Source organism: Sorex fumeus, unplaced genomic scaffold (genome assembly GCF_029834395.1).
Source record: "Sorex fumeus unplaced genomic scaffold, SorFum_2.1 ptg000042l, whole genome shotgun sequence".
NCBI classification, from domain to species: domain Eukaryota; kingdom Metazoa; phylum Chordata; class Mammalia; order Eulipotyphla; family Soricidae; genus Sorex; species Sorex fumeus.
Window position 1 is genome coordinate 10,357,764 of NW_026606099.1, and position 138,450 is coordinate 10,496,213.

General features: G+C 54.5%; 6 protein-coding genes across 10 annotated transcripts in view; 2 read left to right on the forward strand and 4 right to left on the reverse strand.

Moving 5' to 3' along the window:
* Positions 1 to 5,111: 5,111 nt before the first annotated feature.
* Positions 5,112 to 44,216, reverse strand: CBX5 (chromobox 5). 2 transcript variants are annotated; one of them, XM_056120099.1, is made up of 5 exons: positions 44,086 to 44,216; positions 21,167 to 21,344; positions 13,569 to 13,755; positions 7,241 to 7,341; positions 5,112 to 5,727 (listed from the first exon to the last, which is right to left on the reverse strand). In XM_056120099.1, exons 2-5 carry the CDS (start codon positions 21,301 to 21,303, stop codon positions 5,577 to 5,579), a joined length of 576 nt encoding a protein of 191 aa, XP_055976074.1. In that variant the 5' UTR covers positions 21,304 to 21,344; positions 44,086 to 44,216; the 3' UTR covers positions 5,112 to 5,576. The 2 variants fall into 2 exon arrangements, with proteins under 2 accessions (XP_055976074.1, XP_055976075.1); XM_056120100.1 differs by lacking the exon at positions 44,086 to 44,216 and adding an exon at positions 23,237 to 23,392.
* A 661-nt stretch (positions 44,217 to 44,877) lies between these two features.
* Positions 44,878 to 51,224, forward strand: HNRNPA1 (heterogeneous nuclear ribonucleoprotein A1). Of its 3 annotated transcripts, XR_008793289.1 has the most exons (12): positions 44,878 to 44,949; positions 45,409 to 45,525; positions 45,993 to 46,139; positions 46,240 to 46,450; positions 46,530 to 46,622; positions 46,712 to 46,801; positions 47,063 to 47,137; positions 47,336 to 47,494; positions 48,035 to 48,190; positions 48,415 to 48,477; positions 50,863 to 50,947; positions 51,097 to 51,224. XR_008793289.1 is itself a non-coding variant. In XM_056120097.1 (11 exons), exons 1-10 carry the CDS (start codon positions 44,935 to 44,937, stop codon positions 48,468 to 48,470), a joined length of 1,119 nt encoding a protein of 372 aa, XP_055976072.1. In that variant the 5' UTR covers positions 44,882 to 44,934; the 3' UTR covers positions 48,471 to 48,477; positions 48,712 to 49,425. The 3 variants fall into 3 exon arrangements, 2 of the variants coding, with proteins under 2 accessions (XP_055976072.1, XP_055976073.1); XM_056120097.1 differs by lacking the exons at positions 50,863 to 50,947; positions 51,097 to 51,224 and adding an exon at positions 48,712 to 49,425 and having other exon boundaries at positions 44,882 to 44,949; XM_056120098.1 differs by lacking the exons at positions 47,336 to 47,494; positions 50,863 to 50,947; positions 51,097 to 51,224 and adding an exon at positions 48,712 to 49,425 and having other exon boundaries at positions 44,886 to 44,949.
* A 4,012-nt stretch (positions 51,225 to 55,236) lies between these two features.
* NFE2 (nuclear factor, erythroid 2) lies at positions 55,237 to 65,184 on the reverse strand. The gene is made up of 3 exons (XM_056120273.1): positions 65,123 to 65,184; positions 58,920 to 59,077; positions 55,237 to 56,247 (listed from the first exon to the last, which is right to left on the reverse strand). The coding sequence occupies exons 2-3, from the start codon at positions 59,031 to 59,033 to the stop codon at positions 55,237 to 55,239; spliced, it is 1,125 nt and encodes a 374-aa protein (XP_055976248.1). The 5' UTR covers positions 59,034 to 59,077; positions 65,123 to 65,184.
* Positions 65,185 to 87,119: 21,935 nt separating this feature from the next.
* Positions 87,120 to 113,402, forward strand: COPZ1 (COPI coat complex subunit zeta 1). Its single transcript, XM_056120153.1, has 9 exons — positions 87,120 to 87,179; positions 103,600 to 103,668; positions 105,875 to 105,956; positions 106,525 to 106,616; positions 108,342 to 108,397; positions 109,635 to 109,712; positions 109,831 to 109,882; positions 111,136 to 111,174; positions 111,862 to 113,402. Exons 1-9 carry the CDS (start codon positions 87,162 to 87,164, stop codon positions 111,907 to 111,909), a joined length of 534 nt encoding a protein of 177 aa, XP_055976128.1. The 5' UTR covers positions 87,120 to 87,161; the 3' UTR covers positions 111,910 to 113,402.
* Positions 113,403 to 125,546: 12,144 nt separating this feature from the next.
* GPR84 (G protein-coupled receptor 84) lies at positions 125,547 to 126,737 on the reverse strand. The gene has a single exon (XM_056120275.1). It carries the CDS (start codon positions 126,735 to 126,737, stop codon positions 125,547 to 125,549), a length of 1,191 nt encoding a protein of 396 aa, XP_055976250.1.
* A 9,014-nt stretch (positions 126,738 to 135,751) lies between these two features.
* ZNF385A (zinc finger protein 385A) overlaps positions 135,752 to 138,450 on the reverse strand; it is a 22,683-nt gene continuing 19,984 nt past the window's right edge. For both annotated transcript variants that reach the window (XM_056120296.1, XM_056120297.1), the window contains exons 5-8: positions 137,220 to 137,462; positions 136,841 to 137,010; positions 136,617 to 136,712; positions 135,752 to 135,982 (exon numbers count right to left, since the gene is read on the reverse strand). In XM_056120296.1, coding sequence (XP_055976271.1) covers positions 135,752 to 135,982; positions 136,617 to 136,712; positions 136,841 to 137,010; positions 137,220 to 137,462 — 740 coding nt within the window. The remainder of the gene's footprint in view (positions 135,983 to 136,616; positions 136,713 to 136,840; positions 137,011 to 137,219; positions 137,463 to 138,450) is intronic.

Genomic DNA, 138,450 nt, shown 5'->3' on the forward strand with positions numbered 1-138,450 from the left:
CTCTGACCCTTTCCTCACTGCTTGCCGATCACAGGGGACAGATTCAGATGCCGATTCAAGGCCGAAGAAAGCAGCAAGACAGTTCGGGTTCAGTCTGCGCTGGGAATCCCACGACCTGTGACAAACTGGCCACCGGGAGACGGGTCAACTGTAAGGGTCACAGCGGCCAATGCCAGGGGACATCAGACACAAAAACGGAGAGAATGACAAGACAAAAAGTTCACTGCATTCAATTTGGTCTAATTTCTTGATAATAGTTTCCTATCAGATTTTCCGATTAATACTGATGGCTCTTACCTAGGCTGTGATAATTAGGTTTTGATCTATTGTGACATTAATGATCACAATCAGTTGACTTTGAAATTATCTTAATTAATGGCTCTTCCCCGTCAGCTCCCTCCACACAGGTTGACCCCGCCCCCTCCCACTTGTTTTAACCCCTTCCTTCTCTTGCGGATCTCAGAGACGAATGGCATTAGGCAGCTGCTTTCTTCTCAAAAAACCAGGGTCGACTTTGGCTTTCGGGCCACACCCAGCAGTGTTAGGGCCTACTCCCGGCAGGGCTCGAACCCCAGCTTGGCCTCATGCAAAGCAAGTGCCTCCTACCTGCTGGTTCCTATCTCTCAGATGCACTGGGCAGGATTTCGAACTACTTCCAGACCTTTATCCTACAGAGAAACAATGTGATATAATACTAAGTGAAATGAGGATCAGGATGAAAAGGCAGGAGAATATGAACAGGGGAAAAGAAAAAACAAGCCCAAAGTCAAGGTGATGTTAAGGGCAGCAAGCGGAAAGACCTACATTGAAAGAGAAGATGAGGTAGATTAAAATTCAAGAAACCCAGCGCAGGTCAAGAGCGACTAGAATCGCTTCTAGGAAGTTATCCAAAGAAAAACTTCCACACTTCAGTTTTCCAGAAGAGACTCTAATTCCTAGGAAGCCTGACCTCTCAGTCATCCAGAGAAAAAGATTTTTTCCTGTTGTCAAGAGTTAGAACTTGGAACCTTGCTAAGACTCTGGAGAGTTTATCTCAGCACCTCACCCTAAACCTCTCCTCACAGGGTAATCCAGAGTCCATCTATTTTGGGGCTAGGTTTCCGCAGAAGAGACACAAATCTCTGCTTAGAAACGGGTGTTCCAGTTGAATGAAACAAACAGCTCAGAAAAATCTGCCTAGATGTGACCAGACATACCCTCAAGCCTTCGTTTTAGAAACTGTGAAACCTCTCCAAAGAATGTCTCCATTTTGGGCTTCAAGCCACTTTCATGTTAAGGACTCCAAAAGGCTTGAACAACTGGAAAAAGGTAAGAGCAAGTCCGAAGACCTGCGTTAGAGTCACACGTGACTGGTCCCGCCACGGCCCTCCGCCGCGTGGACTAGCAATGCCACTGAATCCTTTAGCCAAGAACCTAAAGCAGGAACCCAACCAGGGATCTTTCATCCCCATTCACTTGTTTTCTGCTACCAAGAGCAATTCTGACTAACCTTTAATTGTCTTACTTTCTGGAATAAAACAAGTCCTTGTGGTCTTTCTAGAGCCAGTTAGCCCGGGCTCGAACCCGGGTCATGCAAGATCATCGTGCCATCCCGCCACTGACCACAGGGCCACAGACTCGATCAGACATCAACTGTTTCTGGCCCCAAATCGGAAACGTGAATCCATTCACTGCTTTTCCTAGCCTGATGAACGGTTTGTTCCTCAACAACGTGAACGTTCCTTGGTCAGGGATCAGACCTTCTTTTGATCTTGGCCCCTCAGGGCCAAAACCTCTTTTTGGATGGAAATGCCGGGGCATGGAGGAGAATGCACCCCAATCCTGGCGCTGGACGGGGCAACCCGGCTCCGGTGCTCTCCGGGTGCAGGGTCAGGAGCCGCTCTTACTCCTGAGAGCACGGTTCTAGGAGCAGTGGCCAAGCCAGCATGAGTCTGGACTCACGGTGGGATTCCTCATCGTCCAGACACACAGGGGGCCCAATCACCAGGAAACGGTGCACACAACGCTCTACCTTCACTCTCCAAACTGGAACTGGAACCGGAAAGCTGGGGTCAGGCTGCAGAAGGATCTCCCTCTCCACTGCAGAGAGCGACACAGCAACTTCTGGGCCTCTCACCTCAGGGCAAAGCAGTATTCTGGGTTCTCCGATTCAAGCCGTGAAAGTAGAGGCACTGACTTTCCCGTTCAAACAAAGACTCTCTTTACCCATCCTACCCGACGCCCCCCACCCCATCCCTAAGGAGAGTGGGCACGAACCAGAGATCCAACAAGGTGAGAATCCCGAGGTCCCTAGACGTTGGCCCTAACACAGGAGAAATGAAGACAGCAGACGGACCAGAAAGCAGAGAAGCGCCAACAGGCCAGAACTGTAGCTCAGCGGTAAGAAAGCACGTTTCACACGGACGAGGTCCTGAGCTAGATCCCGGGCACGAACGAAACAAAAATAATTCTGAAGCACTAACGGTGGGAACAGACCCATTTTTCACCAACAAAAACTGGAGAACGCAGTTATGGGGGCCAATCGAGAGGAGACCAGCGAGACCCTCTAGGCGTTAAGGCGAACCATCGACTCAAATGTTCCCTTATGGCTCTAAGTTAAAAATGGGTGCTTCCTGCCAGAAGCGGATCTGAACAGGCAGGAACAGGCCTTGAACACTGCCAAGTGGGGCCCAGAAAGTCAAAAACCAAAATGGATGGGGAGGGGGGAGAGGGAAGGGTGCTTCCAGCAGGGCTCCCATTCTACTAGCTGACCTTTACCGGACAGAGACCTGCCACCCACTGTGCTATCTCCCAGACCCCAACAGCTGACCTTGAACAGACCAGCATCGGCCCAGCTCAGGGCTCAAACGTGGCCATGTTGGCCCCAGCAGCTTACAGGGCAAACCCCAGCCAACAGTCGGTGAAGAGAGCTGCTTCGATCAGCGCAACAAAGCATCAGACTTTCTGAAAGAGGACTAAACACAGGGAAAACACCATCCCAGCACCCGAGCACCCAGGACGCGGAGATTTAAGACTGTTGAGCCCCGAAGTTCCCAGAGGAAACAGGTTTGCTGCCAGAAAAAGCTACTCAGCACTGACAAGCGCCACGGGCACAGGCGTGCATCTGGGCTCCGCTCTGCCGAGGGCTGCCGCCAGGACGGCCCGTCTCTCCACCTTGCCAGGGAGGCAGCCGGGAGGACCCGGGGAGCGAACACGAGATGCCGTGGTGGCCCTCAGAATAAGACTCAACCGACGGGGCCGACCGCACGATGAAGCCGAAAGCAAGGGACGAAAGAGGTGACGGGAATCGGAGGACACGGGGGCTTACTCGAGGTGAGAGAGAAGAAGCCAAAGAGAAGTTTCTATGCTCCCTCCAAGGATGCCAGCTGCCAGGCGGCCCGGGTTTCTCAACACCCACTTGTGCTTGTTTGCTTTCGAGCACACTTTTTAGCTAGTCTGGCTTGAAAAGACGAGGACCAGCGTTGCTGCTACCCCCACGGCTTTGGGGGACACGCACTGCGCGGTCATTTCCGCCACCTGCGACCTGAGAGATGCAGACCCCTGCTCGGGCCCCTGTGCTCGCTCAGCCCGACTGAGACCCTTGGTCACCTGCAGGCTGATCTCGTCCTGATCACGCTGCTTCTCTCTCTCAACTGCCCATCAGATTAAGTACCGGAGCGGCCAATCACCCTGCACTTGTTCGGAGAGGAAAGCAAGAGGGAGCGGAAACTCCCACCCTCCCCAGAGACGGGCCGAGTTCCCACCCAATCACATCCCCATTCAGAAGGACTTTCCTGGGCGACTTAACCCCAAAGCTCCATTGTTGCCGTCTGTCACGTCACTGTGCCAACAGCTGTCTTCTCAACTGTGCACCATCATTTCTGACATAATTTACACAAGCACGCAGAATTCAATCAGCAGCTGAGCGCGGAAGCAGGGTTAGCAAATGCTATGAATGGATGTCTGATTTGCATATTATTTGGCTCATCTGCGGACCGGAGCGATCCATCTATTCCTCGCGCTCTTCTGAAGAGCCCAGAAACGGCCGGATGCTCCCGGCCAGACAGCTCGTTCTGAACAGCGAACGTTAACAACACAACTTCAGTGGCTGGTGAATTCTGGAGTTAAGGCTATTTCAGGCGTTCATTCTTACTTCTCAGCTTTGAGCTGGGACAAAGACGTACTCAAAACCCTGCTAGTCCCTCACTTTCCGTCTTCCCGAGCACCGCCCCCCCGCCCCGCCCTCTGACTACAAGGAGGTGAAGAAAAGCAGGATGTCTGTTGAGGAACAAAAGTCAGATGGGATCATCAGAACTGCCTCTCCTAGGGCAAAGCAAGTGGGAAACAAAGGGAGTCATTTCGCCAAGGAAGGAGAGAGGTTGTGTCAACTCGCCAGAGCCAGGGCCTGTCACTCTGAGGTGACGCTTCCGCAGAAATGCATTAAAAAACAAAGACCAACCAAAACACCCAGCCACAACCCGAGTTTGAGGGCAGAAAAAAGGAGAAAGAGCATTAATACTGCGAGGGCTCCTGGTGGCAAATCCAGGCGTCAACGGCGCAGGGAACTGGTGACGCAGAGAGTGGCGGCCACCAGCTCCCCCCTGAAAACTGGCACGGGGACGCAGGTCCACTGAGAAGCGAGGGTCGGGTCCGAAGCCTCTTTGGTAACAGGAATGCTTTGGGAGGCCACAAAAGTTGGCAGGGCTGGGGGGTGCCTAGCACCTTGGCACAAGCAAGCACCAGGCAGTCACTCGTACCTACACAGAGTCCAAATACGAGGCCTAGAAGGAAATAATACATATATGCCACATGTGATAATAGAGACAACTGCCCCCTCCCGCCCTCCCCATCATCCTCATGCAGGTAGCGCTAAACATCTCCCACCGTCAAGAATCGTGTCATTTCATGACGGACTTGCAACACCTTGAAACTCAGAATCAGGAATTGCTGATGGACGAGGCCAGGAGCCCCGGGAGGTGCCTGGGCCGACCTGGGTGCAGCACTGCCAACCCTCCGAAGGCCAGCCGAGGGCCAACAGGGCAGCTCAGGAGGCAATTCCAGAAACCCAGCGTCCTCCAGGGGGAGGGACCCCGAGGGCAGGCACCCCAACAAGCAGGCAGTCGTCGTTGGCTTTTGGAAAAGAGGGGCAGCCTCTTTTCCGTCCCGACAATCTAAGACAAAGGCCAGCAGGTCGTCAACAAGTTCTAGTAACCAACTCAAGGAACCAAATTCATCATCACTGTAACAAAATCTCCCAATCTAAAAAGTGACCGGTTCTGAAAAGATCAAGACTTGAAGGTGAGTAAAAAGTTAGAGGTCACAGGGGAGCAGAAGGGAGAGGTCAGGGCAGAGGAAAAAAAACCGGAGGGAGGGGGTTACATACAGCATGTGGATGCCTGGTCTTCACGGAGAGACACGTATCATGAATCAGACCATCAGTTATTTTACAAGAGAACCAATACCAACATTTCTCCTGTGGAACACAGTGATAAGCACGTTTTTTATGGATGTGTTTAGGATAGAGGGGGTGGGAGGAGGGAAGGAGGCGGGAAGGTAAACGGATTATATACAAAGAGAAAAGACAGCGCCCCTCCCCTTTAGCTCTTGGCTGCTTCTTTCTCTTTGTTTTCTGCATCCTCGGGGTATGCGTGCCACGTCAGTCTCTCTTCATAAAACGCTATCACAATCTGTGGGCATTTGACATTTGCTTCCTTCGCCAGGACCAGGTCAGCTTCATCCGTGTCTTTCCTGGAAAGAAACAGCGGCCATTTAGAAGACAGGGACTTAGGAGGACTCGAGTCGGACACCTCACGGAACTGGCTGGAGCACTTTTTTTGGTTGTTTTTTTTGCTTTTTGGGTCACACCCGGCGATGCTCAGGGGTTCCTCCTGGCTCTGCACTCAGGAATTACCCCTGGCGGTGCTCGGGGGACCCTATGGGATGCTGGGAATCGAACCTGGGTCGGCCGCGTGCAAGGCAAACGCCCTCCCCGCTGTGTTATCGCTCCAGCCCCGAAAACCAATTCTTTTAAATTAAAATTCCACTGAGATGTGAGCAAAGACAATTACAACCTCTTCTACAAAACAGATATTTAATTCACAGAGATAAGTGTTATGGGAAAAAGGAGGCAGAAAGCCAGATAACTTAAAGAAACTCAAATTTGGGTTAGAGTGGGCGAAAAAAGCTAATCTATAAACCAATCTACAATTACTGTTATTTTTTGGCTTCAGGGGCACACCCAGTGGTGCTCAAAGGGTAACCCCCGTTCTGTACTTAGGGGTGACTCCTGGCAGTGCTTCGGGGGAGAAACGTAGCACCGGGGATCGAACCCTGGGCTCCTGAGCGCAAAACCCACCCTCAGCCCGCTGAACTATCATCTCTGTTACATGAAATTAAACGGTAAGAAGCAGACATGGCCGTGTTAATAAAAGCAGTCGATAGAGTTTCTTCTACACGCTGCTGATTTTCTTGGTCCAACTTTAGGCTTTCAGGAAATAGACCAAGAGCATTTCAATCAGATAAACCATTAAACTCTCATGGTCATTAGCGTCCTCGGCGGCACGACAGCATGAGCTCTCTATTTAGAGACCGAACTTAGATCACGAGTCCAGCACGCTAGGAAACAGGCAGGGAGGGCCAGACCCTCAATCATCCTGTCTTCGAGAAACCGACGGAGGGGAAGTCGGCTGCACTTTCCCCTACGAGCCGCTCCCTTGCCGGATGAAGGAACTTGTACCCTGGCCAGTGTTAGTCTTAATGCTTTTTGCTGAAATTCTATTTTTCTTTGAGACACTATTCAGTGGTCCAGGACCTCAAGTGAAAGCAAAAAGCCTCACTCGGCTCCCCCGCACGGCCACAGGCAGGAGCCTGACGGTAAATGACTCAGCTCTGTGCAAACAGTCGCCCGGGTCACGTTCTGCTTCCCTTTTCTGCTGTGTGGGCCAACAAATTTGGTTGAACACCAAAACTCAGGGATTTCTTAAATCCATTAGAATTTTACCCCCTTCTTTCTGGGTCACACCTGGCGATGCACAGGGGTTACTCCTGGCTCTGCACTCAGGAATTACTCCTGGCGGTGCTCAGGGGACCATATGGGATGCTGGGAATCGAACGCATGCAAGGCAAACGCCCTACCCACTGTGCTATCGCTCCAGCCCCACATTAAAGATTCTTTGATAACTCAGTCTTGCCACCCTGGCTTCTGTATACGTTTGAGTCGCTGGCAAAGGAACAATTGCAGACCAAGTTCAATCGCTCTCACCATTTCATTAGAAACATTAAGTCACCACAGGAATCCGTTGCCCCGATGATCTTCTCTGGCTCCAGTCCTCTCTCGAAGCCCCTTGCAATATCATTGCTTTGCTACAAAGAGAATTTGAACAGAGGATTTAGCCTGGAGAAAGTACAAGCAGTCTCCTTGTTGACCAACGCCACAAAGCAGAGTTGACGTTAAATCACGCAAGACCATTGTTGTTGTCAATTCATAACAATGCTGAAAATTGAAGAAATACAAAACCAAGTTCAGCTGCTGACAGTGATGTCAAAAGGCAGTTTTAGAATAAAAACAGTCATCCTCCTGGTATTTCTTCAAAAGAATGAGGCGTGGCCCTAAAACTGCAATATCCCTTAACATTTTCTATAGTTATCAGCTAGGAGTTCCTCTAGCTTCATCTCTGTAATAGTGTAAACTGATTACCACCAAGTTGAACTAAAGCTCTTTTTTGCTTTAAGAAACACTTGCGGGGGCCAGAGTGATAGTACAGCAGTCAGGGCACTTGCCTTGCATGTGGCTGACTCGGGTTCTATCCAATATGGTCCCCTGAGCACCGCCAGGAGTAATTCCTGAGTGCAGCAGAACCAAGACTAACCCCTGATCACTGCCCTAGGTATGACCCAAAAAGTCAAAAAACAAAACAAAACAAAAAAACCCCAACTTTCCTTAAAACAACAACGACAACAACAACACGCTTTTGTGGAGCTGAAGAGACAGCAGGGCAGACCTGGCAGGGAACTTCCACGTATGGGCCTCCGAATCACCTGGGCACTGAATGATGTGGCCCCCAAAGTAACAACAACGAACCCCCTCCCCATTTTTGTTTGTTTGTTTTGGGGTGATAACCAGCGGTGCTCCTGGCTCTGTACTCAGAAATCATTCCTGGTGCTATTCGGGGGACCATACAGGTGCGAGGGATCAAACTTCCGCTTCACTACCACTCCAGTCCAAAACCCCACGTTCTTGCTACGGGGGCCGTGCCCAGGGAACTGGGGCAGGCGCCTGGGGACTAAACCCCAGGGCCGCACACATGCCAGGCTCACGCTCTGTCTTTGTGCCGAGTGACACCCCCAGTCCTTTTCATTTTATAAACTTGAAATACGCCACCTCTCAATCTTTATTTTTTTAGACGTTTAGTTTACTCTAACACCGATCAATATTTTTAATACCTCTTTTTCACAGTCATCAATATTTATGAAAGAGCGGAGGTAAAAATGATTCAAGGCAGTAACATAAAAAGCTGATTTCTTTTGCAGCTCCTGGGCAGCAGTGTCTACCAGACGGGGACAAGAGGCCCGGCCTCTCGCCTCCTGATGTGGACGAGCCGTCAGCATCAGAGGACAGAACGGGAGGGCGATTTATTTATTTTTATTAGTGAAACACCATGAGGTACAGTTGTAGATTCACAATTCCTGTGCCTGGGTTTCAATTACACAATGATCAAATACCCATCCCACCACCAGTGCCCATTCTCCACCACCACTGATCCCAGGATCCCTCCCACGCCCCATCCCCCCCGCATCCCACCCTGCCTCTGTGGCAGGGCATTCCCTTCTGTTTTCTCTCTCCCTTTGGGTGAGCTGCGGTTTGCAATAGAGGTATTGAGTGGCAATCATGTTCGGACTATAGTCTACTTTCAGCATGCTTCTCCCATCCTGGGAGGATCCTCCCAACACCCTTTATTTGTTGCTCCCTTCTCTATCTGAGCTGCCTTTTCCCCTAGCATGTGCGGCTGGCCTCCAAACCATGGAGTGAATCTCCTGGTACTAATCTCAGCCACTCTTGGGTGTTAGTCTCCTATTTTGTTACTTTATGTTCCCCAGATGAATGCCATCTTTCTATGTCCGTCCCTCTTTCTGACTCATTTCGCCTGGCACAATACTTTCCATGTAGTACCACTTGTATGTAAATCTCACACAGGAGGGTGATTTAAAACTAATCATCCTCCAGGGGATTGTTCGGACTTGGCGCAAATGCGATCGGGCGAGCTGGACACAGTCCACAGTCGGTTTCGGCTGTGACAGCACTGGCAGGATGGGAGGGCAACATTTTATACGAGCCCAGTCATTAAGGAAAATCTTATTGTGGAAGATAATGGGAGCTTATCTAGTGGCAACACGGAGATTTATAAGGACTGGCCTAATAAATTAAGCCTATGAAGCCTGACTTTTATAATACAATCTCTTTGATCTAACATTCGTCTCGCTTTCTTCTGAGAGATACAAAAGCATTTGGGGTCCAGGTGGCCCCCGGAAAGATACCAGAACCCACAGTGGGAAGGAAATTCCAGGCCTGGATCGGGGGAGACACTGATTCAAAAACACAGCCTCTTTTGGGGGTGCTTAAGAGAGGGGAGGTTCCCAGATGTGCGCACAGCTGCTCACAGCTGGAACGCTGGCGCACGGGCCGAGTCGTAAATCACAGCCGGCGGCTGGAAACCGTTTGCCACATAGGGAGGGAAGGGAAGAAAAACGTCCAAGCTGCTGAAAAGGAGCCGAGGCGAGGAAAATGCTAAAATCATCACACAGGCAGTAATCTTAAATCAGGCATAATGCCGACTAACAAATTTCTTCTGCAGAGGTCTAAAGAAAGAAATGCAAGACCCCCCCACCTTAAAATATACAATCACCCCCTTCCCCGCTGCCTGCCGACAGGAAGGGAGGCAGGGGCCCCAGGTGAACGCGGCAACGGAAGCGCGGACGAGCGCGGTGGTGGTTTTCAAGGTCAGCAGTTTCAGAGCCCGGCCTGGGAACAAGACCCGACACAGTGGCCAGATTTCTTCTTGGTTTTGTTCTGGGGGGCCACACCCAGCCGTGCTCGGGGGTTACTTCTGGCTCTGCACACAGGGATCACTCCTGGCAGTGCTCGGAGGACCACTGGGGGATCACACCCAGGTCAGCCACATGCGGGGCAAATGTCCGCCCTCCCAGAGCGCCCCCTCTAGCCAAGAGCGGAAATCTCAGGCTGAAGTTACGTTACTCGGTTGCAACTGGCTAGTCCAAAGCCTTGGGCCGTGTTGCTAGCTAGAAAATGAAATGAGAGACAAAAGCCGGAATACAAGGGACTAATTAAAAGAAAGAAAGAAAGAAACCAAGAAGGAAGCCCCCCTCCCGAGAGAAAGGAACATCTTCTTACACCCTTTATTGGTAAATCTATAAAAATGATATACAGACCTCACCAGAATAGGGCGGTTTCAACAATAAGGTTGTAAAAACTAAAATTCATTAGGAAAACAAGGAAACCGACACAAATCCAGGGTCGACTTTCCCTTGTCGGGGCTACTATTTTACTCCTTATCCCCATTTCCTTTCTTATAGAGGCCCAGAGTGACCTGAACGTCCTTAGGAAATGCTGAGACACTGAAGCCTAAATCCAGCCCCTCAAAAATCTGAATGCGGGGCCAGAGAGGGAGTGCAGCAGGTAGGGCATCTGCCGGACACACGGACCACCTGGGTCTGACATCCAACAACCCCTGCGGTTCCTCGAGCTGCCAGGAGTCAACCCTGAGCACAGTCAGTGCGGCCCAAAAAATCCAAACCAAAATAAAGAAATCAGAACGGGACTGGCTGGGATGCTCCGTAGTCGGGATGCAGATGGCTTTCAAGCCTGTCCCGCGTGCATCACCTCATGAGGATAAGGTGCAGTCGGGGCTGGGAAGGGATGCTGACGGGTACCCAAAAAGAATGAAGATCTCTAAGGATGCCTTATGACAGCGATCCTGGAAGACTAGGAGCGGACTAGGTTTCGACTAAACTTTAAAGGAGTATGATACAGTCCTTAATACCAAAGGCTTCATGACCTTAAAATGAACGAACAGAGATGAAGGCTAGGGGCTGGGTTATCTGTGTGCGCACAGAGGGAGAAAATGCACCCAAGGGCCAGAGACTTGGCTTGAAGGGCTGGAGCGCATGCTGTGCTAGGAGCCCCAGGTCCGGTCCCTGGCATCACGGCTCCCTCAAGCACCTTCGGGGATGACCCGAACAGGGAAAGACACAGACCCCAAAGAGGCACCGCTCATGCCCCTTACTTGACAGTTCAGGATCAGAAGGGCACGGACTCCAAGCCAGATGTCACAGCTACACCTTTTCACTGCGGGGGAGGGGGGCGAGGCTGGGTAGTGGCTCAGGACTTACTTGGGCCTTACACTCAGGGATCTCTCCTGGCTGACTAGGGGGACCATACGGGGCGCCGGGGATTGAACCCGCTCAGCCGTGTGAAAGCCCAGCGCCTTACTGTCCCTCTGGCCCCATAAATACACTTTCTAACCTGAACGATAAAAAGATTCCAAAGGAAGATAATTAATTTTCTACTCCAAATAAAAAGAAACAGAGACCATGTCCGTCTCCGAGACCGACACTACATTCTTTAATCTGCAGTGCCGGGGGACGAACCCAGGATCTCATGGGGGTTAGGCCATCAGCACTGCTCCACCGAGACACATCCCCAGCCCTGAACTTGACATCTGACTTTGCTTGGGGAGGTTCTGAGCCACACCCTGCGACACTGCTGGTCTTCAGGGCTCTGAGCTCAGCAGTGACCCCTGGTGGTGCTCTCAGGGGAAACCAGATGCAGCGCAGGGATCTGCGGACTTCACTGACTGAGCCAAGAGGAGGCAGTTTCGGGTTTTCAAGGCGCCCTTCTGGCCCTGGTTCAGTCCCACTATTGCCCGGTGCAGAGTGCAACTGCTGCGAGTTATGCCTTCTGCGACCGCTGGCTCTGCAAGCAATTTCCAGCTGCACTGTAGTTTTTCCAATTCTGCACCACAGTCAGGCAACTCAAGGGTGATACCTGACAACGGGAAAACACCAGAATGTGAGTGCTCCCCCCGCCCCCCACCACCACATCAGCAGCAGAGAAGGGAAGGGTGGAAAGTGAAACTGAATAACGGGGCCAAAGCGATAGTCCGGTGGCTCCACGTGCCTTGCATGTGGCCAGCCCGGGTTCAATCCTCAGCATCCCGAATGGTCCCCGGAGCACTGCCAGGAGTAATTCCTAAGCGCAGAGCCAGGAGGAAGCGCTGAGCATCACCAGGTGTGACTCCAAAATAAAAAATTAAACGATGGAGGCTGGCGCGACGGGGCAACCGACCCAGGTTCAATTCCAGCCCATCTGGTCCCCTGGGTACCACGGGGAGATGCAGAGCCACGAGCACGCCCTGAGCATCACTAGGTACGACCCAAAGAGCCAGGTTTAACGTAAAAAGAAAGGACAAAGTGACCAACTACGCATGTGGACCAAATAAGTCAACCAACAATCACAGAGAGGGCCAAGAACGTGGCTCAACGAAATGGCGTGCATGTTTTGACGGCAGGAACCCTGGGTCTGACAATGCCACACGGCCCCCAACCATCATGGGCTTGGGTGTGGCTTAAACCCCTAAACTGTCAGTTCTCTTCTGTCCTGAAGAAACTCACTAGGTCTGGGCCGGAAAGATCGTACAGAGGGTCTGGTGCTTGCCTTGCACACAGCTGGCCCTGGTTTGATCTCTGGGACAGCATATGGTCCCCTGAGGACAGCCAGGAATGATCCCTGAATGCAGAGCCAGGAGCGAGCCCTGCGCATTGCTGGGCGTGTCCCCTCCCCGCTGCCCGCTCCGAAGAAGAAAGAAATTCAGTGTTCTGGACAGCCAGAGACAGCTTAAAGGGCCAAGGGCCGACTCTGCACACAGCAAGTCTGGGTTTGAGCCTCGGCACAGGTCTCCTTGAGTACCACTGAGCACAGACTCCAGAGTAGCACCAGAGGATGGCAGCGCATGGCCCCCACTAGACAAAATCTCACCGTGCTGGAGGGAGGCCCCCGGGGTTGGAGCACAAGCCTCGCGTGCAGAAGGCTTGGGACCCTCATGGAGCCCGAGTCACCTCTGGGAGCAACCTCTGAGCACTGAGCCAGGAGTCACCCCTGAGCTAAGCCAAAAACGGCCCCCAAACAATTCGCCAAAAGACAACCGCACACTGCTTTGCAGCAGGAGGTCCTGCGAGGTCTCCGGCATGCGATGCCAGGATCAAGCCACCAAGTGTCACCAGAGACTGTCCCTCGGTAAGAGAGCGGTCTCCTGCTTATGGGAAAGTTGGAGAAGGGCTGCGTTTCACAGCAATTTCACTTCTTCAGGGCGATCGATTCTATGGCTCCATTGCACACCCAAGCCAGGAGGGGGCACTAGAGTGAACGGACACAGCTCGAAAGCCCCTTTGTTCACCAGCCTCCCTGTGGAGGTCGACTCGAAACAGAACGAGTCCAAAAAGCCCTCGCGGGTGGGTGGGCGACAGGCAGCCAGGCAGGCCGAAGAACAGAGCGCGGGGAACAGAAGGAGGCTTACCTCTCGCTTTTTCTTGGACTTGATATCATCAGCACTGTTGGAGAAATTGGATTTCCGCTTATTATTTTCTGCCTTCTCCCTGGGTTTGTTGTTTTCTCCCTCCTTCATCTTCTTATACTTTTTCATAAACTCAGAAATTAGCTCGGGGCAATCCAGGTTTTTCTCGGGTTCCCAGGTATTGTGCTCCCTGGGCGAGAGGAATGGAGAAGAAGGGGAAAGAATGAAGGGAAAAATTCAATACAAGAATTTTAAGAGTCAAAGAAGACAAACTGGCAAAAGAGAAAAGAAACCCCAGGCTTAAAGAAGGAAATTAGTATGAGCAAGGACCCTCCCAAGAGAAAGGAGGAAATATGTTCAGACAAAAACTTGCACGCAATTATTTACAGTAGCATTTCAATAGGCAAAAATAGGAAAGACAATTCAGTGGCTAGAGAAACAGGACAGTAGGAAAGGCGCTTGCCTTGCACACGGCTGTCCAGGGTTCAATCCAGTTCGACATACGGTACCCCCTGCCCCACCAGGAGTAACCCCCGAGCACAGAGCAATGAGTAAGTCCTAAGCACCACTGGGTGTGGCCCAGAAAAGAAAGGGAAAATTCAATCGTTACCAACTAGTGGATGAATAAAATATGGCATGACCCACAATGGAGTGCTATTTTGCAACACACACACACACACACACACACAACACACACACGCAAAATATTGGGGCTGAAGATTTAGTACAGAGTACCGGTAAGACGCTCGCCTTGTATGACCCGGGTTCGATCCCCAGCATCCTGTACGGTCCCAGGAGCACTGCTGCCAGGACTGATTCCTGAGTGCAGAGCCAGGAGTAATCCCTGAGCATTGCCAGGTCTGACCGAGCCAACAAGAAAAAAGAGCAAAATATCAACACATGCCACCACATGCAAGAACCTCAGAAATATCCGAAGTGAAAGAAACCAGAGGCCGGGCTGGGGAGATCCCAGGGCTTAGGCGCTCGCCTCGCATGTGGCTGACACTGTTCAAGTTCCCAGGACCACATCGGGTTCCCTTGAGCACAGAGGCAGGAGTCCCAGAGCACTGCCAGGTTGGACAGACCAACCCTCTGTCCACCAAGAAAACAGATGTAAAAGACTTATATTGTCCAGCTCCATTTTGTGGGGGAGACGGGGGCCACACCGGTGGTCCTCAGGGGCGACTCCTGGCTCTGCACTCAGGGATCACTCCTAGCAGTGCTCACGGGAAGATAGGGGGTGCTGGGAACCGAACCCGGGTCGGCGCTGCAAGGAAAGGCCCCACCCTCTGTACCCCGCTCCGGGCCCGTCTGGCTCAACTCCAGCTTCATGAGTTAAGACTTCCAGGCTGCCGCGGGGGCTCCCGCACGCTTCGCTGCAGCCTCCTGAGCGACCTCTCCCTGGCCCTATCTTTTCATGCTTCTACTAAGCTAGTAATCAAACTCAGGGTCCCAAACGTGAAGCGGGGGGCACCACTGAGCTCCGCCCCTGACCTTGTCTGGTTCCACTTGCCCGAAGCTTTTAGGAAAGACAAACTTAAGCGACAAGCAGCAGACCAGAGATTCCCCGAGGGTGGGAAATCTAGAGCTTAGGGAAATGCGGCTTCACAGCTCTTCCGACTTCCTTTAACTCACCAACTTGGCCTGTTGTTTTTTTCGCTGTTGCTGTTGTTTTGGTCTTTTGGCCACACGGGGAATGCTAAAGGCTTACTCCTGGCTCTGTGCTCAGGGAACACTCCTGGCAGGGCTCAGGGGACATGTGTGCGCCAGGGATTGAACCCTGGTTGGCTGCATGCAAGGCAACTGCTCTACCCACTGCACTATCATCCAGCCCCCTAATTCATTTCTGATTAATTTTATGTGCTATAAATCATACCTCAATAGAGGTATTAAAACTTCAGATAGGAAACGTTTTTAGAAATGATCAAATATGTACTTTCACACATACAGCTAACTTTGCAAGTTTTTTCCAGAGCGGGCTATACCCATAGGGTTGGAGGGTAAAGATTAAGGTGCATATGGAAGATACATACTGTCTATTCACTTCAAGAAGGAAGATTCCCCGGGCCAGAATAATAGTATATTGCATGCAGCTGACCACTGTTCAATACTCAGCACCCCATACGGTTCCCTGCACACCACCAGGAGTGACCCTTGAGTGCAGAGCCAGGAGTAAGCCCCTCACCCCCTCACCTTACCAAAAAAAAAAAAAAAAAAAGAGAGAGATTTTGGTGGGGGGGAGGGGTTTGTTTTTGTTTTCTTCCTGAAACGGAGCACATAGTAGGCTATATATATTTGGGAACCACTATCTATGTAAATCCTGAAGAGAAGATAGTTGGCTTTTGTTTTTGAATTTTCCTAAAGCAAAAGATGCAGTAACGTCAGTTAAATCATTAAAATAGACGCATTAGGTCATTAAAATATAGGCACACAATAAAAAGGAAAAGTCTCAAAGGCGGGATTTGAAGCATAATAATTCAATGTCCTGTTTACATTCCCAGGGAGTCAAAAAATAGTTTTAAGTAAAGAAAAAAGAAGAAAACCCTCATGAGACCTAACTGCAACTTGGCCCAAGTGAGTATTATGAGGAAGTAAACAAATTTTTGTTATTCACAAAATCGTTCCGTATTCTTGGCATTAGATTAGAAACTCAAACCACTAACTGCCGGTAGGTTCAAAGCAAGAAAATGCCGTGGGCTGGTGACGTGGCTCAGAGCAGACCCCTTGCCCACCTTCAAAACAAAGGCCTTCACCCCATCCCTAGCACCAGGGGCCAAAGGATAAAACCCTGGTCTGCTTCTGGGTGACACCTGGCGATGCACAGGGGTTTCTCCGGGCTCTGCGCTCAGGAATTACCCCTGGCGGTGCTCGGGGGACCCTGTGGGATGCTGGGAATTGAACCCGGGTTGGCCGCGGGCAAGGCAAACGCCCTCGCCGCTGTGCTATCGCTCCAGCCCCAGGAAGAAATATTTTTAAGTGGGAAAATCTAAACCAGACCTTGCCGTTGGTCCTAGCCAGTGGCCAAAGTCTTTAGGTTCCAGAGTCAAGATGAACGTATTCAAAGGTTCCCTGGGGCTGCAGAGACAGCGCCAAGGGTTGAGTGCAGGCCCTGCAAACGGGAGAGACGAGTTCGGTCCTCAACTGCGCAGGCTCCTGAGCACGGCAGGAGTGGAGTCCTTGAACATCCATCAGTGGGTGCAAAGCCCTCCCCAAAGAGATGTTTCGGTGGAAATGTTTTGAACACATGCCACAAAAACGTGACTCAGACAGAAAGCAAAATGATGGGGAGGAAGTCATACTCTAGATTTAACTTCTCGCAAAGGGAGCTTAAGCATGACACAAACTTATTTCGTCTAAAAGTCTCTCCTTCAAAGTCTTGCTTTCGGCAAGAACAAAACGTTTCTTCTTGGGGCTGGAGCGATAGCACAGCGGGTAGAGTGTTGGCCTTGCATGCAGCCGACCCGGGTTCGAGTCCCAGCATCCCATATGGTCCCCCGAGCTCCGCCAGGAGTAATTCCTGAGTGCATGAGCCAGGAATAACCCCTGTGCATCGTCGGGTGTGACCCAAAAAGCAAAAACAAAACGAAACAAAACAAAACATTTCTTCTTTGGTAACTTTGCCCCGATCTATAGACCATAAAGTCTATTTATCCCAGAAGAAACGAAAGCATCAAAGCCAAGAGTCATGCAAACAGTCTCATAAAAAAGCATGAACAGGGGGTGAGTTCCCAGTAGGAGCCGGGAAGGACAGACCTATACTGGAGTCTCCCTTTTCCCATCACTCCGGTACTGCTGTTTCCACAGCAACCTGTTTTCACCCCAAAGAAAGCCTGGCATTCTTTCGAAAAGTCTGGGCTCGAGGTCTAGGGCCAGAGAAATCTTATACCTGACCCTCGTTCTAGCACTTATGTTACATGCTCTTCACAAGTCACTTCTTACAAGATACCCAAGTACTTCCAGCAGTGATTTAACAGGCCCCCTGCACATCTTGAATGCTCTGTCTATACACAAAAGCTAAACTCTTTCAGGTTTGTTATTTTAATTCCCGTTTTATAGTGGTCTAGGTCTCAGACTCTTCTCTACAAGAAGTTGTAATACTATTATTCCTTTTTTCTTTTTCTTTTTGCTTTTTGGGTCACACCCAGCAATGCTCCTGGTTCTGCACTCAGCAGATAGCACAGCGGGTAGGGCGTTTGCCTTGCACGCGGCCGACCCGGGTTTGATTCCCAGCATCCCATAGGGTCCCCTGAGCACCGCCAGGGGTAGTAACTCCTGAGCATCGCTGGGTGTGACCCAGAAAGAAAACAAACAAACAAACTACCAGCTCTTCCAGACCCACCACCACTTCAGAAAAAGCAACTGGAACTTTTCCTGCGCTCCGAGCTTTCTAAAGCTGCTGCAGTGAGGTGGCGTGAGGGTCCGCATGCGAAGCTGAGCATCAAACCCAGGTGAGTGCACGCAGGGCAAGCGCCCCACCCACTGCGCTGTCACTCCAGCCTCAGTCTCCCCATCCCTGAATGTGGATGATACTCCTGTGGACCAGAAGGGCTCTTGTGGTCAAAGAGCCAATTTGGCTCCTCTCCGCTCGCCTCTGGTATCAAGCTTCCTTTTCCGGGGAAAATCAGAAACCGAAGCAAAATGCACAGGTGTGCAGCCTCACCTGATTTGGACTGAGTCTCCCGAGCAGTGCTCAGGCGGCTGGGGGTAGCTCCTAGCACTACGCAGAGATGTAAGAGGAGGGCTGAAGGGGGGTGCTGCTTGGCTTCTGCGGTGCCTGGGACCACCAGGCCACCCTGGCAATGCTCTGCAGGTCATGCACGTGTCAGAGGTAGGACCAGGGCCCCGAAATGCCAAGCACGCGCTTCTGACCCCTGCAGCCCATCTTCCAGCTCCAGACTCCCCCTTCCAAGCTACCTCCTCGATGGTGATAGGTGCCAGTTCTTTCTGTTTCAAAGCAAAGCATAAACTACCCTAGCACTTCAGTGTAAAGCAAGTTACTTAGTACCTAATGGATATTCTATTCGACATTTCCGTCTTGCTCGTAAGTGTCACTGACCGAGGGCTGGAAAAAGAGCACAGAGGGCTGAGTTCACGCTCTGCGTGCCGGAGAGCACTGTTGGGTCCCTGGCACCATGTGGAGGCCCCGAGCCACAGCAGAAAGGTGGCCCCAAAACTGAAAAATCAAAACACTCTCAAAAAAGGGCTGGAGCCATAGCACAGCGGGGAGGGCGTTTGCCTTGCACGCAGCCAACCCAGGTTCGATTCCCAGCATCCCATAGGGTCCCCTGAGCACCGCCAGGAGTAACTCCTGAGTGCAGAGCCAGGAGGAACCCCTGTGCATCGCCGGGTGTGACCCAAAAAGAGAAAAAAAAAAGAGGGACTGGGGAAGTAGGACAGCGGTTAGGGCACTTGCCTTGCTCGCAGCTGACCTGGGTTCAATCCCTGGCATCCCATACAGTCCCCCCAAGCACACGAGGAGTGACCCCTGAGTACCGACAGGTATGGCCCAAAACACCCCCAAAAGAATAAAATTTTTAGCTTTTCCATTTTATTATTATTGTTCTAGAATAAATTTTTCAAGATAAAATGTTGGGGGAGGGAAATATGTTGTTCTTATACTTTACTCTCTTGGGAAGAAGAGAACTTCATTCTAGGACACTTCTGAGATCCAAAGATCGTTCTGGGGGAAGTACGAGCTAGGAGGGGACTGATGCTCCCTTTGCGTAAATGAATATATTTTAGCAGTTACCCGCAAGCACTATAGCAGGAGTAATCGACAGCTACCCTGGAGTTATGTCAGGCTCTGTCCAGTTACTGACATCTGATTCTTCTCGCTATTTACCGAGGATAAATGATGGAGGAACTTTACCAAAGTCACCCAGTTTCTATCATAGTTGGCAGAGCAAGAATCTGGACCCAGGCAATCTGGTTCCCAAATCTATAGTCCTAATCAATTCATCACTCAATCACTCTGCCTTTGCAATCCATCATTTCAACAACCACTTGAAGGAGACATTTTTTTTTTGCTTTTTGGGTCACACCCAGCCGATGCTCAGGGGTTCCTCCTGGCTTTGCACTCAGGAATCATTCCTGGCGGTGCTCGGGGGACCCTATGGGATGCTGGGAATCGAACCCGGGTCGGCTGCGTGCAAGGCAAACGCCCTACCCGCTGTGCTATTGCTCCAGCCCCCTGAAGGGACTTTTAGTATATTACTGTGTCCTCTGATTCTTAAAAAAAAAAAAAATTAAAAAGAAGAGAGCAAGTGAGGAAGGAGAAAGAAATGGAGGTGGTTCTCCGGCAAACTCGGTCAAGGGCATGGACCCCTCTTCCGGATAACATTGGGGTGTCCTTGCTCCTCCCCCAGGGAGCTTAGGTCTATCAAGCCACTCCCACAACAGTGCCCCGAGGCACACCCAATTCCCTCAAACACTTATAATCCTATCTTGCTTTTCTCTTTCCTTTATGTCATTTGCACGGCTCATCTAGCAATGTCCTTTTTGTACAGACACAGGAAGACAGTTGATGCTGTGCTATGTAACATGGGAGTCAGCTGACTCCAAAATAACACTTACTCCTGGGCATCCATATTGACTTGCTTTAAGCTTTGTCGCTTACGTTGCACCCAGCCCCTGGCACCCCAAAAGCAGGATCTCGGCGAGGGACTGGATGGACCCAGGGCAAGCTGTGAGCTACCCTGGCATCGAATGGGCCAGGCCAAGCGCCATAATACTTTTAACTACAAGTTAAGAGCACGGTCACGGACATGACCCAAAATGAAGTAACTGCATAAGGGGTTAGGCAAGACTAACCTGGCCTGAGGACTGTGGTCTGGAAAATACAGCGAGATGTTCCCAGGAAGAGCCCATCTTTAACCTTATTATACCTCTTACTGTGTTCACACAAAAGGACATTGCTAGAAATATTGTAAGAAATAAATTTATTGTTTAAGTGGATTATTAGCTGAGGAAAGGAGAAAGCAATACACCCTAGACGGAATCCCCGCCCTGGAGCGGATGTCCTAGTGACCTGGAGTGCTGAACCCTCAGATGAGATTTTGTCCTTGACTGAATCTCCTGAAGGAGTGGCTTTACCTCTTGCTTGTTGTTACGATAAAGGTCAACCCTACCTTTGTGTCTCCCCACCCTTCGTGATCTCTGTAGAAGAGGGCACTAGAAAGACGACAACTAGACCGAGGACGAGAACCGAGACTCTGGAGACTTTGGGACTAGGAGGTGGACTGGATGACGACCATGATTGGCGGTAGGGGACTATGTGACCACGTCGAGAGGAAGAAGACGACACAACAAAAGAGAGGACTTTGAGGTCCACGAGGAGACTAGGATGACGGTACTATGAGAGCGGGGACTGTGACCAAAACGACGACTGAGACGGGACTGTGCGGGGAGGAGAGAGAAATGAACCGCCCACCGCCCAGCCTGGGACCCGGCTCCCGTTTCTCCGTTCCCCGGTCCGGTCCTCTGCCTGTCCATCGCCATCCCCGGCATCTCGGCCACCAAACGCTCAAGTCCCCGCGCACCCACGCCTCTCTCTGGGACACTCAGGCTCCTCAAACTCCTCCAGCCCACGCGAAGGCACTTACTCGGTAAAGCCTTTCCACTTGAGCAGATATTCCACTTGCCCCTTAACCACACGCCTGTCTAGCACCTTCTCCACGACGTATTCCTCCTCATCCTCCGAAGAAGAACTGTCAGCTGTCCGCTTGGTTTTCTTTCCCATGTCGCACTCTGTTCCGCCGAAGAACTAAAGCCACCGGGTTCCTGCAAAATAAGGACAAAAGGCTCAGGCTCCACGAGGAGTCAGCAGCTTTGCCGTATTCTGATAGGATCCACAGAACAGCCGAGCGCCTTTCCTCCTCCTGGGTCTCAGGCCTTCCACAGGCTGGTCTGAAGAATTCAAGAACAAGAGTCAACCCCTGATTTCCCACCCACAACTTTCCCTTTTCTTTCTTTTTTTTTGGCTTTTGGGGTCACACTTGGCAATGCTCAGGGTTACTCCCGGCTTTGTACTCAGGAATCACTCGTGACGGTGCTCGGGGACCCTATGGGATGCTGGGGATCGAACCTGTGTCGGCCGCGTGCCAGGCAGATGCCCTCCCCGCGGTGCTATCACTCCAGCCCCACTTTCCCTTTCCTTAAGACCCAAATCATTTGATGCCACAATGTTTATCTTCTCTAGCTTCAGATTCCAAAAGACAACCAAGTGTGTTCAGACACTTCTGCGTCAGTTTCAAAGTCAGGACTTACCATTTCCAGGGAAAGGAACCCCTGACAGACTTAAAGACTTTCCCTGCAAAGTGAATGATTGCTTATAAAAGGCCAAAAGAAGCCACCAAAATGCTCTTCCCTCCTTTTAGGCCTTTCAAGATACTTCTAGTGAAACGGGACGTTTCCCCTCAAACAAACCGAGCTGGTTCCCTCAGAGCATCCATCAGCTCACAAAAGCAAGGCCCACACCTGGCACATCTGAAGGAGTGGCTTTACCTCTCTGTGTTGTTATGATAATGTTCAACCCCACATTTTCCATTTCGGGATGGGAAGGAAGAGAAAATTTTTAGTTCGAAGCTTCAAAAATTGGCACTGGACTGTTCACTATATTTTTCTCTTTTCCTTTTGGGTCACACCCGGCAATGTCCAGAGGTCACTCCTGGCTACACGGGATGCTGGGGATCCAACCTGGTTGGCCGTGCGCAAGACAAGCACCCTGCCCGCTGTACTGCTGCTCCGGCCCCGTTCGGTGAACTCTGAAGGCCCAGCTGATTCCAAGACTTAAGGAGTTCTGTCTCCTCCTCACTGAGACTGGCGCTGGGCCAGAGGTAGAGGAGGAGGAAAAAGTCTGGCCCCACACTCACAGCAACGCAAACCCTCAAGACACAGAGGAACCATTCACAGACTCAAGGAAAGCTGAAAAAAAGGCAACACAAATGGAAATTGAGTTAAGCTCAGAAATATGCACAGCTAGGGGGTACTCAGTAGAAAGTCTAGGTTTTTTTCTTCTTCAAATTCCCACCATGTTGCTACAACGATCTTTTAGAATTCTTCCTTGACTATATTAAATGATGCCTACAGTCTGCACTGGGGATTAGCACGAAATGTTTTCTTAGCTGAACTCCATTTTTATTCTGCTGTCACCTTTGAAGATTTCTTTCAGCATGCTCTAAACTATTTCCATGCTGACCACTCCCATCAACAGGGGAGCCACTACAAAGCTCAGACTGGCTCAGGCCAAGAAGCATGGAAAAGTTCCATTTAACCAAATACTCTGAATTCTCAAAAATCTGAAAGGTCTGATTCAGGAAGAACTGGAAACTCCATCAGCAAAACTTCCTAGCAACAGATCTGCATACTCAAGAGAAAGAAAGAAAGAAAGAAAGAAAGAAAGAAAGAAAGAAAGAAAGAGAGAGAGAGAGAGAGAGAGAGAGAGAACCAACCACAAAACCGCTCGCACCTACTGCGGCCTTGCAACAACACAGTTTTCATGAAAACGCTTTTTTGGAAGAACGTGCAGAAGAATGTGGGCGAGGGGTTCCAAAGCGGTTCTGCCCATTAATCGAGAAGACAGCCCCAGGCTCCGTCCAGAGAGAGGGATTGCTCTCCAGGGCGGACAGAAACAGGAAACGTCCTGTTCCGGGGGGACCCCCGCCCCCACTCACCTTGGAATTTCCGGGCGCCCGGCGGTCAGGTCGGAGCGTGGTCGGCTGCAGCCGGTCCCGGGCCAGGGCCGCCCCCACCCCGCCAGGAAGAACAGGGTCCGCATGGGCGCTCTCCGGGCAGCCAGCAGGGGCCCGCAGGAGAGGGGCCCCGGGGAGCGGGCGCAGGGTCCCTCCTTACCTCCCGGCTCGCCCGTCCTTCCTCCCTCGGGCGTCGGGAGGGGCCCCCGCCCAGGTCCGGCCAGGCGGGCTGGCAGCTCCCCGCCCCCACCCGCTGCCCGGGCGCCACTGCGCAGCTGTCCCGGCCCGTTGCCGTGGCAACCGGCAGCCTACAGGCCGGGGTGGGGGTGGGGGCGGGGAGGCCGCGGGGAAAGTTGAAAGGCCCCAGAACTTTCCCTTTCGGGGCGAGCTGGAGGGCCCCTCCCCGCCCTCCAGGCCCGGGCGCTCCCCGCACCCAGCCCGTTCCGGACCAGCACCGGGAATGAATCCACGCAATCTCAGGCAATCTCCGCTCGTGGAACGGAACCGCGAGGGCCGGCGAGGAGGGGGGAGGGGAAGGGCCGGGTCCCGCGCAGCAGAATCGGAACCAACCGCCCACCACCCACCCCCTACTCGGCCCCCCAGAAGCGCTCAGACTAGGCCTTCCACCATCTGTCACTGAACAGTTAATTAAAATTTGTGTGTGTGTGGGGGGGGGGAAGCCGCGGGAGCAGGGGGATGAGAGAGAGAGGGGGAAGGGTAGTCCTGCACAGGCATGACGCAACTTTCCTTCTGGGAGGGCCAGTTCGTACAGAAGCAAAACCTGGAGGCACCAAGCACGAGCGAAGCACCTTCCCGGTGAAGTCAGAGAGGCCAGAGAAGCGAGGACAGCGGGCAGGGCACTGGCCTCGCGCGTAGCAGCCGACCGACCGGCGTTCACAAAGCAGACCAGGGCTCTGAGCCTGGTACCTGGGTGTCCCCCAAGTCCCACCAGGAGGGAGGGAGGGATCCCTGCTCTCAGGGCCGGGCGTGAGTCAGAGCACAGCCAGAGCGGCCCCAGGGCAAAGAAAAGAACCTTTCAAATGAAATTGTAGGTCGATGTATACACGCATGCAGTTTCAAAAACTTTCCTGGCTTGGTCTTTAAAAGTATTAGAATACCCTCAGCCTTACAGACGGTCTTTATAGCCAGACGTCCAGCGCTTGCCGACCTTGCCTCCCCGACCGGGGTTTTAATCCCAGCATCCCATATGGTCCCGCGAGCACCACCAGGAGTGATTCCTAAAAGCACAGCCAGGAATACGTATTTCCTGAGCACCACCAGATGTGGCCCCAAATCAAAACAACAGACGATCAGAGCAAGTATGTGACTGAGGGGAAAACAGAGTGATTAGTCTGATGATCAGACAAAGCCAGATAAGACGACCAAAGGTGGCCTTTTTCTGGGTCTTTTGGTCAACCCAGCAGTGTGGGGAGACCATGTGCGAGACATGAGACCGTAAGCGCAGCGCTATCTTTCTGACCCCAAGGCAGACACTTCGACTACAGAGATTTTCCCTCTACTCTGAACGGCCCCATCAGGAAATCTTGGAATTGAAAGCTGCCTTTTTAGTTTTTAGGTGTGTGTGTGTGTGTGTGTGTGTGTGTGCGCGCGCGCGCGCGCAAAGTAAGAGGAACAGTTTTTACTGGGCCTTACTTGGAAATATGTGAAGGGAGGGAAAGAAGCGTGTGCTGGAGAACACAGCAGGGGGCTGAGCGATGGTCCAGCGGGTGGGGCGGTTGCCTTGCACAGGGTGGGTCCCGGGTTCGATTCCCCGCACCCCATGTGGCTCCCTGGACACCACCAGGAGTGACCTCTGTGTACAGAGCCAGGAATCAGCCCTGAGCACTCCTAGGTATCACTCTCCTCCAACCCCCCATCCCCCAAAATAAAATAAAACGAAGAGAGAACACAGGCTTCTTCACAGTGAAAATAGACAGAGACGGACTGACTCAAAGAACAAACTTCAGAACTTTTGTTTTCGCGGGAATTCAACCAAATCCTCACGTATCAAAGCAAATGGTCTTATCACTGGGCTATATCCTCAACCCTCTTCCTAAAAAAAAAAAAAAAAAAGTCGACAACACCCAGCAATACTCGGGTTGGTGCTCACTCCTTGAAGCGCTTGGAGGACCAAGTGGCACAGCACTGGGGGCTCTGAGCTTTCTCACAGGCCCCTAATTAAAAAAAATGAAATGAAACTCTCAGAGAAGGGCTATGTGAAAATACCACAGAATTTAGATCAGAATTCTGATCTGGTGATTAACTTGCCGTGTAAGTAACTCACGATCATCCTGTTGTTCGTAGATTGCCTCGAGCAGGCCCCAGTAACGTCTCCTTCGTCCTAGCCCTGAGATTTTAAAAAGTGCCATATTCAAGGCTCTCTCAGGGTTAGGAGAATGAGACCCATCATTGTTACTGGTTTTTGGCATATTGGGTACGCCACAGGGAGTTTGCCAGACTCTGCCCTGTGGGCAGGTGACATTCGGTAGCCTGCCAGGGTGTCCAAAGTAAGAAAGAGATATTATCTCATTCATGTAAGTAAACTAAAAATTGTTTTTTCATAAAATATTCAAGAAAAGGGAAAGGAAAGAGAGGAAGGGAAGTTCATGTATTATGAAGGGGGAGGGTCTCCTTAAACAGGATTCCTGGTCAATTCTTTTGTTTGTTTTGCTTTTTTGGGTCACACCCAGTGATGCTCAGGGGTTACTCCTGGCTCTGCACTCAGGAATCACTCCTGGTGGTGCTTGGGGGACCACATGGGATGCTGGGAATCGAACCCGGGTCGGCCATGTGCAAGGCAAACAGCCTACCCGCTGTGTTACCACTCCAGCCGGTCAAATTTTTTTTTAATCTAACCGAGGATCTAAAATGGGCCAAATGAATCCCCACTGCCTACCTACTAGGAGAAGAGAAAGTTTATGATGAAACCAAAGTGCTGTAAATCCCCCAAAGAGAAATTTTGTGCAAGTCTTATAGGGTCGAATAAAACAGCAGAAATTCATGACCTTCCAAATTCCTTTAACCGTACGATACGCAGTTAACTCTTGGAGCTCAACGCGTTCGCAGAAGGCAAGAGAGGGAGAAGAGGTCTATGCTAACTCGGCGCAGACAAACGAATCAGCTGGTGGAGTAGGCAGGTGAGCTCCTGTTCCAGGATGGATTAAAATAGATGCGTGCTACCTGCAACTCCGAACAGCACTGGGGACGGCAGGATGAAGAGCAACGGTCATCCTGCGAGAAGGGACAGAGGCCGGGAACGGAGGATGGCAACCCCACGACTGCGGTGACCCCTTTCAGGACAGAAAACACGACTTCCACGGTATGAGGGGCAAAACCACTCTGGCGTCCACCTTGGCCCTCCAAGACAGAACGCAGAGTCGAATCAATCCCCCGCTTTCCATCCGTGACCACTGCCTCCCGTCCCTCTCTTTGGGAAATGGATTTTGTAACAGCTGACAAATCAAACTGGGCCCGATGCCAGGAGTCAGAGTCCAACCATAATATTCTATAAAGAATGGCAGGCACTTGTCTTGTAAATCTCCTGGACGGTCACAGATCAGAAGCTGGCAAGGATGACGACATAGTTCTGATGGAATGTGTCTTATCTTAACCTTGAAGTTACAGATCTGCTCAGGAGCTGCAGTTAGAAATGAGAAATGCACCCAGACATCGGAGGGGACATAATTCTCTTCAGACAGTGCGACCCAGCGTACTAGGGTCAAACGAAACACAAAGCCAGACGAACAATTTAAGGGCCGGAGAGCCTGGACCAGATAAAGCACCCAGACTGGGGCTTCCCACTGCGCGGGGAGGAGGGAGTTCTCCAGGATGAGAAATGAGACATGGCTGGCAGGATGATGGAGTGATCACGGTGGAATCCCGATACCATGACGGAGGAGGAGAGTCTGCGTCTGGGAGAGCAACCTTATCCTGGTGGAAATCTCCGCGGGAAGGGGGCGCGCGGCTTCTCAAGTTTCCAGGCCGCCCGGAACCTCAGCACCCGAGACTTGGACAGACACACAAGAACCGCTCCGCTAAAGGGACCAGCAACGACAGGCGAATCCTGGTGATCTGACAAGAGCAGGGATACTGAAACACACGTGCGCGCACGCATACGCACACGCAAACGTACGGGACGGAGACCTTCACCAGGGATACGATTGGAAGTCAGATTTGGAAAAAAAAAACATCAAAGAGCTTTGCGGTCAGGGGCAGTTAGGACCCACATTCCAAGTCACTGAGAAGAGATTTCTTTAACAGATGAATCTTCCAGAAACACACACACACACACACACACACACACACACGAGGGGGAGGTGGAGGAGGCAGACAAGGAAGTGAAGCAGAAAGAGAGGGACAAGCAACCCACACGCTCTAAGGCCAAGAGAAAAAAATGCGTAAAGCCCAGCAATCCCCAGAAATGACAGAGAGGGGGCTGGGACAATGCAAAAGAACCAACGTGCCAGGTCAGTTATTTGCCTGAACCAATCAATACCGGAACCACAGAACCATCGGGTGGGCTCTGCTGTCTGCTTTCACCAGTTCAGCCTCTTCGGGCCGGTCTCTTCCTTCCATGTGACGGTGGGGGCCCCTCCTGGGGATGAGGCTATGAGGGTCTAAGGGTTTGAAGTCTAGACCCAGAAACAAGTTTTTTTCTTTTCTTTTTGGGTCACACCCGGCGATGCACAGGGCTTCCTCCCGGCTCTGCACTCAGGAATGACTCCTGGCGGTGCTCGGGGGACCCTATGGGGTGCTGGGGGTCGAACCCGGGTTGGCCACGTGCAAGGCAAACACCCGCCCCGCTGCGCTATCGCTCCAGCCCCAGAAACGGGGGTTTGGCGCAGGCCCTCTGGTGCCCGGATCACACTAGGGCCACACCTGGGAGTTTTCGTGGGGGAGAAGCGGGTGGGAAACGCAGTGGCGCGTTTCAGGGTGGGAAATTTCATGGAATGAAACCTGGACCCTAGCGTGGCTGGCGCGTGCGCACACGAGCCCTCTCCGCTCTCCCCGGGGCTCCTCTCTAGGCGCTCTTAGATCAACGGTTCAGCATTTTTTCTTTCCTTCTCTTCTTTTCTTTTTGAGGGGAGGTGGCGCATCCGGCAGAGTTCAGGGGCTACTCCCAGTTCAGTGCTTGGGGGATTATGAGGCGCCGGGGACGAAATCCAAGTCTCCTGCACGCCAAGCAGATGTTCCAGCCCACTCAACCGTCTGACTCTATACATCTTCCTTGCATCACTAAAACAGGCGATCAGTGTGTGCATCACACATAATTCTAAATCTGCTTTAAGCTTTCTCCGCGTTGTACAAAAGAGTAATGAAAATCTATTTTAAGCTCCCTCACTCTACTACAAGGAAGTGGCAGAACAAATGTTACGATGTATACAGTCAATGAGCTCTCTTCATTTTTAAGTTTCAACATAAATTCTATCAAGCCTGCTAGGATGGCAGAACCTCCCAGGAAGCCCGCCAGGCGACAGAGCAGAAAAGGAGGCCGGCCTACGCAAAACTCCCGACCACACGTATTAATTTCAAATGCTACCGATGGGCGATTTCCACAGGTCCAGAACTGGAAATCCCCATTTCTCTGGCAAGTCTGGAGGAAAGCTGGTGTGGCTCAGGCGAAGACTTGATGATCAGCTACAGTATCGTCTGCAAGGAATCGTCCCTACAGCCACATTGTGGCAAAGAAAACAGATGAAAAGAAACTGTGTTTACAGAACCTTTTCCATCCAGTCCATGTTCTTTGTTCGTTATGCATCTAGACGTGCCAGGGGTTTTAGGTTCATAACACACGCAGCATAAAACTAAAACACCCTCTATAAAGATGTTTTCTCCCACTAGATTTATGATTTCCAAAGTATTAGCCATGTGGCATTTTAACAAAAACACACCACAGAGATGCACATTACAGCTGTCCTAGCTGTCTCAGGTTTTGTTAAATGGGCTGATAACTATCGTTCCACCTCCACCAAAAGCCCATGAGCACCCAATTCAAGGGGAGTTAAAAGCTTTTTAAATGTCTATTTAAGAGACTGGATTAGGAAAGAGTTGAGGAGGAAGATTAACTGTGGTCATTAACACTCCTATCATTAACCAGCCACATACAGACAACACAAACTTTATTAATAGAGAGGAGTGTCGAAAGGAAATACTTTCCCTTCGGCTAGCCCAGCTCCAGTTCTTGATCCTTTAAAAATCAGGTCAAAACAAACAAAACAAGGTAGTGCTCCAAGCAGCCACAGAACTATTCTGTGCAAAGTATCCTGTCTGCACATCATCCCAACCTACTGCACCACAGACAAAGCAAGCAAGTCAAGGGCCTTTCGTTCCTTCAGACGAAAACATATACATTATATTCAGTAATAAAGGATGCCTTAATAAGGGCCTGCTCCTGGCGCTACACTCAGGGATCACTCCTGGAAGGCTCAAGGGAACATGAGGGGCCAGGAATTAAACCCGGGCCTTATAGATGATTTTATTTGCTGTTCTGTCCTCTCTGCTCTGATCACCATTAAAAAAAAAAAAAGTATACTTCCAGACCCAGCAAACTGTGCCGTAAGTTCTGTGCTTGGCATAAGTAGCACAAACTCTTGGTATCACATTATCAGATCACAATCCAACAACATAATAATTTTGTGATTTGTTCCGTTTCCTCTATTAAAATCTACTTAAGGTTTTCTCTCAAATGTCAAGTCTTTAAAAAAAAAAAAGTCAGGTCTTCCTTCTTTAAACTTTGTTAGGCATGCCTAAACCCATCGCTGGGAAGAAGTTAGCAATCCAATTGTTCCAAGATTTATGAGAAAGTAGAACTTGGCACTGCTACGGGAAAATGTCTTCCAGATGGTGCTTCCCAACAACTATATCCTTGGAATGTAATGAACTCATCTCCAGGCACTGCAGTCTCAGGTGGGTGTTAAGCTCACACCCATTCCTCTTTTAATTAAATGTGATGAAGCATGAACTAGTAGATCCTGTCGTCTTTGGTGAAGAACCTGGCGATTGCATTATAAACAAATCCTAAAATGGCCAACAACAATGTCTTGAATGAATTACCAAGAACCTTAGTTTTTTTTTGCTCACTTCTTTGGGAGATTATGTTAACAACATAAAGGGTTAAAAGAGAAGTGCAGTGCCCACCCTCCCAATAATGGTCATAAAATATTTTTCAAACACCAGCCATAAAATTAAGACTCAGTGCTTACCCTGGTGTCATTCCGTTTAAAGGGATTTTGGACATCAGCGGGGTAAGGATTATAAAGGCCCCTTCAGGTCATTTTAACAAATCCTGTGTTTTAAGTCTTTCTACAATGCTAGATAATGTGCATTCTCTCCGAGTTTAGCAAAGCCAGTCAAGAGATGTAAAATTAATTTGTATGACCATAAACTCTCTAAAAATATTTCCAATGTAACGGTTGAAACTGAACTAGAAATTATTATCACCATGATAAAATATAATTAATATACAGACGGACGAAGGAGATTTTAGTTTACTGGAATCAGAAGTTACCTCAGATTCAAACTTCAGAAAGTTTAAGAATTCCTTCAACGCACAGCACAATTTTGTGCTTTGCCACTGCCTTGATGTAACTGCAACAAGAATCGTATTTGTCATAGCCTTACAATTTAGATGCATGAAACCAAGTCAGTATTGAAAAATTTCCCGCCTAATTTTTCTCCGTAGCCGTTTATAAAGCTGTAAAATCAAACAAAACCATAATGGGCAATAAAAGAAACAGACCCGTAGCAAAAATGACTGAATCTTGCGTGTCTATGTGAGCTTATCTACTGACATTTTAAGTGTGAGTTACTATGCGATAGTATCATAAAAATGCGCTCTACACTTCAGATATGTTGACAGTCAAACTGGGGGTGGTGGGAGAGGGCCACCAACAGATAAAAGCTCAAGCAATGGCCAACCTCAGACCACCCAACTTGCCCGAGTTTTGTTTTGATGTGTAACTTAAGCCATATAAGATATTTCTGACTCTTTTTGTCCAGTTTCCAACTACGATCCCAAGCCAAGGGGCTGATGAATATGTTAATTCTGACCCTTAGTCCAAAACTGTTTGATTTCGTATGGGATATTTATTGGGAGCCTACAAAAGTGTCAAGCACTGCATGTTGAACTGAGTCTAACCAGTGTCCAAGTTAAACAGCTGGGGTTTTTTTTTCAATTGCTACAAGCACCACATCTGGCATCACTCAGAGGTTCAGGGCTAGTCGGCATCCAGCTGAGCTGGGACGGGCTGAGGTACTTGGGATAGAAGCCAGCGCCAGGTAAGCCATGTGCTCCATCACTAGTGCCACATCCCCAGTCCCACGGGTGGAGAAGTTGAGGATTTTCCTTGGGTAAGTCCGCGCTAGCTAGCCATGTCTCCAGAGCTGTTACCGAAAAGTCAAAAGGGCACCTTGCTGACAGTGGCAAGAGGTGGGTCTATCCCAATTAGATCACTGAAAGACAAAACTGGACAGGTTCCACCTGAAGGATCATGGGCAGACGCTCTTGCATTCGGACCCTTGGGTTTGATCTCTGGCACCTATTATCCCCACAGCAACTCTGGGAACTGCACACACCCTCCCTCGAATTAAATAGTGCAAATGTAAGTTAAATGCATGGTTGTAGGTGAAGTTAAAAATAATGAACACGGGGTTGGAGCGATAGCACAGCGGGTAGGGCGTTTGCCTTACACACGGCCTGACCTGGGTTCGATTCCCAGCATCCCATATGGTCCCCCAAGCATGGCCAGGAGTAATTCCTGAGTGCATGAAACAGGAGTAACACCTGTGCATCGCTGGGTGTGACCAAAAAGCAAAAGCAAAAAAAAAAAAAAAACAGAACACTGGGGCCAGAGTGATAGTATAGCACACAGGGCTCTTCTTGCCTTGCACAGGGCTGGGCCAGGTTCAATTCCCAGCATCCCATAGTGGGTGAACCTTAAAAATTGCTGGATATCGCCCCCCCCCCCAAAAAATAATGAAAAAATAACAGGCAGACTGGAGAGATAGCACAGTGGGTAGGGCATTTGTCTTGCACGCGGCCGACCCGGGTTTGATCCCCAGCATCCCATAGGGTCCCTCGAGCACCGCCAGGAGTAATTCCTGAGTGCAGAGCCAGGAGTAACCCCTGTGCATTGCCAGGTGTGATCCAAAAACCAAAAAAGAAAAAAAAAACACAGGCATTTTGGAGAGCAGCAGGCCCTTTATAATTTTCTACAAGTTTGTATAGAATTTATTATTTCTTTTTTGGGGTCACACCCAGTGACACTCAGGGATCACTCCTGGCTCTGCACTCAGGAATTACTACTGCGGGCAGTGCTCAGGGACCATATAGGATGCTGGGGATTGAATACAGGTCAGCTGCGTGCGAGGCAAACGCCCTACCTGTGCTATCACTCCAGGCCCTAGAACTGATCATTTCTTAAAGATTTGGTGAAAGTCACCACTGAGGACATCTGGACTAATGTTTTCTAGGTGGGAAGGTTTTTAACTGCAAGTCCCACTTCCTTGATCGATTAATAAATAGATTCCTGAATAGGCTAGCAAGATTCTTTTTTTCTTCTCAAGTCAGGTTCCGTCATTTGTCTTTCAAGGAAGCTATTGCCCCAGGGCCTGGAGCGGGGAGGGGGTTTTGCTCGCCTTGCATACCGCCTACCGAGGTTCTATCGACCCCTGCCAAGAGTGAGCCTTGAGTAGAGTCCGGAGTCAGCCCTGAGCACCACTGGTGTAAGCGGAAAACAGACAAACAAAAGCATCGATGTTAATCTAAGACAATGAATATAAATTCAGAGTGGTTCCTAATATTCCGATAGAACTTTAAGTAGAGAAACGAGACCCCTTCTCGAATTCCTTATCTGATGATAAGGGTTTTTTGATTTGGGTTTTTGGTCTTTTTTTGGTCTAGTATGACATGCAGGCTTCAATTGTTTTAAAGGTCTTCAGGGGCTGCACGTACCTCGGTTTCTGCACTGACAAACCTGGTTCCATTCCCAACCCTGCATGATCTCCTGAGCAGACGCTGAGCACCGCTAGGTGTGTCCTCAAATAAACAATTAAACATCCAGTTTCCCTGATTTTTCTCTTCTGCTTTGTTCTATACCTCATCAACTCCACCTTGATTTTATTTTTCCTTTTTTGCTTACTTTGGGCTTAACTTGCTTTTCTTTTTCTAGGTTAAGATAGTACTTAGGGGGGCTGAAGCAACAGCACAGCGGGTAGGGCGCTTGCCTTGCACGCGGCCGACGGGGGTTCGATTCCCAGCATCCCATATGGTCCCCTGCATCGCGGAGTGTGACCCAAAAGAGCAAAAAAAAAAAAAAAAAAAAAAAAAAAAAAAAAAAAAAAAAAAGTACTTAGGATACTACAGATGTTCTGCTTTTTCTTAACTGAAGCATTAAATACTATGATCATCCTTCTCAGCACTACCTTCATTAAATCCTACAAATTTTGATGTGCCATGTTTTCATTTTTATTGAGTTCAGTTATTTTTAAACTTTATGATCTCTTCTTTGATCCAGGAATTACTTAAGTATGTTATTCAGTTTCCAAGGAGTTGGGCATTTTCCAGGTGCCTTTGTTATTTCCAATATAACTCCTCGAAGGTCAGAAAACTTACGCTGCATGAATTTATCCTGAAACATTTTTGGCCGCTTGTTTGAAGTAAACAGTCTGACTGCAGGAGGATATTAATTCCTTTTTCTGTTTTGTTTTAGGCCACACCCGGCTGTGCTCAGGGATTCCTCCTGGCAGTGCTCAGGGGGCCATATGGGATTCCTGGGCTAGAACCCAGGCTTGGCCATGTGCAAGGCAAATGCCCTGTGGCTGTATTATCCCTCGGGCCGCAGAGGGAGGATATTAATTCTAAGGAGAACGTGGGATGAGAGAGAAGAGGAGGGAGGGAGAGCAGAGATGAAAGGCCGTAAAATAAAGGAAATATGTTCCCTCAAGAACAGCCCCGAAGCGGAGGCCACAGAGGAGATTCCAGACCAGAGCTGGGATGTGTGATCCTGAGCGGACTGTGTGATCCTTTTCATCTTGAGAGACTTCTTGTACGATGGAAGGCGGCAAATTCTGAGTAAACGTTTTGGTACTGGGAAATATTTACAAACTGTTAAAAAGAACGTGTATTCTGCTGTGCTCAGTGAAGTATTATATACATGTCAATCAGCGGGCTGATAGTGTACACGTTTTCTATTTCTTTACTGATTTCTACTTAAACCACCACCAAAGGGTGTTGAAATCTCCAAATATAATCACAAATGCTTGGCAACCCAATTGTGTTACGTTTCCTTTCACATAAAAAAAGCTTTATTATTGAAGCTCTTTGGTGATTTGTGTAACATTTAGGATTATTGTGTCTTCGTGATGAATGTTCCCTTTAGTTATCTGTCCCACCTACCTCACATCTGTATGAAAAAGAACACAAAAACATTTTGGAAAATACACAGGAAACAGAAGGTATAACGTCTGTGATGATAGATGAAGTTAAAAATAACTTTAATGAATTTTCTGAACTATCTCTAAGTTCTATCTATGCTTCTCTCCAACTACTCAGATAAATGAGGTTTGCTCATGTTTTATCAGATGCTTAGATAGAATTCACTGTTAGAAAACACTGCACAAATTAGCAGTAGATTATCCTCCACAACTCCCTGTGAGGTAAGTTTGTCTTACTGACTTAGGAATGAGAAACAAGGCCCAAGGAGTTCAAGGTTTTGCCAAACTTAAGATAGATGTCCCAGTCCGTTAGCTGACCCTTTTCAGCACAGGGCATTTTATTCCGACATAATTATGCCTCTGGCTCAGATCTGAACTAGCTTTATTCTAGGAAATGCAGATTACAATCAGAGAAATACTTGAGTTCACTTTGGTCCCTCCTCTACAAGGAAGAAATAATGAGCCTGTTATAAAACTTGATCTTGAAATCGTCCTTTCAACACCGCCATCCCTCACTGCCACCCTTTCTAGTGCCCTTTGAGCAGAGAAGCACAACGAAACTCAGTCTGAAAACTAAGATGGCATTTGGGGGACTGGAGTGACAGCGTATCGGGTAGGGTGCTTGCAGCAGACCTGGGTTCGATCCAGGAGTAAGCCCTGAGCACCTCTGGAGGTGGCCCAAAGCAAAAGAATGAAAGAATGTCTTTATTTTTCTTTTTTCTTTTTGGGTCACACCCGGCGATGCACAGGGGTTATTCCTGGCTCATGCACTCAGGAATGACTCCTGGCGGTGCTCGGGGGACCCTATGGGATGCTGGGAATCAAACCCGGGTCAGCTGCGCGCAAGGCAAACACCCTACCTGCTGTGCTATGGCTCCAGCCCCATTTTTCATTTTTTAAAAGGTTTTCTGTGCAGCACCAAGGGTGCTCAGGGATCACTCGGGGGATCCTGCAGATTGACCCTGCGTCTGCCCTGCAAGGCCAGCTCTCTAGTCACTGTACTAGAGCTCCAGCCCAGACGACTGCATTCGGGGCCCCAAGAAATAGCTCGAGAAGGACTGAGTTCATGTCCTGCAGGCTGGAGGCCCAGGGCCAGTCCTTGCCCCTGCACAACCTTCTGAGTACCCACAGGAGTGACTCCCAAGCACAGAGCTGAGAGTCCTCCACGCACTGCCTTGTGTGACCAAACCCTTCACACATACGCACACACTTAAAAGAAAAAGAAGTTTGAAAATTTTATCTGTCAAACATCAGTCTGACAAACTAACGGGAAAGGAAAGACATCTTACGCAGTTACGCGGCTCACAGCCTCCTTAGAATTTGAAAAATGACCCCACTAGTCTCACACCGTTTCTTAAAACTTACAAACAGGGACAGATTGTTGTCCTGTGTTAATACTCTGAGGAGGGAACAGCCTTTCAGCACCAAGAGGCAAGCCAGGGAGGCCACTTACAGGGCTGGAGCTGGGCTTTGCTCAGGGGAGTCCTGGCTGGGATCCCAAGCACCGCCAGGAGGGACCCTGCCGAGCACCAGTTGGGGGCATCCCTGAAGGACCACCTGGTGGGCCCCAAAACGAAACAAACCAAAAAAGGGCACAGGACCTCATAATCCAAAATAAAAGAACGAGAGTTTCTGTACCACCGTCACAATGACGGACCTCAGGGGCCTGGGAGTAGTTCAGTCCTTTTCCCTGCAGGAAGAAAGTGAGGCCATTTGGCCCCTGCCCCACACAACGTGCCCAGTGCAATCCCAACAGCACAGCTCCTGGAGATCCCTAGTGCCAAAGCAAGAAATCCGGGAAGCCAGAAGACCACCCGAGTCAAAAGTGCCCCCCCCGCCCCGCTTCTTGGCAACAACGAAGGAAAAGAGGAAACTTTTTGACTTAGGGAAATAGTACAGCGGATAAGACACTTGCCTCGCACGGGGCGAACCCATGTTTGATCCCTGGCCAGGAACAACCCCTGAGCATAGCCGAGCAGGGCCCCAAAACCAAAACCGAAACCAAAACGAGAAAAAAAAAAAGGAAGGGGATGAAAAAGTGGGGAGGTTGGACAGAGAGTACAGTGGGTAGGGCACTGCCTTGCACACATCTTCAATCCCTGGCACCCCATCTGCTCCCTGAGGCCACCAGGACTGATGCCCAAGTAGAGAGCCAGCAGAGCCCTGAACGCCACCAGGAGTGGTCCCCAAACAAAAACCAAAAACCAAGTTCATATCCCAGGGGTGTCCTGTGTATACTGAGCACAGCCTGGTATTGAGTTTGCTGATGGAGCCGCAGCTGTGCCGCCCTGTCATCCCCTGCATGACAAGCAATTTTTATCAACACCACAGCCAGGTGGGTGTCAGCACCACACACACACACACACACACAGAGGCACGAGAGATTATGTGTGGGAAAGCCACGGGCTTGGGAAGTTCAACCCCTGGCAAGCAACTACTGTAACTTGTGCCCCAACCCGGGGTGTGTGACCCACAGAGACACGCCTGGGCAGACACCCAAGGGAGTACAGACCTCACTGAGCACATGGCCAAGGTGGCAGTCCAAGCTGATGGCAAGCTTCAGCACACACCATGGCTAAACGTGTGCCAACAGTCACACACATGTACAAACCGGTTCGCGGCAACATCGAGACCCACAAGGGAGGGCCAGAGTGATGATGGGACAGTTGGCAGGGCACTTGCCTTGCACGCAGGCAACCCGTTTTGGTCTCTGGCATCCCATATGATCCCAAGTACCACCAGGGGTTACTCCTGAGCACTGCTGGGTATGGCCCCCCCAAACAAACAAAAATCCACGAAGGAGGGGCGGGAGCATTAGCACAGCAGGTAAGGCATTTGTCTTGCATGCGGCCAACCCGGGTTCGATTCCCAGCATCCCACGGGGTCCCCCGAGCACCGCCAGGAGTCATTCCTGACTGCATGAGCCAGGAGGAACCCCTGTGCATGGCCAGGTGTGACCCAAAAAGCCAAGAAGAAAAAATAAAAAACAAAACAAAATCCGTGAAGGAAAGGAGAAACGATTTAAAAACCCTGAGTACCTCCAGGTGTGATCCAAAAGCAAAATGAACAAATAATCGAGCCGGAGCCAGGAGAAATAGGCGAGGGGGCGTGCACTGCGTGCATGAGGCTGTTCTGATTCCGAGCACCACGTGGTACTCGAGTGCCACCAGGAGTTACCCCCTCACACATACTCACAATCACCCCCCTGAGCATCATCATGTGTGGCCCAGACAAAAACAAAAAGTGGGCATATTTCAAACACCCTACTGATCCGAAAGAATGTGAAAAAATATGTAAAGAATGTGAAAAAAAATAAAAAAACCACAGGTCATAAAGAGAGTTCTAGGGTTAATGCACTTACCTTACACACAGCTGACCTCAGTTCAATCCCTGCCACCACATATGGACCCCAACTCTGTGAGGAGTGATCAATCCCTGAGCACAAAGCCAGGAATAAGCCCTAAGCACTACCAAAATAAAAAACAAGGCAAAAAAGCCCCCTTGAATTCATTCCAAGGGGTAAATCGAGGCAATTATAGGATATAAATTACCAAAAACCCCACGGGTAGCTGTAAGACGCAAAATCAGAAAGGTCTAATATTTACATAACTGCTAACAGGAACAGTGTAAGTTTTTCCTCAAACATGCTAGCTGGTAGAGCTCCTGGGCAGACTAAACACAGGCAACAGTTGTCAACATGGGTATTCTGCCAACACAAGTGTAAAGTTGTCATCAGAAATGAATACATGGCTTTGAGTGGTTTAGAAAAGCCCAACAGATCTGCATCTTGGATTCCACACAAGTTAACTCTTCTTTGACCTGGACTCCTTTCCGGGAACAGAATGATCAGTGAATGATTTTTGGTTAGGAGGGAAGGGAAATCAGTTTACATCAGGGAAAAAGACGACTGCTCACAGTCCAAGTTCATGAATAACATCGTATAAATAGTGCCACAGAAGTGTTATCTGGGGAGCCAGAGTCATAGTACTGTGAGTCGGGCTACGCTTGCCTTGCATGCAGCCAACATGGGTTCGATCTCTGGCATCCCATATGGTCCCCCAAGCACAGAGCCAGGAGTAACTCCTGAGCATCACAAAAAAAAAAAAGATAGAAAACGTGTTCTCTGGGACAGGAGAGATAATCCAGCAGGCAGAATGCTTGTCTTGCACATCGCAAACCCGGGTTCAAATCCAAGCACCCCATTTGGCCCCCCAGTCCCACTGGGAGTAATCCCTGAGCACAGAGCAAGCAGTAAGCCCTGAACACCATCAGGTATGGCCCCCAAACAAAATGAATCTCAGAACTTCAATGAAAATTTAGTCTAAAATTCCACCAAACCCAGGGTCTCACACGTACACAGCAAGTACTTACCACTGAGCTACATGCCCAGGCCCTAAACAAGTGATTTTCCAGGATCAAGTCCTGTGCTCCACCAAACTAAAATGTCGTTTATTTGTGTACCATATGAAAGCCTGAAATCTTTAAAATTAAACACATCATTACACACAGAAACCACAACAACAGTTCACTGGGTAAGGTGCTTGCCATGTATGTGGCCGAGTTCAATCCCCAGTACCCCACAGGGTCCCATACGCCCCAGTGAGAGCGATCCCTGAACACAGATCCAGGAGTAAACCCTGAGCACCACTGGGTGTGGCCTCCCAGGATGAAAATAGATCATTATAAATATCAAATAAGAGGTTAGTGATTAATAAGTTCACAAAACCAAGTAGCTAGAACTGGAAATGAAAGAATGACTCGGAGTAAATTATCAATGACACGACTCGGTTATCTATTCCTCAGTCATCCGTTGTGCTCCCAAGCTTGTGGGTCTGGGGTCGAGAGACAGAACAGGAGGTAAAGTACTTGGTGAGGTGAACCCCAGTTTGAACCCCTGGTACCACATATAGTCCCCGGATTCCACCAGGATCGCTTCTCAGCAGACCCAGGCGAAGTCCTGAGCACTGTAGGGTACAGCCCCCAAACAAAAAATGCTGTGGGGAGGGGCTGGAGCGACAGCACAGCGGGCAGGGCATTTGCCCTGTACGCGGCCAGGTTCGATTCCTGGCATCCCATGCGGTCGGTCCCCTGAACGCCACCAGGAGGGATTCCTGAGTGTAAAGCCGGGAGTAACTCCTGAGCATCGCCGCGTGTGACCCAAAAAACAAACAAACAAAAAATTTTTTAAAAAATGCTGTGGGGTCTGGATACATAGATGTGAAATCAGTTCAGCAAAAGCCGACCTTTAAAAAAAATATACAGTGGGCTGGAGTGATAGCACAGCAGGGAGGGTGTCTGCCTTGCACACAGCCAACCAGGGTTCTATCCCCAGCATCCCATATGGTCCCAGGAGTGATTCCTGCGTGCAGTGTCAGGAGTTACCCCTGTGCATTGCCAGGTGTGCCTCCTTCCCCAAAAAAAATAAAAATAAAAAATTTTAAAAATGCTATCATACCAAGCATCAGTGTTCATCTTGGGGGTCGGGTGGGGGCACAGGGGCTCCTCTGTGCCCCCAAGTCCAGGGGTGCTCATGCTGGGGGCCAGGGGAGGGCAAGGTAGGTCCGGGAGGTGAGCTGAACGGAAGGTCTCGGACATGATAGGCAGGTGCTCTTGTCCTTGAGCTATCCCACCCCAAGCAGTTTTCCTGTTTTGAGGTGTTTCTTATGGGGGGGAGGGGGATACCCAGTGATGCTCAGGGTTTCTCCTGACTCTGCATTCAGAAATCACTCTCGATGGGCCCGCAGATCATATGGGATACCAGGGACCAAGCCCAGGTCAGCAGCATACAATGCAAACACCCTATCCATTGTATCATCTCTCTGGTGCCAATATTCTTAAGAAAATGAAATGAGGGGTCAGAGAGATAACACAAAGGTTAAGGAACTTGCCTCGAATCCCACAGACCCCAGATTTGAATTCCCCACACCAATCTATGTGTTACACCTTCACAAGTGCCCTTCTTGCTGTACTATTACTCAATGTATTGGGGGTCAGTCCTGGGCAGAGTCAGGAGTAGCCAGAGTACTACCATGTATGGCCCGAAGCTATCCCCCGCCCAACAACAAAAAGAAATAGTTTGTATCAAAGCATGTACCAATTGCTTGTAAAACTTGTTTCAAAGTATATACAGAGTCATAAAATGGGATGGGGGGGGGGAAACTACACCACACATGACGCGGGACCTCCAGCAGTGCTCCAGGCTTAACTCCTGGCTCTTAAGCTCAGAGATCATTCCTGGTGATGTCTGGGTGCCTTATGTGGTGCCAGAAATTGAACCAGGGTTAGCCACAAGCAAAGCAAGCACCTCAATGCCTGTGTTCGCTCCGTTCCCTAAAATGCATTTCCTACTGAGGATCAAGGGCAAAAAAATTAGGACAATGAGCCTAAAAAATGCCTGTAAAGGGACTAGAGCGATAGCACAACGGGTAGGGCAGCTGCCTTGCACCCGGCCCGGCCCAGGTCCGAATCCCAGCATCCCATACGGTTCCCTGAGCACCGCCAGGAGTAACCCCTGAGCATCGCTGGGCGTGTCCCAAAAAGAAAAAAAACAAAAAAAGCCTGTAAAGGCTTAAATAAGATGAAGCCTACATAACTGATGCAATAGCTGTGTTTTTCAAAACTGTAACTGCCCCCTTTACAAATTTCAAGCACTAATTATTGCGGGTGTATGGGGGGGAGGGGCAGATACCCAAGAGTGCTCGGGGTTTACTTCTGGCTCTGTGCTCCAGGATCACTCCTGGTAGGGCTCAGGGGATCAAACTTGTGCTGGCCATGTGCGAGGCGAGTGCCCTTCCTGCTGCATTATTGCTCTGGCCCTAATCATCTTTCTGAAAAGAAAAATGGTATCTGGCTCATGTCTGAGAAATGATAAAAATCTTCACGAAACGTTCCTTTTCGCCAATAGAACAAAGGTGGCTCAATATTTAGAGATTAACTTTAAGGACTTGGTGGCCCACTTAGGCCCACTTACTGTAGAATAACATTGCCACAGGGAGCTCAGGTTTACCGGGTCACACCCATCACAGTGCTCAAGTCACTCCCATTCCTCTGTTTATCTGTAAACTCTTCTCTGTGCTCTCCTCCCCAGCCAGTTAATCACCTTTTCTCCCTAATCAGATTCTGTTCGCTTGTAAGATCAGATCTTTCTAAGGAAACTGAACTTGTACTGTAAGTTGTGTCCTTTGCATAGTTTACCTTAAAGCAACGTCCTTTCTGTGTGGACACAGGAAGACAGTTAATATTATGCTTTGTCACTTGGGAGTTGATTGACTCCGAATAATATTTACTCCTGGGCATCTGCTTTATTGACTCAGTTGCCCTTTAGTTCCTAGCACCCCAAAAGCAGGGTCCCAACGAGGGACTGAATGGACCCAGGGCAAGCTGTGAGCTACCCTGGCATCGAAATGGGCCAGGCGAAAGCGCCACGATACTCAACTATAAGTTGAGGGCATGATCATGGACAAATGCTGTCATGATCCAAAAGTAAGTAACCACGAGACTAGGACCCTGCTGGGCTAGGAAGACTAACCTGGCCCGAGGACTGCGGAATATATAGTGAGATGTCCTCAGGAAGAACCAAACTGTAGGTTTATCTCTTACTGTGCTCATGCAGAATGACATTGCTAGAAATATTAGAAGTAGATTTACTGCAACTATTTAAGTGGATTACTAGTTGAGGAAAGAACACACCCTCGTTGGGATCCCACCCTTGAGCAGATCTCCTAGTAATCTGGAATAAATCTCTTTAGATGGGATTTAATCCTTGAGTTAATCTCCTGGAGGAGTGGTCTTACCTCTCTTTGCTGATTTGTTAATGTTCAACCCACCTTTGTGTCACCACCCTACGTGATTGCTATATAAACTAAGACTGTAAGCTCGAAGGGGGCTTGGGCGAAGGGGCCTTGGGCTCGAGAGAGCAGAAACTGAGGCTCAGGCTGAGGCGGGGGCTCGGGCTCCAGAGGGCAGAATCAGAGGTCAGAGTGAAGACGGGAATAAACTACAATTGATACAAACACACAATTTACCAAGGGTCAAACACTTCTACTTAGATGCCAATTAGCAAAGTAAAAGATTTCGCTAAGACAATCTCACCAGTTACAAAGAAACTATAGCATGTATGTATCCTTTGCCATCAATGGTGTTTCCAGTCCCAGCAAGAGTGATTCCTGAGCCCGGAGGAGTCGGCCCTAAACACCACCAGGTGTGGTCCAAATTGAAAATCAATGGGGTTGACTCAATTAAGAGATGTTTTCCACCAACTCACCTTTATCCGGCAATGTCAGGAGACAACCTGTCAAAAATGAGGGTGTGTAGAGAGGCTGGATAAGTTTAGTTTACCCCAAGTTGCCCAAAACCTACTCCTGGCTCTGTGCTCGGGGGCCAGTGCAGGATGGGGGAACAAGACCAAGGATGAGCACAGGTCTCCCGCTTGAAAAGCACGAGCAAGTCCAAATGCATGATCTTCGTACGCTTTTCACACCGAGAATCCTATTAAGGAAAAAGCAGTGCTCTCTCAGGGCGTAGGAAGAGATGGGGAGAAGCATGGGAGACTGATTAGCGCGAAACCACTGGCTTTCACATTTTAATCACAGCTATGATCCCAACAAGTCCCTACGTGCAGCAAACGTAGCACCCTTTGGAATGATGCTTTCCAAAGAGCTTTTCTATGGAGTGACAAGTATCTGTCCGGGGAACTACGAGTTACGATGTGGGTTTCCTCAGGCGCCTTTCCAGTACCGTACAGTGATTTCTCCTGTGTGCGCCAACATTCCAGCTCACTTTTCCTAGAGAAGCAAACGCTCAAAGTCAAAAGCACCCCTCCCTGGTCGCCCCCCCACCGACGACGTCGTGCAAGATGCAGCGGACTGATTTGGGAAAGAAACGCAGGCTGGAAGAGGCGTGCGGCAACGCGACGGAGGCCCAACAAGGGCACGCGGCGGGCTTCACGGGCACCGCTCTCTGAACTCGAAGGCCAAGCCCGGCCTCATCTTTTGCAGGGTTCGCCGGACAAGCGGCCCAGGCCCGCGCGCAGACTCGGCTCCTCCGGCTCCCCCGCTCCCCGTTGGAGTCAAACCGCTGCTCCCGGCGGAGCCCAACCTACCGCGCGCTCCGCGCTCATTGGCCCGGGGAGATGCCGCTCAGGCGCCGAGAGCCCGCCTCCCGCCTTCCGACGGCCCAAGGGCCGCCGCGATTGGCCGGCGGCGCCGCCAGTCAACGGCGCCGGCCCCAGCGCCGACCGGGCCGCGGCGTCCCGCCCCCGCCCTGCCATTGGCTGCCCGCGCCCGCCGCTCCCCCATCACTCGCCCCCACCCCGCGGTCCATTCATTTCACACAATAACGGGCGCCGCCGGAGCCGCCTCCAGCCCCCCGACGGGTGGGCCGGACCGTCCTCCACTTACCCGGGCTCGAGACCGGCCACTCACGCTAGCGTCCTCCCTGCTACTCTGCAGCGAGGCCGGACCGCAGGCCACCGCCGCCGCCGCCGCCTTCTGCGCAACGCCAACCGCCCGCCAAAACGGATCCTCCGCTGCGCCTGCGCGGCCAATCCCGGGCCCGGGCCCTCGCCCCGCCCCTCGCGCGTGCGCAGAGCGGAGCCCGGCGCCGCCTCCGCGCAGGCGCCGTGGGCCCGCGGCCGCCTCCCGCCCGCCATTTCCCGCGGCTCTGGGCGCCCGGCGGAGCCCGTCGGTGCGCCGGCGGAGACTCGCCATTTTCCTGCCCGTGCGCTCGGCGGGCGCGACGTTGCCCCGCCCCAGCCCCCAAAAAAGTGACATGTCAGCTACTTGTGATGAGTGTGCCGTTTGGGCCTAGCGAGGGGGTCGGAGTTTCCGGGGGAGGCGGGAGCGGTGGGCGGGCGCGTGGAGGAGGGACTGGCAGCCAACGAGGTGGCTCCGAACAGGAGTGACGGCCGGCCAGCCAATCGGGCGCCGGCGGAGCGATCCCGCCCAGCCAATCAGGCGCCGGAGGAGCGCTCCCGCAAGGAACCAATGGGCCCCCCCCGGGGGTGGGGATTACGGGCCCGCTCAACGGTGACGTAGCCCGGCGGCGCGGCCTGGGCCAATCGCAGCAGGGCGCCGTCCCGGGGAGCCAATCAGGGCCGCGCCCGGGCGGAGCCCGCCAATGCCGACGGCCCGGGGGCGGGATAAAAGCGGGGCTGCGGGCGGCTGGCGGAGGCGTTCGCGCGGCTGCTCCTTTCTCCTCGCGGACGCCGCCGAGTGCGCATCGCCGAGGCTTCCCTCCCCGCCGCCGCCATGTCGAAGTCCGAGGTAAGCGCGGGGCGCTCGGGCTCGCGCCCCTCCTCGCCCCTGCCGGGTCGCGCCGCGCGCGCTGGGGCGCGGCCGCCGCCCCCGGCCCGGGCTGTCGCTCGCCGGCGCCGCGACGCCCGCCCGCCCCCCCGCCGGGCCCGGGCCGCCATTTTGTCCCGGGCGCCATGAGGCCGCGGCCTGGCGCCGCGTGCGGGGCTCGGGCTTCGCGGCCGGAGCCGTGGCGCGCGCGCGGCCCGGGCCCCCGCGGGCGTCCTCGGGCGCGCGCCTCTCGGCGGGCCGCGCGGCACCGCGCCTTTGTTGCGCCCGCGCCCGGGCCGCGCCAGGGCGCATGCGCCGTCCGGGCCCCCGGCGGCCCCCTCGGCGCGGCCCGAGCACGTGGTCGCCGCGGCCCGCGGGAACAATGCGGCCCGCGCCGCGTGGCTCCCGGGCCCCGCCGGCTGACCGCCGCCCTCCCCGCAGTCCCCCAAGGAGCCCGAGCAGCTGCGGAAGCTCTTCATCGGCGGGCTGAGCTTCGAGACGACCGACGAGAGCCTGCGGAGCCACTTTGAGCAATGGGGCACGCTCACGGACTGCGTGGTGAGCCGCGGGGGTGGGGGCGCGTGGATCTTGGAAGCCGGGGGTGGGGGGCAGGGCGCGTGCAAGAGGCCCGCTCCGGGCCCGGCCCGGGGTCGGGGGTCCCCGCCCGGGTGTTGGTGCAGGCGAAAGGGATTGCATTGGAGACCCGGAACCTTGCCAGGGCAGGGGTGGCTTGGTTGAACGGATTGCGGAGGGGTCGGCGGCAGCACCGCGGGGAGGGCGTTTGCCTTGCATGCGGCCGACCCGGGTTCGATTCCCGGCTCCTCTTTTGTATACACATGCGTATACATATCTGCCTCCTACCCCCTCCCCCTGCAAGGCCAGCGTGACTCTAAAAGCAAAGCCGAAAAATAGATTCCGGCGGTGGGAAGCTGGAGTCTTTGGGATGGAGGGTCGGTGAGTCTGAGCTCTTGCTCGGACGGGAAGGACGGCGCCTCCAGGGTGCTGAGTTCGAGTCGACATTGCAGGTGATGAGAGACCCCAACACCAAGCGCTCCCGAGGCTTTGGGTTCGTCACCTACGCCACCGTGGAGGAGGTGGACGCGGCCATGAACGCCAGGCCACACAAGGTGGACGGGAGAGTCGTGGAACCAAAGAGGGCCGTCTCGAGAGAAGTAGGTGGTGGTCTCCGGGGAGGGGACTCTTTTTTCACGGGTCAGCGGGACTTCCGGGTAGGCGTGGCCAAGTGACGCGATCGGATTTTTTTCCTCCTAGGATTCTCAAAGACCGGGTGCCCACTTGACTGTGAAGAAGATTTTTGTCGGGGGCATTAAAGAAGACACGGAAGAACATCACCTGAGAGATTATTTTGAGCAGTATGGGAAAATCGAGGTGATTGAAATCATGACTGACCGAGGCAGTGGCAAGAAGAGAGGCTTTGCTTTTGTGACGTTTGATGACCATGATTCTGTGGACAAGATTGTCAGTAAGTGTTGCTGCTTGGCATTTCCTGGTTGCCCTGAAATTGGCTCTGTATTTCAGAGATTTCCCCCCTCGTTTTCTAGTTCAGAAGTACCATACTGTCAATGGCCACAACTGTGAAGTCAGGAAAGCCCTGTCCAAGCAAGAGATGGCCAGCGCTTCATCCAGCCAAAGAGGTGGGCCGTTGCTTCGTTGACTTTGAAGACGCTGCTTCTGTGGCTTGATTTCCATGCAGCTTAACCCTCGAAGTTTTTTTCTCTTGCAGGTCGAAGTGGCTCTGGAAACTTTGGTGGTCGTGGAGGTGGTTTTGGTGGGAATGACAACTTTGGTCGAGGAGGAAACTTCAGTGGGCGAGGTGTGTGTGGTTATAATGGACTAAGGATTAATAGTAGCAGGTGTGTAATTAGCCTCATTTGTACTTGTTGCAACTTGTGAGACACAGTTGCTGCTGGTCTGCATTTCCAAGTTACGTTTGATCCAAATGTAGTTTTGGCCTCTCAAGCCTGAAGCTAAAGATCTTTGGGGACCAGGTCTATTTGTGGAGTAAGGAAACTGGTTCCTGAGCACGAAGCATGGCTGATGCCACCCGTAAATGGAGCATCAATTTTTTTTGCAGGTGGATTTGGTGGCAGCCGAGGTGGTGGTGGATATGGTGGCAGTGGGGATGGCTATAATGGATTTGGCAATGATGGTGAGTTTCTTTGACTAAGGGATCCATAGGCGGAAAGTGTTTTGAAATCCTTAGGCTAGTAGAGACTAAACTCGAAGTGCATGGTAAAGCTTAACTGACCGTAATAGCATGTTCTGAGCAGGCCTTTAGCTGTTAGACTTGAACAGATGCTAATTGCTGAATACTTTTGTCTTATTGAGAAGAATTGTATTCTTGTAGGTGGTTATGGAGGAGGCGGCCCTGGTTACTCTGGAGGAAGCAGAGGCTATGGAAGTGGTGGACAGGGTTATGGAAACCAGGGCAGTGGCTATGGCGGGAGTGGCAGCTATGACAGCTATAACAACGGAGGAGGCGGAGGCGGCTTTGGCGGTGGTAGTGGTAGGTATCCAAGCACTTGGGGGTGCGTCAGCTAGATTAGCCTTGTGGCGTGTCTGCCTTTGTGGGGATCTGATGCTCGTAGAAGCGTTGTGTGGCACACTGCATGGTGTTCTCTGAGTGGGCTTCTACGCTACCTCCTCCTAGCTTTAAGCTGGGGCCGCCTCACTGCCAGCTAGGTAGATGTGGGTAATTCGTAGTGTCTTGGCTCGAAATTAGACCCACCAGGATTTAGCGACTCACCTCCTTGGGGACCGTAGGCACTTAGTTGATGTATCCAGGGAAATGTCTGCAGTACTGTCTGTGGGGAAAGCCCTCCGAGGCTGACGTGTGTGTTGGGTGAATTTCCTAATGGCTGGATTCTTCAACTGAATGCCTTCCCCAGGAAGGATGCCATAACAAAGAATGAACATTGCAGTCCTCAGTTTGGGAGGAAGGAAGGCAGGCATACTTGTGCGACTTACTTTGCTGTGAACTTTTTGTTAGGATTCAAAACTGTCATTCCCCAAGTTTCAGATTAAGGCTTTCTTTTTCTACTTCTAGGAAGCAATTTTGGAGGCGGTGGAAGTTACAATGATTTTGGCAACTACAACAATCAGTCTTCAAATTTTGGACCCATGAAGGGAGGAAATTTTGGAGGCCGAAGCTCAGGCCCCTATGGTGGTGGAGGCCAATATTTCGCTAAACCACGGAACCAAGGTACGGTAGTACATTCTGTGCTGTGGGAAGACCAAATACCTGTAATTAGTGATGGGTTTATGACATGTACAAGTGGTGCCTCTAGACAATCTGGGAAAGCCACAACTAACGGTTTTAAACCTTGGAATTAGAAAGATGAGACCTCAGATGCCTCGATTGAAAGCGTTACCCCAAATTAGGAGGGGGTTCATTCAGAAGACTAAGGAGGTGCGTTTTCTTTGTAGGTGGCTATGGCGGTTCCAGCAGTAGCAGCAGCTATGGCAGTGGCAGAAGGTTCTAATTGCCAGGTAAGTGAACCCCTGTTTGTGTTTCGGCTCTGTTGTAATGAATACTAATGAGCTCAGTAACCCTAATGTAGCCAAGCAGTGCAACGTAGTTAACATTATAATTGCAGTAAAAATTGTGGATTTTAAGTTAATATTCAGACCAGCAAAAATTTGTGGGAAACGACTTGCTATTGGATTGTAGCCTTGAGTCTTAATATGTTTAGATTAACAACTTTATTCCATATTGTTCAACAGGAAACAAAGCTTAGCAGGAGAGGAGAGCCAGAGAAGTGACAGGGAAGCTACAGGTTACAACAGATTTGTGAACTCAGCCAAGCACAGTGGTGGCAGGGCCTAGCTGCTACAAAGAAGACATGTTTTAGACAATACTCATGTGTATGGGCAAACACTCGAGGACTGTATTTGTGACTAATTGTATAACAGGTTATTTTAGTTTCTGTTCTGTGGAAAGTGTAAAGCATTCCAACAAAGGGTTTTAATGTAGATTTTTTTTTGCACCCATGCTGTTGATTGCTAAATGTAATAGTCTGATCATGACGCTGAATAAATGTGTCTTTTTTTTTTTTTTAATGTGCTGTGTAAAGTTAGTCTACTCTGGAGCCATCTTGGTAAACTTAACCCAACAGTGTGAAGTTAGAATTCTGCAGGGTGATGCCAGGTTCCATTTGAAATTTATTTATATCCTGCTTGGGCAGAGAAGACTTTGTCTTCAGAAATCTTGGTGTAGTTGAACTGACAGTTACTGTGTTGGGACCCTGGAGTTCAACATTAAAAAGGGTCACCCAAGCAGAGTCAATGAAGTTTATTTGGTTATCAATGATTGTTGGCACATCCTATGCGATATATCAAAATTGAATTATGGTACCAGATAAAATTATGGATGGGAATGAAGCTTGTGTATCATCCATTATCATGTGTAATCAATAAACGATTTAATATCCTCTTGAATGGAATGACAACTGTATGGATTCGGGACTGGCAGAGCTTTGGACTTCCCTGCCCACCACCCCCTGATAATGTTGACCGCTTCTGTCATAACTCAAGTTCAAAACTCTGCCAGAGAACAGAAACCAGCTGCTGGCTCATGCCGCCCCTATCCCACAGAATAGAAGTGTTTGGGAGACCTTTTTAAGGCTGGCCAGTACCAGTAAGAATTTCCAATATCCCGGAACAGGCTCACATTAAAGGAAAACTGCAGTTGGGGGGGAGGGGCGGCATTTTCTAGAGGCCAGCAGGTTGAATCACTGGCTGCTGCTCACCTTGGGTGCTAAAAATTGCGGAGCTGGGAGGAGCCGTGTTTTCTGGAAGTGGTAGCTGCAGTTTTCCTTTAAGTATGGCACAAGGTCACACAAACATCACCCTCAAATGTTGATTGTACAGAAATGATTTTTAAGTCTTTGAACAGTTAACATCCAAGCGTTGTTGTTTGTACATAGATCTCTATCGAGTCCCCCTTTGGAACCCTGAGTTTCAGTACCATTGTACCTAGCAGCATAGATTGTTCCTCACTAGGACTGTGTACTCCGTCCCACGGGTGGTGTGTTCCTTGGAAGTTTGGGGTGGGGGAGGGCAGCGCTGGGGGGCGGGAGGCGGGGCGGGCAGCAGGGATGTTCTCTGCAGTCCCTGGGTTTGACGCTGGCTGAGTTTGCGATGGCAGGTGGAACCGAAACTATTGAGGGAGTTTGCAGATACCTCAGGATTCGTGACAATGCCTTTAAAGATCCAGGAGATGTTCAGCTACTAGGAACTGCTAGCAAGCATAGCGCGAATGGCTCCGAGCTCAGACACTCTGCAGCCGAGAGTAGACACTTGTGGTATGTGGAGTCCAGATAAGCCAGGGGCAGGCCGCCCGCCCGGCATGCTCCAGGACAGCTAGGAGGGAGTGGAGTTTGAGTGACCACCGCCAGGAAGGAGGCAGACGAGAGTAAGGCACCTGGCTTGACTCTTAGGACTAGCAGTCAGAACCAGGAGGAAAGGTTTTATTGCTATGCTGGTAGGTAAGAACAGATTTTCCTTCCGTATAGTTACCTAAAGTCCAGTTTTCTCTATATTTTCCTTGATAAAATTGAGCCTCAACTAGTCCAGTTAAGCTGAACTTGGTTTTTCTGGAGTTTAATGATTTTCGATTAATGCCCTAGTCTTGACTTCCAACTGAAGAAAGTGAGCACTGTTAATTACTTGTGCTGTCATGATACATTTTCGCCCGTAAATTTTTAGTCCTTTAATCTGTTCTTGTACAACAATGGCTCAAAGTAGAATCTGCTGCCCTAAGGTGGGTGGGGGTGTGGGGCGGTTGGACCATTAGTGGGGCAGGGGTGGAGGGGTCTGGCCTGAAGGGGACTTGATTCCAGGAGAGCTAGTTCTAAAGATTGTTTGCTTTTCTAGGGAGGAGTCTGCTACTACCACACACAGGTTTATCCGCCCTAAAAAATAAAACAGAAACTCGTCCCTCAAGGTTCATGACTAAAAGGTAAGTTTCCGTAATCTTGGGGTTGGCGTTTGGTCCCTAACCGGATCATCGAAGGCACCTAAAACTACTGGCCCAGGTGGGTTCCCTGTGCGGGGCGACGGTAGCTTCCCGGCTGCTCCCGTAAGTCCCGCGTCGCTTCTCTCTTGCAGGAACATCCTCACGAGGACGGCCTTTACTGTGAGCCACAGCGCTTGCTTCTCACTGCCATGCAGTTCAGCTGTTCTGCAGCTCATTGATCATTCCGTTTTTGTGAATGGACTTTAAATAAAGCACTTTGAACTCACTTGCTGGTCGTTGTGTTTATGGTAAAGTACTTGGTACTGTACAGTGGCTGTTTGAGTGTGAAACGGATCAGCTGAACCATCTACCTGGCCTCTGGATCATTGTTTTTGGGGTGAGGGCTGATTTCACTTAGTGTGTTCGATTTTAAAACAAAAAAAATGGGGGCGGGAGCAATAGCACAGCGGGCAGGGCAGTGCCTTGGACACGGTTGACCCGGGTTCGATTCCCAGCATCCCCTATGGTCCCCCCAAGCACCACCAGGGGTAATTCCTGAGTGTAGAGCCAAGAGTAACCCCTGTGCATTGCCGGGTGAAAAAAACAAGTTATGTGTGTGTATGGAATAGTGACTCATCTCAAACCCCAAGAGTTGTGTTTTTTGGTTCTTCTTTGCTTTTTTGGGGTCACACCTGGCAATCACGTCATCGTGGTTTTTTCTATGAGGGATTGGGCCCAGGGCCTCTCAATTTAAATCACGTTTTTATTCTACGTTTTTGTGGTTAGTGGGTTGGGCCATACCTGGTAGTGCTCTAGGCCTCCCTGTTGCACTTGAAAGTACAAGTCATGGCGAGGATTAAGCCTGAGTCTGGCTTCTTTGGCTCACACAGGGCAATGCCCAGGAGTTGCCCCTATTTGGCAGGCGTCAGTAATAGGACGGGTGTCAGCCGTGCGCACGGCGAACACCCTACCTGCTGCTACTAACGCTCCAGCTCCCGACCATGTTTGTAGCTGGAAACTTCGATTTGTCATTCAGACTTGTTCTTTTTAGGAACAATGCCGGAGTGTTTTCAATTCTCGGCAATTCTGGATGTGGGACCCATATTCTGGGGCAGCTGGCTCTCCGTGTGGCATGACAGTGCTGGGGGTCAAACTGGGGTCAGCTGCGGGCAAGGCAACAAAGTATCCTAACCCCTGCTACTCCCCAGTCCTATTAACGTCTTGTTCCACTTTCTGCGGTTAGGTGAGCAGATCCCAGTGGTATCTATTAGGCCAATGTAGTGTTATCTCCATGACCACATGCCTTGTCTCCTGTGGATCCAGTAGCTAGAACTTTCACCTTTGAGAGCTTAGAGTGAACTGTGAGCGAAAAAAATTCTCGGCTAATCTGAAGCCTTTCTAATTTGACACTTCCAAATTTTTGAGATAAGTTGGATCTGGACTGTCTTCAAGCTTGGCATTTTCTCAAACTTGTAAGCATGAAGATTACACATCTTTTTGCTTGGTGGGGAGGAAACACCTGACAGTAACACTGGCTTTGGGGGTCCCTCTTGGCAATGTTGAGGTGACCATAAATGGTACTGGTGATCAAAATGGTACTGACCATGTGCAAGGGTAGATTCCCTGATACTTAATCACTCAAGACAACTTTTTTTTAAGGGGGGGGAGTTTCTGGGCCACACTCAGCAATGTTCAGGGTTTATTCCTGGGTTCTGCACTCGGGAATTAATCCTAGCAATACTCAGACTCTTGACATGCCAGGGACGAAACCCAGGTCAGCTTTATGCAAGGCAAACTCCCTACCGACTGACCTGTCGCTCCAGCCCAGCGTAACCATATCTGCCTGCCTTCATGTCTCTAGCATATGACAGCTTCAAGTAAGGTTTCTTGGAATTGAATGGAAGTATAGCTAAAATTTCCAAGCGGGTAGTTTGTAATTGACTGACAAGGAAGATTGAAAACCACTTAACTGGAAACGAGCAAAGTGTGGTCTCAGGTAGATTTGACTAAACTGTTGTTAGTGGCTAAAACTGGGGAAACTTAAATTCTGTTCTTTCTGTTTGGGGGTCAAACCTGGCTTTGTGCCCAGGGACCACTCTTTGGGCTCCAGGACCACCTGGGGTGCCAGGGTTCACTGCCTGCAAGGCGATCACCCTTCCCGCTGTACTGTCACTCTGGCTCTGGCCTGAGGGCAGCTTCCGACGGCTCCCAGGGATGCACCGTCAAACCAGCGTTCGATAGTGCCCAGGCCTCCCACCTGCAAAAGAAGCACCCAGCCCGTGGAGCCTGTTGAACTCTGCAGTTGCTCAGTATTTTCCAAAGAGGAAAATGCCCTTGGTTTTAAGGAACTTCAGGTGGCGAAGAGGAATGGCCCAGCAATTGGGGAGCATTTATTTGTCTAAACCAGAGAGAAGGTTTCACAGAAGCGACCTTGTGTTCCACTGTCAGATTTGTCTTGGGGCCACACCTGCTTGTGCTCAGGGCTTACTCCGAGCTCTGCTCTGGGGACCTTATTAGTTGCCAGGGATCAAACCCAGCTTGGCCGTGTGCAAGGTAAACGCCTTTCTGCTATACTATTGCTCCAGCCCCTACACTGTCAGATTGATCTTACACTACAGATGCGGGTGTGAGATTCCCTGATCCTTAAAAATGTTCCAGCACGTGTCTGTTTTGTGTGTGTGTGTGTGTGTGTGTGTGTGGGCCACGTCTAGCGATGCTTGGGGGCATTACTCCTGGCGGTGCTCAGGGGCCATATGGCATGCTAGAGATCGAACCTGGGTCTGCCGTCTGCAAGGCAAGTGCCTCATCCACTGCTCCCGCGCTGCACTCGCTCAAGCTCAGTTCTTGGCTTTGTCTTGAAGCCCGTGTTCTCCCTTGAGTATGTATCTCGCTTGCTTATCTCTGTCTCTTTGCTTCTCCGCCCTGCTCTCTTGAACATTCCTTCCACCATCACCTCCCTCCCCACACACACACACACACACACGCACTTCTTCCCACCATCCCTCCATCCGCATCTTTTTTGCTTTTTGTTTTTTTGTGCCATACCCACCAATGCTCAGCGGTTATTACTGACTCTTTGCTCAGGAGTCATTCTTGGCAGGCTTGGGGGACCATATGGGATGCCGGGGATCGAACCCAGGTTGGCCTGTTGTGCTCTCTCTCCAGCCCCTCTCATGACATCTTTCCAAGTATCATCAAATAAAAAACTATCTTGCATCACACACACACACAAAATAAACCAACAGTTTTTCCCCTTGCATTTTTTTTTTAACTGCACCCTGTGATACTCGAGGCTTCACTGCTGGTGGGGCTTGGGTGAGCAGGGATAGAACCCAGGTCAGCTACGGGCAAGGTAAACACTCTACCCACTGTATTACTGCTCTGGCCCCTGAACTGTCATTTCGCCTAAACAGCTCAATTTTTCAAGAGGTCTTGCTCATCAGGATCTAGGGAACCCTGTAGAAGTAGTGGATGGTGGGAGCGATGGGGTACAGGGAAGAGGCCTGTGGACTTTCTAGGGTTTCTCCTGCTTTAGATTGAGGAAGGAGGGACTGGACCTGAGCCTGCACAGATGGTCATCAGCGTTGGCAGCTCCCCACTCGTACAAGTAGGGTTCCTTGTCATCTATGCCTCTGGCTCTGAAAAGGGGTGTGTGTGTGGGGGGGGGGGAGTCTGAGATAGGTGTAGTTCTCACGAAGTTGTAAAGGCAAGATGGGCTTGGCAGGGTTCTCACCCTACAGCCAGTGTGCAGTGAGCTCTAAGGAGCACTGGACTTCATCACGCTCCCTGGAAAAGGAACACACGGAGAAATCTGTTTCCGCGGTAGGCTTTATGTGCCAAAGCTCAAACAAGGGTGGCAGTGGACAGTCCAGCCCTCCGCTCACTAGCCTCTTGCCTCTTGAAGCACACCTTATGTTGCAGGTGTCCGAGTGCCCGCTGTGGTTCGCTTCTGGCCTAGACTAGTGGTTTGGGGCCTTTTTTTACACCTACAGGCAGGCGATTGATCACCACTGGTCATAGAACTCCAGGGACTCAGGGCTGGGGAGTATCTGCATTAGCAGGGATGTTTTTGAATTATTTATTTGGGGGTTTAGGCCACACCCCGCAGTGCCCAGATACTGAGCGTCCCACACGTTGCAGTGCCCAGCGCCCTGCAGGAGCCCCCGCATAGGAAAGCGTGTGCGCCCCAGCCTTTTGAACCACCTCCCTGGCCCCTCGCAGGAAAGGCCGGGGCCGACCCGACGGCGTGTGAAGAAAAGCTCCATCACCAGTCCGTGCCCACGCGGGCCGACTCAGTCTGCGGCCTCCACCTTGAGGCCCCGGGGCACCAGGAAGATGGCCCCGTCGGCACCCTGCTGCAGCGCGTACTCCTCGGGAGAGTACCTGTTGCCCGCCTCGTCCCGCAGGTGCTGGAAGATGTCACGGTACAGCTCGGCCAGCTGCTGCCGCATGACCTCCAGGGTCCGGTCAGTCTCCCCCCGGGCCTGGAGGAGTCGCTCCCGCTCGCTGCCCAGGCGCTCCAGCTCCCGTTCCAGCTGCACGATGGTCTCCAGCTTCCTTTTGCGACAGTTCTGGGCCGCCACCTTGTTCTTGCCCCGCCGTCGGATGTCCCGCACGAGTGCCAGCTGGCTCTCCGTCAGCGGGTAGCGTGCCAGCAGCTCGTTAAAGTCGTCCACCGGCAAGTTGACGATCTTGTCTGTGGGGAAAGGGATCTTCATGGCCAGCGCCCGGCGTTCGTCTCGGCTCCCCGCTTCCCCCCGGGCCGCGGGCTTGGCTCTCGCAGGGCCCGAGGGGGGCTCCATGGCTAAGGGGGTCTCGGCAGGCGGTGGCAAGGCGTAGCTGGGCTGGGCCAAGGAACTGGGCAGGAGCGAATAGGGGTACTCCGCTGGGTACATCTCCACGTACTCGCCGCGCCGACGGCCAGCCTCTGCCCCTTCCAGCTCGAGAGATTCTGCATCGCTGTAGTTGAGTGACAATCCGGAGTCAGACTCCGGGTCTTCTTGGGGCTTGGCTGGCCCCGCCGGCAGCCCAATGTCCAGGAGAGTCAGAGGGTCGGAGAGGGGTTCGCTGAGCAGGCCCGAGAGGGCGAGCGGCTTGGAGACTGGTATGGCCATGTTGCCATAAGGGTACGGAGGGTCTGGGACGGGAGGTGTGGGGACGGGCAGCTCATAAGGTGGTGGGGGGAGGGGGAAGCCGGCCTCCGGCTGAACGGAGCAAGGACAGTAGTTTGGGGCTGCCGGGGGTCCCGGGTACGGGGTCAGCACTGGGGGCTCGTATGATGGTTCACTCGGAGCATTCATGGCCTGCGACAGAAACACACAGAGGTTTGAAGGCGGGCGGGAGAAGAGAAACAAGGTCTCCGCAGGCCAAGCTGCATCTGAAAGGCCCCCCAGCAAGGCAGCAGCCAGGGAACAGGGACCGCGTGGTGCTGAGCGTCGCGGGAATCTTTCTGTGGAGTCGGACTGTAGCTCTTGGCACACTCTTCCCCTCTCCCCCGCTCCCCCCAACATTTCTCTGCTGTTGGAGCCGGAGCGATAGCACAGCGGTAGGGCGTTTGCCTTGCATGCAGCCAACCCGGCCGGCAGACCTAGGTTCGATTCCTCCGCCCCTCTCGGAGAGCCCGGCGAACTACTGAGAGTATCCCACCCACACGGCAAAGCCTGGCAAGCTCCCCGTGACGTATTCGATATGCCAGACACAGTAACAGCAAGTCTTAATACGGAGACGTTACTGGGCCCGCTCGAGCAAATCGATGAGCAACGGGAGGACAGTGACAGTGACAGTGTTTGATTTGGGGCCACACCCAGCGATGCTCAGGAGTTACTCCTGGCCCTGTACTCAGGACTATCACTCCCAGTGTTACTTTGGGAGACCATCTGGGATGCCGGGGATCAAACCGAGGTCAGCCACATGCAAGGCAAATGCCCTACCTACTATACCTACTAGACCTCACTCTGTCCCCACCCAAAACAATTTAGTAAAACAGGAATGGCAGTCTGGAGGAGTTCTGGGGTTTTGTTTTTTGGGTTTGTTTTTGTTTTTGCTTTTGGGTCATACACAGCAGTGCTCGGGGGTTACTCCTGGCTCTACACTCAGGAATTATTCCTGTTGGTGCTCAAGGGACCATACGGGATCCCAGGGATTGAACCCCGGATTGGCCACATATAAGGCAAATACCCACTGTACTGTGGCTAGGAATGGCAAGGGTTTTTTTGTTGTTTTTTTTTACTTTGGGTCACACCTGGCGATTCACAGGGGTTCCTCCTGGCTCTGCACTCAGAATTACTCCTTGCGGTGCTTGGGGGACCCTATGGGATGCTGGGAATCAAACCCGGGTTGGCCACGTGCAAGGCAAACGCCCTACCCGCTGTGCTATCGCTCCAGCCCCAGGAGTGGCAGTTTTTAAGGTCAGGCTTCAGAAAAGACTATCTGGAGCCAGAGAGATTGTCCAGAGGTTAAGACACTTGCCTTACATGTGCCTAACCCGCGTTCAATCCCCTGATTGAACTACCTATGGTCCCCTGAGCACTGCCACAAGTAAGCCCTAAGCAAAGTCAGGTGTAGTCCAAAAACGAAGAACAACCATGTAACGTGACTATTACGGAACCTTCTCTTTGGGAGAAGTTCTTTCCGGGTTGAAATAGCTCGAATTCCTCTGTTTCCTCATGGAAGACAGTTATTATCAAAAAAGCGCCCCTCTGGGGGCTGGAGCGGTAGGGCGTTTGCCTTGCACACGGCTAACCCGGGTTTGATTCCCAGCATCCCAGATGGTCTCCTGAGCACTGCCAGGAGTAATTCCTGAGTGCAGAGCCAGGAGGAACCCCTGTGCATCACCAGGTGTGACCCAAAAAGCAAAAAAAAAAGCGCCCCTCTGAATTCTTTGCTGCTAAGGTTATCTACCCAGGCGGGGGCGCGCGAGCGATAGCACAGCGGGTAAGGCGTTCGCCTTACAAGCGGCCAACATGGCCGACCCGAGTTCGATTCCTCCGCCCCTCTCGGAGAGCCCGGCAAGCTACCGAGAGTATTGGATATGCCAGACACAGTAACAAGGTCTCCAATGGAGACGTTACTGGGCCCGCTCGAGCAAGGTTATCTTAGGTCAAGAAGTCAATCAGACCCTGGCATGCCCCGGGTGCCCAGTAGAGGGAGCTGCTGTGTGGGAGGAGGGTGAGGGCAGGTTCTGTGCACCCAGGCCCTGGGGAGGTCCGGGTCTAAAGGACCCTGGGGCAGCAGCGGCAGAACACCAGCCTCCTCCCGTGCCTTGTCCCTGCCCAGGTGCGCGGAAGAGGAGGGAACGTGTTGGAAACGGGGCCCCCACCATGTCAGGAAGCACCCCTGCGCCAGCCAGCTCGCGACAAAGGCGGCATTGTTGGGTGAACAGATACCCCTTTGTCCAACCAGCAGAGGACCCCGCAGAGTCCGACTCCCCTTCCCAAGGCCCCTGCATTACCTCTTTGCTACCTGGGAGAAAGGGGCCCAGCAGCTGAGGGCGGGTGGTGGGGGGAGAGGGAAGAAGATGGGCAGGGTTTGTGTTGTTGTTGTTGTTTTTCTGCTTTTTGGGTCACACCAAGGGGTTCCTCCTGGTTTTGCACTCAGGAATGACTCCTGGCGGTGCTCGAGGGACCATCTGGGATGCTGGGAATCGAACCCGGGTCGGCCATGTGCAAGGCAAATGCCCTACCCGCTGTGCTATTGCTCCAGCCCCGAAGATGGGCAGTTTTTGAGGAAAGAGAAGTCGGAGGCGGTGAGAAAGGGAAGGCCCAGCAGGATGCGGGCAGGGGGTTCGAGCAGAGTGGCCACCGGGAGGGCTTCACGGCTTCAGATCCACTCCCACCCCCCACCCCGCCCCCGTTCCCTGGTTCCCTGCCCATCTGCTCATCCTCCCCCGGCCCTCCCCTTTCCAGAGATCCAGAGCCCCACTGCCCACCGACTCCCCGCGGCCCCACTCCCCGCCCCGCCCGCCAGCCCCGCTCACCTGCAGCTCCGTGATGGACATGATCTCCTGCCAAGTGAGTTCCATCTCGCCCGGCTCCAGAGTGAGCAGCTGTGTCCCCCCGTTCGTGCTTTGCTGGGGAGGACACGGGGGCATCCTACTGGGCCAGGGCCCCCCAATGCCCAAAGAGCCCCAGAAACCTGTGGGAGACACGGAACTTAGGATGGCTCCTGCGAGGGGCCACCCTCTGGCTCCTGCTTCCATGAACACGTTCCTTCGGGCTACACGTCACCCTCTCAGGTGCCAGCCTCCTCCACCAACTCCTTTTTATTTATTTATTTATGTTTCCTTTTCTGTTATGGGACTGCTGGAGCAATAGCACAGCGGGTAGGGCGTTGGTCTTGCACACGGCCGACCCGGGTTTGATTCCTCCGTCCCTCTCGGAGAGCCCAGCAAGCTACCAAGAGTATCCCGCCCACATGGCAGAGCCTGGCAAGCTCCCTGTGGCGTGTTCCATAGGCCAAAAACAGTAACAACAAGCCTCACCGTGGAGACGTTACTGGTGCCCGCTTGAGCAAATCGACAAACACCGATGAACAACTGGAGGACAGTGCTACAGTTCTGGGAACACACCCAAAATAGCTCAGGGCTTACTTCTGCCCCTGTGCTCAGTGATCACTCCTGGTGGTGCTCGAAAGACCATATGGGATGCCGGGGGTCGAACCCAGGTCAGGGCCACATGCAAAGCAAGTGCCTTACCCGAGGGTGCTATTACTCTGTCCCCAGCTCCTTAGCCTCTGAAGTCTTTCTGAGTCAGTCTCCACCTCACCTGCGGTCGTCGTCAGGTCCTTTGGGAGCACAGCGGGTCTTTCCCTGTTTGGTTTTTGTCTTCAGTGGATGTCTTCTCCTGCCCCTATTTCTGACTTCCCCAAATTGTGTTCCTGGCTAGAGTAGTCACATCATCTGGGGGGTTTTCCCCTTTCCTGGGGTAACACCAAGGATCACTTCTTCCTTCTCTGTTCTCAGGCTTTTCTTCCCAAGATGAGAGTGAGTGCGTGGGGATCCCTGAGGAGTGTGTCGTGGGGAGAGCCAGGCAACAGCCCCTCCCCTTCTCGGAGATACGTCCAGGCCTGGTGCCTGATAGGAGCCCTGCCCACTCCTGCTGGCCTGAGCCTGGGCTCCCCTGCCAGCTCCGATAAGAGGCTTATCAGCTGGAGCAGCGAAGAAGGACTGGCCTCTGGGGACACTGGACTTCTGCCCTGGGTCTGCACAGGGTCAGCTTGGCTGTATCCCAGTCCACCAGCCGGAGGGTCTTTCGAAGGATGCATAAAAACCACACTAAGGGGCCAGAGCATTGGTACAATGAATGGAGTTGGCCTTGCATGCGTCCAACCTGGGTGTGATCCCCGGCACTCGATATTGTCCCCCAGGCACTGCCAGGAGTAATTCCTTAGTACAGATCCGGGGGTGAGCACTGAGCACTGGTGTGGCCCCAAATCCAAATCCAATACCCCCCCCAAAAAAAACATTAAACTAGTGTCCAAAATGGGGCTGGTGTTCGACAAACATTCATCGATGAGATTGATTTTCACAAAATCCTATAGAGTCCATTCGGAAACTGAGACCCAGCTTGGGGCAAGGCAGAATCGGGCTAGAACCTGCCTGGGTTCTCCTGCCCACCCTCCTGTTCTGCTGTTTCCAGGGGACTCTTTTTCTACAGCCTTGGAGACATATTCCCTCCAGCCCCCTCTGTGATCTGGGCCTTGGCCGCGGGCTGGCCACCACCAGCAGGGCTGTATTGGGCAAGCTCAGGGCACTTCTCGGGCCTCTGTTTCCTCATTTGTATAAGCAGGGAGTTGAACACCTTGAACCTGGAGGTCCCTTTCTATGTGGTTGTGCGGCCTTTTCGGCAACCCGCCGACGACCCTGCCTCCCCCCACTCACTCTTAGGCTGTATCTGTTCCCACCTCCCACCTTCCCTCCCCGTCTCTGTTCTCCCTGCCTTCAGCCAGAGATTCTAAGTAGACTTGGCCAGGCCCTCTGATCTCTTAAGCGCACAGACCGTTCCCCCCACCCCACCCCACACCGCCACCACCATCGAGGGAGGAAAGGCTTGAAGAGGGGAACTTTGCAGAACTTTGAGTACTGGATGGTTTCAAATTGCACAAACATATGTCACCCATATATCACCATATGGGTGGCCTCTTGGCGATGTAGCCTGGGACCCGTCTCTGACTTACACAGACTTAGCAGCAAGCACTATAAGTGATTCTCTGGGGGGGGGGGGGGGTACCTCCGTAGCCCCTCACCTCCAACTGCTTGTTCTGTGCCACCTCCGGAGCTGGAAGCTGGTGTCAGTACCATCCCTTGACCAGGGAGCAGAGTGCGTGGGTGTTTATGTCTGTCCAGGATGCTATTGCAACACCGGAACCCCACCCCCCCACCCAGGTTCAGAAGGAAATTGCTCAAAGACAAAGTGAATGGAGAAGGAGCTTGGGGGCAGGGACAATGGCTCTTGCCTCATCCTGTGCAGCGCCCCCTTCTCCTCCCCGTCCCCCTTCGTCCCTCCTCCATCTTCCAGACTCTGACTCAGGTGCAGTACCAAGATCCAGCACTAGGAGGCAGGAGACCAGGTTCTGTGACCCTAGAGTGAACCTTTCGCGGCTCTATTCCATCACATAGGGATGGGCTTGAAGAGCCTCCTTGAGGTGAGAGACAGCAGATTGCCTTGAGGGCAGGCAGTCCCAAGCTTTGTGGTTTGCCACATTCTCCCAGGGAACCTGTGAAACCACCAAATCCCGAAGCCATCTGGACTCCTGAATGAAATTCCCAGGCGATGTGACATGATGTTCTCCGCTCCCTCCCACCGAAGTGTCAAATTCTCCAACCATATGGATTTCCAGGAAGGAACACAAACCCGAAAGGAGACCAGCAGTCACCCTCTAGGCTTCTCCTAGTTCAAATCCTCGACCAGGTAGTGCTGAATTCAAGGCTAACCCCCTCTCTTAGACTATATGTCAGTCCCCTTCGATGAAAAGCAGTAGTTTGGGGTCAACAATAGCACAGCGGGTCGGGTGTTTGCTTTGCACGGCATCCCATATGGTCCCTGAGCACCGCCAGGGGTAATTCCTGAGTGCAGAGCCAGAAGGAACCTCTGAGCATCGTCAGGTGTGACCCAAAAAGGAAAAAAAGAAAGGAAAAAGAAAAAAGAAAGGGGGCTGGAGCGATTGCACAGAGGGTAGGGTGTTTGCCTTGCACGCAGCAGACCCGGGTTCGATTGCCAGCATCCCATATGGTCCCCTGAGCACCGCCAGGAGCAATTCCTGAGTGCAGAGCCAGGGTAAACCCTGTACATCGCTGGGTGTGACCCAAAAAGCAAAAAAAAAAAAAAGAAAAAAGAAAGCCAGTAGTGGGGCTGGAGAGATAGTACAGCAGGTAGGGCGTTTGCCTTGCATGCGGCAAAAATAAATAAAATCCGCCAAGCTTTAAAAAAAGAAAGAAAGAAAGAGAAAGAAAACCGGGAGTTCATTCTCCCTCACAGGGAAATGAGAATTGAAAAGGGGCGAGCTCTTAGGGACCAGCAAGATAGTACAGCAGGTAATGAACCTGCCTTGCAAGAGGTTAAGCCAGGTTTGATTCCGGGCATCCCATATGGACCTCTGTTTTTTTGTTTTGTTTTGTTTGCTTTCTGGGTCACGCCTGGTGATGCACAGGGATTACTCCAGGCTCTATATTCAGGAATTAGCCCTGGCGGTGCTCGCGGGACCATAGGAGATGCTGGGACTCGAACCCGGGTTAGACATGTGTAAGGCAAACGCCCTACCCACTGTGCTACTGCTCCAGCTCCCCATATGGTCCTGTGAAGCCTTGCTAGAAGTGATTCCTGAGCACAGAATCAGGAGGAAACGCTGTGCACTGCTGGGTATAGCCCAAAAGCCAAGAAGAAAAAGAAAAAGATGAGCTGCAGGAGGCAGGAGACTGGGGAGACAAGAGATGCAGACTTCTGGACCGGCTCCCTCCAACTCACATGCACTGCGCTGATAGTACAGTGGGTAGGGCACTGTCTTGCATGCAGCCGACCAAGTTTGATCCCCAGCACCACATATGGCGCCCCAAGCTGCACCAGGAGTGAATCCTGAACGCAGTTGGGGGTAGGCCAAAAACAAAGCGAAGCAAAAATCTGCATCGGCCAAAGGGTGCCCCGGGTCTCCCTGGGGTGGAATGGGAAATGTGTCCGCACTGAGCATAGACCTCCTGAGGACCACAGTGGTCCAGAATAGGGAGAGGGTAGAATCAGAATCGGATTGGGGCTGGAGCAATAGCACAGCGGGTATGGCGTTGGCCTTGCACGCGGCCGACCCGGGTTCGATTCCCAGCGTCCCCTCAAGCACCACCAGGAGTGATTCCTGAGCGCAGAGCCGGGAGTAACCCCTGAGCATCAGCTGGGTGTGACCCAAAAATAAAAAAAAAAAAAAGAATCAGAATCGGATCAAATAGTACATCACAGGGGACAGACACTGCAGAGTGACTAGGAAGTCACTCCCTCCACAGACCCCCTTCTCTTTATAATAAATCACCTTGTCTGACCTCCGAGGTCACACACACATCTAAGTTCCCAACGTGGTAGGTCAGAAGGGACTGGACTTGACTGGGTGACTAGGAGCCTGTCACCCTCGCTCCTGATGGATCTGCTCAGGACGATCTTAATACAATCCCTGAGTCCCCTCCACAGACACTCAAGGGAAGGTCGTGGGCAACAAAAGACATGGGCCATGGGCCACAAGTGCCACTCCAGTACCAGCAGCGCTTTGTCGGAGGGGAGGGAGCGGGCACAGACTTCTGGGACCCTGTTCCGGGGGTTATGGGGCAGTGACAGGCTGGGGAGAGATCAGGGAGGCATGGGGCCTGGGGTAGCAGGTGAGTGGATTCTTTAGAAAGATTAAGGGGCTGGAGCAATAGTGTAGCAGGTAGGGCACTTGCCTTGCAAGTAGCAGACCCGGGTTCGATTCCCAGCACCCCATATAGTTTCACTAGCTCACCATAGTGCTTCCTGAGCACAGAGTCAGGAGTAAGTCCTAAGTACCACTAGGTATGGCCCACAAAGAAGAGAAAGAATGAAAGAAAGAAAGAAAGAAAGAAAGAGTAAAAAAAGAGGATTAGGGGAGATGTCCCCAGAGGGACAGGCACAAAGAGGTGAGGAAGAACTCAACAGGATGGAATGGAAAGGGAGGGAGGGAGGGAGGGAGAGAGAGAGAGAGAGAGAGAGATTTAATCAGAGCGAATCTTCCCTGGAATGTATTTGACTCCAACAGGTGCGTTAAAAGGTCGGGAGAGAGAGGGGGTGGGTGGGTGTGGCGGGGTCACACTCTGTTATCCTGTCACTTCACCCCAGCCCTTCGGGGATCCGTGACTAGAGACCCCCAGGCAGTGCTCAGATGCTCTCTGCCTTCCATCCCACCCCCCTCCTGAGCCTCCAAGCTCTCCCCAGGGAAGGAGCCCCAGTGGCTGACACCTTCTCCCTTCCAGTTTTGGCTGTTCTCTGCTGCTCCAGGCCAGGCCAGGGAGAACTCAGCACCCCCCTCCCACTGCAACTACACCTCCTTATCCTGGCACCCCGCACTTTGCATGCCTCAGTTTCTCCAAAGCTTCCCGGCTGGCCGGACAGAGGGACATAGTGAAAGTGTGAAGTGTGTGTGTGTGTGTGTGTGTGTATGTGTGTGTGTGTGTGTGTGTGTGTGGAGTGGGGGGTTTCTGTACTTGAGAATCTATAGGCTTGCCCAAGAAACCAGCTTGTGTAAGGGTTATCCAGGGTCATTTCTCAGCAGACCACCGGCTGAGCACTTAGAGGTGCTCAGGGAGCACCGGCAGGTCCCGTCCCAAGCCTCGCAGCCAAGAGTCCTCGAGGGCTGGAGGAGCAGTCCCCAGTGCCAGATTCTCTCCTTTTGGGGGAGAGGGGGCCACTCTTGGTGACGCTCAGTGCTGGGAGACCAAGGATGGAACCCCGGGCCAGGCACCTGCCAGCCAAGCGCCCCGGCTGCCTGCCGTGGTGTTGCTCCAGCCCCTGATGTCAGATGCTTAAGCCAGGGGCTGCCTGGCAAGGCCTGAGTTCTCCTAGGGAACGAGCGGCTGGGAATGAGCGGGTTCCTGGGAATGGCCTTGGGTTATCTCCGCCCCTGCCTCTTTCATCCCTCCCGGGTGCCCCTCAGACCTCACTGGACCCCCCTCCCTCCCTGTCCCCAAGGCACCTGTGGCCGGGTCCGGGCAGGCGGGCGTGCAGAGGGACGAGGCTTCGCAGCTGTCTCTGGGGAGACTGTCTCTGGGCTGACACCCCGGGGTGCCACCTCTGAGAGCCGGGCAGGGCCAGGCCCCGCCCCTGGACCATCGCCGGCGGAGGCAGGCCGGGCTGGGGAGCCGCACTCCCCTCGGAAGCGCAGGCCAGCCCCGGTCCTTCCTCCAGCCCCCTCCCCCCGGCCCTCCTCTCCTCCGGCCCCTTCTGGCCAGAGAGGAAACTTGAGCTCGTGTGGTTTGCCCGTCCCCGCCCCACCGCGCTCCCTGGCAGCGGGGGGCACGGCTGGGCTGCCCCCACCCCGCCCCCGCGCCCCTCGAAGCCCCGGGTCCTGCCAGGGCTGCCCCTCTCCGGGGCGTGGGGGGGCGCGGGATTCCGCCGGGACGTCCGCTCCCAAGTGACCTTAAACTTGATACAAGTTGCCACCTCCTTCCTGTGGCTACCTGGAGTCTCCTGGGAAACTAAGTCACAGCGAAGTGGCCGGGCGCGGAAGAAGGGGACCAGGCGAGCAGCCACCGGCTCGGCTCCGGGGTGGGGGCGGGGAACAGGTGGGAAGCCCCGGGGTCCGGGGAAAGGGGGGAGGGGCAGCGGGGGGCTTTGATGTTCCACCTGGAGCCTCCCCCCCTCCGCTGCAGCCTCAGATGTCCTCGGACAAAGGCCTCTTTCTTGGCCGGGTTTCCGCGGGGTTTGAGGGGAGGTGGGGTGGGCACCCAGGTGAGACATTGTTCCTCTCTCTTCAAGAGGACCCTGGTGCCCTCTGGCCTCCTTTCCTGCAGGCGAAGAACATCCCAGCCCTGTGCCAGTCAGACCCTGGACGGGCCAGAAGTGTGTGGCTAGGCCCACGCCTCAGGTCCGTTTGTGATTCCTTCCTGGGTTACCTGCTCCTTCATCCTCTTCCGTCTCCAGGACACATCTCAAATCCCACGTCCGGCTTCTCTCTCCAGTGCAAGTGATCTCCAGTCATAAGGCCCCACGCCAGACCCGGGAGCAACTGTCACAGAGCTGAGAGTGACTCAAGAGGGGTTTTGAGAGCCAGTCCAGTGGGTCGGGCACTTAGCTGGCAAGAGCTGACCGGGGTTGCTTGATCCCTGGCTTCCTTCCGATCTGGTCCCTGGAGTCATCCCTGAGCACCACCAGGTTTGTCCCCAAACAAAAACAAACAAAATAAACCCCTCCAGAAACCCCTTTTGAGTCACTCTCAGCTCTGCCACAGTTCCTCCCGGGTCTGGCGTGGGGCCTTATGACTGGAGATCACTTACACTCTCGGCTTCTCCCTGGGCTCAAGTTCAACTGTACCTAAAGACTGCAAGGGGTGTGTGTGTGTGGGGGGGGGGGACAGACAAGTACTCCTGGGCTTCGCCAAGCGTTTGTGCCTGTGATTGTGGATTTTTGTGGTCCCTGTTCAAACAATGAAAACGTTCTCTCTCCATTGATCAACAGCAGCTATAGGAAGTCTTGCAAGTGTTCCCACCCCCACCCCCCACACTACTTCACTCACCCCCTGTCTCCCTTAGGACAGCCCACACCACATGGCCAAGCAGATCAGAGCCCTGGGAGCTGGACAAAGGGCCTCCGGGTGGCCGGTGTGTGGGAGAGGGACCAGGGGCCATGCCAAACCCCTGATGAAACGTTTGAATCCCGTCATCCACGAGATCACGATTCTACAGGCTTGACGCCTGACAACAAGTAGCCCACAGGTGAGCTCAGAATGTCTTGATGAGGCTAGGAACGAATCTGGGTCACATAGAGGGACATTCAGATATGGTTTTCTCATGCGCCTGCTTACGTAGGGCCTTCGGAGGGGACGAGGCGTGGTGATAATCATATTTGGGCCTGACTCACGCTATCAGGTCGTAGCTAGTCAGCAAACACTTACTGAATGAAAACAACCAGACCAGGACACTTGTGGCTTTGTAGATTCGACTACAGATAACATGATCCTCAGCTTTCATTCATTCATTCAGCAAGTACTTGTTCGGTGTCTACTACGTTTTCTACCCTAGGAATTCCAGACATTCAGTAAGGATTAAGACCTTGCACGTGGCTGACCCTGGTTCAATCCCCTGCACTGCGTATGGTCTCCCGGGGACTGCTAGGAGTGATTCCTGACTATACCCGAGTGTAGTCAGGAGTAAGCCCTGAGCACCCCGGAGTACGGCCCCCAAACTATAACTAAATGAAGTGATGGAGAGCTGAGTTCTGCCTGGTGAAGTTCAAGGAAGCCGTCACAGAGGAGGTGATGATTGGGTTGGGTTGTGAAGAATGACTAGGCGTAAGTCAGATACCAGAGGGGAAGAATACTCCAATCAAGGTCCAAGGGCACAGAGACACCCTGCCTTTCTGAGGAGTACTTTGGGTTTTCAGGAGGTGGGGCAAGTCAAAGCTGAAGAAGGCGGGGAAGTTTGAGGCTAGATCGAAAAGTATCTGCAGGTTCAAGCTAGGTAGTTTGTGCTAGCAGTAGGAATTCACGGAAGCGTCTGAACCAGTGTTCCATTTATTCGGAGGGACAGACGTGGGCATGCATGGTGAACAAGTTTCATTTGGGTGAAGACCCCAACACCCCGCTGTAAGAGAGGCCATGACTGCACCCCAGGAGGCTGCACCCTGTTTCCAGAACACCTTTCTCAGCACTCAGAGGAGACAAAGTTCTCCTCAGTCCCTCCTCCAGTTTCCTGAATCCCAGAGTCAACACCTTCCGCCTACCTTGTGTCTCTATTTACTTATTTATTTATTTTTTCCTTGTGTCTTTATGAGTAGCAGAACCTGAAGGGGTTGCATGGGGCTTGTGACCTGGCAAAGTCAGATGCCAAAGAGTTTCCTCTCCCCACAGTTTAGCCCAAGGAGGCAGAGGCTTCGGACACCAACGTGACCCCAGATCTCCCCTGGCGCCCCATTCCCATCCACGCAGCTGACCTATCCCAAGAGGCTGATGGGTTGGCACCCCTCATTAGGCTACCCCACCCTCACCACGACTCATGTGCACAGCCCTGGCGGCATCAGGTCAAGCCACAAGCAATGTTGCCAAACACCCCGCTGGCTTATGCAAGAGGCTTCCCGAGAAGGGTGGGGCGAACAGAGGTGGAACCTGGGTGGGCCCCGGGTCCGGGAGCTGGCTGCTTTACCGGCTTCCCTGCTGTTCTGACCGCAGCAGCCCCAGGGGGCGGGGGCAGGGCCGGCCCTTTATCAGTCCCCTGCAGGGCTGCACAGGCCACCCCCTGGCTTCCTCTCTCAACAGACGGAAAAGGGAGGCAGCCACAGGGGGGCAAGGGGCGGGCTGGGCGTTATCCTGGGCGGCAGAGCCCGGCGGTTACCACATGGCTTGGGGGGAGGCAGGGAGGAGCCTGGCGCCAGGGAACTGTGAGGCTCCCGGAAACTGCACTGAAGGTGGAGAGCGGGGAAGGGGGGAACTGCTGGAGACCCAGACGGTGGCAGCAAAAACCAAGCCCCTCCCTGGGTCTTCCCGTTCTAGTTTGGGTCAGGGAAGGCGCAGAGGTCTTTGGGAAGGTTCCTTTCCACGGATAAGCGTCCTCGGGGGCTGGAGAGATAGTACCGCCGATAGGGCCCGTGCCTTCCTGGCAGCTGATCTGGGTTCAACTCCCGGTACCCCGTATAGTCCCAGTGTTCACACTGAGCCAGGAGTAAGCCCCAAGCATTGCCAGGTGTGATCTCCAGAAAAAAGAGAAAATAAATAAATAAGTAAATAAAAAGAATTTTTTGGTTTCGAGGCAACACTCTGTGATGTGCTCAGGAATGATCCCTGGCGGTGCTTGGGGGACCATGTGGGCTGCTGGGGACTGAGTCCGGGTCAGCCACACGCCGGGCAAGCAGCATCCTACCCACTGTGCTATGGCTTCATTCAGTCCCTAAATAAAGAAGAATTCTTTTTCCCTTTTTTTTTGATTTTGGGGTCAATTCTGGCAATGTTCAGGGGTTACTTAGTGCTCAGGGGACCATATGGGATGCTGCCAGGGATCCAACCTGTGTGGGCCATGTGCAAGACAAACGTCCGACCCACTGTACTCTCACTCTGGCCCAACAAATACTCTTTTTGTCGATTTTTATACATTTTATTTTCATAAAGTGGTTCACTCAATAAAGAATTCCTAAGGATAGCTATAGGAGTTGTAATGAGCCACTTTCTCCCTTTTTTCCTTCAGTTTTTTTTTTTCCTGGAGGAGGGGTGCCATGCCCGGTGGGGCTCAGAGCTTATTCCTAGCTCTGCACTGTGGGATGACTCCTGGCAGACCATATGGAATGCCGGGGATTGAGGGTGTCAGTGGCATGCAAGGCGAGCACCCTCCCTGCTGTACCTTCGCTCAGACCCCTGCGCTGCACTTGGAGGCTCAGTGGACGTGGCACTCTCAAGGGCGCAGGGAGTCGGGAAGGACTGAGGTTCCCAGACCCAGTCATCTAAACACCGTCACCTGCCTGTGGAGCACAGCCCCGAGCCCGACATGGATGAGCCCAGAATATTCCAGAAGAAAAGAGGAGTAGGTACCTGAGATATATGCTACGTAGAGAGCAGAGTGAGCGGGAGCCGGATCTTAAGTTCTTTTAAAAAATATGTCAGGGCTTGATAGCCCAGTCTGTAGGGCGTTTGCCTTGCACGCGGCCAATGCGGGTTCAATTCCCAGCATCCCATATGGTCCCCTGAGCACCGCCAGGAGTAACTCCTGAGTGCAGAGCCAGGAGGAACCCCTGTGCAACGCCAGGTATGACACAAAAAGAAAAAAAAATATGTCAGGGCTGGAGCGATGGTACAGTGGGTAGGGCGTTTGTCTCGCACATGGCAGACCGGGGTTTGATTCCCAGCATCCCGTAGGTCCCCCGAGCACCGCCAGGAGTCATTCCTGAGTGCATGAACCAGGACTAACCTGTGTGCATCGCCGGGTGTGACCCAAAAAGCCAAAATAAAAATAAAAATTAAAATATGTCAATGAATTGTTGTTTGTTTACTTATTCTTGGTTTGGGGCCACACCCACTAATGTTCAGTGAGGGATTACTCCTGGCTCTGTGCTCGGGGGTTGGGGGGGACCATTATGGGGTGCCGGGGATCAAACCTGGTTGGCTGCGTGCAAGTCAAATGCCTCAATAAATTAATAAATTAATCTCTGTACTCTCTCTCTGACCCCAAATTATCTATTAATTTATTTATTTATCCTGCAGTGCCAGGGTCAAACCCAGGACCTCGCCTAGGCAAGCAAGTGCTCTCCCACTGAACCACAGCTCTCGGGGCGCGGACGCCAGGTTCAGTCCCCACTTTCACTGGTAATGTGGCTTTGGGCATGTCCAACCTTGCCGAACTTTGTTTTCTCACCTAAAAGAGAAAGAATGATAAGACCCATTTAGTGAAGTTATTGGGGAGAAGAAATGAAATGCACCCCTGGGCGTCCATGACTATCAGCAGAGAAGTGCTTAGAGACTTCTGGCAGGTCTCAGGGTTCCAGGGTCTGGAAACTGCCCTGTGTGGAGGCCAGACTGCTGGAGAGATGGCTGGGGCCGGGCTCAAGCAAGAGGTTGGGAGGCGGAGCTAGTGGGCTAGCCTGATTCTGGGCAAGGACCAGGAATGAGTTTTTTTTGGGGGGGAGCGTCACACCCAGTGATGCTCAGAGGTTCCTCCTGGCTCTGCACTCAGGAATTACCCCTGGCGGTGCTTGGGGACCATATGGGATGCTGAGAATCGAACCAGGGTTGGTCGCGTGCGAGGCAAACGCCCTACCCGCTGTGCTATCGCTCCAGCCCTCCCAGGAATGTTTTGTAGGGACTGGAGTGGTGAGTAGATTTCCAGTCCCCCGCAGGCCAGGTCTCTCCACCCCGGTGCCTCTAGGCAAGGCTAATGTCTGAGGCCAAACAATGGGCACTGTGCCAGCCTTCTGCATTTCAGTCACCTTCCAGGAACCCCAGAACCTCTACCCCCACCCCATTCTGTTGCAATCCTCTGCAGTAGGCAGAGCTGCTAGGAAGCCCCACCCTCCCTCTGCTCCCTAGCAAGGGAACCTTTCATGTTTCTTCACCCCTTTTCTCAGTCCTCTGTCTTTGCTCCTGCCGCTCGCCTTCCGGTTAGATGTTCTCTCTGGTCCTTTCTATTAACTGGAGGCCGTATACTGGGGCCTAGCAGGGCCAGCCCGGAAGTACCAGACTCCCTAACTCAGGGCCTCCCTTAAAAAGGCATGTGATAGGGGCTGGAGTGATAGCACACAGCGGGGAGGGCGTTTGCCTTGCACGCGGCCCGACCCAGGTTCGATTCCCAGCATCCCATAGGGTCCCCCGAGCACGGCCAGGAGTCATTCCTGAGTGCATGAACCAGGAGTAAGCCCTGTGCAACGCTGGGTGTGACCCTAAAAGCAAAAAAAAAAAAAAAAAAAAGGCATGCGATGCACTCTAGCCCTCTAAGCATTCTTCTTAGCCCATCAAACAACTTCTTTAATCTGGGCCTAATTTTGCCATTCTGCGGTTTATAATTTTTATCATACATGTTATTTAAAAAATAAATTAATGAAAAAAATGGGTACGACTGATGAAGGGGCTGGTGTTGAAACTATTGTACAGCTGAAATTCAATGATAAATAACTTGTTTGTTTGTTGTCTCTTTGGGGGCACACCCGGTGGTGCTCAGGGCTTATTCCTGGCTCTGCACTCAGGGATCACGCCTGTGGGGCTCAGGGACCATTAGGGGTGCTGGGAATCAAATCTGGGTCGGTATGTGCAAGGCAAACGCCCTAGTCACTGTCCCAATCATGAATGACTTTGTAACCTTATAATTCAGAGTAATTCAATTAAAAAACAATAGGCTGGGTCTGGGAGCCCGAGAGATAGTACAATGGGTAAGGCACCAACCTGGGTTTGATCCCCTGATCACTGCTGAGTGTGCCCTAAAACAAAAACTACAAAACGCCCCCCCCCCCAAAAAAAATCCTATATGCTTAGTAATTTGGTGTCTGGGATATAGCAAATCACATTTATATGAGGACCAGGAATATGACTCAGTGGTAGAGCACTTGCTTCGCGTGATTTTTGTTTGTTCAGTTTGGGGTCCACACCTGGTGATGATCAGGGCTTACTCCTGGCTCTGCACTCAGGGATCACTCCTGGAAGGCTCAGGGGACCATAATGGGGTGCCAGGGACTGAATACAGGTTGACTCTGTGCGAGGCAAACGTCCTACCTGCTCCCGTCCCCGAACTCCTCTTTTACTTTTTAATTTAATTTTATTTTATTTTGCTTTCTGGGTCACCCCTGGCGATGCTCAGGGGTTACTCCTGGCTCTGCACTCAGGAATGACTCCTGGCGGTGCTCGGGGGACCATATGGGATGCTGGGAATCGAACCCGGGTCGGCCGCGTGCAAGGCAAACGCCCTCCCCGCTGTGCTATCTCTCCAGCCCCTCTCCTTTTATTTTTATTAATTAATTAATTAATTAATTAATATTGTTGCTTTTTCGGTCACACCAGCTGTACACAGGGGTTACTCCTGGCTCTGCACTCAGGAACCACTCCTGGTAGTGCGCAGGGTACCATACAGGATGCTCGGGATGGAACCCAGGTCAGCTGCGTGCACGGCAAATGCCCTCCCCGCTGTGCTATTGCTCCAGCCCCGCTCTCCTTTTACTTTTTAAAATTAGTTTTGGTTTTTGGAGCTACACCCGGAGAAGCTCAGGGGTTGCTCCTGGTTCTGCATTCAGGAATCACTCTTGGCAGAGCTCAAGAGACCATACGAGATACCGGGGATGGAACCCGGGCCAGGCCCATGAAAGACAAACACCCCGCCCACTGTGCTCTCTCTCCAGCTCCCTGAACCCCGCTCCACCTCGACCTTTTAAAAAAGTCACCCAGTCCCTTCAAATCCAGAAGTTGCCAGCTCTGTGAACTCCCTCTGCCTCTACATTGAATTTTCCTGGAAAATGAAGTCCAGTCCTGGTGAAGCCCAACAATTGAGCTTCTTCACAGCCGTACCTGGCATGTAACCACTAATGGACAAAAATCTCAGCATATTGCTGATTAGTTTTCACTTTAAATGTATGAACAAAATTGAATAAATACATGTCCCCAACCCCAACCTGCCCCATCCCCCACCTATTGAGGGGTCAGAGATATAGTACAGGGGTAAGGTACTTGCCTTGCTGTACTATCGCTCCGACCCTGAGATGCTCTTAATTTTCAAGCCTGCCTAGGGGCTGGAGAGATAGCACGGCGGGTGGGGCGTTTGCCTTGCATGCAGGCAACAGGGCCGACCCGAGTTCGATTCCCAGCATCCCCTATGGTCCCCTGAGCACCGCCAGGAGTGACTCCTGAGTGCAGAGCCAGGAGGAACCCCTGTGCATCGCCAGGTGTGACCCAAAAAGAAAAAAAAGTTTCAAGCCTAAATCTACTAGTTGATTTGCATCTAATTAAATGCATCTAATTAGGAATCTAATTCCACAGGTTCGGTCTTCTACCTGATGAAAAACAGTACAGGAGCAGCTGGACCCTGGTTCAGCTGAAAGCACCACATTTGGTTCCCCAAGCCCCACCAGGAATGATCCTTGAGCACAGAGCCAGGAAGGAGTAATTCAAGAGCACAGTTGGGTATGACCCAAAATCCAAAAACAACGGGAAAACTCTTACAAAGTGTGTGAGGCCCCAAGGTCTTTCTGCACTGCTCTGTATTGCCAGTGTGGTTCTGAGCACCACCTTTGGGCTCCCTAGTGTTACTATTGTGTGACCCCCCAGCCAACACAACCCAGTGTGTGTGAGCACAGAGGCCAGGTATGCACCCCCTGACATGGCCCGGGTGAAAACACAGAGTAGGAAAGATGGGAAAAGTGTACAAGAGCAACCTTACCTGAGGTCAGTCCCTCAAAACTGTCCCAGAAATGAGAAAATCCTGTGCCTCGGGGGAGATCTAACATTCAGAATTATTGCAAGTGGGCTCTCCAAGGTGCTTTGAATATAATTCAGAGCTAAGGTTTGATTACAAGTAGCAGTCTTTTTTTTTTTTTTTTTGCCTTTTTGGGTCATACCCAGGGGTTACTCCTGGCTCTAAACTCAGGAATTACTTCTGGTGGTGCTTGGGGGACCATATGGAACGCCGGGGATCGAACCCAGGTCGACTGTGTGCAAGGTAAATGTCCAACCCACTGTACTATCGCTGTGGTCCAGGTGTTCGCCTTAAGGGTTCATCTAGCACTGGAGAAAAGCTCTCAGCAGGCTGGAGCACGTGCTATGTATGTAGGAGTCTCTGGGTTCATCCTGGTACCATCCCGGTATCCGTAATCCTCTGAAACCCCCCTCATCACACAAGTACAAACCAGGGAGTAGTCCCACGAGCACCACTTTTTGCGTGTGACCCCAAAACAAAGAAGCAAAACACATTTCATCCAGATAGCACTCCCAATCCATGCCTTTGGTTCAAAACAGCCGCTATGCAGCCACCCAAAACTTCCTCATTGTGGTCTTAAGTTTGGGGAGGCACTTCCTACACCTCGAAGATAAAACCCAATGGCTGCTAAGGTTAGAAGGATGCTACTGGGCTGGGGAGATAGCTCAAAGGGTGGGGATCGTGCCTTGCATGCTCCAGGCCTCATTCAATCTCCAGTTCCCCAGCGCCAGCCCAGGTGCCTAATACGGAGCTAGGAAAAAAAGGCCCAGGGAGATAAACACTGAAACGGACTTTGCATTCAGAGGCTGGGTTCCGTCCCCAGCACCATCTGAGCCCTAAGCACCATGCCAGGCACAACCTCCAAGCCCCACTGGAGATGGCCCCCAGAGGAAAATAACAACAACCGAAAAGCGAAACCAGAAACAGATAGGACATTGGATAGGCCTTCCAGGTGACCAACGTCAGTGAGATTCTGGGCACTCCGTATGGTCCCCTGAGCTCAGCCAAGAGTTATCCCAGAGCTCAGAGCTAGGAGTAAGCCCTGGGCACTGCCGGAAGTGCCTATCCCACCCCTCCCCCGCCCCCCAGAAAAAAGAAACATTTATTTCTCCTTCTAGTATATCTGAACCTAATTTGAACACCTAGAAATGTTTGTCTGGTTTGCTTTTAGGGCTATACCTGGCAATACTCAGGGCTTACTCTCGGCTCTGTACTCAGAAATCACTCCTGGCAGTGCTCAGGGAACTTTATAGGCTGCCGGGAATCAAACCCAGTTCAGTCATGCCTGAACTGTGCGAGGGAAGCACCCGATCCATCTCTTTTTTTCTTTTTGAGTCACACCCGGTGATGCTCAGGGGTGACTCCTGGCTTTGCATTCAGGAATCACTCCTGGCGGTGCTCAGGGGACCATATGGGATGCTGGGAATCGAACCCGGGTCGGCCGCGTGCAAGGCAAACGCCTACCCGCAGGGCTATCCATTTTTCTATTTCACCAACCCATGCCTAAAAGATTTTTTTTTAAATTTACCTTCTCTTCCCTTCTCTCTGTTAATGCCTTGCCAATCAGGCTCACGTACATGCTTGGTGTGGTGTTTGTTTTTTTATTTTTTTGCTTTTTGGGTCACAGCCAGCGATGCTCAGGGGTCATTCCTGTACTCAGGAATCACTCCTGGCAGTGCTCGGGGGACCATATGGGATGCGGGGGATTGAACCCAGGTCGGCCGCGTGCAAGGCAAACGCCCTACCCGCTGTGCTATTGCTCCGGCCCCTTGGTGTGGTGTTTAAAGGAGCACTTTAAACATAACTCAGCAGGAGTCACACCTTCTACCTTCCGCTTTAGTTATGCTCACACACATGCAAACATTCTGGTTGCCCCGCTAGCTGACAGGGGGTGAGGTGGCGGGCACACTCCTAGTCATGAGGCTCACATGGTTTTCAGTTGTGGAGTTTATCTATACCTGCCTGTGAAGCAGCCCGAAATTCCTTGTGACTAGGGGATCCCGAACAGTCGAGGTGACTGGATTCTCCACAGTGTGTCCAAGTGGCACCGGGGATCAAACCCGAGGCCTCATGCTTCAAGATAGGTGCTTTAGCCCCTACTGAGTCCACATTGGTTTGCTCAGGGATTGGGAGTCACTCCTCGGGGTGGGGGGCACGGGGATGAACCCTGGGTCACCAGCATGCAAAGCAAATACTCCAGAGCTTTGAACTATCTTCCTGGACTCCTAAAATTCATATTATTCACCTCGGGAGAGCTCACTTAAGTTAACCAAACTTAAAAAGCAGGTGGTCCTGCCCTATGACCTATTTATAGAGTTTTGCATAAAACTCACAGTGCTCTGGGCAAGTCTTCTAGGCTGAACAAAATGCTGTTTTGTTTTGTTTTGTTTTGTTTTATTCAGGTGCTAGAATTAAAATTCTAGCTCACACATGCAAGGCAAGAAAGAGATGTTCTCGCACTAAGCTCCATCCTTGGCCCAGTCAAGGATTTTGGAAGTCAAATACTGTAGTGAGAAGGTTGCTTTGTGAAGAAGTGGAGTTAGATCATTTTAATAGCTAATACAGCTGCACCCATATCATTTGTTGTTATTGTTTTTGATGCTGTTGTTTTGGGGTCATATCTGGAGGTGCTCGGGGTTTACTCCTGACCCTGAGCTCAAGGATCACTCCTGGTGGTTTCGGGGACCATATGTGCTGCCAGAGATGTGCCTGGGTCAGCTGTGAGCAAGGCAAGCGACTTACCTTCTGTTTGATCTCTCTGGTTCCACATCCTTTATAAATATATAGGATATTGGACTTGGCTCAAAGGTAACATGCATGCCTTGCATACATGAGAGCAGGATCTGATCCCTGGCACCACATAAAAATATGCAAATAAAGGGGCTGGAGCGATAGCACAGCGGGTAGGGCGTTTGCCTTCCACGCGTCCGACCCAGGTTCGATTCCCAGCATCCCATATGGTCCCCCAAGCACCGTCAGGAGTGATTCCTGAGTGCAGAGCCAGGAGTAACTCCTGAACGTTGCTGGGTGTGACCCAAAAAGCAAAGAAAAAAAAAGGCAAATAAATAAATAAGTAGATAAGCTATTCACTTGTGTTGGCAAAGCAGGGACTCTTGCAACAAAGAATTTCATGTTTAGTAAGAATTAATTGGCTAATGGCAACGGTATTTTGGTTAGGGAATGTGGATTTAATGCAGACTATCTTTCCCTTCTAGGAAGACAAGGTAGAGTTTAATTGATTGGGTTTCAGCTCCAGTCAAGTTAATATAATTGATTCTCTTTCTGCTCACTCCAGCTATTTTATTATAATTGATTGGGTTAGAGTTTGATTGTGTTAGGGCTCCAGCCATTTTACTTTCAGTGATTAGGTTGCTAGAGCTTTAGAAATATTGATAGACCTATGCTTACCTGAAACTATAACAGCCCTCTTGGTCATCTACATAAAGCTGATCTCATCTATTCCATTTTCCCTTTTTCTAGCTTCCCTTGTGCCATACGTTATTTGGGAGACATTTTCCTACTACAATTATTTTTGTATTCTCTCAAGCCTGGCTGTCCGCACCGGGGCCCCTTGGAGGGGGAAGGGTTGAGTTTCTCTCCCCCCTCCCCACCCCGAGCAGAGCCCCAGCAGCTGAGGACCTCCGGAGCCAGCCATGGCCATGCTGGGACCACTCTCCACACATCCGGACGGGCCTCATGCATGAAAGAACTGGCAGAGGAACCCAGGCATGCGGGTCCCGGGGCTGAGGTCTCCAAGCCTACTCGGATTGGGACTGGGCCTTCTCCAACCAGACCCCCATCTTCCCGTAGGTAGGCGTCATACCCACCAGCTGCTGCCAGCGCCAGGTTGATCCCATCAACGGCCAATACGCAGAGACTATAAAATCCAGCTCCCGGAAGTGCGCGGCCGCATTTGCAGCCGCGCGACATCTTATTATCTTTTTTTTTTTTCCTCTTTGGAGAACCTGGCAGGTTACCAAAAGCATCCTGCCCGCACGGTAGAGTCTGGCAAACTTCCGTGTCGTATTCAATGTGCCAAATACCAGTAACAATGATGGGTCTCATTCTTCTAATCCTGAAGGAGCATTGAAATGGCTCTTTTAAAATCTCAGGGCTAGGATGAAGGAGACGTTACTGGGGCCTGCTCGAGGGAATCGACGAACAACAGGATGCTTGTGCTTGCTCTCTCAAGCCTAAAGAAATGCATTGACTTGCTAGTGGGTTTTTCTACTTTCCGTCACTCCTCTGAGCCTCCCTACCTGCACATCATCAGAGTAATCATCTTAATTTTTTTCATATAATATATTGAATATGAGAAAATACTTGTGATTCATAGATATGATCAACATCTAGTATCCGGAATTTATTAAGAACTCCCATTCAGGGGGCTGGAACCATAGCACAGCGGGTAGGGCGTTTGCCTTGCACGCGGCCGATCTGGGTTCGGTTCCCAGCATCCCATAGGGTCCCCGAACACTGCCAGGAGTAATACCTGAGTGCATGAGCCAGGAGTGATCCCTGTGCAATGCTGGGTGTGACTCAAAAAGCCAAAAATAAAATAAAATAAAAAAAAGAACTCCCATTCAGCAACAAAAAGACAACCTAATTTAAGAATGTGTATAGGGCCTGGAGCGATAGCACAGCGGGTAGGGCATTTGCCTTACACGCGGCCGACCGGGGTTCGATTCCCAGCATCCCATATGGTCCCCTGAGCACTGCCAGGAGAGATTCCTGAGCGCAAAGCCAGGAGTAACCCCTGAGCATCGCCACGTGTGACCCAAAAAAAATTAAAAAAAATGTGTATATCGGGGCCAGAGTCATAATACAATGGGTAGGGGGTTTGCCTGGCACTCAGGTGACCCAGCTGGGCTATGCACAAGACAAGTGCCCTCCCTACCAGCTGTACTATGGCCCCAGCCCTGATTGTTCTTAAAGGCCTTCAGGTGACTGGATGATGGTATCAAAAGGAGCAGTAACGGGGCAGGAGCAATAGCACAGTGGGTGGGGCGTTTGCCTTGCACGCAGCCAACATGACCGACACAGGTTCGATTCCCAGCATCCCATAGGGTCCCCCGAGCACCGCCAGGAGTGATTCCTGAGTGCATGAGCCAGGAGTAACCCCTGAGCATCGCCGGGTGTGACCCAAAAAGCAAAAAAAAAAAAAAAAAAGGAGCAGTAATAACTATAGATTTTTTTTTGTTTTTTTTTGTTTGTTTTGAGGACCACACTTGGTAATGCTCAGGAGTTCCACCTAACCCCTCACTCAGAAATCACTCTGGGCAGTGCTCATGGGGCCATAAGGGATGCCAGGAATTGAACCCAGACTGGGCACGTGCAAGGCAAGCACCTTACTGTCCTGTCTCTCTGGCTCCAAAATTATAGAATTTATTTATTTTTTAGTTTTTTTGCTTTTTTTTTTTTAATTTATTTATTGAATCACTGTGGGAAAGGTTACAAAGCTTTCAGGTTTATGTCTCAGTCATGCAAATATCAAACACATTTCCCTTTACCAATACTTATTTTTTACCATGAAGAACCCCAATAAAACCCCACCCCCCACCCCTCCCCGTCCCTGTGAAGCAGATGAATTCTAGTTAACACTCTATCTGCTTTGATTAGATTCATTGTTTCAATAAAAGATTCACCACTATTATTTAGAGTTTACCCCCCCCCCCCAAAATCAGACATGCTGAAAAAGCATTGTGAAGTGATTTGCTTTCTACGGCTGGGTTCAAGAATTAAATGTTGGTTTTGGATTTCTGCTCTTTTACCTATTGACCCTGGAAGTATTTCTACTGAAAGTCAGATAGTTAAGAAATTGGTTTCTGTGTTCTGGAGTCCTGGCCGTGCTGGAGAGCCGCTCGCGGGGGGCAACCGGTGGCCTCGGTAGGGCGTGAAGGGCGGACCGAAACGCCCCCCTTCCCATGAGGTTTTAGTCGCCCCCACACTCCCGGCTCATACCTGCTGTCCACAAGGCTCCCATGTGGCCGCCATCTTTCTTTCCAAAGAGGAGAGGGCGAATGGGGCAACACCCTTTCCCCTCCGGCAGACTTGATGGCCTGGATCAATGCAGAGTCCATTCACTTTTCTGCTCCAAGCTGCTGGGTTCTGCATTAAGTCCTTGTGCTTCTGGGGCCGTGGCCGTGCTGGAGAGCCGCTCGCGGGGGGCAACTGGTGACCTCGGTAGGGCGTGAAGGACGGACCAGAACGCCCCCCTTCCCATGAGGTTTTAGTCGCCCACACACCCCCGGCTCATACCTGCTGTCCACAAGGCTCCCATGTGGCCGCCATCTTTCTTTCCAGAGGGAGGAGGGCGGAAGGGAGCAACACCCTTTCCCCTCTGGGCAGAAATGATTGCCTGGATCAACGCATAGTCCTTTCACTTTTCTGCTCCAAGCTGCTGGGTTCTGCATTAGGTCATTGTGCTTCTGGGGCTGTGGCCGTGCTGGAGAGCCGCTCGTGGGGGCAACTGGTGGCCTCGGTAGGGCGTGAAGGGCGGACCGAAACGCCCCCCTTCCCATGAGGTTTTAGTCGCCCCCACACTCCCGGCTCATACCTGCTGTCCACAAGGCTCCCATGTGGCCGTGGCCGCCATCTTTCTTTCCAGAGAGGAGAGGGCGAATGGGGCAACACCCTTTCCCCTCCGGCAGACTTGATGGCCTGGATCAATGCATAGTCCGTTCACTTTTCTGCTCCAAGCTGCTGGGTTCTGCATTAAGTCCTTGTGCTTCTGGGGCCGTGGCCGTGCTGGAGAGCCGCTCGTGAGGGGTGACTGGTGACCTCGGTAGGGCGTGAAGGACGGACTGGAACGCCCCCCTTCCCATGAGGTTTTAGTCGCCCACACACCCCCGGCTCATACCTGCTGTCCACAAGGCTCCCATGCGGCCACCATCCTTCTTTCCAGAGAAGAGAGGGCGAATGGGGCAACACCCTTTCCCCTCCGGCAGACTTGATGGCCTGGATTAACGCATAGTCCTTTCACTTTTCTGCTCCAAGCTGCTGGGTTCTGCATTAAGTCCTTGTGCTTCTGGGACTGTGGCCGTGCTGGGGAGCCGCTCGTGGGGGGCAACTGGTGACCTCGGTAGGGCGTGAAGGACGGACCAGAACGCCCCTCTTCCCATGAGGTTTTAGTCGCCCCCACACCCCCGGCTCATACCTGCTGTCCACAAGGCTCCCATGTGGCCGCCATCTTTCTTTCCAGAGGGAGGAGGGCGGAAGGGAGCAACACCCTTTCCCCTCTGGGCAGAAATGATTGCCTGGATTAACGCATAGTCCTTTCACTTTTCTGCTCCAAGCTGCTGGGTTCTGCATTAAGCCCTTGTGCTTCTGGGGCTGTGGCCGTGCTGGAGAGCCGCTCGTGGGGGGCAACTGGTGACCTCGGTAGGGCGTGAAGGGCGGACCGAAACGCCCCCCTTCCCATGAGGTTTTAGTCGCCCCCACACTCCCGGCTCATACCTGCTGTCCACAAGGCTCCCATGTGGCCGCCATCTTTCTTTCCAAAGAGGAGAGGGCGAATGGGGCAACACCCTTTCCCCTCCGGCAGACTTGATGGCCTGGATCAACGCATAGTCCTTTCACTTTTCTGCTCCAAGCTGCTGGGTTCTGCATTAAGTCCTTGTGCTTCTGGGACTGTGGCCGTGCTGGGGAGCCGCTCGTGGGGGGCAACTGGTGACCTCGGTAGGGCGTGAAGGACGGACCAGAACGCCCCTCTTCCCATGAGGTTTTAGTCGCCCCCACACCCCCGGCTCATACCTGCTGTCCACAAGGCTCCCATGTGGCCGCCATCTTTCTTTCCAGAGGGAGGAGGGCGGAAGGGAGCAACACCCTTTCCCCTCTGGGCAGAAATGATTGCCTGGATCAACGCATAGTCCTTTCACTTTTCTGCTCCAAGCTGCTGGGTTCTGCATTAGGTCATTGTGCTTCTGGGGCTGTGGCCGTGCTGGAGAGCCGCTCGTGGGGGCAACTGGTGGCCTCGGTAGGGCGTGAAGGGCGGACCGAAACGCCCCCCTTCCCATGAGGTTTTAGTCGCCCCCACACTCCCGGCTCATACCTGCTGTCCACAAGGCTCCCATGTGGCCGTGGCCGCCATCTTTCTTTCCAGAGAGGAGAGGGCGAATGGGGCAACACCCTTTCCCCTCCGGCAGACTTGATGGCCTGGATCAATGCATAGTCCGTTCACTTTTCTGCTCCAAGCTGCTGGGTTCTGCATTAAGTCCTTGTGCTTCTGGGGCCGTGGCCGTGCTGGAGAGCCGCTCGTGAGGGGTGACTGGTGACCTCGGTAGGGCGTGAAGGACGGACTGGAACGCCCCCCTTCCCATGAGGTTTTAGTCGCCCACACACCCCCGGCTCATACCTGCTGTCCACAAGGCTCCCATGCGGCCACCATCCTTCTTTCCAGAGAAGAGAGGGCGAATGGGGCAACACCCTTTCCCCTCCGGCAGACTTGATGGCCTGGATTAACGCATAGTCCTTTCACTTTTCTGCTCCAAGCTGCTGGGTTCTGCATTAAGTCCTTGTGCTTCTGGGACTGTGGCCGTGCTGGGGAGCCGCTCGTGGGGGGCAACTGGTGACCTCGGTAGGGCGTGAAGGACGGACCAGAACGCCCCTCTTCCCATGAGGTTTTAGTCGCCCCCACACCCCCGGCTCATACCTGCTGTCCACAAGGCTCCCATGTGGCCGCCATCTTTCTTTCCAGAGGGAGGAGGGCGGAAGGGAGCAACACCCTTTCCCCTCTGGGCAGAAATGATTGCCTGGATTAACGCATAGTCCTTTCACTTTTCTGCTCCAAGCTGCTGGGTTCTGCATTAAGCCCTTGTGCTTCTGGGGCTGTGGCCGTGCTGGAGAGCCGCTCGTGGGGGGCAACTGGTGACCTCGGTAGGGTGTGAAGGACGGACCGGAACGCCCCCCTTCCCATGAGGTTTTAGTCGCCCCCAACCTCCGGCTCATACCTGCTGTCCACAAGGCTCCCATGCGGCCGCCATCCTTCTTTCCAGAGAAGAGAGGGCGAATGGGGCAACACCCTTTTCCCCTCTGGGCAGAAATGATGGCCTGGGTTAACGCATCGTCCGTTCACTTTTCTGCTCTAAGCTGCTGGTTTCTGCATTAAGTCCTTGTGTTTCTGGGGCTGTGGCCATGCTCCAAACTTAACTCTGATTTTCAGGGAGAAAGATTGGGTGGTTTACTTCTCATTGATCACTTTGTATATAGAGAGATGTCGCGCGGCCGCGTAAGCGGCCGCGCGGTTTTGAGAAAAAGTCCTCGTTCCCGCATACTTGAGCTGTGTTTGTAGAGGCTTCTGGTCACCAGGGTTCCATCTGGGGGAGGCGGGATGCGGCGCCTACTCCATCTGGAACTTCCCGGTGCTCTCGGCTCTTTTTGGAACCTGTTTTTTCTTTTTTCTTTTCCTCCGGGATCCCGCACCCTCCATGTGTTCCTTCTCTTATTCTGAACGTTTCCGTTTTTTTTGCTTTTTGGGTCACACCTGGCGATGCACAGAGGTTACTCCTGGCTCTGCACTCAGGAGTTACTCCTGGCGGTGCTCAGGGGACCATATGGGATGCTGGGAATCGAACCCGGGACGGCTGCGTGCAAGGCACACACCCTACCCGCTGTGCTATCTCTCCAGCCCCGATTTTTTTTTTCTTTTTGGGTCACACCCAGTGATGCCCAGGGGTTACTCCTAGGTCTGCACTCAGGAATCACTCCTGGCGGTGCTTGGGGGACCATATGGGATGCTGGGAATCGAACCCAGGTTGGCCATGTGCAAGGCAAAAGCCCTTCTCGCTGTGCTATTGCTCCAGCCCCAATTATAGAATTTTAGTGATAGCTCAGGCCCTAACAAGTTTGGGTCTGAGCCTTCCTATTTTCCAGAAGCAGTAGCAGTAGTCCAGAGAGGGTACAGAATTTGCCAGAAGTCTCCTACTTAATCAGACAAAATCATGACAACAATTAACGTCTTCCGCTCAGTCGGTTATCTTGCCCCAGTGGCACAGTTATCCTTCCCCAATGGCACAGTTACCCAGGAGAGAGGAGAACTAAGAATTAGCGATCTGGAGCAACATCAGACTGTTACAATTTGCCAATTACTCCACAACCAAGGAATCAGAATCCGACTATCTCCATTAACCTCACATTCTACTGTTTTCCTCCTCACGGTCCCTACAAACACCTGGCACTGGCGTGGTTGTTTCCGCTCAAACTGGGAAGTAAGAGAGACTGTGCCACAGTCAGGGGGGCAAACTGTGGGTTAGAATTTGTTTTCAGGATCCTCTTTTGGGACCTCTGCTATAATCTGGGAACTTCCCTGCCTTACTCTCCCTTCCTTTCTGTTTCCCTAAATAAAGTCTACTGACTTTTGGCCCCCCAAAAAGGAATCTGTTTTTAGAACCAGATCTCTTATGACAGATGTATGACTGCCAATTATTAGTCGTACGACCACAAACACACACACACACACACACACACACACAGTTTTGGGGCCACACCCAGTGGTGCTCAGGGCTTACTGCGCTCAGAGGTCCCCCCTGGGGGGGCTGGAGGGCTCGGGGGAACATATGTGGTGCCAGAGATTGGACCCAGAAAGGCCACATGCAGGGCAACCAGTCTTAGCTGCTGTATTATAAAGCCCTTAAGTATATTGTTTAATTGTTCCAAGCTCTATCCTTTTTCATCTTTAAAAATGGTGTAATGATTTCTATTTTACTTTTTTTTGAAGTAAAATAGTTTTACTTAAGGAAGTAGTTTTAATTGAAGAAGAAATGTGAGGGGAGAGATATGTGTTCAAGAGAGAACATGGGAACCAGAGAGATAATAGTGGGTAAAGCACTTGCCTCATATGGGACCAACTGAGGTTTGATGCCACTCTCCAAAAGCCCCGAGTACTGGCAGATGCGGTTCAAACAGGACAAAGAAAGAATGACAGAAAGAAAGAAAGGAAGAAAGAAAGAGAGAAAAAAAGAGAAAGAGAGAGAAAGAGTGAGAGGGAGGGAAAGAGGAAGAAAGAAAATGCTATAACCATCTACAAGGGTTTTTTTTTTTTTTTTGGAAGGGTGAGTCATACCCTGTAGTACTCAGGGCCCATTCCTGGCTCTGTGCTCAGGAGTCATCCCTGGCAGTGTGTAGGGAACCGTATGCAGTGCTGGAGAATTGAATCAGGATCACTTGCCTGAAGACAAGTGCTTCGCCTAGTGCACTCACTCTCTCTCCAGTCCATTACTTGTTCATTTTTATTGTTATTGTTGTTGTTTTTGTGCTTGGACCACACCTTGCTCAATGCTCAGGGATTGCTTTTAGGTTGCCAGGGATCGAGCCTGCTGCCTCTTCTAGGCAAACCATGTGCTCCAGGCCTTTGAGTCATCTCACTGACCCAAGAGTTATTATTTTTATATATCTATATATTTTTTGGGTCACACCAAGTGATGCTCAGGGGTTACTCCTGCCTCTGCACTCAGGAATCACTCCTGCAGGAGCTCAGAGGACTGTATAGGGTGCCGGGGATCAAACCCTGGTTGGCCATGTGCAAGGCAATCGCCCTATCTGCCGTACTATCTCTCTGACCCTGACCCAGGAATTTTTAAATTTAATTTTCTTTTCTTTTTTGGGGGGAGGGGGGACTCATGTTTAGACCACACTTGGCGGTTCTCAAGGCTTACTCCTTGCTCTGTGCTCAGGGGTCACTCTTGGCAGGCTTGGGAGATCATATGGGGAGCTGGGGATTGAACCCAGGCCCATGCAAAGCAATTGCTCTACCCACTGTACTATCGCTCAGATGCCAGGTTTGTTCTCGATAAAAAAAAACTTCTAAGGACATAACAGTCAGGGGCCAGAGAGATAGTACAGCAGGTAAGGCTCTTGCCTTGCACATGATATATATAGTTCAAAGCCCAGCACCAGAGCCCCACCAGGAATGAGTCCTGAGTACCACAGGGCGTGGCCCAGAAACTAAAGGAGAAAAAAAGACATAATTGTCAGAGGCTAAAAGAAAATTCCTTTGGGGGGGTAGGGTGTTTGCCTTGTGCGCGGTCGACCCGGGTTAGATTCCCAGCATCCCATATGGTCCCCTGAGCACCGCCAGGGGTAATTCCTGAGCGCAGAGCCAGGAGTAACCCCTGTGCATCGCCGGGTGTGACCCAAAAAGCAAAAAAAAAAAAAAAAGAAAAAGAAAGAAAGAAAGAAAGAGAAAATTCCTTTGGGGATAACATACAGCAATAGAAGGTGTCCCTGGCCTAGCCAAAGGCGGTGGGATCCGGCACCAAGGCATGCAGGGTTAGGGGAAAGCTCAACTTCACCAAAACCCTTCCCTCTTGTGAAATCCCTGCATTCGGCAAACTTCCCTTTTCTCATTCTGCAACGGCATGTCCCTGCTGGAAAACCGCAGACCCCGCTCCTTGCACCCCTTCCTAGCCTGGGCTCTTGCCCCTCTGTCCCTTCTGCACGGCTGTGCCAAGTTCCTCTCTCTCTCCGCGTCTGCCGAACAAAATTCGCTTTTAGGGCTTCGCGGACGTTTTCTCCTTCCCTGGACCCAACGGAGCTGGAGGCTCCACTCCGGGGAGATCATCACTGCGGCCCTCGACTCCTGGCGGCCTTGATCTGCACCGTCACGCCGCCGGCCCCGTTCGGCTTCTCCCTGTGGCCTTCTGGGAGGACGCTCAGGCTGAGCCCGAGGGAGGGGAGGGCACCCACGTCCACCGAGGCGCGTGCAGGGATCGGAGGGGGCTGCAACAGGGAGCGTGCAGGGCGGCCCGCGCCAGGGCGTAAGGAGACACAGCGCCCCCTAAAGGAAGTGCCGGTTAAAGCTGCGAAAAGAGGCCTCTCCCGTCACGTGCTCCCCCCCAGCCAATCGAAAACCAAGAATCGCTTCCTCCGCTCCCCGTGGAAACAGCCCCGCCCCGCCGACCCGCCCGCCCCGTTCGCGCGGGAGGGCTGGACCTTTCCTAACGCCCAACTGCCAATCAGATCTTCGCGCCTTCTGGTTGGACGTCCGTCTTCCCCGGGGCAAGCCTGTGCGCAGATTGGCCAGGAGCGCGGGAGCCGGCGGCGGGCCAGCCAATCGTCTTCCCCCGGGGCGGGGCCTCGCGGGGACGCGGGCCAATCAGCGGCGGCGTCGCTCCTGCGCCTCCACGTCGGCACCGGCTGCGGGGCAAGATGGAGTCGCTGATCCTGGTAGGGGCTCGGGGTGGGGGCGGCCGAGGTGCTGTCGTTTCCCGGGGGCTCGGGGCCGGGCTCAGCCCGAGAGTGGGGGGCGTGGGGGTCCGGGTCCGCCTCCGGGGCGGGGGCTGCGCGGGCCCCCGAGCGAAGGCGCGGCCTGACGCGGGGGCTGAGGCCCGGGGCCGGTGGGGCTGCGGGACCCGCGGGCTGCGGGGGGCTCGTGGGGCTGCGGGACCCCCGGGGCGGAGGCGTGTGGGTCGGGGGTCTCCCGAGCCTCAGCCCCGACACGCGTTTCCCCAGGCCCCCGAATTCGCCCCGGGTTTGCAAGTGGCCGGACCCGCCCCGTGGGCTGCCCCGTCGCCCGGCCCGTCCTTGGGGAACCGCTCTCCTCCTCACCTGGGCTTTCCTTGGACGCTGTTCCGCGGGTCCGTCGTGGTTTGCTTCGAGACCGGCATTCTTGGAAGCTCGGGGCCGTCCCGAAGGTCGAGGATGGGCCGGTCGGTGTCTTTCCCCCGCCTCCGCCGCTGCCCCCCTCCCCGGCCGCGCAGACCGCAGGACTTGCTACAGTAGCATCTGGGATGCCAAGTCATCAGTGGTCCGAGAACCCTGGGGCCGGTTGTCCCTTGCCACTGACCGCCCTTTTTTGGCTAGCTGCGAATCGTGGTTTCCTCTTCAAGAAGTAGAACAGATTCATTTCTTGTAGGGGTGTGTGTGTGTGTGTGTGTGTGTGTGTGTGTGTGTTTTACAGAAAGAGAGTGTGAGTATGTGTGTGATGTGTGTGTGTGTGTTTTACAGAAAGAGAGTGTGAGTATGTGTGTGATGTGTGTGTGTGTGTTTTACAGAAAGAGAGTGTGAGTATGTGTGTGATGTGTGTGTGTGTGTGTGTGTTTTACAGAAAGAGAGTGTGAGTATGTGTGTGATGTGTGTGTGTGTGTGTGGTGCCAGGAACCAAACCCAGGACTTCACACATTGAAAACACCCGTTGTACCGCTGAGCTGTAGCCCCGGTCTTTGCCTTTTATTGGAGCACGAGTTCCGGGGCACACTCCCATCCTCGTTGGGTACGAGAACTCCAGGTCTCAGTTCTCTTTCAAAACGTCCAAGATAGGAGTGATTCTTGCTCCTTACACGGGTTGGTTAAGTTTAGGTAGAAAACTTCAGGGGCAGGTAATTTGCCATGTTCTCAGTACCGTTCACATGTACATGAACTGTTTCAGTGTGGTCCGTATTTTCAAGCAGTTAATGTGGTGCCAGAAGGCGATATTAGGGCTTAACACACGCAAGGCCAGTACTGTAACCCTGAGCTACACCCCGACCTCTTGGAGAGCCCTTTTACCACGGGATCTGTCTGTGAGGGTGTTGAGGAAGTTGTATGTGAAAAATTATTATTATTCCTCTTACCAGCTGCTCCTCAGTAAAATATATATATATATTTTTGCTTTTTTGGGGGGTCACACCCGGCGATGCTCAGGGGTTACTCTTGTCTTTGCACACAGGAATCATTCAGTGCTCAGGGCACCATATGGGATGCTGGGAATCGAACCCAGCTCAACTGCATGCAAGGCAAATGCCCTACCTGTTGTGCTATTGCTCCAGCTCCAGTGAAATACATCTTTTTTTTTTAATTGAATCACCGTGAGAACAGTCACAAAGCCTTTCAGTTTAAGTCTCGGTCGGTCATACAATGATCAAACACCCGTCCCTTCACCAGTGCACATTTTCCACCACCAAGGACCCCGCCCTTCCCCCTGCCTGTGTGGCAGATTTCCACTTGAATCTCTCTCTATGTTGATCACATTCAATATTACGACAAAAGACCCACTATTATTATTTGGAATTGTTCCCAACACTCGGGCCTGCCAAAAAGACATCACGAGATGATTTGTTTTCTGCTGCTGATTATGAAGCCCCTATGAAGTCACGCAGCCACTATTGTGGCCACACAATATTGGATTTCTGATATTTTACTAATAAGTCTGGAGGGCTTACTGCCAAAAGCCGCTGGGTTCTGAGATTGGTTTGTGTGCCTCTGGGATCATGGTCGTTCAGGAGCCGGAGGAGGGGGTTCATAGGTGGCAACTCGGGGCCTTGTCAGGGCGGGAGGCAGGGCCGGTTCCCCCCTCCACCCCATGAGGCCCCACGTGCCTCGTCACTGCAGTCTCATACCTGGATGTCCATTAGGCTCTGAAAGATAGCGGCCACCATGTCGCTGCCACCAGCGGGGGAAGGCTGAAGGACAAACAGCCTTCCCCTCCCAGGGCAGCATGGTGCTGTAGTTTAATGCTCGGTCCAGAAGCATTTCGTTGGGGCATTATTTTTACTCGAGTTTTCCCACCACTGGTCAAGCCTGCCTTCCAGGGACAGATGCGAGATCATTTACTTTCCCTTGCTCACTTTGAATATCAGGAAGGGTCCGGCGCCCCTCTGCGGTTCGGGAGGATAGTCCTGGCGCCCACATACCGGAGCCATGCTTGTGGAAGCGCATGGTCTCTGGGATTCCATCTGGAGAAGGCGGGGAGGCAGCGCCTGCCCATCTGGAACCTCCCGGCCATATCGGCTTGCTACGGCGCCCGGAGAATTCTCCGGCTGTTGTGGAGCCCGCTGGCCAGGTTTCTTCACCGCTGTGTGAAACAAGATGGCTCTGGGCCCAGTGAAATATATCTTAAGGTGCTTTTTCCTTAGGTCAATTTTCTTTATTTTGGGGGGCCACACCCAGCCGTCCTCAGGGCTTACTCCTGGCTCCACACTCCGAGGTGACTCTCAGTGGGGATCGAACCTAGGTGCTCCTCACGCAAGGCAAGCACCACCCTACCCACCGTGCTGTCTCCCCGGCCCCTTTGTGTCCAGTTTTAGTCTGTACCTGAGACGCTGCTTTCATGCATTCACAGATGCCTGCAGAGTTGGTCGGAAACTCCTGACAGCAATATTATTCTTTGTCGTGAGGAACCTGGTTTTGGGGATTAGGGTAAACCAAGGTATAGGGAAAGGGGTTGCTGAATGAAACAGATGTCACCACCAGAACTACATTTTGATTACTCTTCTGGACCAAAGTCTTTCTGGTGTTACTGTAGATTCTCATGTTGTGGACTTTCCACCTCTTCAGTTTGGAAAATTGTCCTTTGAACTCTCAGTTAGGAAAAGCTTTCGTTGGGGACATAGTACAGATAGGTTTCAATTCTTTTGTGTCCAGAGTTCTTAGGATACCGCACAAGTGTTTCCCTTCCTCTGTCAGCTCTTCCCAGTGCTCTTTCTGCTCTCATCATGTTCTGGAGCCCCAATTAAGAATTTATATATTTCTCTCACCATTTCAGTGTTTCTTTGCTGGAGTTTCAGAGAGAATATGTCCTAAGTAAGGCATTCATTCTATGGAATGAATCAGCTTTTCTCTTTATCCACAGTGGCAACCTTGGGAGAAATAAAAAAAAAAAAACATTCATTTTAGTAATTTTCAGTGCTCAGTGGTTAAGAGAAATCGTCATTAAGAATCAGTGATAGGGCTGGAGTGACAGCACAGCGGTAGGGTGTTTTGCCTTGCACACAGCCGACCTGGGTTCGATTCCCAGCATCCCATATGGTCCCTCGAGCACCGCCACGAATAATTCCTGAGTGTATGAGCCAGGAGTAATCCCTGGGCAACGCCGGGTGTGACACAAAAAGCAAAAATAAATAAATAAATAAAAATCAATGGTAATTTTTATTTTTTATTTCCTGTTGCTCGAGCGGGCCCAGTAACGTCTCCATTGGAGACTTTTGTTGTTACTGTGTCTGGCATATCGAATAGGTCACGGGGAGCTTGCCAGGCCCTGCCGTGCGGGCGAGATCCTCTCGGTAGCTTGCCGGGCTCTCTGAGAGGGGCGGAGGAATCGAACTCGGGTCGGCCATATTGGCTGCGTGCAAGGTGAACGCCCTACCGCTGTGCTGAGTCTTTGGGGGCCAGACTTGGTGGTGCTCAGAGGACCGTGCATTGCAGGGCCCTGAACCCAGGTCTCCTGCTAAGTATGTGCGCCAGTCTTCTGAGTTACCTACCTGAACCAATTCCTAGCTTTTAATCTCCTTCTTTTCATCACCTCAATACATACTGGCCCACACCAAAAATGGTGCCCTCTATTATTGCTCTGGAGAGCCAACCCTGATTCATTCCCATCTGTTCCTTGAGCCCTGCCAGGAGTAAACCAGATGTGAGCCCGGAGCACTGCTGGGTATGGCCCCAAAACAAAATATAAAAATAAAATTTCAGGGCCACGCCACGTCAGTGCTGGGGGGTGGCACAGCTCCTGGCTCCGTTGCTGGGGTCGAAGCCTTGGGCGCCCGCCCTTGCAGCCGTCTCCAACCCCTCAACTGGTTCTTTTATCTCATCCCCTAATCGCATGTCCTAATAATTCGTTCATCATTTTCATTATGCAAAGTGTGATGATCCTCTGGGTTTTACCTCAGCTCTCTCCTGAACTGAAGTGCTTCCAGTGACCGATCGTGCTTAGCGGTCATGGCCACTCCTTGGGGAGGGCTTCCACCTCTGACGTTCCTTTGGGGCGAAGAAGATGGCTCAAAAGGCCAGGAGCACCGGCTCCGCGTGTGTGGACACCCTGGGCTGCATCCTGAGCACCCCCAGGTGGGACTGGTGTCCTCTGAAAGAAATTTTGGTTTCTTACGGGCCAGAGGGAGTGAGATAGCTCAGAGAGCTGGATGCTTGGCTTGCATTCGAGAGTTCTGGTGGGATCCGTGACACCACACAGTCCCTCAAGCACCACCAGGCGTTCCCACTGACCAGCAAGTCGGGTGTGGCACGGAAGCCAACATAAGGGGGCTGGAGCAATAGCACAGCGGGTAGGGCGTTTGCCCTGCAAACCCGGGCCGACCCAGGTTCGATTCCCAGCATCCCATATGGTCCTCTGAGCACTGCCAGGGGTAATTCCTGAGTGCAGAGCCAGGAGGAACCCCTGTGCATTGCCGGGTGTGACCCAAAAAGCTAATAAATCTAAAAAATAAATATTAAAAAAAGAAACCAAAATAAAATCCTATTAGACTTTCTTTTTCCAATTTTGAAAAACAATTTTTTTTAATCGAATCACCTTGAGAGACACAGTTACAGAGTTGTTTATGATTGGGTTCCGATGCCAACCAGTACACAGCTCCCACCACCACCGTCCTTAGTTCCCTCCCACAACCTGCCACCCAGCCTGCCTCTGTGGCAGACGCTTTCCTTTCTCTCTCACTCTTTCCTTTTAAGCACCCTGGTTTGCAGTGCTGTTACTGAAAGGTCATGTACATCACTCTCCCTCCTTTCAGCACTCAGTTCTTGTCCAGAGTGATCATTTTCACTTAGCATCATACCGATCCCTTCTCTGTCCTGACCAGGCCCCACAACTTGTGACAAACTTCCTACCGGGGACTGGTCCTCCTGGCCCTCCTTTCACTTCCCTTAGGTATTATTCTCCTACCATAGTTTGTTTATATGTATATATGGGCTGGAGTGATAGCGCAGCAGTAGGGCGTTTGCCTTGCACACGGCTGACCCGGGTTCAATTCCTCCGTCCCTCTCGGAGAGCCCGGTAAGCTACTGAGAGTATCTCGCCCACACGGCAGAGCCTGGCAAGCTCCCCGTGATGTATTCGATATGCCAAAAATAATAACAAGTCTCACAGTGGAGACATTACTGGTGCTCGCTCAAGCAAATTGATGAACAGTGGGAGGACACTGTTACAGTGAGACACACACACACACACACACACACACACACACACACACACATATCCAGCAGATGAGTGTGATCATTCTATCCCTGTCCCTCTCCCCGTAAGACTTCTTTTGTATTTGTTTCTTATTTTGACTGGGCTGCTGGGAATAGCTCATCAAAGCATCTTCTTTTCTCTGTACCTCTGCAGGTTACGCTGCTGTAGGTTATTGAGAGTGGGAGGATAACTAGAACCATCAATTGAAGTCCGTCCTGATCGTTTGAATTTATAAATGCCCGTAAGTTCCTTCATTTAGGAACTTTACAGTACAGCATCTTTCTTTCTTTTTGGGCTTTTGGGGTCAGGCCTGGCAATGCTCAGGGGGTTACTCCTGACTCTTCGCTCAGGAATCACTCCTGATGGTCCTCGGGGGACCTGTGAGATGCCGGGGACCGAACCCGGCTCGGCCGCGTACGAGGCAAAGGCACCAGCAGAAGTACCACTGCTTGGCCCACAGGTTTCTCTCAAGGCCCAGACTTGCAAGCGGGTCTGTCTGATCTCTCTCAGGCCGTTTCATAATCCCACGGGAAAGACTCTCATCTTCTTCCTTTCCCAGTGCTTTTAATAATGCTCCCAGCATGGGGCTCTGGGTATAGGACAGCCCGGAAAACAGTTGTCTGAAAACTTGCCCTGCCTGAGTACGGCCGACCGGGATTTGGTCCCTGGCCCCCCGTGTGTTCCCCCGAGCCCCTCCCGGAGTGATCCCACGTGCAGAGCCACGTGTTAAGCCTGAGCACTGCCAGGTGTGCCCGGAGCAACAGTAAATAAATACATGAATAAAAATGCCTCCGGCCTGTGTCTTTGGCCTTTGCTTGTTTCGATGAGCTCATTTTGGCCGCTCCTCCCTTTTCTTTCTTTCTTTTTTCTTTTTGGGTCACAAGGGGTTACCCCTGTTTCTGCACTCGGGAATGACTCCTGGCGGTGCTCAGGGGACCCCATGGGATGCTGGGGATCGAACCCGGGTCGGCCGCCTGCAAGACAAACGCCCTGCCCGCTGTGCTATCCCTCCAGCCTGGTCCTCTCTTTCTTAAAACTGTTGACAGGGGTGGGACCTTTTTGGTCACCTTTTCTGTTAACAACCTGTGGAACCTTCAGAATACTGCCCCTCTTGCCCCCTGCCTTCTTGACTCCCTCTCCCCTCCAAAACTGAGTTGCTCCTGACAGTCTCGGTTCTTCAGGCTTCCCACCTAGGGTTCAGTTTTTCCTCATCGACTCCGAGTCTGCACCTCTTAAGTTTGTCCTTTTCCTCCCCTCACTGTTTCATATTAAAACAGGGCCCAGGGGCTGGAGCCATAGCGCAGCGGGTGGGCGTTTTCCTTGCACGCGGCCGACCTGGTTCGATTCCCAGCATCCTGTATGGTCCCCCGAGCACCGCCAGGAGTAACTCCTGAGTGCAGAGTCAGGAGGAACCCCTGTGCATCGCCGGGCGTGACTCAAAGAGCAAAAAAAGAAAAAAATAATAAAACTGCCCGAGTCCCAGATCCAAAGCTTCATTCAAAACTGAGGCCGCCCAGAGTGCCTGGTGCTCCGCGCGTAAGTGGGTGTGGGTGGGGAGGGGCCTACGCAGAACTCCCGTGACTCTTAGAGGTCGCCTTTGCTCTGGCCTCTGCCTCCTGAATCATTTTAATGGGGCTTTTGTTAAATTCCGTTGGCACTAACGGTAGGGGTGCTTGGCCTCGGCCCCTCCCCCTGCTCCGGGCAAAGGCACCAATTACATTAAGCCCCCAAGCACTCCCATCTCGTTGCGCCCGGCCCCTGTGCCCCGCGCCCAGCTGCGGCCTTGCCTGGGCCCGGCCCTCCATCTCGTCCGGAGACGCAATCTCGCTCCTCACCGCGGAGATATATTTCTCCGCTCGGCGCCGGCAGTGCCAGAACTGCCCCCGGTGAGGTCCCCGGCAGCCATAAAAATTTTTATTGTGATTATGTTGGTGTCGGGGTGTCCATCTGGGTTATTGCACACCTAGTTTAATTGATTGAAGTTTAATTTATTGACACTTCAAATTAAATGATCAGAATAAACTGTGCTGTTACTCTGGCCGGCTTGTTTTAATGGTTGATTGCTGGAAGCAGACCTTGGCTTGAACTAAAACCCCCGAAGAGCAATTGACGCTGCTTCTAACTCTCCCCGTGCCTTGCCCTCCAAGAAGACCTCGTTATGGATTTCCGACGTATTTCTATATATTTTTCCCCTCTCCTTCACAGTGGTGGGAAAGAGTTGGTCCCCCACAAGGCATAAATTATACCAGAGGTCTGGGGGAGCTGTCACGCAGTCAGAAGCGAAGGGGGTGGGGCGTGGGGGGCTGCCGGGGAAGAAAGCCAGGCCCTTGAGAAGCCGGGGAGGCAGGGATGAATGCAATTATCCAGGTATTTGAGGGAACCCGGTGGCAGATTTAGGGCCCTTTTTCATCTGGCCCCTTGCTACTGTTTTTCACCTTATCAACAGGACCCGGTTGGAGATGGGGTATTGGCAGGCACGCCAGTTGGGGGAGGAGGAGCTGGAGGAGCGGAGGAGGAAGGGTGGCACAGGAGAGGGACGGTCCCCCCTGCCCGCTCCGGCCCGAGCGCTCTGGAAGGCAGAAGCCGAGGCCAGCGCGGGGCTGACGGGGCGGGCTGGGGATCGCGCCCGCGCACATGGTGAGAAGGTGCCGGTGCTCACGGGGGCCCTCCTGTTCCCGGTCATTCTGCGTGGCACTGGCCCCCGCTCAGGTCTCCGGAGTTCTCGTGTGGACCCCCCCAGCCCCCGTGTCACCATCTCTGCGGACTCTTTACATCCTCTGTTAGTTCTGTAGGTTGCACATGAAACCTGTGTCTCCTTATTTATTTATTATTTGTTTATTGGCTTTTGGGGTCACACCTGGCGATGCACAGGGGTTCCTCCTGGCTCTGCACTCAGGAATCACCCCTGGCGGTGCTCGGGGGACCGTTATGGGATGCTGGGAATCGAACCCAGATCGGCCGCATGCAAGGCAAACGCCCTCGCTGTGCTATCACTCCAGCCCCTCCTTATTTAATTTCAAACTTTTTTTTTCTTCCTGGATCAGAGAGAGAGCTCAACAGGCCGAATGCGTGCTTAGCGGGCGGGGAGCCTGGGTTTGATTCCTGACGTCCTCTGAGACCAGTGCTGGGAGTGGCCCCATCCTCAGTCCCCCAGCACCACCAGCAGGTGTGGTCCCAAAACAAGGAGAATAATCATAGTAAAAGGAAAAAAATTTTCCTTCCCACTGCTGTTAGGGCTTGTGTGCACTGACAGTTGGTCTGGGTAGCTCTGTCTACCAATTTTCTTTTTTTTTTCAGGCTTTTTGGGCCATACCTGGCGATGTTCAGGTGTTACTCCTGGCGCTTCACTCAGAATTCACTTCCTGGCAGTGCTCAGGGGACCATAATGGGATGCCGGGGATCAACCCGGTCGGCCACCTGCAAGGCAAACCCCCTACCCGCTGTACTGTTGCTCCAGCTCCACTCGACCAATTTTCTCCACGGCCTTTTCTGACATTTGTATAGTTTGGGGGAGGAGACTGAAAATAAGGGAAAGGGTCGTGCTGGCTTGGTGTGGTCGATTTGGGGGAGCCAGTTGGCGGAAGGGTAACACAGGCTGCTTCAGGGGTTTCCGGAGTGGATGGGGAGGCGGCAGGGCTGGGGGATGACCCAAGACGTGGCCAGCCGAGGGTTCACCGGAGTGAACCTGGCCCCCAGTGGATTCGTCCCTTTGCTAAGTGACATGTACATGAAAGCTCTTGGATTACCAACCTGAGAAGGAAATCAGGAAAAAGGCAAGAAGGAAATCGTGTTGTGATGGGGGGGCCTCTCTAATTTGTCCGCCTGTTTTATGACGCCTGTATTTTTCCCCTTCCGTTATGGTTGATGAATCGGGGGCTGTGTGGTCCTTGGGCAGACTGTCACCCGCAGACAGGTCCTGAGTCTGCTCTCCTGAAAGCTGGGCCTCTCGCGAACAGCAGCTCAGAGCCACCGAACTCACGTCCCGGAGCCGGAGGGGTGTGGTATGACCTTTGCTCCCCCTGCTGGCTGTGTTCGTTTTCTCGGTCATATTTATTAATTTATGGAGGCCACACACACATTTATCGGAGTCATTACTAGACAGGAGAGGCGGCCATATTACACAAGTGGTTTACTCATTTCCCTTTTCTCCCTACTGTCTTCAGGGGGAATCTCATTAAATTCTAGGCCTGCTTGTATGAACTCCTTAAGTCAGAAACATTTGTGAATGTGTATTTTTCTGGAAACGGCCCATAGATTTCATCTTTTTTCTAGGGCCCTGCAGTAACTCAAGACAGGTATTACCTTTCACTAATCTAGGTCAGGCCTCTCCTTCTCTGATGAAGACGCTGAGTCGCAAAGAAAGGTCAAGCTAGAGGTCATGGCTGGTCCTGACGAGAATACAAGGATTTTAAGAATATAAGAACTTAGGGGGCTGGAGCGATAGCACAGCGGGCAGGGCGTTTGCCTTGCACACCGCCGACCCAGGTTCGATTCCCAGCATCCCGTATGGTCCCCTGAGCACCGCCAGGAGTGATTCCTGAGTGCAGAGCCAGGAGGAACCCCTGAGCATCGCTGGGTGTGACCCGAAAAGCAAAAAAAAAAAAGAAGTAAGAACTTAAAGAGATTTCCTCAGGGCTGGAGAGACTGTACAGCGCTTGCCTTGCATGCTGGGTTCGATCCCTGGCACCCCAAATTACCCCCAGCTCCACCAGGAATGATTTCTGAGCACCAACCATGTGGCCCAAAAACCCCAGGGAGAGAGAGGGGTTGGGGAGGGAGGGAGATTCTTCTGCAGAGTTGGAAGTTTTAATGCCTGTATTGGAAAATTTTGTATCTGCATCAGATACCAAGGTTTCCCTAGGCGTTTCTTCCTGCCATCTGATCTTCCCTAAGATCCGCGTTGGCCTTCCTCTGTTACCCTGGTCTCGTGTCAGCTTAGCTCATGTTACTCCTCTTCCTTGCTGAATCGTGTTCCTTGAATTTAAACTAACCCATGGGGAGCATGTGGAAACTGCTTTTCCCGGTCAAAGCCTTCAGCTAATTCTGTTCTTTTCTTCCTCTCCTTCCTCTCCTTCCTTCCTTCCTTCCTTCCTTCCTTCCATCCATCCATCCATCCATCCATCCATCCTTCGAATCTGGGTTGACTACATGCAGGGCCAGTGCCTTACCCAAACTATTTCTGGCCCCCTAATAATGTTTGTTTGCTTGTTTGTTTTTTGGGCCACACCTTTCAGGGATTACTCCCTGCGCTGTGCTCAGGAATTACTCCTGGTATGGCGTGGGTACCATGTAGCGTGCCAGGAATCTAACCATGGTTGTGTCCAAGGCAAGCGTCCTACCCACTGTACTATCCTTCAAGCCAGCCGTGAGTCTGGCTTCTCATTCTTTTCTTTTCCCTGAAGTCCTTAGGCTTGTAGGTGGCAAATTAAAGTCCTCCACCCCTGAGAATGTTTTCATTTTTAAGAAGTTGGTACTGGGCCGGAGAGATAGTACAGTGGGTAGGGCGTTTGCCTTGCACGTGGCCGACCCGGGTTCGATCCCCAGCATTCCTAATGGTCCCTCGAGCACCGCCAGGAGTAATTCCTGCGTGCAAAGCCAGGAGCAACCCCTGAGCATTGCTGGGTGTGACCCAAAAAGCAAAAAAAGAAAAAAGAAGAATTGGTACAGGACCGGAGAGATTCGATAGTCTAGCCGATCAGGTGCCTTGCACATCGCTGACCTGAGTTCGATCCCTGAACACCTCTGAGGGAGAGAGGGGAAGAAAGAAATTGGCACCGGGTGCTCAGAGTACTAGAGAACCAGCTGGGCACACGGAGGCTCTGGGCTCCTCGGTCCCCCGGCATTGCTGGAAGTGAGCACCGAGCCAGATGTAGCCCCTGAGCACTGCTGGGTGTCACCCAAAAACCAAACAACAACAAGAGAGGTTGGCGGGGCCAGAGAGATGACACGTTGCGCAGGGTGTTTTCCTCGCAGGTGACCCACCAGGGTTCAGTCCCCCCAGCACTGCAGAGGTTTCCCTGAGCACAGAGCCAGGAATAAGCCTGAGCACCTCCAGGCATGGCCCCAAAACAAGAGAGAAGCTGGTGCAGTTGGAGGGCGAAGTACCCGTTTGGGAGGCCAGAAAGGTCGCCCAGTGGGAGGCACTTGCCTTGCACGCGGCCACAGGGATTTGGTCCTCTGCGCTGCATGAGTGATCGCTGAGCACAGAGCCGGAAGCCAGCCCTGAGACCACCAAGTGTTGCCCCAGCTCTTTGGCCATGTGGCGCTGGGAATGGTGTCTGGGAACTTCTAGTTTTCACTCTCTTGTTTTAACTTTATAAATAGGGTTTTTTTGTTTTTTTTTGTTTTTCTTTTTGCATCACATCCAGCAGTGCTCAGGGGTTACTCCTGGCTTTGCACTCAGGAATGACTCCTGGCAGTGCTTGGGGGACCATGTGGGATACCAGGGATCGAACCCGGGTCGGCTGCGTGCAAGGGAAACACCCTACCCACTGTGCTATCGCTCCGGACCCTATAAATAGGTTTGATGGAAGGATGTCTTCTTTCTAGCTTACCGAGGTGTATCACCAAGCCCCAGGGTACTATCTCTGGCCTGCTATAAAGATTTTAAGTGGGGGAATGGAGCACTGTCCAGAATTCCCCTCTGGATTATGACTTGTGCCCTTCTCCCTCGCTGGGTAGCATGCTCTAATTCCATGAGGCTTTTGGGGTTGCATAGAATGGCTTACAGTATTAGCTGTAGCTCCCAGATAGCCTGTCCCCACCAGCCCCAGGGAGTCCCCCTAAACTCTTCTGGTGACACAGCATGATCTGAGCCAGAATGTTCTTTTACTGTATACATTCTAAACAAACCTGATTTGGCTTTTTTTGTTTGTTTGTTTTTTGTTTTTGTTTTTGCTTTTTGGGTCACACCCAGCGATGCACAGGGGTTACTCCTGGTTCTGCACGCAGGAATGATTCCTGGCGGTGCTCGGGGGACCCTGTGGGATGCTGGGAATCGAACCCGGGTCGGTCGGCCACGTGCAAGGCAAACGCCCTACCTGCTGTGTTATCACTTCAGCCTCCCCCCATTTTTTTTTTTTTTAAGAATGCATCTCAGCCCGTTTCATTTATAGGCCCCGCGAATCAGAGACCTTTCACCTGGACTTGCCTTTTCAAGTTTTGCTGAGGCAGCTGCACGTCCCCTGGAGGCCAACAGGGGGCAGCACGAGGAACAACGCTTCCTCGTTAATCTTTCATGTGCTGGGGGAGGGGATCCTGGGAGCTGGCAATGTTTTTTCTCCAGGCTTCAGAGGCCCCTGGTCGAGATCAAAGCCTGGCTGCAGCAGGCTATTGGCTGGTTCGGTGTTGTTTCAGCTCCCTTGAAGAGTCCGCTCTGGTTTTCTTGATAATAAAAACATACCCGGACTCTGAGCCACCGACCTCCCACGCACAAGTCCCCCCCCCTGCATTTCCAGGCACCTCCGTTAGCGTTTGAGGTGAAGTTCTGTTATACACTCAGGCTGTGGGTCTCTGAAAGTCAGTGCATCACAGAACTTTGTCTCGAAAGCTTCCCAGCAGCTACTCATTCGGGAGTGGGAGGGAAGAATATTTATTTATTTATTTATTTATTTATTTTGGGTCACACCTGGCAATGCTCAGGGGTTCCTCCTGGCTTTGCACTCAGGAATGACTCCTGGCGGTGCTCAGGGGACCCTGTGGGTTGCTGGGAATCAGACCCTGGTGGGTAAACGCCCTACCCGCTGTGCTCTCTCTCCAGCCCTGAACCGGCTTTTTAAACCTAAAGCTTGTAGGGTCTTTCTCCATAATTGGCATTTAATGTATTACTAGGTCAAGCCTAGTCCGTTGTCCAGGAAACCCACTTCTCAGTAGTCGGGAGTTATTTATAAACTTGCCCTTTACAAAAACTCAGAAATGAAATTACATTATCAGTAATGGCTTCTGGGGCCTTTAAACGGGCTGATTTTATGGTGTGAGAGCAGCTCCTGGCCCTCCCCGCTCCTGAGAGGTCCGGCCCGGGCTGCCGTGGGCCCAGCTCCAGTTAGGAGGTGGCAGAATGGCAGAAGTAAAGAGGAAGCCGCTGGCCCAGCCGGACTGCTTGGCGCCTTCCAGCAGCCTGTACGCCTTGCCCAGACCCTCAGCCTTCGCTGATTCCTTTGGAAGGCTGCATCGGCCAGCCTGTTCACCAGCCTTCTAGAACTTTGCAATGGTCTCTTCCTTTTTTTTTCCCTTTTTGCGTCACACCTGGCTTTGCATTCAGGAATTACTCCTGGCAGTGCTGGGGGGGTGGGGGGGATATGGGTGCTGGGAATTGAACCCGGGTTGGCCATGAGCAAGACAAACACCCTACCCGCTGAACTATCACTCCATCCCCAGATCTGGGCCTCTTCTTAATCTCCCTCTCTCTCTCTCTCTCTCTGGCTCACACCCATTAGTGCTCAGGTCTCACTCGGGGTACCATGGAGTGCCACGGATCACACCCCGGGTCAGCCGCGTGCAAGGCAAGTGCCCTGCCCGCTGTACTGTATCTCTGACCCTTCTCCTTGCCTTCTTTTCTGACTTTCATCCTTTCTAGGAAAAGCCAGTGTTTCTCTTCTTGGGGTTTCCTTGATAACATCCTCTAGGAAGTCAGTGAAAAAATCCAGGAGCAGAACCAGGACCCCTGGCTCTCTTGCTCTGCTCTCTCAGGTTCTCACATTCGTTCTCTCGGCTGCCAAGGACACTGTCGGGCTCCCGGTTCAGTGATCTTCAGCCCCCAGTCCACAGGTGTCAGAAGGCTGAGAAATCCCACTCTTGTGGCTTGGTCATAACTGTGGGTGTAATGGGCTGGTTTGCAGAACGGGGGTCAGTCCGCAGGTGTCAAGGGCTTGAAGACCGTTGTCCTGGAGCGCTTGTGGCCGTAGGGTTATTCTTCCTCGTGACGCCAGACACACTCTGTGTTACCAGTGCCATCACAGTGCCTGGTTCCAGAGGAGATAGTACAGACGGTGGACACTTGCCTTGCACGCGTCTGACCCGGATTTGATCTCGGCATTCTCTGTGTCCCCCCGAGCATCTTCAGGAGTGGTTCCCGAGTGTAGGGCCAAATAGTAAGCTCCGAGCCATGCCGGGTGTGGCCCAGAAAGTAGACAGAACCCCCAGAGCCCAACTGCCTGACTCCTTAGCCTCCCCTCCTTCTCTGGCGTTACCGGAATCACGCCCGGGACCTCCCGCATCGAAGGCACGTGCTCTGTCGCAGATGGTCCCTGGCCCCCTTCTCCTTCCTGAGTCTCTTGAGTCCCAGTGGGCCCCTCACATGGAACAGAACCCTCTGGCGCCTCCCGGGACAGTTGGCAGTCACAGAGGCTGCAGTTTCTGCGTTTGGCACCGGTTCTTTCCTCCGCTCTCTTGGGTCTTGGAGAATGAATTTGACCCCGTGAGGGCTGTGGGTTTCCGATGGAAGGCCAGGAGGGAGTGGCAAAGCGACAGCCTTGACTCCTAGCTGATCAGACAACCCAGAGGGTGGGTACAGCAGGCAGGGCACTTGCCTTGCGTGGGACCAGCTCGGATTCCACCCCTCGCACCCCACATGGGCCCCCAGCTCCACCGGGAGTGAGCCCTGAGCACAAAAAGTCAAGGTGAGCTGCTTCCCTAGGAACTGCAGGAGGAGAAGAGCTTTTCTAAATGATGTGCCTTGCAGTTAGTTTGAGTTTGAGTATAACCGCTAAGGCTGAGACTGATTTGTCCAAGCGTATTTTTTTTTGGTTATTAATTTTCTGTGGTGTTGGGGATTGAGCCAACAGACTCAGACATTTGAGGCTCTACCACTGAGCCACGTCCCTGGCCCCCAAGTTCACGTCTCTTTTGGAGGGCGGTCACACCCAGTGATGCACAGGGGTTCCTCCTGGCTCTGCACTCAGGAATTAATTACCCCTGGCGGTGCCCAGGGCACCCTATGGAATGCTGGGAATCAAACCCGGGTTGGCTTTGTGCAAGGCAAACGCCCTGCCCGCTGTACTGTCGCTCCAGCCCCCCAAGTTCAGTCCTTGACCGGGACAGAAATCCCCTCTCAGCCTCAGGCCCCGTCGTGTCCTTTTCTCGCCTCTTTTTCACTCCCCAACGTGGAGGTTTTTGTCCTTTCAGCCTGACTAGTGGTGGTCACCTGGAGGCAGTAGAAAAATCAAAAAGAATTGGGATCTTGGATCAAAACTGGGGAGATGAGTGATGTTTCACTCAGTGGCCACATTGTGTGTGTGTGTGTCTGTGTGTGTGTGTGTGTGTGTGTGTGTGTGTGTGTGTGTTTCTGCGTTGCTCCCACATCCACTAGGGCATTCAGCCGTCCAGTTTCCGATGGCCTCGTGTAGCGCCTGTTAATTAACCTGGTCACACTCACCTGTGCATGGGAGTCCAGCGAGGCGGGGGGATTTGGGACAGAACCGTAGCATAGTATCTGGAGATGCCAGCGTGACCTACCTCGGTTAGACCCTCTGCGCTCCGATCGGGGGCGTAGTCTCTCTGGAGCTTCTGGTGGCTGAAGCGCCTCCACCCCCGATTCAGTTCCTTCCCGGCCTGCTCGTCCTCCGGGGACAGTGTCACGGGCTCGCCAGCTTGGGACTGGGAACACCCGGACTCACGTCTGTGCCCCTTCGCGGTCAGACTCGGGGGAGGTCGAAGGTTTGCGGGGGTGGAGGCACCCTCCGGCCTGAGTGTCTGTTCCTGTCTCCATAGGAACCCTCCCTGTACACTGTCAAAGCCATCCTGATCCTGGACAACGACGGAGACCGGCTCTTTGCCAAGGTGAGACTCCCTCTCCGTTTGTGTCGCAGCAGGACTCTGAGCTTCGAGCCGCGGGACCTGGTCCTCTTCCCTCGTCTCTCTCCGGACTCCAGTTCTGAGAATCCCTCCTCCCTCCTGTCCCGGACTCTCCCCAGAGGGAAAACACAGAACCCTAACCTGCTGCTGTGTGAGGGACCCTGGCCTCTCCTCGCCTGCCCGGCCTCGTCCTGTTCTGTTATCAGCACCGGAGCGGAAAGGGCTTGGGCCATTTGGCAGCTGGGCAGGGGCGGCAGCTCGTTGCGGCCAGTCCCGGCCCGTGTCCATCGCTCCCGTCCGTTTTCTTTCCCTCCTGCCAACCCCCGCCGGGAGCTTTCTAGGGAATTCTCCGGCGGGGGCAGGCTTCTGGCGCTCAGTCTGCAGTTACCACCACGCATGTTATCTCCGGACTTCCCCCAGCCCTGAGATCTTTCCAACTTTGCGGCTCCTGAGAGAGAGCAGAAAGGACGCGCCTCTCTCCTCCCTCCCAGCTTCCCCCCCGCGGGAGAAATGCTTTCAGTCCCTGGAGTATTTGCTCCGGGTGAGCCTGGCATAAATCAATCAGCAGGTAGAGATTAGTTTAGAATTCACCAGCTGTTCCTCCCTGTAATTGGATGTAACTATGCAGGACACCTTTTGAAACAGTTCTCCAGTTACTAAATGCCAGCCCTGTCGCAGGTCTTCAGCTGACTGCGACGGATTATCCCCCGAAGAGCAGGGCGATCTAGCAGCCCCCTCCCCGCCCCCGGGCCAGGGCGAGCTCGGGAGTGGGCTCGGCGGGCCTCCTGCGTCTTCCCTGCCTTAGAGAGCCTTGCTGCAGGGGGCGTGGGGCGGGGGAGCGGGTGCCCCTCTCTTCGGAGAGACTCGCCGAACCCGGGGCCTCGTGCGGGGAGGCATGTGCCCTGCCGCCGAGCTGCGTTCCGGGGCCCTGGGTCGGCCCTTTCTCGGAGCCAGACTTTGCGGCCTGGCCCCGCTTCTCGGCTCCATCCAGTGGGGAAGAAGGCGGAAGCGGGGTTCCGTGCGCTCGGCGCCTCTCTCTAGCGCAGCCCCTCGGAGAGCTCGAGAACAGGGTCAGGGTTTCTCTCCTGCAGGCAGCTGGGGGCAGAGCCTCCTGGTGAGGGAGGGGACTGAGTCCTCGGAGGGTGGGTAAGGAGCTTGCCGAGCTCCCCAGCACCCCAGAGGATCCGAGCACTGCCAGGACTGAGCCTTGGACGTAACTGAGCTGCCCCAAAAAACAGCCGTACCCCCCCCTTTCACAAAAAAAAAAGTGAAGTGGAAGGACGGAGAGATCGAGTGCCCACCTTGCACGTGGCCGACCCAGGTTCAGTCTCCGGCGCCCCACGTGGTCCCCTGAGCCCGCCAGGAGTAAACCCTGAGCATAGGCAGATGTGGCCCCAATCCGCCCCCCAGAGGAAGAAGGAAAAGAAAAGAAGGTGTAGTTGCTGGGACTGGAGCGACAGCACAGCGGGGGGGCGTTTGCCTTGCACGCCGTCAACCCAGGTTCGATTCCCAGCATCCCATAGGGTCCCCTGAGCACTGCCTGGAGTAATTCCCGAGTGCAAAGCCAGGAAGAACCCCTATGCATTGCCAGGTGTGACCCAAAAAGCAAAAAAAGAAAAGAAAAGAAGGTGTAGTTGCTGGGACAGGAGCGATAGCACAGCGGGGAGGGCGTCTGCCTTGCATGTGGCCGACCGGGGTTTAATTCCCAGCATCCCATAGGGTCCCCTGAGCACCACCAGGAGTAACTCCTGAGTGCAGAGCCAGGAGGAACCCCTGTGCATCGCCGGGTGTGACACAAAAAGGGAAAAAAAAGAGGCTTAGTTGCTGGCCACAGCAGCCTTTAAACATTCTGCTCTGGGCCAAGAGATGGGACAGTGGCTGCGGCGCTGGCCTTGCATGTCGCTGGCCCTGGCTCATCACGTCCGGTTCCCCAGCGCAGCCTCAGGTGACCCTGTTTTGAGCCAGGTGTGGCCCTAACCCCGCAGCCCCCACGGCGCACCCCAGAAGACAAGCGTCCTCGTTTCGTGTTTGCTCACTCACGCCCCGTCCCGGCCTCTGCGGCGCTTCCTTTGCTCGTGTCAGTGTGTCTCTCCCGCCTCGGGCGTTGAAGGAGAGAGACCCAGGAGCCGGGGCGGTCACTCACGGTCCCGGCTCCCGGCCCTCACGCCCGCCCCTCCTCTCCCCCGACCAGTACTACGACGAGACCTACCCCAGCGTCAAGGAGCAAAAGGCCTTTGAGAAGAACATTTTCAACAAGACCCACCGCACCGACAGTAGGCTGTTTTCCCTTCACCGCGGCGCGTGGCGTGGGGGGGAGGGCGGTGGCAGGCTCAGGTGACGGTCCCTTTCCCCTCTCCGCCCTCCTCCCCTCGTATAATAAACTCTTCGGAAATGTAGTGGGGAGGAGAGTGTGCCTCACGCGGGAATACGTGCTGGCAGGTTGGCTGTTAGCTGCCTGTCTGGTCCCTGGATTTACGAGCCTCCCTTGACAAATTTAACTGCAGCGCTGCTTATTGTACCGCATCCATTAGGGCAGGTAAATGGAAGCGTGGAAAGGTGACCGCTCTGCGTTTTCACCTCCGAAGGATCGGCTGGTAGCCGTCGGGGACGGGGAGGGGTAAGGGCTGCGGGGGGAGGGGGTCCGTGGGGAAGACACGTGTCGATGCCCCCCGCCCCCGCCGAGTCGCTCGTTTGTCTCCCTTGGGCAGGTCGGCTTCAGTCTTTGGGGAACGTGCCACCCCGCCTTCCTTCTGCCCCAAGCAGCTGGATTCTGGGAGCTCTTTGGTGACCCTCTGGGCTCCTTGGCTGGGCCACCCACTTTTTCCACTTTGCGCCCTCCAGGTGAGATCGCCCTCCTGGAAGGCATGACGGTGGTCTACAAGAGCAGTATCGATCTCTATTTCTATGTGATCGGCAGCTCCTATGAAAACGAGGTGAGACTTCCTCTCTTCCTGCACTCTCTGGCCCTGGCGCCCCACGGCACGGGCCCTGCTTCTGGACCCGACACTTGTCACTGTCCTCCTCAGGCTGGAGGAGGGAGGCCCCTGCAGGCTCACGGCCCGACCTGGCAGATGAGCCGGTCGACGGTGGGAGTCCTGGGTCTGCCTTTCCCTTTTTTTTTTTTGCTTTTTGGGTCACACCTGGCGATGCACAGGAGTCACTGCTGGCTTTGCAGGAATGACTCCTGGCGGTGCTCAGGGGACCCTATGGGATGCTGGGAATCGAACCCGGGTCGGCCGCGTGCAAGGCAAACACCTTCCCCGCTGTGCTCTTGCTCCAGCCCCAGGTCTGCCTTTACTTTTATCTCGTGTCATAGGCGCGTTATATGTCTTACTACTTACTGACAGACAACATCAGCGGCCTAGCTCGTTTCTTTATTTCTTTGGTTCTGGGACTCAAACCCAGCACCTCACCCATGCAAAGCTCGTGCTCTGGACTTCTGCGGTGTGGTCGGGGCGGGAGGGACTCTTGCCCCTCCTGGGAAGGCTTCACACTTTTTTTGGGAAGACGAGCTAACATCCTGGGTCAGGCGGAAACCAAATTCTGAGTGGTTCACTCGAGAAAACGAGGGTTAGTCCCAACCTGCTTTCTGTTTACGGGAGAGACCGCCTCAGCTGAAAGCTCCTAATGAGAGGAAGGAATTATAAAGAAGGGGCTGGAGCGATAGCACAGCGGGGAGGGCGTTCGCCTTGCAGGTGGCCGACCCGGGTTCGATTCCCAGCATCCCATAGGGTCCCTCGAGCACCGCCAGGAGTCATTCCTGAGTGCAGAGCCAGGAGGAACCCCTGTGCATCGCCGGCTGTGACTCAAAAAGAAAAAAAAAAGAAGTGTAAAGAAGCCCGCACATAATCGGAGGCAGAAGTCACTCTTCCTGGGCTCCGGTTTCTGTAAGGGATTTGTAGAGCACTTGCTTTGGAAACCTTACAGCCCTCACATGAGTCGTAGACAAGCGGCTTTGCCTTACGGGGGAGAAACCGAACCAGGAGCCGCCGTGTGGACTTCCACCTGAGCACCGGTGGGCTGTCGGGGGGGAGATGTTGTGCCGCCTGACCCGACAGCTTGCCGAGGACGGCCCCTCTGAGAATCGCTTAGCTGTGCCTCCAGTCCAGGTCAGCCCCACCCCGGGGCCCTGTGCTCTTTCCTCTTTCCGTCACCGCCCGGACTCGGTGCCCAGTTAACGATCTCCCTGCCCCAGACCTCGGCCAACACTTACTACCGCAGGTAAAGACATGGAGGACCAGGGCAGGAAAGTTTTGTTGGAAGAGTCGGATCAAGGAGAGCCCTCATACTTGGGGTCATGCCGCAGGATCTAAACCACACGGGTTCTCTTCTTGTTTGTGCTCACTTTGACCTTGATCACTTGATCACTTGACTTCCCTTTCATCGTCGATTTCTCGAGCGGGCGCCAGTAACGTCTCCATTTGTCCCTGTCGCGTGCTCGTGTGGCCCAATGGCGTCTGTTCAGTTTGACCTTATGGTTTTGGTTTTGGTTCTTTATGACAGGCCCTGTCTTGTGTGTGTGTGTGTGTGTGTGTGTGTGTGTGTGTGTGTCCTTTCTAAGCCCGTGTCTTTGGAACTTCATGAATCACAGGGTTTTGTTTCCAGGTCGCTGCTTTCAGAGCCTGGAACCTCATCCTGCTTTTTCTGTCTCCTCACAGCTGATGCTCATGGCCGTCCTGAACTGCCTCTTTGACTCACTGAGCCAGATGCTGCGGTGAGCAGTCCCTTTCCGACGCCTGTTTGCGGGAGACAGTCACTGCTCTTCAGGGCCAGGGACGGGGCAGGGATCAGTCGAGGCTCCAGGGACCCAGCTTCACCTGGGAAGTGGCGGGGGGGTGGGGGTCAGATCACAGTCCCCTGCCCTGCTGCCGGGTGTCCGGCTCCCCGTCTCCCGTCCCGCCCCCGGAACAGCTCTCGTAGGAGGGCGGTTGGGAGGTGCAGATCTCTGTGCAGACCCTCTCCCGTCCCCGGGCAACCCTTGCCTGAGCTCCGAGCACTCTGCCGGCACTTGTTCGTTCTTTGAGAGGCAGCAGACGGCAGGTCCCAGGCGGAACAGCCGTCGAGCGGGCCCGGGCCCTCAGCGCGGAGCTGGGAGACGCTGCCCCCTCTCTCCCCTCCCGCCTCCCTGATGGGCTGATGGGCAGGGGAGGGGAGCCGAGGCCCCTTTCCTGAGCGAGCGCGGGCAGGGCCCGGCTGCATTCCGGCAGCTCCCGAGTGAGCGCGGCCCAGACAGCCGTCCGGAGGCGCCGAGCCGCGGGCCCCAGCCCCACGCAGGCAGCAGGCGGGCGGGCGAGCGGCTCCGGTTTCCTCAGGAAGGAGGTGATTTATCTCCGAGCCAGGCGAATGAATGGGCTTCGTTTCTGCGATCTGGCGAAGGAGCCAAACTGACGGATGCGAGTGGCCACATGCGCCAACCACCGGATCCGAGGCCGGGTGGCGCGGGCCCTGACCTCCCCCGCCCGGCCCGGTCCGCTTCTCAAGACCAGAGCCGAGCTGGTGAAGGGGTGGGGGTGGGCGGAGGCGCAGAGCCGGCCTCGAAGGTCCGTCCAGGCTTGTGCGCAGGGCGCGTGTGTGCTCTCCCCTCCCCTGCGACGGCTCCAGCGCCGTTTACGTCTCTTTCCTGCACGCTCAGGTCGGGGTTGCTGAGCTTTGGCTCGGGCCCCCACCCCCACCCCCAGAGAGGGAGAAACAGAGCTGAGTAGTCCGAGGTTGCCTAGGGCGGCTGTCGTTTGGACCGATGCTTCCTTGCTCTTCCCGAGCCGCCCACTGCACGCAGGGGTGGGATGGGGGTCTAGAGGCACCGGCTGCAAACATCTCCTCCGCCACAGTTACTTCCCTGTCTGTGTCCTTGGGGAGATGGTCGCAGGTCTGGTCTAGCCGCCCGGGCTCAGACGATGTCCGCAGATTCCTCTCACACGCCGGGTTTTTTTCCTTTTCTCTTGGGGACTCAGGAAAAATGTAGAAAAGCGAGCTCTGCTGGAGAACATGGAGGGGCTCTTCTTGGCTGTGGATGAGATCGTGGACGGAGGGTGAGTCCTTGGAGTGGCCTGGACTTCCCTGAGCCTGCGCGGGGGTCTGGGGCACCGCCCTCTGTTCTGAGGCAAGTGTGCTGAGTGGTCAGTGTCCCTCCCGTCTTTGTCTCTGTAGGGTGATCCTCGAGAGTGACCCCCAGCAGGTGGTGCACCGGGTCGCGTTAAGGGTAAGCACACTGTGCCCCTCCCAGCCCGGTCCCCGTCCACCCACGCAGTGACCGCATCCAAGTGTCCCTGCCCGAAGCACGGGCACCGCCTTCTCCCCCTGCCAAGCCCTCGTTGCCCCGGAGAAGGGAGGCGGAGGGCCCGGGCTCTGCCTCTGACCAGCGCTGGCTGGTCCCCGCTGGGCCAGGGCGCACGGGAGTGTCCCTCGATGCCCCAGAACTGGAGCTTCCCGTGTCCTTCCTTTGGGGAACGGGCCCCAGCGGCCTGGCACAGGTTCTTGCTCGTCTTTGCGCGTCTTTCCTAAGAATCTCAGGGCTGGAGAGCTGGCCCGGCAGGTCAGGCACCGGCTCCCCTCGCCTGAGACTAAACCGGGTTCCCATCCCCGGCGTCCCACATGCCCACAGGGCCCCCGAGCCCCACCAGGGGTGATTCCTGAGCGCACAGCCAGGAGGAAGCCCGCGTGGCCCACAAATGGGAGGGAAGTCCTTGCTGGACGGACTCTGGTCCCTCTTGGGTGCTCGTGGCAGCAGAGAGGTTCCTCCGAGTCTGCGGGGGAGGTGAGGGGTGCAGAGCGCACCTGCCCCGAGTGCCGGGCCCCGAGATGTGCGAGCACTCGGAGACTGTCCTGGCCGTGACCTCCACGGCGAAGACCGGCAGTGCCGGTAATGGGAAATCTTCTCCCTGAACTGCCTGGGGCTCCATTTGCATAGTTTAATCTTCTCCCCCAACATATGTCTCTGCGTGCGAGTGAGAGGCTTCCCCGCCGCACCCCCGGCCCCTCCTCCGCCCTCGCAGGCTGCTGTTGCAGCATTTATTTCTTCGAATTAACATGCTGTCGTTACCCATCGGGCCTTGCGGGATCCATTAAGCGACCCCCGGCTCCCGCATCCTTCCCCTCCTGATATTGATATTCAGGGAAGGTCTTCTCCGGCGAGGGCCAGGGAATCGGGGCCCCTGCGCCCAGGCTGGGGATCTGGGGACCTGCTGAAGACCTGGAATGGAACTAAGGGCTTGGGAGGTTCTCCTGCCATCCCAGAGGAAATGGATGAAGTGACCCTCCCCTCCCCGCGCCCCCGCCCCCAGTCACAGTCCCTCTGGCCAGCTGAAGTGGTGGCTGTCATGGTCCCCAGAAGGGACCGAGGAGTGGAGAGCCCCTGCCCCGGCTTCAGTTTCCAGGGCCACTCCTGCCTTCCCGTTTCTGTGCCCACGTGCGAGTCGCGTGCCCACGCTGAGTGCTTGTCTCTCGGTACCCCAGGGTGAAGACGTGCCCCTCACGGAGCAGACGGTGTCTCAGGTATGGCTCACGGCAGCGGCTGGCTGGCTCTCCACCCCGGGCTCCCTCTCACTCCAGAGACCCGGCCCCTTCCTCCTCAGTGCTCCCTAACGTGCCCCCTCCTCCCGTCTCTCTCCGAGTGCGGCTGGTACCCTTCAAACCCTCCCTGCCTGCCCGGTGCCTCCTGGCGTGATTTATTCCCCAGCAGAGGCTGCCTTAAGCAGATGGTCTGTATGCCGCACACTCTCTTTCCCTTATTATTCAAATGAGGACGGAGCTGGCAATGCATATTCCAGGAGAGGCGCTTGCGCTGCTCCTTCCTGCTACGCTGCAGATAGATGGTCTTCCCGGTGCGGGGCGGGGGCGGGGCGGGACGGGCTGTTTCCTACCCGGCTGGAATCACCAACAAGCCTACCTGCCTGTGTACTCCTCCTCTTTCAAACATCTGCCCGGTGACCCCGGTCTTGTCTGGTTTTGGGTTTTTTTCTCTTCTTTCTTCCTGGGTATGTCTCTTCCCTTTTTGTCCGGGGGAATTTCCCAAACTGAAGGTCCCCTCGGGGTAGGGGGTCCCTTCCCCTCCCTCTGCCCCGGGGGCTTTTCTCTTTGCCTTTCCCCCCCAGGCGGGGTGCAGGATGGGGAGCCGGATCCAGCCGGATCCAGCCGGTGGCCCGGGCCTCCTTCAGGCCCTCACGCAGTTCTTCCCCGCAGGTGCTGCAGTCAGCTAAAGAACAGATCAAGTGGTCGCTCCTGCGGTGAAGACGCCCCAAGTCTGGCTCCCAGCACCCTCCCAGCACTCCACACTTCTGCTGCGACTTCTCGTCCAAGTCCAGACCCCCAGCCGATGCTCTCTGGGCCGTCTTGGGGAACAGAGGGACCCTTGACCCCCCGTCCCACTGGGTGGTGGTTCGCCCCTCCAACTCCTGTTCCTCCCTCTGTGTGTGCTGTTCGGGGGTCAAGGCCCCGCGGAGCTGGCCGCGCACCCTCTCCTCCTCTAGATGGATTCTGCTCCCAAGCTCTCCTGCACCCACACCGCCGCCCCCCCCCCCCCAAAAAACCCTACTCCTCAACTTCTGTGCCCTTTGTTGCAGCTACACTTCAGATCAAAGCGAGAGAAAGAATGTGCTGAGTGTTTTCCTCCCTCTGCCCTTGCCGGCCTTCGCCCTTGCCGGCCTTCGCCCAGGCCGCCCATCTGTCTGTCCAGCCCAGGGAGAGAGAATTCCTCTCTGGCGAGTGGGGGCCAGTGGGGGTGGGGACCTCATTGCAGCCCACTTAACTGGCCTCATTATTTTCGCCCGCGCCTTCGTGCTGCGGAACGGCTGAGGCGGATAGGCAGGGCCAGAGCGGAGGGAGCAGTGATTTCAGTTGGACTGGAGAGGCCTCGTGCAAACTCCGGGTTCCGGGCGCAGACGCGTTCCCTGCCCTGCTCCCGGCTCAGAGCTTCGGTGCTGCTGTGGTCTGGGAGTTGGCGGCGGCGGGAGCGGCCGCTCCTTCTGGGCCATCTCCTCTCCCACCTCTGCGGCCAGGCGGCAGCTTCGCCTGACTCGTGCTCTGTGCCCTGGAGCCGCCTCAGTCCCCCTGCACTGAAGCTCCACTCTAGGCTCGGGCAGAAGAGTTTCTGCCCAGAACGGAGGGAGAGACTGAAATTTATGACTTGGGCCTCTGCGCGCCCTCAGGCCTGCGTTCCCTCCTCTGCCTGGGGCCTGCGGGCGCTGCTGCCGCCGAAAGGTGTCTCCAGGCTGCCTCAGCCTCACATCTGGGCCCGGCATGCCAGGTTGCTGGGATAAGGTGCCTTTCTGTCCAAAACCCCGGCACTGGTATTTCCCCAAGAAGCAGGAGAATGGAGCTCTCTCTCTGGGCTCTGAGCTTTCCCCCCGACTCAAAACTTCACACACACCGGGGCGGGAGCGATAGCACAGCGGGCAGGGCGTCTGCCTTGCACACGCCCGACCTGGGTTCGATTCCCAGCATCCCATAGGGTCCTCTGAGCACTGCCAGGAGGAATTCCTGAGTGCATGAGCCAGGAGGAACCCTGTGCGTCGCGGGGTGTGACCCAAAAAGCAAACACACACACACACACACTCTTCCCTGCGTTCTGCCCCACCCACGTCCTGCCGGTCCTTCGTGACTGAAGTGGGGGGAGGAGTGGGCAATTTGAGGAGGCCTTTTTGTGCAAAGGAAGCGTGGAGTCAGGAGACCCCCCTTGACGTGCTGCCCCGTGCAAAGAGGAATAAAAGGGTTCCTTTTCCAAACTGCCTTTGTGTGATGTTTCTGTTCCTCTTCCTCTCTGGTTTTGGCAAGCTGCTCCTAATTCCTCTAGCCCCCCCACCTCCCACTCCCCATCTTATAATATTTCTTCCCTCCTACCTCAGAGACCCCCCAGCACCCCCAACACGCCCCTAATTTACGGGGCCGCTTGCCTCCTTGGCATCTCTCCGTCCCCTCGCCTGGAAATTGGCGCCAGGGGTACAACAGGGACGCTGTCTGCTCGGTGGGGGTCCCGGGAACCGAGTTCTTCCCCCACCCCCTCCAGCCCCCCCCAGCCAGCTGCCGGCTCCCCCCGCCGCCGGGAACCCAGAGCCGCGCGCGCACCTGCGCGGGGACTCGCGGCCCCTGCCCGCACCTCCCGCCCCGGCTCCGAAGCGGCGCTGAGCGGTTATTTATCGGAGCCGGTGCCGCTCCAGAAGGTCAGGGCGGCGGTGTAAATAACCTCCTCCCGTTTCCCGAACCCCCAGAGCCCGCGCCCCCCCCCCCCCACCTTGATTCGCGCAAATGGATGTGGCTGGGCTGGCGCCGCGCCTGGCCCTGCATCCTGATGGGGCGGGAGCGCGCGGGATGCTGGATTGAGCGGGTGGACGGTTGCCCGGCGACTGGAGGATGCGCGCGTTTCCTTCCCGCCTCCTCTGCAGGATGGGGGGGGGGGAATGCTCTGCAGTGCGGTGCGCGGGCGGGGGGCGCCTCGGTCACCTCTAGGGCTCCTGCTGCGGGCCGAGGGTGGGCGAGGAGACGCCAGCCTGGAGCTGTCCAGTCTCTCCTGCTCTCCCGGAGGACCCCCCCCCCCCCCCCCCCCCCCCCCCCGTCCAGCTCATCGACTGTGGCACTGGGGGCCTGGGAGCCCCCCAGCAGAGCGCCTGGGTGGGAGCGCGTCGCCCTCCCGCTGGGGGCTGCAGGAGGCCTGCCTGGGTGCAACAGTGTCCCACGGGTGGGTGTGATCTTCCTCCTGGGAGCCCGCGGGGACCCTGGGGCGTAGGGGCCAAGGTGAAGTCTGGGGGAACCGGAGCAGAGAATGGCGCTCTCTGGGCTTTTTGGGTCCCACCCGGCGATGCACAGGGGTTCCTCCTGGCTCGGTGCTCGGGGGACCCTATGGGATGCTGGGAATCGAACCCAGGTCGGCCGCGGGCAAGGCCAACGCCCTCCCCGCTATCTCGGCCAGGCCCTGCGCTCTCAAATTTGAGTCAGTTCTCAACCCTGAGATTCCCCCAGCTTGTCTGCCCAGCCCGGTCTGGTTTGAACTTTTCCTGTCTTCCCGGCATCCCCCTCGAAGCTGAAATTCGCGGCCTCCTCGCACCGAGCCAGCCCACTGCCATGGCAGGTCTCCTCCAGGACTCAGCAGACCCCCAGGTGTGCGCACCTCCCTCCCGGTCCGGCTCTGGCTGGGGCCTCTGGCTCTGTCCCTGAGTCTCCCCCTCCCGAAAGGGACTCTGGGAAGCCCCTCCCTCCCTCCTCCCGGCCGCTGCCCCTCCTCCCCGCTGGCTGGGAAAGTGGCTGCAGCCTGCACAGAGCCAGACACCTGCCTGCCAGATGTGGCAATTCCCCGCCGTCCTCTCCCCCTCCCCAAATGTCTCTCCTCCCCCACCCCACTGAGCTCAGGCTGAGCCAGCCTCCCACCGAGTGATTTAGGGCCCGTCCTCTTCCTCAAGTGCCCCCACCCCTTCCCTTCCCCTGCTGCTCATGCTCCCTTCGTTTCCTGCATGTCCGGCAGGAGGCCCCCCTCGGCCAGCCTCCCCCCGACTCCCACCCTGGAGTGCTGCTGGTGTCAGTTCCAGCCCCTCGCCTGGAGAAGGGGGGTGGGGGGGCGGCAGGACAGACACGCTTGGCCTGGGTTTCACCCAGGGGAGAGTCCATCTTCTACGGGGCTGAGAACAGAGGCCCCAGAGCTGATGCTGTTCGGCAGGAAGGAGGGGAGAGGGGTGGAGGGAAGCATCGGGCCAAGGCTGCTTGCAGGGGAGGTAGGGGTGTGGGGGCCTCGGTGGGCTTGCCCGGGGCCCGGGGCCCTGCGTCTTTGTCTGCCTGGCCTTTGGTGCGTGTCTCTGGATCGGGGCCCCTCTCCAGATGACTGACTAACCAGATGCCCTTGCAGTTCTCCAGACCGACTCCAAACACACACTTGGAGCCGCTTCCGTCAAGCTGTGCCCTTCTGGGCTGTGCTCGTCCTTCCGTGCCTTGGTCTCCCACTTCCCTCCCGCTGGCTCCTCGCTTAGCTGCGCCCGCCCGCCTGCCCACCTGCCGGGGGCCCCTGGCTGCTTCCTCTTTGCCTTTCTGGGTCCCAACAACAGCACAGGATGCTAGACCCCCCCACACACCCAAGCTGGCTGCCTTCATTCTGTCTCCTTCCTCCTTCCCGGCTCTCTGCAGCCTGACTCTCCCTCAGCCCCCGCCCTGGGCCTCGTCCGGACAGACGGACAGTGCGAAAAAGTCAATCTTGTATGTGTGTGTGTGTGTGTGTGTGTGTGTGTGTGTATGTGCCTTAGTACTTGTGTGCACGGCACATGTGTCCAGAGGTCTGCGGGAACTCAGGGTGGTGGGGACCATGCGGTAACCCTCAGCCACCCCCATTTCCCAGTGTTCGCGACGCCAGGGTGGTGGGCGGGGGGTGCGTTCCCAGGGCATTGCTACCTCCAGGCCTGTTGGAATGTGAAATTGGGATCTGGAGAATGAGGAACCCAGTCCCGGTGGGCCTCGGCCCCCTCCCCGTGCCTGCTGCTGGCAGCTGCTCCCGTCCCTCTTCCCCTCCCACTCTCCTGGTATCCTCCTTCCTCCTCCTCCCCCTCCTCCTCCTCCTCCTCCTCTCCCTCCTCCTCCTCCTCCTCCATGCTGACCCCTCCTTCAGTCTCTGACCCCCAGCCGCCTGGGGCCTGGGTTGGAGGAGAGACAAAGGCAGGATTTATCACCAGGCTAGAGAAACAGCCAGAGACCAGGGCTGAGGGCAACGGGCTGACCTCCCCGGGATGAGAGGGAATGTTTGGCCAGATGCGGAGGCTGCCACTTCTTCGGCTTTGCTCTCTCTCCCCGTACCTGAAGACTTGGTGAAAGGGGCCCCAGGTGATTTTCCATCTCTGCAGCCAAGGCTTGGAGGAGGGGAGAGTTGAGATGAATGTCTTTGGGTCGTTCACTTAAGAGCACAGACAGGTACTGGGGGCTGGAGCGCTAGCACAGCAGGGAGGGCATTTGCCTTGCACATGGCCGACCCGGGTTCGATTCCCAGCATCCCATAGGGTCCCCAAGCACCACCAGGAGTAACTCCTGAGTGCAGAGCCAGGACTAACCCCTGTGTATCGCTGGGTGTGACCCAAAAAGCCAAAAAAAAGAGTACAGGTACTGGGACCTGGAGCGATAGCAGAGAGGGCAGGGCTCTCGCTTTGTAAGGCCCGTGACCTGTGGCATCCCCTGAGCACCGCAGGAGTGATTCCTGAGTGCAGAGCCAGGAGTAACCCCTGAGCATCGCCAGGTATGGCTCCAAAATAAAAAATAATAATAATAATAATAAAATAAAACAGAAACCCGAGTCTTGGAGGTCCCAGGTGTTTCCGTGACCAGAGAGGAGGTCAGGTGTAGACACCACAGAACTGGACTTCCTCCCAAATCGAGGACGCTCAAGGACAGGCCCTGAGTCCCTCAGAGGGCAGGGAAGGAGGGAAACGGGGAATTGCCCAATGGTCACCAAGTCCAGCCCCTTGGGAGGATCTGAGGCCCCCAACTGCCTCCCGCCAGGGCTGAAGAGTCTCAGGCTCTGCCTTCGAGTGAAACAGAGGCTTGGCTGCGACAGGGAGGCTGTACTCCAGGCAGACTGTGTGCTCAGGGAGAGGGCATGGTAAGGTCCAGGAGTTTCCGAGAAACCGGACCATCTCTCTTCGGGCGGACAGCTCCGCCGCTTCCCCCTGGAATCTCCACTGTGCTGGGCCGGAGAGAGAATGAACACAGCCTTGGCACTTGCCTTGCACAAGGCCGACCTGGTTCCACCCCGGCATGGCACACAGTGTGTGTCCACCCCCGCTCCCCTCCCCGCCTCCCCCAGCACCCCGAACATCTCTGGTGTGGCCCCAAACCAAACCAAACAGCATCTGTGGTCTTCCCAGAGGCCCCGCAAACCCAGCTCTGAAGTTGGCGGCCCCAACTGCCCTCCTAGCTCCAGACACCCCGCAATCAGCTTCCTGGTCGGACAGTCCTAGGGGCAGGCCGCGTCGCAGACTCGCCTCCAAGAGGGAAGAGGGTGGAGGAAGGAGACCAGAACCGCTGAGCTGGGACCCCCAGTCTGGCCGGTCTGGCCCTAGTCCCCCTCTGGTGGGGGAGGCCAGTGGCTTCCTCTGGCCCCGAAACTGTCCTCGTAGTTCCTAATGGAAAGCCCCAGGTTGGATATTTTCCATGGAAAAGGGTCACGGATTTGGAGGAAAAAGGACAAAAGAAAGAGGCTGGGGGGTGGGGGCGGGGGGAGACAAGGTGAGTGGGGGAAAGGCAGGGAAAGGGAGGGGGAGCATCTCGGGTTTTCCTTCTCTCCCCTCCCCCAATTGGGAAGACAGATTTACAGCCTCGGTCTGGGGGGCGAAAGGAAGACAGATCTGCAGTTCTGCCCTCTGAGTGTCTGGGTACTTAGCTGTGCCTCCCCCATTAGCATCAATCCCCATCCCCTGCCCATCCGTCTTCTGACATCAGCTCCTTCCCTCTCTGTGGCCCAGGCGTTCTGACCCCAAGGGGCTCTTAAAGGGCCAGCCAGGCCCTTCCTTCCCTCCCTTCTCCCCCTCCAGGCGGCACTGTCATGTGTGTGCGTGTGTATGTCCGTGTGTGCATGTGTGTGCGTAAGCACTGTATTTGCGGGTGTATGCTCGAGTGTGTCTGTGTGTTCAAGCACGGTATGCGTGTGTACGCTTGAGTGCTTGTGTGTGTGTGTGTGTGTGTGCACGTGCAGTGTGCCTGGCCCATGCAAGTCACTTCACCGGAGTGGCTAGAAAGCACAGTATGTTTGGTGGGTGGGTGGGTGGGTGGGTGGGGGTGAGCAGCTCTCCCCCAGCTCTCTCCTCGTCCTTGATACCAAGGAGACCCCCATCTTCGCTCACGACCTACCCAAGCCCGGAGCAAGCCCTCCAACTCGACTGGGGCGATGGGGGGGCGGTCACGGCCATTCTTGGAGCTGAGGCCCGGGAAGGCACGCGGATCCTTGCTCCCTCATTTCCTGGAGACCCAGGGCAAAGCTGTTTTCAATTCTCAGCCAGGTGGGGGTGGTCAGGTTGGGGGCCGACTCCTAGGAGCTGCCGGGAGCCCCACATTCCTCGCCGCCTCTCCCAGGGGCCCAGGCAGGGGCCTGTGTGTTTGCAGGGCTGTCGGGGAGTGGGATTTCAGATCTCTCCCGCGAGAAGGGGTCCTGCCAGGAAAACCTGCCTTGAATTTCCTGCCTGCTCTCCCCTCCCCCTCAGCAACTGAGTTCAGGAGGGGCGGAGGGGAAACCGCTTCTCCCCTGACTTTCCCTCTAGGAGAAATGCCAGCTGCACTCCGGGGCACTAGGGACCCGGGACGCTTGGGAAGTTCCTCCCCATCTGCCTTCAACCCTGATGCTGCAGAGTCCTCGGTCCTAGCTCGCAGGGCCTCTCCAGGGAGAATCAGACCCCGGACCCGAGCCCCTTTCCCGCCTTGTCTGGCTCAGACGACAGGGAATTGGGGTGTGGGACCTTGGGAAAGTGGCCCTGCTGAAAAGGGGGCCCAGCGGTGCTCCCCCCTCCTTATGCATCACCTTCCAAACCTCACTCTCAAAGAAGCATAAATATTCCTAATTCCTGAAGGCCGCCCGGACCCATAAATCCACCTGGGGAGGTGGGCAAGGGGGAAGAGCCAGGGGTAGGAAAAGAGGCCGGCGGCAGCGGGCAGCCCGGAGGAAGGGGCGCCCCTGGGTGGGTGTGGGGGGGTCCTCGGCTTGCAGGCAGGCCGGCGGGTCCCCTGGCGCTGTGTCTGCCCCGGCTCCTCCCCGGGACCCCTCCTCTCGCGCTGCACACCTCCAAGGGAAGGCCGGCTGGAGCCCCTCGCCCCCGCCAGACCCTCCCAGCTCGGTCCCAGGAGCCCACCCGGGCCCCCGACAGTGCGGACGCCGCCCCCGCCCCGCCCCCTGCCTCGGTCTCCCCGGCCCGCTCCCAGACCCCTCCCCCTTCTCGCCCCCCACGGACCCCCACTCCCCCGGGCCCTGCACCGCCGCGTCCTCCCCGGCTCGCCCCCCCCTCCTCTCCCCTGCCCACCCCCCCGGCCTCCGATCCCCCCCAGACCCGCTTCCCGGCTCCATCCCCCACCCCGCCCCCCAGATCCCCTCCCGGGGGGCAAAGAGAAGCGGGAGGCCCCCAGGACAGGTACGGGGAGAGCGGCTCCGGAGGGGCGGGGGAGGGCGAGGAGGGAAGGAGGAAAAGAGAGCGGGGCGGGGGGCGGGGGGCGGAAGCGGGGGGCTCGGGAGGCGCCTCCGCCCCCGGCAGCCGCAGCCCCCCCCGCCCCGCAGCCTCCGCGCCGTAAATCAGGGCCCGGCGGCTCGGCCAATGGCAGGGCGCCTCGTAAATCGGCTTGTCAGGGCCGGCCAATGAGGAGCGGCGTTAAATCAAGACCTGTCAGCGCTCGGCCAATGGGAGGCCCCGGGCCGGCCGTAAATCTGCCCGCGGAGACAGCGCAGGAGAGAGAGCGGGTGCGGGCGAGCGAGGGCGCCGGGCGGGCGGGGGCGGGGGCGGGGGCGGGGCGGCGGGGGCGGGGGACGGGGGGCGCCGCGGAGGGCCTGGCGCTCGGACGACCTCCGGACGGATGGACAGATGGGGGGAGACAAAGAGCAGCCGTCGGGCCGGCCCCGGCCCCAGGGCTTGGTGGAGACAAAGAGACCCACAGCGACACCCGCTTGGGAGCCCCCAGACCCCAATTCAGACTCTTTCCAACGCCGGGACGTCGCGCGTGGACCGCACGGCGAGCCCCTGAGAAAAAACTTGGCCTTTCTTTTTTGGGGGGTCACACCAGGCAATGCACAGGGGTCACTCCTGGCTCATGCACTCAGGAATGACTCCTGGCGGTGCTCAGGGGACCACGTGGGATGCTGGGAATCGAACCCGGGTCTGCCTCCGTGCCAGGCAAATGCCCTCCCCGCTGTGCTATCACTCCAGCCCCCCCCCCTTTTTTTTTTTTTGCTTTTTGGATCCAAAACACCTGACCCCGCGATGCACAGGGGTCACTCCTGGCTCATGCACTCAGGAATGACTCCTGGCGGTGCTCAGGGGACCACATGGGATGCTGGGAATCGAACCCCGGGTCGGCTGTGTGCAAGGCAAACGCCCTCCTCCCTGCTGTGTTATCGCTGCAGCCCCAAAACCTGACTTTTTTTTAACAACCCTTTCCCCATCCCAGTTAGGGCTGGGATGGGTGTGTGAGCCTGAAGGGCCTGAGGGAGGAAGGGGTGTCTTTCTCGCTCAGATCTTCCCTCTCTGGCCTCAGACTCCTTCCTGTGTCCGCTGAGTCATTTTTTCCTCCAGAAACAGAGTGGGGAAGTCCCTTCTGACGTCTAACCTCAGTCCTCACCTCACAGCGGGTAGGGCGTTTGGTCAGTTCCCAGCATCCCATAGGGTCCCCTGAGCACCGCCAGGAGTAATTCCCAAGTGCATGAGTCAGCAATAATCCCTGTACATTGCAGGGTGTGACCCAAAAAGAAAACAAAAAAAACGCAAAAAAGCACATAGGGGTTGCTCTGGAGTTACACAGCTACTCCTTGTTCTGAGGTTGCTCCCTTTCACGTGATGGTGGGGACCAGAGCCTCTTATCCCTGGGGCTCCAGGGTATGTGGTCCAGCCTGTCTTGAGCCTTTTCCTGACCCCCACTTGCCAAAACTTTCAAATGACCCCTGGAACTGTTTTACAACCCTTAGGGAACTGCCAAGTTTTAGGCTCTTCGAAGGCGCCTGCAGGGAGGACTTTTAGAGACCCCTGCTCACTTGCTTCGAGGATTTTTGTTTGTTTGTTTGGGGGGCACATCTGACCGTGCTCAGGGATTACTCCTGGCTCTGCATTCAGAGGTCACTCCTTGTGGTGCCCAGGGGACCATATGTGGGGTCCTGGGGATGAAACCCAGGTTGGCTGTGGGCAAGGCGAGCACCTTATCAACTGCACGATCTCTCCTGCCCCCTCAAGGGTTCCCCCACCGTGTGTGTGTGAAGCAAGATTGTTATTATTGAGGCTTAGTTAGAAAAATGCGAGAAGAGGGAGAAGAAAGTGTGTGATCAAGGAAAACACACACTTGCTTTTCTCCAGAGAGGAAATAGGCAAGCAAAAAAACATATATATATATATATACATATACATATATATATTATAGCGACAAGCAAATAAGGTACGTGTTCAAGAGAGACCAGGGGCTTGAAAGCACAAGCCTCAATGTTTTATTTATAAGAAGGATCTTAGAGTGGAGACTTCAGGGATAAATTTGATGAGGGTTACATGGTATTTTGGGGATTTAGGACAGCAGGGGTTACATAGTAAGAATGTACTGTGTGTGTGTGTGTGTGTGTGTGTGTGTGTGTGTGTTTTATTTTTTGGCCACACCTGGCAGTGCTCCGGGTTTACTCCTGGGGCTAATAGGACCATATGGAATGCTGAGAATCGGACCCAGGTAAGCCGAGTGCAAGTGCCTTACTTGCTGTGCTATTGCTCCAGTCCATGCCCACTTCTCTGGATGACAAGACCCAAGGGGGCCGGGATGGGCCAGGATTCTTCCAGTTCAAGTTCACAGAGATAAGATCAGAGAGCCCTGCAGAACACCCTTTGTCTACACTCCCAGGCTTGTTTGCTTGCTTGCTAGCTTTCTTTCTTTCTTTCTCTCTTTTTTTTTTTTTTTTTTGCTTTTTGGGTCTGGAGCGATAGCAGATAGCACAGCGGTAGGGCGTTTGCCTTACACGCAGCCAACGTGGCCGACCCGAGTTCGATTCCTCTGCCCCTCTCGGAGAGCCCGGCAAGCTACCGAGAGTATCTCGCCCGCACGGCAGAGCCTGGCAAGCTCCCCGTGACGTGTTCAATATGCCAAACACGGTAACAACAAGTCTCATGATGGAGACGTAACTGGGCCCGCTCGAGCAAATCGATGAACAGCGGGAGGACAGTGACAGTGACAGGGTCACACCAGGCGATGCACAGGGGTTACTCCTGGCACTGCACTCAGGAATTACTCCTGGCGGTGCTCGGGGGACTGTATGGGATGCTGGGAATCGAACCCAGGTCGGCTGCATGCAAGGCAAATGCCCTACCTGCTGTGCTATGGCTCCTGCCCCCCTTTTTTGCTTTTAACACCTGGTGATGCTGAGGGGTTACTCCTGGCTCTGCATTCAGGAATCACTCCATATGGAATGTCAGGGATCAGACCCGGGAGGGCTTGCACATGCCCTCCTGCTGGACTAGCACTCCAGCCCTACTCCCAGGCTTTTCTGAGTCCTGCTGTTCACCGCAACCGTATGGGCCCCCTGCCTCAGTAGCCTGAGCTTGAAGCCACGGTCACTGCTGATTCCTACCCTTCTTCCCTTCACTGTGAACCAGAGTTTCGGTGGTTTTGTGGTATTTGCACATTTTGAGTGTGTGTTGGGCGGGACTCACACATAATTTGGTTATGGTGCTCACACATACATAAGTAGCACTGTAGCACTGTCCTCCTGTTGTTCGTCGGTTTGCTCGAGAGAGCACCAGTAACGTCTCCATTGTGAGACTTCTTGTTACTGTTTTTCACATATCGAATACGCCACGGGCAGCTTGCCAGGCTCTGCAGTGAGGGCGGGATACTCTCCGTAGCTTGTCGGGCTCTCTGAGAGGGACGGAGGAATCGAACCCGGGCCAGCTGCTTGCAAGGCGAAGGCCCTACTCACTGAGCTATCGCTCCAGCCCCGATAAGATACTTTTTGTTGTTGTGAGGATCCTGCCCATGCTGTGCAATGCAGCGGTTCTGCCCCTGAGCTGCCCTGGGGAACTCTGTTACCTGCTGTGAATTTTAGGGATGGGACACACCTGTGATCTCCAGGAGGCAGGGGTCCCGGAACCTGGGAGTGTTGGGTGTGGGTCTGTCTATCTCAATGTGGCTTTTCTTTATGCCCTTGTCTGAACCTGTTTACTCCCGTCCCCCTTTTGTTCTGGGGTGGGGGTAGGGGGGGTGGGCACCTGGCAGTGCTAACAGCTCCCTCCTGGCTCTGCGCTCAAGGCTCACTCTTGGGGAGGTCCTCCAAGGATCTTATGTGGTGCTGGGGATTGAACCCCGGGCCTGTTCTATCTCCTCCCTGAATCTCTCTGGATCCACTTTTGTTCTATCAAACCGTGGAGTTTGGGGAGCCGCGAGGGGACAGCCTGCAGCCCGAAGGTTGTTTGCACATCTGGGGGCCAGGGCAGGGCCCCCCACCCGCCTCCAGTCCAGCCATGCCCTTAGCTGTCACGTTCTTTTCTTTTCTCCCGACGCTTTTGGGGGAAGCGATGGTTGCAGATGCCTGGGTCATTGCCCTTGCTGGGGGGAAGGGGATGGTCTCTGGACACCCAGACCCGCCAGCACCATCTGTCCTCGGCTGGGAAACCAGACAGGAAACACAGAGAAGCAGCGGCACCTGGTGGCCGCGGGTGCTTTCAGTTCAAGCATGTGCATGCCCGTGAGTGTGGGGTGGAGCTGGAGGAAGGGGCTCCACTCAGCCTGGCCAGGGAGCCCTCTTACCTAGAATCTGTCTGTCTGTCGGTCTGTCTGTCTGCAGGACACATGGTAGCAGGCATCCGAATTCCAGATTTAAATTTATTTATTTTTTTCTTTTTCGGTCCCACCTGGCGATGCATAGGGGCTACTTCTGGCTCTGCACTCAGGAATTACTCCTGGCGATGCTCGGGGGACCCTATGGGATGCTGGGAATCGAACCCGGGTCAGCTGCGGGCAAGGCAAATGCCCTACCTGCTGTGCTATCGCTCCAGCCCCCAAATTATTTTATTTGGAGGCTAGAGAGATAGTTACAGCAGCTGTGGTCCTTGCCTTGCACACAGCCCACCGATCCCTGGCACCCCCTAGGGTCCCCTGAGCACTTCCAGGAGTAATTCCTGAGTACAGAGCCAGGGGTAACCCCTGAGCACTGCTGGGTGTGGCCACCCCCCTAAAAAATACACGTTTTACGTTCCTTTCCTCTTCTTTGTTCGCTGTGCTGTTGTTGCGACGAACAGGACTCACGCATGTGTGCCTGGCTGCCCTGTTTTCACACTTTTTTTCATTCCGTTTTTGGGTCACACCCAGCAGTGCTCAGGGATTATTCCTGGCTCTGTGCTCAGGAGTCACTCCTGACTGGACTTACGGGTGGGGAGGACCATAGCGGTTGCCGGGGATCGGACCTGAGTCGGGCGCACGCAAGCCAGGAGCTTTCCCTGCTGTGTGACCTCTCTGGCCCTGCACCGCCTCAGCTGTGGGGCTCCCAGGTGCTCACACACCTGGTGCTCCAGGCTTGGTGCTCCTTTAGGTGCAAGTGAGCTTGAACTTCCTGCCTGTCACACGCGTCTTTCTGGTTGCCGTGATTCTAAGGGCGCACGCCCCTTTCAGTGGTGCTCACGCATGCCTGGCTGGCTGTGCTCTAAAATCAGCTGCAGCCCTGGGGATCACACAGTCGAGTGCCAGACTCAAGCAGCAGAGCCACCAGGATGGGAGTCGGACTCACCTTCCGCTTATAAGGCGGAGGCTCCCTTCCCCTGCACCATTCCTCAGGTCCCTTAACTCCTCCACCAAGACCACACCTGAGCATTAAAAGGACATTAAGTGGGTGGAGCGACAGCACAGCGGGTAGGGCGTTTGCCTCGCACGCGGCCGACCCGGGTTCGATTCCCAGCATCCCATAGGGTCCCCTGAGCACCACCGGGAGTCGTTCCTGAGTGCAGAGCCAGGAGGAACCCCTGTGCATCGCCGGGTGCGACCCAAAACAGCAAAAAAAAGAGTAATGTCCTTTTATTTATTTAATAACAATCAGTACATCTTCGGGAGCCTAGGGCTGGACAGTGAGTGGGTCCGAAGAGGGAGAGGCCTGGTTTGGGGGAGGGGCAAAGGGTCCGTGACAATGTCCTCAGGCCATAGCTGCATCGACTCCGTTGGCCACCTGAGTGCTGGACTCTGGTGGCCGGCACCCAGTTCTAGCGAAGCCGACGGAAACTCTGGGGTCCCCTTCTCAGGACGGAGCCGTAGGCCTGACGGAACTGGCGGTTCATGGCCGCGTAGAGCACAGGATTGATGCAGCTGTTAAGCCAGGTGAGGTTGGCAGCGAACATGTGGACAACCCGGGGAGCCCGGGCCTTGGCGTCCAGGATGTTGACCAGCAAGAAGGGGATGTAGCTCAGGGCAAAGCAGAGGAACACGGCAAAGCACATCCGGGTCACCTTCCCGAACTCCGACGGGGACTCCTGCGCTCGCCGGGCTCCTCTCGTCGGCCTGGCCTTGGCGGGCGCTCCGGGAGCGCTCTCCTCCGTGCTCTGCGTAGCGCCCACACCGTGACTCTGTTTCCCCACCTCTGCCGCGTCCCCTTCCAGGGTCTGGGTGGTGGCAGCGCTGACCGGCTCCGGTGAAATCCCTTCGCTGGGGCCCCCCGACGCCACCCCGCTGTCCAGTTCCTGAAAACGACCGGGGACGGCCTCGTCGGTCCCGGCCACGTGAGCAGAGCGGACGCTGGCCTGGCGCAGCTTGTACTGGCCCAGCGCCCGCGCCGCCCGCTTCACCTGGTGGTGGATGAGGCAGTAGAAGACCCCCACGCTGCTGAGGCCGAGCACGAAGTAGATGCCCATGAGGATGGTGGTGTAGGGCCGGCCTCGGATGCGGTCGAAGCTGCAGGTGCAGACGACGGGCACCAAGACGTACACGGGCCAGAGCGGGGCAAAGCTGGCCATGCCCACCACCCACGTGCCCGCCAGGGCCAGCCCCATCCCCCTGGCACTGAAGACTCGGGGAAACAGCTTCGGGTGGGCGATGAGGAGGTAGCGCCCCAGGGCGATGAGGCAGAGCGTGAGGATGGAGACGGAGTTCGCCGTGAAGAGGAGGAAGCCGAAGACCCTGCAGAAGGCGGGCCCGCTGCGCCAGCGCAGGTGGAGGTAGGAGTCCACGGAGAAGGGCTGCAGAAGGGTGCAGTAGAGCAGGTCTGCCACCGTGAGGTTGGCGATGAGCAGGTTGAAGCGGGTCCGGAGCTTGGGCTGGACGGCCAAGGCCAGCAGGGTGAGCACGTTGCCCACGGTGCCCGTCACGGTCACCGCCACCCCCCAGCTCACGGCCACGTAGCGATAGCCCAGCACGGACTCGTGGTAGCAGGAGAAGTGGGCGTCAGAAGCGTTTGGCATGATGGAGGCTGGGGGCGGGGTGGAAGCGGAGAGAGTCAGAACCTGATTTGGGCCCAAGCAAGTCTCTCGATTTGTCTTTGGTTTGTATTCTTTTTATTTTTTTTTTGTGGGGGGGGGGGTCACACCCAACAGTGTTCAGGGCTTTATCCTGGCTCTGTGGTCAGGATAAACGTCTCTCCTTGTGGGCTTGGGAGACCCCATGGGGATCCAGGGATTGAACCTGGGTCAACCGTGTGCAAGGAACATGCCCCTAGGGGGATGGAGCGCTAGCACAGCGGGGAGGGCGTTTGCCTTGCCGGGTTCGATTCCCAGCATCCCACAGGGTCCCCTGAGCACCGCCAGGAGTCATTCCTGAGTGCAGAGCCAGGAGGAACCCCTGTGCATCGCCGGGTGTGACCCAAGAAAAAAGAAAAAAAAAAGGAACATGCCCTACCGGTTGTACTATTGCTCCAGCCCCTAACATAGGTCCCTCGAACAGCCCAGGAGCTCACCGGCCGGCCTCTGGAGCCATTTCCAGCATGCGTCTCCCGAGATCCCTGCCACCGTCATTGGTTCTCTTAGTCCTTTCCCATTCTCAGAGTTGATTGCTCTAAGTTCTCATCCACATAAATACCCCTTTGCGGGGCTGGAAAGATAGTTCGGTGGGCTAAGGTGCTGCCTGGCACCTCGCAAGTGTCACACTCCACGTACCACGACTCCTGCAAACAGAGCCAGGAGAGGCCCCTGAGCACGGCCACGTGTGGCCAAACTTCTGTTCTGCCCCCAAATATCACTCTTCACTTTCTGTCTATAAAAATGAAATTGCCGGGGGATGGAACGGAAGCACAGTGGGTAGGGCGATTGCCTTGCACGCAGCCGACCTGGGTTCGATCCCCGGTGTCGGTGTCCCCTATGGTCCCCCAAGCACCGCCAGGAGTAATTCCTGAGTGCAGAGCCAGGAGGAACCTCTGAGCATCGCTGGGTGTGACCCAAAAAGCAAGTAGCACTGTCCTTCTGTTGTTCATCGATTTGCTCGAGTGGGCACCAGTAACGTCCCACAATAAATTGTGAGACTTGTTGTTACTGTTTTTCGCACATCAAATACACCACAGGGAGCTTGCCAGGCTCTGCCATGCGGGCAGGATACTCTCGATAACTTGCTGGGCTCTCCAAGAGGGGCGGAGGAATCGAACCCGGCTCGGCCGCATGCAAGGCAAACACCCTACCCACTGTGCTAGCGCTCCAGCCCCTCACCTGCTCCTCTTACTGCCTGGGAAATGAGGAGACAGGAACACTTAGCCCCAGTACCTACCGGAGCGCCGTGTTTCCTCTCTCTCTCTCCAGAAGTCCAGCCTGCCCAGCACAGTCCTTTTTGGCGGGCGATGGGGCCACCTGCCCGCATGTCTCCTGTTATACTGGACCGGGAGGATCAGAAACTCCTGACTTGCCCAATCTCAGCCACTTCCTTCCCGACCTCTGCTGCCGTCAGCCCGCTCACTTGCCATTAGCTGGCGAAATCTGCTCTTCTCTGTTGAAATGTCCCTGTTGATGGTCCCCACATTGCCTCCCTTCTTTCTTTTTCCTGAGGCCCCACACGGCTTCCTTCCCCTCACAGTGGGACACCCAGAACATCACTGCCGAGAACTGCCAGGACGTGGAGGTTTTAGGCTGGGCGCGTTGCAAGTAGGCACGTTCCTGAGACACTTCAGGCCCTCTGGAAACCCTAGATTTACGTTGGAGGGCCGTTATGTTCCCTCTGCTCCAGGTCTCGAAGATGGTTTGAGTCAGAGGATCCCAAGAGATACCAAACAGGTTGGACTGATAGTACAGCGGGTAAGATGCTGCCTTGCTTGTGGCTGACCCGGTTTTGCCCCCCAGCATCCCATGTGGTCCCCTGACCACTGTCAGGAACGATTCTTGAGTGTAGAGCCAGGAGTGACTCCTGAGCATTGCCAGGTGTGGCCCAAAATGCAAAGAAAAAGATATACAGAAGAGACACCTGACTTTTTTTTTCCATTTTTTTATAATTTTATTTATTGAATCACTGTGAGAGCAGTTACAAAGCTTTCGGGTCTAAGTCTCGGTCATACAATGAAACACCCGTCCCTTCACCAGTGCCCATTCTCCACCAACAAAAACCCCAGTATACCCCCATCCCACACCCTCCCCCTGCCCTGGGGGGGGCGGATGATTTCCACATTACTCTCTCTCTACTTTGATCACATTCACTATTTCGACACCAGACCCACCATTATTATTTGGGATTTTACCCCAACACTCAGATCTGCTGAAAAGGCAACAATAGACAATTTGTGTTCTATTGCTGGTTATAAATAACATATGATGTCACATGGCTGCAGTAGGGCCGTGTGATTTTGAAATTCTGAAATTTTAACACTTAAATCTGGAGGGATTTCTGCCAAAAGCCACTGGGTTTTGAGATTTGTTTCTGAGTCTCTGGGATCATGGCCGTTAAGCAGCTTGATCAGGAGCCAGAGAGGCCATTCGTGGGCGATGACTTGGGGTCTCGCTGGGGTGGAGAGGACAAGCCCGACTCCACCCCCATCCTGTGAGGCCCAACAAGTTTCATCAACTGCAGACCCAGACCTGACTGTCCAAAGGCCTCTGGAGGATGACGGCCACCAAGCCACCAAGGGGGAGCAGGCGGAGGGACAACACCCTTTCCCCCCTGGGGTGGCCCGGCGACAGTAACCTACTGAAGGGTCCGGACGCATTTCTGCAAAAAGTTGCTGGGTTTTGAGATTTGTTTCTGAGTCTCTGGGATCAAGGCCATTAAGCCGTTCGTGGGCGATGACTTGGGGTCTCGCTGGGGTGGGGAGGACAGGACCGGCAGAGACACCTGACTTTTTGAGACAAGGAGTCAGATGGAAAAAAAAAAAGGTGGGAAATGAAGCATGTACAAGTGTGTGTGTGTGTGTGCGCGTGCACACGCTCAATACCCAGCAGTGCTCAAGGCTGACTCCTGGCTCTGCACTCAGGGACAACTCCTGGAGGGGTTTGGGAGACCACACATGGTGTCAGGACTCGAACCCTGCTCAGCCACCTTCCAGGCTGACTTCCTACCCGCGGCACTATTGTTCCCTTTTTTGCTGTAGTTTCTGGGCTGCATCTTGCAGTGCTCAGGGCTTACTCCTGCCTCCGGATGCTCACTCCTGGTGGGGATGTGGAGACTAGAAGGGCCCAGGTGGAGTCTTCCGGGAGGGATCTCTGAGTGCAGAGCCAGAAGTAAGTCCTGAGCACAGTCAGGTGTGGCCCCCCAAATCAAAACCTAGTGCACCCTCACCAGGACTGGCTGCACCGTTTGTGATACGTGTCTTACATGGAGGAAGAGGTTCCCTGTTCAAAAAATGATCTCGGGGCTGGAGCCATAGCACAGCGGGTAGGCGTTGGCCTTGCATGCGGCCGACCCGGGTTCGATTCCCAGCATCCCATGTGGTCCCCCAAGCACCGCCAGGAGTGATTCCCGAGCGCAGAGCCAGGAGGAACCCCTGAGCATCGGCTGGGTGTGACCCAGGAAGCAAAAATAAATAAATAAATAAAAATGATCTCAATGACCAGGGGTTACGAAAGCCCAAGATTCTGGGCCAGGGAGAAGTCTCCGGGAATGGGGACCCCTGTGTTGTATGGAGATCCAGGTTTGACCTCCGGTACTGCCCCCTGAGCACTGCCAGTAGTGATTTCACAGCCTATCTATGTAGGAATTATTTTCGTCAGAGGAAGGGTGAGGAGGGAGGAGGAAGAGCGAGCCAGTGGTTCCCAGCTTTTGAGGGGGCGGGGATGAGGGTGGGGTTCTAATGAAAGAGGGCACGTGTGAGGTCCTGCAGGTTTATGGAAGGGTAGATGGGGGGGCACTGGCCTTGTACTTGGCTGGCCCAGGTTTGATCCTCGGACCCCCTGTGGTCCCCTCGCCATGTCAGGAGTGATCGCTGAGCTCAGAGCCAAGAGTAATCCCTAGCACTGGTGGGTGCGATGCCTAAACACACGCGCGCGCGCACACACACACACACACACACACACACACACACGTGGTGGCTAGATCATGAGTCAGTTTTAAATGAGTTTAAGGCACCTGTTTCCCAGGCTGCTATCCCAGCTCCTCCTCCTCCTCCTCCTTCTCCTTCTCCTCTTCCTCTTCTTCTCCTTCTCCTCCTCCTCTTCCCCTTCTCCTCCTCCTCCTCCTCCTCTTCTCTTTCATGTTTTGACTTTTGGGTCACCCAGATGCTCAGAGGTCACTCTTGGCTCTGAACCTGGTGCTCGGGGGACTCTATGGGATGCCGGGAATCAAATCATGGCTGGCCGCATGCCAGGCATGGACCCTACCCGATGCACCGTCTCCCTGGCCTTCCCAACTCTTTTACCCCGATGCATTTTGTTCTGTTTGGGGCCACACTCAGTGGCACGCGGGGCTTACTCATGGCTCTGCACCCAGGATTCACTTCTGCTGTGGACTGGGGGATCGTCGGTAGCGTCAGGGATCAAACCGGGTCAGCCTTGTGCAAGGCAAACACCCTCCCCACTAGACTCTCTCTGGCTTCACCCCCATTTTCTTGCCTTCTTTTCCTTTTTCTGTTCTAGAGCTATACCTGGCAATGCTCAAGGGTCATAGCTGGCTCTGTACTCAGCAGTCCTCCTCCTGGCTGTGCCTGGGAGGATGCTGGAGATCGAACCCAACTCGACTGTGTACAAGGCAAACGCCCTACTGCTGTGCTGTCACTCCCTGGCCCCCTCTTTCTTTGGCCACACCTGGCAATCACTCCTGGTGGTGCTCAGGGGACCAGAAGGGATGTGATGGAACCCAGGTCAGTCACGTGCAAGGCAAGTGCCCTGCCTCCTGTACCAATGCTCTATTCCTCCCTTTCTTTCTTTCTTTTTTTGCTTTTTGGGTCACACCCGGCAATGTGTAGGGGTTACTCCTGGTGGTGCTCAGGGGACCATATGGGATGGGATGCTGGGAATCGAACCCGGGTCGGCCGCATGCAAGGCGAACGCCCTACCCGCTGTGCTATCGCTCCAGCCCCTCACTTTCTTCTTTACAATCCACAACTCACCTTCTTGGCTTCTTCTGCAACACTGAGCAGTGGGTGAGAAGAGACGTCAGCAAAGAAAATGTAACTCAGGATGCGGATTCTGGTCCAGACTTCTTTGGCTTTGGCAGGGGCGGGGTGGGGGCACATCTCGCTCTGCTCAGCAGTTCCTGCCGGCTCTTCCCTCAGGAATTACTCCCGGGAGCTCAGAGGCCCGTGTGGAATGCCAGGGATCAAACCCGCGTCAGCCATGGGCAAGACAAACCTTCCACCCACTGTAGGATGGCTCCAGCCCGTGGTCACTTTTCTGTTCGAGCCCATCAGGGCTAAAGAGAGGGATGGCGGGGTCACTGGCTGCCCTCGGGAGCATGGAGCTGGTACGTAGAATTCCAGTGATCAAGAGCCCGCTTCCCCCCAGCCCTGTCCCAACTCCCAGATCACACAAGACTGTGGGGCCAGAGGAGAAGGCGTTCCTGTGGGTCTGGAGTGCGGGACCTAGATTTGCAGGGAACTTTCTTCTGCCTTCTGCATCAGCTGGGCACAGGCACTTGCCCGGGCCGGGGTGCTCTCAGGGGACAGTCACCGACATGACCAAAGTTTCCCTATTTCACAAGCTTTTGCTGTGCTGCACACATGAGCCGTGGAACCTGCCTGGGGCTCTGGAGATCAGGCCTGGGAATCGGACTCTGGGCTGTATCCTTGGAAGCCCATTACCTCAGCCGCTGAGCGAGGGCCCTCAAGAGCCCTCTTTTGGCTTCTTTTTCTTTCCTTTTGGCTTCTTGGGTCACAGCCAGTGACGCCCAGGCGCTATACTCAGGAGTCACTTCTGGCGGTGCTCAGGGGACCAGATGGGGTCCTGGGGATCGAGTCCCGCTTGGCCACGTGCAAGGCAGATGCCCACCCTGCTGAAATACCACTCCAGCCCTTTTATTTAATGTTTCTATTCTGGGGCCACGCCCAGAGGTGTTCAGGGCTTGCTCCTGGCTCTGCACTCAGGAGTCACTCCTGGCAGGTCTGGGGTCCATGTGGGGTGCTGGGGAGGACCCCAAAGTGATCGGCTGGAGCACAAATGCTCCCCCTGCTTTACTGTCTCTGCCTCCACTCCACAGCCTCTTCCTGGGGGCCTCTCAAGCAATGGCCAGGAGACCCGGTGCCCGCCTGACGAGGTTTGCCAGAGCGTCTGTGCTTCTCAGGCGATGTGGTGCTGCTCACGTCTGGTGGGCTGAGCCACGTGCAGGGTGCCAAGGTTCATTCGGAGTGACAAGGCGCTTGCCTCGCACATGCCCGACCCCGGTTCGAGCCCTGACATCCCATAGGGGCCCCCGAGCACCACCAGGAGTCATTCCTGAGTGTAGAGCCAGGAGGAACCCCTGAGCACCACCAGGTATGACCCAACCACCCCCCGCCCCCAGCCCCAAACAAATCAACAACAACGACAGAATCAATTCGGGTCACATTTGCCCCTGACCTCTGAGTCATTTTCCGAGGTTCCGCTCACGGAACTTTAAAAAAATTATTTTTTGTCTATACCTGGCCATGCTCATGGGTCACTCCTGGCTTTGCATTTAGGAATTACTCCTGGTGGTGCATGAGGAACCCTATGGAAGACCAGGGATTCAACGCAGGTCAGCTGCGTGCAAGGCAAATGCCTTACCTGCTGTTCTACTGCTCCAGCCCCCTTTTTTTTTTCTTTTTGGGTTACACCCATACTCAGGAGTTAGTTACTCCTGGTTCATGCACTCAGGAATTACTCCTGGCGGTGCTCGGGGGACCCTATGGGATGCTGGGAATCGAACCCGGGTCGGCCGCATGCAAGGCAAACGCTCTACCTGCTGTGCTATCGCTCCAGCCCCTCCTTAACTTAAAAACATTTCCCCCCTCAATGAATTTTTTATGTGGGAGGTGGGTCATGCCCTGCAGTGCTCAGGAGGTACTCCAGGCCTTGTGCATGGCGTCATCTGGCCTGTGCTGAGGGGCTTCTTCCTGGGGTACTGGGATCAGGGGTTGAACTGCAAGACAAATGCCTTAACCTTTGTACTGTCTCCAGGACCTCTGCAAACCTTTTTTTTTTTTTTTTGAGTCTGGGTGTTTGTACCACAGTTTGCAGGGATTGGGCTTACTCCTGACATACACGATCATATGTGGAATCAAAAATTGAACGGGGGGGGGGCGCAGAGCGATAGTATGCAGGTGGGGCGTTTGCCTTACACACAGCTGACCTGCGTTTGATCCCCAGCACCCCATATGGTCCCCTGAGCACTGCCAGAAGTGATCTGAGTGTAAAGACAGAAGCACCCCCTGAGCTTCGCTAGGTGTGACTCAAAGGCCAAAATTGAACAAACAGAAAAACTGAACCAGGGTCAGCTGTGCGCAAAGCAAGTGCCTTCATTCCCGTGTGTTATTCCTCGAGATGTTTCAACGAACATTGTCGGCGTCTCAGGCTTCGCACTGAGAAATTCTGGAGGTGTTCGGGGAACCGGATGGGATTCCAGGGAACGAACCCGGGTTGGTTGTGTGCAAGGTGCGCTACCCCTCCGTACACTCGTTCCAGACGTTAAATGAGCTTTGTTTTTTGGGCCATACTTGGCAATGCTCAGGGACTACTGGTCCTGCACTCAGGAATTACTTGGGGGACCCTACGGGATGCTGGGAATCGAACCCGGGTTGGGTCTGCTGCGTGCAAGGCAAACGCCCTCACCGCTGTGCTATCGCGCCAGCCCAAGCCCTCAAACCTTTTAAGAGACCCAGATCTGTACACTGACGTGGCGGCTGGGGACACAGGGTAAGGACTGACCCAGGATCACTACTGTTTGCATGGGGCGGAGAGGGGAGCTTGGATCCCCAGCCCTTGCGCCCGCATCTTCCCACGCTTTGCATGTCTGTGGCGTGGGCTTCCCTCGGAGGGCCCAAAAGCCTGGATTTCCTTTGAAATCTGAGCCCTGCGTCCTTGCCAGTCTGCAGTCCGGGACCACCTTCCCCACGCGGGGCCACCTTCCCCACGCGAGGCCACCTTCCCCACGCTGTCGGCGCCGCCCGGTGGCCTCCCGGGGAATTCTCGGGCGTGGGAGGGGGCCGGCTGGCACCCGTTTCCCGGCGATGCGTGTCCCCCGCGGAACAGCGCGCCCGAGCGCCCGCGAAGACTCCACTCAGAGGCTCGAGTTTGGGGGTCGGTCGGCGAGGGGGGCAACGAATCCAGACTTTATTGTCGGGGCGGGGGAAGGACGCGGGTGGGGGTCGGGGTCGCTACATCATCAAGCAGAAGAGTCGACGGAGGGCGGACAGGAGGGAGACCACAGAGGTGGGGAGGGGTCGCGCCCCGCCCGCGTTGTGCGTGGGGGCGTGGGGGGCGGCCGCGAGGTCCGGGCGCGGGCGGGGGCGACGGGCGGGCGCGGGGCTCTATTGCTTGTTGCTCACAGTTGTGCGGAAGGCGGGCGGGGTGGGCGCGGGCCATCACCCCGGCCCCCTGGTCCCCCGTGGGCGATGGGTGCTGGTGAAGAGAATGGAATCCGGGCGGGGGGCGGCGGGGCGGGCGGGCGGCGGGGCGGGGCGCCCGGGGGCGTCGTGGTCCCACCCGAGTGCCCAGATGCCCGGGCGGCGGGGGGCACAGTGAGGTCCGGCGCCGGCCGGGCGAGCGCGCGGGGGTCCCGGTCCCGCGGGCGGCCGGGCGTGCACGGAAGCGCGCGGGGCGGGGCGGGCGGGGCGCGCGCGGAGTCCGGTCGTCGCTTATTGCCGAGGAGCCCACGACCCCCGCCCGGACCCCGGCATGGCTTTGTGAACCCGATTGTGCTCGGCGGGGCTGCGTGGACATGGCTTCTGGGGGAGGGGCGTCTCCCGGGGGCGGCGAGACGCCCCCCGTTCTGGGGCGGGCGGGCGGGGCGGGGTTCCCTGAGATCTGGGGTGTCCCCCCTTCCGAAGCCCCCTCCCCCGCTCCCCGGCCCTCCCCTGGGACCCCACGGGCGGGGCGGGGGCGGGCGGGGCGGGCGCGGCCGGTCAGTAGGGCGAGAAGAGGATGGGTCCGTGCGCGGTCCGGATGGGCCCGGGGGCCGGGTGGAGCAGCGGGTGGGCGAGGGGCGGCCCCTGCAGCAGGGGCGCGGCGGGCGCGGGGCGCAGGGACAGCGGGGACCCCGCGGCCGCGGCCATCACCGCCGCCACCGCCAGCGGGCCCGGGAGCAGGCCCCCGGCCAGCGGCTTGGGCAGCTCCTTGGGGAGGGTCAGCGCGGCCTGCGGGGGGGAGGGGAGAGGGGAGGGGGGAGAGTCAGTGCGCCCCGCGGGGGCAGGGGCGGGGGCAGAGGGAGGGTCAGCGCGCCCCAGGGGGGGGAGAGGGAGGGTCAGCGCGCCCCGCGGGGGAGGGGGAGAGGGAGGGTCAGCGCGCCCCAGGGGAGGGGGGAGAGGGGAGGGTCAGCGCGCCCCGCATGGGGGGGGGGCAGAGGGAGGGTCAGCGCGCCCCAGGGGAGGGGGAGAGGGAGGGTCAGCGCGCCCCAGGGGAGGGGGGAGAGGGAGGGTCAGCGCGCCCCAGGGGAGGGGGAGAGGGGAGGGTCAGCGCGCCCCAGGGGAGAGAGGGAGGGTCAGCGTACCACGCCGAGAGAGAGAGAGAGAGAGAGAGAGAGAGAGAGAGAGAGAGAGAGAGGTCAGCGCGCCCTGCGCGGAGGGGGGAGGGTCAGCGCACCCCCCTGGAGGGAGGGGGAGGGTCAGCGTGCCCCGCGGGCGGGGTGGGGGGGAGGGTCAGCGCACAGAGAGAGAGAGAGAGAGAGAGGGAGAGGGGAGGGTCAGCGCGCCCCAGGGGAGAGGGCCCTCACTCCGCACCCCCCACCCCACCGCGTCCCCCCTCCGCCCACCCACCCGGACCCGGCCTCACCGCCAGCTCCCCGGCGCCCCGAGGCTTCTTGTGCCGGCCGAGCAGCGGGTTGGGCTTCCCGGCCACTCCGTCCCGGTGCCGCCGGCTGGAAATGTGCTGCGGAAGGCGGGGAGGGTGAGAGTGGGTGGGGGGCCCTGGGCCCAGCCGCGGAGGGGAGGACCCCCCCAACCCAAAGCCCGAAGGCGGTTCCCCCGCGGGTCCCCCCCAGGGGCCAGGGAGCCCACCTGTTTCAGCTGGACCTCCGAGTTGACCTTGACGTTGCAGATCTCACAGTGGAAGGTTCGGTCCTGGGCGGGGGCCTCTGGCTCCCCGGGAGTGGGGGGCCCCAGCCGAGGGTAGGCCTTGATGGGGCCCAGTCCGCTCCGGGCCTCCAGAATGGTCTTGTGCTTAGTACCTGCAGCGGCCAGGGCGGCGGGCGGGAAGGAAAGGGACAAAACTCTCCAGGCTCACATTCCTCATGCCAACATGGGAAGGAGGTGACAAGTGTCGGGGTTTCCGGGCCGCCCAGCCAAGTGCAAGGGGAGAGTCCTTGAGGGGTGAGGGCTGGGGACACCAGGGTCCGCGGCGGCGGCCGGAAAGGGCGACGCCAGGGCGGCAGCTCACCTTTGTTGTGGGCCTCCAGCTGGGACAGGGAGTTGACGGCCACCTTGCACAGGGCGCAGTAGAGCAGCCGCTTGGCCTTCTCCTCCTCTTCCTTGCTCCCTCCGGGCAGGGGGGCCAGGGCGGGGGTCGCCCCTTCGCCCTTGGCGGTCCCCTGGCCAGTCTCTGGAATGCTGGGCGGGGGCGGGGAGCCGGGCTGTTTCTCGGGGGACCCTGGGGCTGGAGCCAGTCCATTCTCCGCGGGAACTGCGGTTGGGGCAGAAACACAGGGCTCACCCCAGATGACTTTTTTTTTTGGCTTTTCCGGTCACACCCGGGGTTCCTCCTGGCTCTGCACTCGGGAATGACCCCTGGCGGGGACCAAATGGGACGCTGGGAATCGAACCCGGGTTGGCCGCGTGCAAGCCAAACGCCCTACCCGCTGTGCTATCGCTCCAGCACCCTCTGACCCATGACTTTTGAAGAAGACTCTGGTGCGTTTGTTTGGGGCTCAGTCTGACTCCTGGCTCTGTCACTCCTGCTGGGTCTGGGGGGGGGACCCTAGGAGGTGCCGGGGATCGAACCCGGGTCCACCACGTGCAACAGCCTCATCTCCGGCCCTGGAGAAGAGACTCTTCTGTGGAGGAGCCTTGCCCCAGTTTCCTGCAGGGCACGGGCCCAGCGAGTCCCACCCTGTGACAGCATGCATGTTCTCACGCCCTGGGCCAGAGCCAGGCATGCTTTCGCCGCCCTGGGCTGGGAGTGAGGGAGGGGAGGGGCGGGGGTGCCACCAGCTAGAGCTGCTGGGGGGGTCCAGTCCACTGGCCGCTCCTGCAGGGACAAGCTGGCAGCCAGTCTGGCCAGGGGGCGAGGCCGGGAGCCCGGAGGGCTTCCCCTGCCAGGGCCTGCTGGCCAGTGGGCCTGGGCTTCCCGCCCCGGCCAGCCCCTTCCCGTAGCCCGGCCCAGTCCCCGGGGTGACGGGGGGGCAGGGGCAGGCTGGGGAGAGGTCGAGAGACACGCAGACACAGCAGAAGGGACAGAGAAGTGGGGACGGAAGAGCCCGGGATGCGGCTGCTCCATAATTCATGGCCCGATTAAAGATGCACAGGCCGGGCCTGGACGCCGGGCTCCGGCTCCCTGCAGGGAAACTCAAGCGCTCCCCTTCTTGCTCCAGCGCCGCCGATCCAGTTTCCGGGTCGCGGCCAGGCTGGCCTTGGCGGGGGGCCTGGCCCGTGCTCTTTCCCTCCACCCCGCT

Excerpts from the sequence above, each read along its gene's own strand:
- CBX5 (XM_056120099.1), bottom strand. The coding sequence starts at position 21,303 with ATGGGAAAGAAAACCAAGCGGACAGCTGACAGTTCTTCTTCGGAGGAT. Across the intron at positions 7,342-13,568 it reads AGTCCAAGAAAAAGCGAGAG|CAAAGCAATGATATTGCAAG; the intron begins GTAAGCCTCCTT and ends TTCTCTTTGTAG. Across the intron at positions 5,728-7,240 it reads TTAATGTTTCTAATGAAATG|GAAAGACACGGATGAAGCTG; the intron begins GTGAGAGCGATT and ends GTTTCTTTCCAG.
- HNRNPA1 (XM_056120097.1), top strand. Across the intron at positions 46,140-46,239 it reads AGAGGGCCGTCTCGAGAGAA|GATTCTCAAAGACCGGGTGC; the intron begins GTAGGTGGTGGT and ends TTTTCCTCCTAG. Across the intron at positions 46,451-46,529 it reads TTCTGTGGACAAGATTGTCA|TTCAGAAGTACCATACTGTC; the intron begins GTAAGTGTTGCT and ends CTCGTTTTCTAG.
- NFE2 (XM_056120273.1), bottom strand. The coding sequence starts at position 59,033 with ATGCCCCCGTGTCCTCCCCAGCAAAGCACGAACGGGGGGACACAGCTG. Across the intron at positions 56,248-58,919 it reads TGTCCATCACGGAGCTGCAG|GCCATGAATGCTCCGAGTGA; the intron begins GTGAGCGGGGCT and ends TTTCTGTCGCAG.
- COPZ1 (XM_056120153.1), top strand. Across the intron at positions 105,957-106,524 it reads CAAGACCCACCGCACCGACA|GTGAGATCGCCCTCCTGGAA; the intron begins GTAGGCTGTTTT and ends TGCGCCCTCCAG. Across the intron at positions 106,617-108,341 it reads GCAGCTCCTATGAAAACGAG|CTGATGCTCATGGCCGTCCT; the intron begins GTGAGACTTCCT and ends GTCTCCTCACAG.
- GPR84 (XM_056120275.1), bottom strand. The coding sequence starts at position 126,737 with ATGCCAAACGCTTCTGACGCCCACTTCTCCTGCTACCACGAGTCCGTG.